Here is a 102,514-nt window from a genome sequence, read left to right on the forward strand (position 1 = left end):
ACTTTCCCTTAAGCCAGCACTTCTCAATCCTAGAGCCTTTATTCCTTGTGTGTCCAATCACACCAATAAAGGATTCTATTCTATTCTATTCTATTCTATTCTATTCTGTTCTGTTCTGTTCTGTTCTGTTCTGTTCTGTTCAAAATGTGCGAACTTCAATTCCCATTGGCTGGGGAATTCTTAAAACACAACTTCAACTCCTACCCTGGTTTGCTGTGCTACAGAGCACAGCAAACCAGAACAACTAGACACAATAACAGTTTTTTCCCAAATGCCATCACTCTGCTAAACAAATAATTCCCTCAACACTGTCAAACTAGTTATTAAGTCTGCACTATATTAATCTTCTCATCATTCCCATCACCCATCTCCTTCCACTTATGACTGTATGACTGTAACTTTGTTGCTGGCAATCCTTACGATTTATATTGATATTGTTTCCTGATTGCTTATTTGTACCCTATGACTGTCATTAAGTGTTGTACCTTAGAATTCTTGATGAACGTATCTTTTCTCTTATGTACACTGAGAGCATATGTACCAAGACAAATTCCTTGTGTGTCCAATCACACTTGGCCAATAAAAAATTCTATTCTATTCTATTTTATTCTATTCTATTCTAGTTCTGTTCTATTCTTTTTTTCCCTATTCTATTCTATTCTATTCTTATTCTTATTCTATTCTATTCTTATTCTATTTTATTTTATTCTATTCTTTTTTCTATTTTATTCTATTTTATTTTATTCCTATTCCTATTCTATACCACTGGGCTAAACAACCGCTGAAAGTCCGTTTCTCTAAATAGCCACCAGCTGAGGATCATAGGAGTTGGAGTTCTCATGGATCTCGAGAACACGGATCGGGGAAGGGTGAAACGGGGTCCAAAAGTCAGGCTCCTGGATGCCGATCTCGCCTCCGAGCGAGAATTTCTATTTAGGGACACGGGAAGGAGGCGGGATGCAGCCTTTCCCCCACCCCTCCTGAACCCGGAAAGGGAGGCTTCCACGTGCTTCCTCTGGTGCATCACGGGGGCTTTTCCACGTGCAGCCTCTGCAACCAGCATGGCTGGTGATGGCAGCCCGAAGAGCGGGCAGGCGGCAGGACGCCTCGCTTCGGTCTCGATCTCGCAGCCGGGCAGGCTCCTGGGGCAGAGTCGGCAGTTTCTGGACTATTTCTGGGACATCGCCAAGCCCGATCAGGCAATCCGTTTGAAGGCCACGGAGGGGCTGCTGAACTACTTGCAGGAAAACAAGAAAGTAAGGCATAGGGCGTCCTTTCCCTACGATGCTAAGTCTGAGATCTTTAACTTTTTTTAGGTTGCACTTTGGACGCGCTCAGAGGCACGGTTGTCGGGGGCGGCTTCCAAGGGTGTTCGAAGACAGGAGTTGCTGGGATGGGGGTTGGGGGAAATGGCAGGGAGCTTTAAGAGGAGACATTCTGTTCATTCAAAGACATTCATTCTAGCCGAGTATAAAAGGGCTGTCAAAGCAGGCGCGCTGTTCTTGTGTTGTTGCTGGTCTCTGTGAGTTAAAAATAAACGCTATGTGTGAACATCTGTGGAGCCTCAATTATTACGGAACCCACAGAATATAATACTATTTATTAGCTTAATATCGTCACTTTTGTGCAGGACTTCCCAAAGGTGATTTTTCAGGAGGCAACTGGGCTTCTTTTTTTGTTTGTTTTTTTTCTTTTGAGGATGTTTCACTTCTCATCCAAGAAGCTTCTTCAGTTCTTGACAGGATAGTGGGGAATCATTCTTGGATGAGAAACGAAACGTCTTCAAAAGAAAAAAAAACGAAGTCCATTTTTCCTCCTGAAAAAGCACCTTTGGGACAACTATGATCTGGATCAGGGGTCTCCAACCTTGGCAGCTTTAAGAACTTGTGGACTTCAACTCCCAGAATTCCTCAGCCAGCTTTGCTGGCTGAGGGATTCTGGGAGTTGAAGTCTACAAGTTTTAATGTTTTATTTTTATTTATTTATTTATTTATTTTGTCATAACAATATATGTAGGTATCATACAAAAAGATTATATAATATATAAACACATATATGAGTAAATATAAGGAGGTATAAGCATATATATATATAGGAAGAAGAAAAGAAAAACAATAGGACAGGAACGGTAGGCACGTTTGTGCGCTTATGCACGCCCCTTATGGTCCTCTTAGGAATGGGGTGAGGTCAATAGTAGAGAGTTTTTGGTTAAAGCTTTTAGGATTATGGGAAGAGACCACAGAGTCAGGTAAAGTATTCCAAGCATTGATGATTCTGTTACAGAAGTCGTATTTTCTGCAATCTAGATTAAAGCGGTTGACATTAAGTTTAAATCTATTGGTTGATCTAGTATTATTGCAATTGAAGCTGAAGTAGTCTTTAACAGGAAGGACATTACAATAGATGATTCTGTGAGTTAAACATAGGTCTTGTCGAAGGCGACAGAGTTCCAAGTTTTCTAAGCCTAGGATTTCAAGTCTGGTGGGGTGTTGCCAAGGTTGGAGACCTCTGATCTGGATGACTGAGAATCTCTACAGACTTTTGTACAGGAGCGTAATGGGTAGCGCGTAGCTGATTGATGCTATGCCATCCAATAGTTGTCGATTCCTAATGATCCCATAGGTAAGATTTTCTCAATGTGGATCTACTATCCTTGAGGCAGTGAGCTGTCAACTTTAGGATATTTGGATTTCAACTCCTAGCTGGCTGGGGATTTCTGGGAGTTGAAGTCCAAATACTTTAAAGTTGCCAAGGTTGACGTACACTATCCTAATTTATTCGTTCAATTCTTCCCCTCCGCCAGTATACTAGTCCATCCATCTTGCTCACACATACCGCTCTCTTCTGTTTGTTCCCACAACAGCAACCCTGTGAGGTAGGTGGGCTGAGAGAATGCAGTTGGCCCCAAGCTACCCTGGGAACTATAGTGGCTGAGAGTGGTCTACAACCTGGCTGTCCCTATTCCTAGTCCAGCACCTTCACCATTGTCCCATGTGAGATCTAGGGTTGAGGAGGCCTGATATAAACCAACCTAGGGAACTCCTGGTGGAGAGTAGATTAATACTTTGATTCCCCCCCCCTATTAAATTTATTCAATTCAATTCAATTTATTCAATTTCTATACCGCCCTTCTCCCAAAGGACTTATTTGCCACCCATTTTGCTTTGAAGCAACTATGTAGGATTTCTCCTTTTACATGGTTGTCATGAATCTAGTAGGAAAACTGCCCTTCCAAAAAACTTCTTTTTCAAACTCTTTTAGGATTAATGCTCACGGGTAGTTTAATAAAACATAAGGAACATTGCGGTCTTTAGGACATCCTTATATCAGGGAGGCGGTGGCTCAGGGGCTAGGACGTTGAGCTTGTCGATCGAAAGGTCGGCAGCTCAGCGGTTCGAATCCCTAGTGCTGCCGTGTAACGGGGTGAGCTCCCGTTACTTGTCCCAGCTTCTGCCAACCTAGCAGTTTTGAAAGCACGTAAAAATGCAAGTAGAAAAAATAGGGACCACCTTTGGTGGGAAGGTAACGGCGTTCTGTGCGCCTTTGGCGTTGAGTCATGCCGGCCGCATGACCACGGAGACGTCTTCGGACACTGCTGGCTCTTTGGCTTTGAAACAGAGATGAGCATCGCCCCCTAGAGTTGGCAACGACTAGCACGTATGTGCGAGGGGAACCTTTGCCTTTACCTTTATATCATAGAATCAGATAAGCTGCTCAGTATAAACAAAATCAAAAAACTTTTTTTTCTGATAGCAATATCCCCCCCCAAAAAAAAGAAAAAAAGAAAGAAGGATTTAAAAATTTGTTTCAGTTCAAACAATTCATGTGATCAGGAAGATTTAAAACGGATTGTGGTACAGGTTGTCCTCGACTTTAGTGACCACAATTGAGCCCAAAATTTCTGTTGCTAAGCAAATGCTTGTTAACTGAATTTTGCCCCAATTTTTTTTAAAACCATAGTTGTTAAGTGAATCACTGCTGTTCTTAAGTTACCGGTAGTAACATGGTTGTTAGGTGAATCTAGTTTCCTCCATTGCTTTTGCTTGTCAAAAGATTGCAAAAGGTGATCACATGACCCCAGGACATTGCAGCCGTCATAAATATGAGTCAGTTGCCAAGCACCTGAATTTTGATCACTTGATCATGGAGATGCTGTAGTGGTTGTTAGTGTTAAAAACGGTCATATGTCTCTTTTTTCAATGCCGTATTCAGTGGTGATAACTTTATAATTATATCACTAATTAGGTTATGATAAAGGAATAGAAAAAAGATCCAACTCCTTTTCAACTAAACCTAATATGCCTTTTAAAGAATCATATAGGTCATCTCAGTTCATCTCAGCTCATTAAAAATATTGGAGAATTGGTGCATCTTTAAGTAGTTTAATAATAATTTCATCCATTTTATATAATGCATTCATATCAATTACAAAAGATTGTTTAGAAAGCCTTTAAAAATATTATGAACATGATTTGGTTTTGTACAAAGAATCTCTCTGAAACACTTTATAGTATATAATTCTTTATAATCCATTTCACTGTGTATCAACAAATGACAGCAAAAATAATTCATTTGTGGATTAGAGCACTACTTTAGAAATAAAATCTATTTAAATTGGTAAGGGTATAAACAAAATGGTATATTTTTTTATCTTTGGTGGCAGTGGCCAATTACTTTTTGTTCAAAAGTTTTTGATGAAATTGAAAAAAAGCTCAGAAAAGCTGTTTAAGATGAATCTCACAGTAGGATTATTGTCTTTATGTTCTACAGCAATTAAAACATAGATTCAGGATCTCTTGTTAGCAGTCAGATTTCTTATTGCCAAACATTGCATAAGTTGTCACTAGATCAAAGGTATTTTAAAGCGTGTGAAATAGTTTTGATTCAACAATTCAACCAATTTTTGAAAACTTCCATAGTAAAGATTAATTTCAGTCAAATTCAAACATCATATATCGGTTCTAATAACATGCTTTTTCCTGGTATATTGCTTCCTTTCTACATAAATGTCATTTTGGATAAATATATTAAATGTTGGTAATTAATCTCTATAACTTTTCAATTATGTCTATGTTAACAATCCTGCATTCATAAGTTATACATTTTAATTATTTTTTCTCTTTTCTTTTTGGCTGGTTTGTTTCTTCATTTATCTTTAATTTTGTAAAGCTGTATTTTAAAAAGTTTATATATCTGGGGTTCTTTCTAAACTAGTCCATGGCATTGGGGACCCCTGTTCTTTTTTTAATTATTATTTAATAATTTATTATTATCTTTATTTAAAAACATGAACAAACAAAATTTCCATTTTGCAACAGTTCCGTATCGGTATATATCCACAATTTATATTTTCGTCCTGTACATATTCACATATTTTATATTTGTGGTTCCCTTATTCCTTACATATTGTATATTCTACTACTTACTTATTTCATACTACTTACTTACATACTATTATACTTACATACTATTATATCAATATATTATTTAACATTATTTAAAACCATTTTACCAATACATATTTATATTTGTGGTTCCCTTATTCCTTACATATTGTATATACTACTCCTTACTTATTGTGCATGCTACTATATCAGTTTGTTACTTTACATACATTGTATATTTAATACCGTTTTACTAATGCTTCCTAATTTCTAGATCATCTCTGTTCTAAACCGTTTACAGGTAGTCCTCAGATTATGACTACAGTTGAGCCCAAAAGCATGGCAGTTGTTAAATGAGTTTTGCCCCATTTTGTGATCCCCCCAGGCTGTTAAGTGACCACTACAATGAATCATGTGTTTGTTAAGCAAATCTGGTTTCCCCCATTGACTTTGCTTGTGGGATGGTTCCAAATGGTGATCACATGGCCTGGGACATTGCAACCCTCATAAATACATGTCAGTTGCCAAGAGCTCGAAATTTAGATCATGCAACCATGGGGAAGCTGCAGCGATCATAAGTGTCATGTCACTTTTTTTTTAGTTCCATTGTAACTTCAGATGGTCACTAAATGTATGATTGTAAGTCGAAGACTATCTGTACTAATAGTGACAATAAGAATTTTCTTTTTTTTCTGTGTAACAACGTAATGTGTTGCCTGTGTGTGTGTGTGTGTGCACTACCTCCTTGTCTTACACATATTTATGTTTGTATATTTATGTGTACAAGGAAGTATTGTGTAGGCTGCATAAGATCTGCTTGTGATGACCCGGGGTGTGGCACAAAGGCAACACAGCCAGAAAATAAGTACACGTCCCTTTATTAGCTCCAAACTTTGCCCCCAACATCCCTTTACTCTCCGGTATGAGAAAAACCCTGTTACACAAACCTGTAAGCAGACAAAACCTCCAACCATAAATCCAACAGGGCAAGATATCCAGGGCAAGCAAGATAAGGAATTCCAGAATTGAAATAGCACCTCCGTAAATTAAACCAATTGGGAGGATGCTAGGAACTCAGATAAAGCAGTCAACGGGAACAGGAACTCAGTGCAGTTGCCCCTCCCATTTGCCTCTCCTTTTAAACTGCAGCTCCAGTTGTATCTTGTGAAGGGGATCGGGCCCTTTCCTCCCTCGTAAACCATGCAACCCACGTTGCTCTCTTCTCTGTTCTTCCCTGTGCCCTAGGATGAGGAGGGGGTGGGCTTTAGTCTTCATCAGACCCCCCCTCTCCCCTGTTCTAACTTTCCTCTGCTCTGCCCAGCCTGACTTTGCCCTTCCCCAGTTTCCTCCACAGCCAATGGAGCCACTCAGGGGTATGACATGCTCTGGGTTACATGACCAGAAGGGAGGGGGGCTTACAATGGAAGTATTGTAACTGAGCCACTGCCTAATTACCTCTCCCATAAAGGTACACTGGGGAATTTTTTAATAGAATGCTTTTCTTGACATTCCCTAGCCAGATCCAGCCAGGGGTGTGATTCTACTGGTTTGGACCAGTTCGGGTGACCCTTTAGCACCAATGATCAGCTGGGAGCGAACTGGTTCGCTTAGATGATCAGGTTAGCCCGCCAACCTGCCCCTGCAATCTGCTTACCTTTATCTTCTCAGCTGATTGGCACGGCAGAGCGGATTGCCGTGCCTCAGCTGTGTTACTCCCAAGTGGTAACACAGAAGGTTAGTATTTGTAAAACTATGCATGTGCACAAAGTGCGCGACCACCAAACAGGCAAGCATCCCACCACTGGATCCAGCCCATTTTTAAACTCAAAAGTTTTTTAAAAAAGAGTTTACCAGAACAACTAGGCACAAGGACAGTTTTTCCCCCGCATGCCATTACTCTGCTAAACAACTAATTCCCACAACACTGTCAAACTATTACTAAGACTGTATTCTTCTTCTTCTACTTTAGTACTATTCTATTAGCTATCTCCTCCTACCTATGACTATAACCTTGTTGCTTGTATCTTTACGATTTATATTGATTTATTTAGTTTCCTAGTATGATTTGATTGCTTATTTAGTATCCTAAGTGTTGTATCTTATGATTCTTGATGAATGTATTTTTTATGTACCCTGAGAGCTTATGCACCAAAGACAAATTCCTTGTTTGTCCAATCACACTTGGTCAATAACGAATTCTATTCTATTCTACTCTACTCTACTCTACTCTACTCTACTCTACTCTACTCTAACTTTAAACTCTGTTTCTTTGCTAAGTTTCTGTCCTCAACTGTTACCACAACTGGTTTGTTCTGTTCAGTTTTTGGAGTTGTTGCACTGACAGAAGTTGGAGTTCTGACCCTGTTTACACAACTTATTTCCAACACTATTGTATTGAAAAGAATAAACAAGAATTATGATGTGATTTTAAAAAGCTTGATTTAATTCTTCCTCGGGATCTTTCTTTTCTACCCATATTTTGTAAATGTACTGGGGAGAAACGGTGGAAAATTAAGTCACTGCAATGCAGCATTGTGAAACTTGTTTTTAGTATTAAAATATAATCTTTTGATCTTGCACATAAATCTCCCTGCTGTTTGGGTTGCTTGATTTATTGAATAAAATTGAATTGGATGAGTTGTAGCATATTAAAAGCCAAGAAACTGTTATAACGTAGCATGGTTGGTAAACTCAGTTTCTATGCCAATTATTCCCTTTGGATGTCTTTGAAATTTCTTTTAGGATGATGAGTTTTTAAAGTATACATTGAAGCGTTTGATTGACGGATTGGGAGCAACTCGAGAAGTGGCCCGTCCTGGATTCAGTTTGGCATTGGCACAGGTTGGTGTTCATCAGTGAAAAAAATGCACACACATAGACAAATTATATATAATTTTATTGACATTTTTGGTAAACATAGTAAAAGCTAATATAAATTAAACTAGAAGGAAAAAGAAAAGTAAAAGAAAATCTCCAAAGGTACAAGGAAAAGAAAAAAAAATAAACAAAAAGAAGAATAAAGAAATAGCTTGCAACCTTCACGACATCAAGCATAAGCTACTGCAGTAAATTTTTACCCTCTTTTAAAATTACAATCCCTCTTATTTCCCAAATCTCACTTTTATCCATACAAAATCCATGAGTCATCCTCTTTTCAGTCCTGTTTCAGCAAAAAGTCCATTATGAGTTACCAGAAAAGAAAATGCATTGTTTATCTCTGATCAAATAGTCCAACTTTATATTCCTTCCTTTTGCTCTTCACAATTAAATAATTTCAATGGCGTTGTAAGATTTGATCTTTCATCGATCATTGACATTCAAAAAAGGCTTCAAAGTTTTCCCCAATCTATTTTGTTAAATCCCATAGAAGGGCATCATCTAGGATTTCTTGTCATAGCTATTCCATGTCCATATAATTTTCTTGATGTTTTCTTTTGTATTCCCATTTTGATAAACTCAAGTTTTTTTGCCTTCTGTACCTTAAATTCTATAATGTCTGTGTTTAAGAGTTATTTTTTAAAAAAATTCTCATCAAATGTATAATCATTGAAATTTGTATCAATTTTGAGATATTAGTTGTTAATATCTTAGTCCATTTTTCAAGGATTCTTTGAGACAAGTAAAAGTTATAAGTAGCTCAGTCATTTTAACTTTTTTTGCCTGGTCCTTTAGTTCTCTGTAGTGTTCATTTGCAAACTTCAGCCTCAGTTCCTAATATGGGTTTAGTTCCATTTCAGTCATCTCTTACAGGTATATTATTTAATTATATGTTTGCTTTTTTAATATCTTACAGCACAAATAATATTCCAAATCTTTTGAATAGATTTGAAACTTTTTTAAAATCTTTTTTCCCTTTTTTGCCAATTCTGTATTAAACTCTCGAACCTCTGTTTAAAATTCCTTAAATCCAAAGAAGATAAAACTCACCAGCTTTCAAATTAAGCTTCTTCTTTTAAAGGTGTCTAATAGCCATATGAAGTAGTTCAAGTGAACCTTTCTGAATTTGATTAGAAAGTGAGTTTAGCTGGCATACTGTCCACTGATGTCATCTCCCTTGGCTTCTGGTCAGTGGTGAAATCCGGCTGGATCTATCCGCCTCGTGCGAACCGGTAGCACCAGTGGCGGGAGGATTTTTGACCCTCTGTGCATGTGCAGAAGGCTCTGCGCATGTGCAGAAGAGGCATGCACGCTCACATTCCTGAACCGTAACAAAGGTAAGTGCATTTCACCGCTCTTCTAGTCCTCAAAACCAGGGGACACCACTGTTTTACAGTTTCTTTGTGAGGAGCTGTCATTCAGAGTGCTTGTGGAGATCTCTCATTCTCTTGTTCTCCAAAGGTTAATGCTTTATTCTTAACAACAGTTGCCATCTCTGCTGTTCGGAGACATTTTCAATCAACCATGACTCACTCATCCAGCCAACAAATTACCAAATCGGATGCTTGCCGTAATCTAGTGATATGCGAGCCCAGACAGAACTTTTAGAAGAAAAGAACTCTTTTTTTTTTAATCAAAAAAGGGGAACTGTAAATGTAGTCACAGGTTTGGCCCAGGCTCAAGAGTAGGAATCAAAAAATATCTCACCCTTTCAAGAGTGGCCCTGTAACTTATCCTGAACTTTCTGCAGCTTTCTCTCTTTATATTTTTTCTCCTTTCCAAGGTATTGCAAGTTTTTGAGCAGCTGAATCTCCTGGCAGTTCTGCAACAGATTAAGGAAAAATATGATCTCGGTAGAGTGAAGAAGGTGAGACTGTTGATTCGTTTATCATTTCAGGGTCAACATCCGAGACAGCGCACTGTTCAAAGTGGCCACAATGCGCCGTTTCGGAGTTGCCGCACACGCATAGGGGGAGGGGAATGCATGGGGCCACAGATGGGTGTTGGGTGATGAGACACGCTGGGAGAGGAGCCAGGAAGGCAAGCCAGCTGCAGTCAATTCAGAAGCCATCCAGGTTTGAAGAGTACTTGCTGGAGTCAGCTGGTCGCAACCAGGAACAGGAGGGTGGAGAGTGCGTATAGCCAGCTGGCTAGCAGAAGCCAGTAATGCTGGCTTAAAAACCCTTTTACTCTATTGTTCACCACATGCAAAACTGAGACTCCAGTAAAGAGACACGTTCTACTCTCCAGTAAAGAGACACGTTCTACTCTTCTTTTGTTGGCTTGGTTTGGAACCGTGACATTCAGTTTTTAAGAATGTCCACTCACCAAAAAGTCAGGGAGGCTTACTGAAGGTTAAAAAGACAATAATCATTTAAAAAAATGGGCTGATATAGCACTTCAGATTTTAGGTTGGGTGAGTCATCTACAAACATACAGAGACTGTGGCCATTCTTCTTAACCTACCTCTGCCATGACAGTGAGTTTGAGGGGAGGCCCAAATTTGTAGAAGCTTTGAAAAAAAGATGAGTTTTTTTTAAGGAATTCCTCCTCTCAAAACTTGGGAATCAATTATCTAATCCAGTGGTAGTCAACCTGGTCCCTACCGCCCACTACTGGATGTTCCAGGTTTCATGGTAGGCGGTAGGGTTTTTGTCCGATACTGAAGCACTTTCCTTTTTTAATTTAATTGACTTAAAAAATTTCATAGCATTATTTTTAAAACATTTTCATTAGGTTTTCATAAAATTCCTCGTGACAATTTAAATTTCTGAAAATGTACTATTTGTATCGCTCAGCGCATAAGTTTAGTTCACGTTACGTAAGTGAAACTAAATGGTGCTATAGTGCGACTGCAAACAAAAGAGCCTTATCCCAGAATAGCTCACGCATCTCCCCACACCGCCCAGGTGTAACAGACAAGCAGAGCTGGTAGCGGAGCCCACTCCCCAAACCCAATCCACGATGCATAAGAGGCATGCACGCTCACATTCCTGAACCGTAACAAAGGTAAGTGCATTTCACCGCTCTTCTAGTCCTCAAAACCAGGGGACACCACTGTTTTACAGTTTCTTTGTGAGGAGCTGTCATTCAGAGTGCTTGTGGAGATCTCTCATTCTCTTGTTCTCCAAAGGTTAATGCTTTATTCTTAACAACAGTTGCCATCTCTGCTGTTCGGAGACATTTTCAATCAACCATGACTCACTCATCCAGCCAACAAATTACCAAATCGGATGCTTGCCGTAATCTAGTGATATGCGAGCCCAGACAGAACTTTTAGAAGAAAAGAACTCTTTTTTTTTTAATCAAAAAAGGGGAACTGTAAATGTAGTCACAGGTTTGGCCCAGGCTCAAGAGTAGGAATCAAAAAATATCTCACCCTTTCAAGAGTGGCCCTGTAACTTATCCTGAACTTTCTGCAGCTTTCTCTCTTTATATTTTTTCTCCTTTCCAAGGTATTGCAAGTTTTTGAGCAGCTGAATCTCCTGGCAGTTCTGCAACAGATTAAGGAAAAATATGATCTCGGTAGAGTGAAGAAGGTGAGACTGTTGATTCGTTTATCATTTCAGGGTCAACATCCGAGACAGCGCACTGTTCAAAGTGGCCACAATGCGCCGTTTCGGAGTTGCCGCACGCATAGGGGGAGGGGAATGCATGGGGCCACAGATGGGTGTTGGGTGATGAGACACGCTGGGAGAGGAGCCAGGAAGGCAAGCCAGCTGCAGTCAATTCAGAAGCCATCCAGGTTTGAAGAGTACTTGCTGGAGTCAGCTGGTCGCAACCAGGAACAGGAGGGTGGAGAGTGCGTATAGCCAGCTGGCTAGCAGAAGCCAGTAATGCTGGCTTAAAAACCCTTTTACTCTATTGTTCACCACATGCAAAACTGAGACTCCAGTAAAGAGACACGTTCTACTCTCCAGTAAAGAGACACGTTCTACTCTTCTTTTGTTGGCTTGGTTTGGAACCGTGACATTCAGTTTTTAAGAATGTCCACTCACCAAAAAGTCAGGGAGGCTTACTGAAGGTTAAAAAGACAATAATCATTTAAAAAAATGGGCTGATATAGCACTTCAGATTTTAGGTTGGGTGAGTCATCTACAAACATACAGAGACTGTGGCCATTCTTCTTAACCTACCTCTGCCATGACAGTGAGTTTGAGGGGAGGCCCAAATTTGTAGAAGCTTTGAAAAAAAGATGAGTTTTTTTTAAGGAATTCCTCCTCTCAAAACTTGGGAATCAATTATCTAATCCAGTGGTAGTCAACCTGGTCCCTACCGCCCACTACTGGATGTTCCAGGTTTCATGGTAGGCGGTAGGGTTTTTGTCCGATACTGAAGCACTTTCCTTTTTTTTAATTTAATTGACTTAAAAAAAATTTCATAGCATTATTTTAAAACATTTTCATTAGGTTTTCATAAAATTCCTCGTGACAATTTAAATTTCTGAAAATGTACTATTTGTATCGCCCGCGCATAAGTTTAGTTCACGTTACGTAAGTGAAACTAAATGGTGCTATAGTGCGACTGCAAACAAAAGAGCCTTATCCCAGAATAGCTCACGCATCTCCCCCCACACCGCCCAGGTGTAACAGACAAGCAGAGCTGGTAGCCGGAGCCCACTCCCCCCAAACCCAATCCACGATGCATAAGAGGCATGCGCAGACAACAATACACGGCACATTACTGTGGAACCGGTGGGCGGTTAGAAAATTTTACTGCTAATAAAGATACAAAAGTGGGTGGTAGGTATAAAAAGGTTGACTACCCCTGATCTAATCGAACAAGATCTACGTTTGCTTATTGTCCACAGAATAATCACCAGTTTGAAGGGTAGTACCAATTCACGGAGGTTGTGGAGATCAGTGGCTCTTAGCTTTGAGGAAAATGGGACTTTCTCTGATGGCCATCTGCTGAGAGACAAGCCAGCTTCCTTGTGCGGTCTACTGAGATAGTAGACTGCTTGAGAACATAGGCCAAGGGTCCAATCCAGCAGAGCTTTTGTTTACCATCTTCTGTTTCTATAGTTATATAGTGCAGTGTGGCTTGCCATAATTTTGCTGCAAATTCTCTTGGCACTCTTTTCAGATGTTTTAACGTGAAACCTACCCTTTTAAAGTATTGCTTTATTCAACCCACAAAAAAGTAGTAGAAGTAACACCTTTCAGTAACATCTTAAAGCACATGCAGCATTTTTGGAGATCATCTGTGGTCGTCTGTGAAGTCCAGGAAAAAGGTTGCTTTGTTTAAGGTGTGGCTGTCAAATCTTGCTGTTCATTTTTGTTTTAGTGGTAGATACCTAAGTACATAAGTACTGTGTGTTTCAGAAGGTGTAAAATAAGGAACAAACTGGTTTCTTGAGGCCTTTAGCCACCAGGTAGAGCAGCCTTTGCTACAAGGGACTGTCGTACTACCGTATTTTTCGGAGTATAGGACGCACCTTATTTTTGGGGGAGGAAAATAAGAAAAAAAAAAATCTGCTTGAGAGGCTCTCCATTTGCAAAAGCTCCAAAAACTCTGTTTGCAAAGGAGCTTCTCTTTGCAAAGGCCGCCTCTCAAACAGATCTTTTGGAGGCTCTTTGGGAGGCTCTCTGTGTGGGAGGCTGCATTTGCCGCCCCCCCCCAAAGCTCCAGAAGGGTAGGGGCTGGTGGGTGGGCGGGGCTACATTCGATGTATAAGACGCACCCAAATTTTCACCCTCTTTTAGGGGGGAAAAAGTGCTTTTTATACTCCGAAAAATATGGTAACTTTAACCTCACATTTTGCAGTCAAAGTATTTATTGAAGTCAGAAGTAGGTTGAAAGTCTTGGAGAAACACCTGCTAAAGCATTTGAGCATTTGAAGATAGACATTTTCTTAAGGTCAGATATTTCCAAGCATTTGTGACTGAACCTGGGTTAAAATGTCCCCCAATTCATCACACTTCTGACTATTTTTGTAACCAACATTCCTGGTGTGCTGGCTTTCTGTCATTTCAGAAACTTTTCAGGAACGCCCTGTTTGGAAACTTTTTTGGAGTGCTAGCTCTCTTCCAATCCAGGCGCCTGTCAAAGGTAATGTTATAGAATTATTTCAGATTTCTCCACATCTTCTGTTCTTGCATGGCTTCTTTGAGTTTTTCTATGCTCTGGCTGGTATCAGATATAATGGTGTCCAGCCACTGTGTGTCAACCCTGAAGCTGGCCTGACGGAGGCCATTTTGAGATTTCAATGCTGACAAGCGGAAGGAGAGGAACAGGGAGGGGGGAATGGAGATAGTTTGAGTGATGTAGTCAAAACAAAATACTTTCGGGAACCAAGGTCATTCCTGCAGGTGCTCAGAAGGAGAGGACTGGAGTCACCTAGCAATTGGACAGTATCCTGATTGGACCATGTGACTGATTGTTTTGAGAAAGTGGGAAACTTTAATTTGGTGAAAATCATGGGAATAATCAGAATCAGTTTTCACCAGCCTGTGCCAATACGACATATCCAATAAACTTATTCTTTGAGGCATCTACCTGCCTCAGAGTTTTGTTTGCTGCGGGTATGTTACTTGGAACCCTGACACCGTGTTCTTTGATGCCTGGTTTCCTTTTACCGCTAACACTTCCAAACATAATTGCTTTCTCCATTGAATTCCCCCGCATAACATGGCCGAGCAAGTGAGATGCAATTTCGTGATTTTGCCAGTGACATGCCTGGTGTTATCATGATTTGCTAAACAAATTGGGGTTGGCTCAACAAGATACACTATAAAGCCTGGTTTTTTTTATCTCCCTAGGACGCCAAGGCTCTCCTTGAGTGTGTCCAGCTTCTGCAGAGCCTTTCTGACCACTATGCCCATCTTAAGGACCTCCCAAGGAAGACATTAGTTGACATTGTTTCTGAGGTAAGGAAGACTTGAGGATAATTGCAAAAAAGGGGACCTTGTTAAAAGTATTAGCTTTTGTAAAATATCTGCTTTAAGCTAAGCAGATGGAGAATGACCAATTGTATGCACATATCATTACTGCTTCTATTTACAGTGTTGAGAAGTGAGGTCAAATAATTTTGTAATGGCTGTGACGTTAGCCACCAATGAGAGAGAGGTACCAATAGACCTAAGAAGAAAAAGGTTCAGACTGTTGATCGTTATTGTAAGAATATATGATTCCCTTGTTACAGTTTTAATCTGTTCTTTCAGATCACAAAACTGTACATGATTTAAGCTGAGGGTATTTGAAAAGCTGTCTTCCCTCTTACAAGTCTGCCTGTCTTTTACAATCCTTGGCAAAAAGCTCTTTGGTCTTGCCATTGGTAACTTTGAAAACCCTGCTGGATCAGGCCACCAATCTCAGTTAAACATTTTGTTTCATATACTGTAGTGGCCAGCTTGATACTCATGGGGTGCTAAAACCGGTAGCTAAGAATAACAGACTTGGAAGGGACCTTGGAGGTCTTCCAGTCCAACCCTCTGCTCAAGCAGGAAACCCTGTACCAGTGATGGCGAACCTTTTCGGCAACGAGTGCCAAAAAGGGAGCGCGTGTGTGTTTGGGCCGCAACCAGGAATTGGAGCTGCCCAGGGCACATGCGCGCTCCTGAAAATGAACTTCCGGTTTCAGCTACTGAACTTTTGGTTTCAGCCAGCTACTCTTCTGGGTTTCTGGCGCGCATGCGCACGCGACGATCAGCTGGCCAGCGTGCATGCTGATGCAGGAAAATGGAAGACCAGCTCTTCCAGTTTCTGGCACTGCCGCATACAAAAAGGACAGCTGATCATTGCATGCATCTGCGCGCCAGAAACCCAGAAGAGGAATGGGCACCGCCGCACGTGCCAGGCAACATGGCTTCGCATGCCACTTTGGGCACGCGTGCCATAGGTCCGCCATCACAGCCCTATATCATTTCAGATAAATGGTTGTCCAATCTCTTCTTCAAACCCTCCCGTGATGGAGCACCCACAACCTCTGGAGGCAAGACGTTCCACTGATTAACTGCTCCCACTGTCAGGAAATTTCTGTGTAGTTCTAGGTTGGTTCTCTCCTTGATTAGTTTCCACCCATTGCTTCTTGTCCTGCCCTCAGGTGCTTTGGAGAGTCGCTTGACTCCCTCTTCTTTGTGGCAACCCCCCAAATGGAAGACTGTTATCATGTCGCCCCTAGTTCTTCTTTTCATTAGAGGTGAAGACCTACCTCTGTCCCATCAGTGACTGCTGACTAGTGAAGTAGCTGATTTCTACTGTGTAACATCATTGATGTAAAGGCAAAATATAACCGTACGTGGATAAATGTCTGATGATATGTATTGTTTATACAACAATTTTTCCCCCTGGGGCATTGTTGTTTCCAGATCCCAGAGGCTGTATTTGAAAAGGTGCTTTACAATATCTTGGAGGATGAACTTACTGCAGCTTTCAGCACTCCTGGTCAATTGTACCTCCTCTTGGTGGGCATCCAGAAATTCCCCAAAGTTCTTGGACCTGAAAAGCTGAAGGCTCTCTTGGGCACAACTGCTGTTGTGACAGCACAAAACATTCCAAGGTCAGTAAAACCAATGAAGCATCTAGGGAAAACATCTATCTTGCCCCGTGTATATGGCAGATTCTGGGTCTAGGATTTTTAGGCTCCTACTGTTGGCCATGCCTGCTTCTCCTCCAGGGTTCTGCCTCGTGCATTATCCACCAGCTTTTCTCCTCAGCTGGCCCATCCTTTTGCCTTGGACAATGGGCCTCGGCCCCTCTGTCTCAGGCCCTTCGCCACGGCCCATTTGCCGAAATACGGTTCACCCTGGGAAGCGGAACCCTGGAGGAGAAGCAGGCACAGCCAACAGTGGGAACCTAAAAGTCCCATTCCGCAGATTCCTATCTTCCTATTGAGAATAACTGTTTAACTAGAAATGTACGGCCGTACGGGTCTGGATGGGGAGAAACAGGCTCAAGCTCAATCCCTCCAAGACAGAGTGGCTGTGGATGCCGGCATCCCGGTACAGTCAGCTGAGTCCACGGCTGACTGTTGGGGGCGAGTCATTGGCCCCAATGGAGAGGGTGCGCAACTTGGGCATCCTCCTGGATGAACGGCTGTCTTTTGAAGATCACTTGACGGCCGTCTCCAGGAGAGCTTTCTACCAGGTTCGCCTGGTGCGCCAGTTGCGCCCCTTTCTAGACCGGGATGCCCTATGCACGGTCACTCACGCCCTCGTGACGTCTCGTCTGGATTACTGCAATGCTCTCTACATGGGGCTCCCCTTGAGGGGCATCCGGAGGCTTCAGTTAGTTCAGAATGCGGCTGCGCGGGTGATAGAGGGAGCCCCTCGTGGCTCCCGTGTGACACCTATCCTGCGCAGACTGCACTGGCTACCTGTGGCCTTCCGGGTGCGCTTCAAGGTTTTGGTAACCATCTTTAAAGCGCTCCATGGCATAGGGCCAGGCTACTTACGGGACCGCCTACTGCTACCGAATACCTCTCACCGACCCGTGCGCTCTCACAGAGAGGGACTCCTCAGGGTGCCGTCAGCTAGGCAGTGCCGTCTGGCGACACCCAGGGGAAGGGCCTTCTCTGTGGGGGGTCCCACCCTCTGGAACGAACTCCCCCCAGGGCTTCGTCAACTTCCGGACCTCCGAACCTTCCGTCGCGAGCTTAAAACACATTTATTTATCTGCGCAGGACTGGATTAGATTTTAAATTTATACTGGTTTTAATGGGTTTTATTATTTATATTGCTTTTTAATAATTCGGCCATGTAGAATAAGTTTTTTAATTGTTATTTTAGTTTGTATTTATATGTATTTTTTACTTGCCTGTGAACCGCCCTGAGTCCCTTGGGAGATAGGGCGGTATATAAATCTGATAAATAAATAAATAAATAAATAAATAAATAAATAAATAAATAAATAAATAAATAAATAAAAAAAATGGACTGCAGTGCAGGTAGTTCTCAACTAAGAACCATTAGTTTAACAATACTTTAGAGTTACAAGGGCACGGAAAAAGTGACTTATGACTTATCCTTGAAGTTATGGCATCATGATCACATATTGCAGTTTGAGTCCTTGACAGCTGGCTAACTTTTATGACCAGTTGCAGAATCCTGTAGTCATATGATTATGATTTACGATCTTCCCAGCTGATTTCTGACAAGCAAAATCAACGGGGGAAGCCAGATTGGCTTAACAAACCATGTGATTCACTTGATTGTGTGATTCATTTAACAAATATGGTTTAAAAAAAACCTTATAAATTGGGTTGTCACGTTATTCACTTACTGGCCATATCTCTTAGCAACCAAAATTCCAGTCCCAAGTGTGGTTGTAAGGCAAAGACTACTTTTATTGTACTTCTATTTCCAAGGAAAGGGTGATGAGGGAGAGGTAGAGCATATATTATATGTTTAAATTATCCCAAGAAAGGGTAAGAAACTTCCTTGTGTTGGGAAGAATTTCTGCTAGTCTCTTGGCTTGCACATTGTAGCAAGTTATGAATTCCTTTTAACTGTGGTTTATTTAAGTAATCTACATTTGACTGGGTTTACACATTTTGACTTGGCTCTGGGTGTGAACCAGTTAGCTGAACCAAGGGTTTTGTTCAGCAGATGCCTGCTTTCTAAATTCTTCCTTCTTGTTTTGTTAGGTTTTTTTCCCCCTTCTTCCCAGCAATAATGAAGACAGTGTAAGAAATGACCAGGCTGATCCCGAGGGAGGGGTCAAACGCGTCATCAGTCATGAGTCCCTTCATGCCCACAAAAGATCTAAGTCCAGCCCATCTTGAATTCCTTCTATTATTTTTAATATAAATTTTTATTAATTTTTTATTATTACATTTAATTGGTGCTTAATAAACATCGTGTTGTCTGGGTTATTTTGTTTGCTTAACAATACTAATTATATTCCTAATCTTTACCTCTTTTTTCCAGCCATTGATAAAATAAATTCCATGTTTGATAGTATTCTGTATCTTCTTTCTGTTTAATCTTCAATGTAAGTCTGTTCATTTCTACACAGTCTAGGTATCTTCTTAATTATCTCTTCATATAGTGGTATTTCTTCATTTTTCCAATGCTGCGCAAATACAATCCTCGCTGTTGTTGATACATGCAATATTAAATATACACTTTGTCAATTTTTTCTGGTACTATACGTAATAAAAAAAGGTTCAGGTTTAAAATCTACATGTTTTTCTGTCATCTTTTCTAGCCACGTTATTTTTGCCCATTTTTTTTTTTTTTTGCTTTAGTGCAAGTCCACCACAAATGATACCGTGTTTCCCCGAAAATATTATTATTATTATTATTATTATTTATTTGATTTTTATACCGCCCTTCTCCCGAAGGACTCAGGGCGGTGTACAGGCAAAATAAAACAAGCAATACAAAATACAATTAAAATGCAATTTAAAAAACTTATTAAATTAGCCTGAGAATTAAAAAAATTACCTTACACTAAAAACCCCATTTAAAATTAATAAAATTTACCATTTAAAATTCAAATAAGATGCTGTCTTATATTTTTTTGAACCCTGAAATAGGCGCTTGGCCTTATTGCCATGCGCTCAAAAGCCTGATTGGGCTTATTTTCAGGAGATGTCTTGGGGAAAACAGGGTGCCAGATTTTTGGTTACATTTCCAACATTTACTAGACATATTTTTGAATTCCTTCTATTCTTAATTCCTGCTAATTTCACTTGGCTGTTAGTAGTTCAGATTAATGTCAGGCACCAGGGAAACCAGGCGATCCAGGCAGGTCAAATGAGTGTAAAGATTTATTGCAAGTTTAAGCTCTCTACAAGAATCTGAATTGCTAATGGTCAAGGGAAATTGGTAGTAGATAAGGGTAGAAGGAATTTAAGGTGGGCTGAACTTAGATCTTTTGTGGGTATGAAGGAACTCATGACTGATGATGCATTTGACCCCTCCCTTGGGGTCAACCTGGTCATCTCCTGCAGGTAGATCTCTTTGAAATAACAACAGCAAAAAAGAATAATGAAGATTCCGTTGTTTTTCTCATTAGGATTGTGGAAGTTTTGAAAATGGCAGCCAAATCGGAGAGGAAGGACAAAGTTCTTCCAGCGGTAGGACTGGACCTGATGAAAGTAGCATTGAGAGAAGGAACTTTTGAACTGTTCTGGAAAGAAGCTGTAGAAAACGGGCTGCTTAAAGAAAATGTCGGACCCTGCAGGTAAGTTGAAAGAATTATTTTTCAGCCTGAAATTATCTCTATCCATTTGGCTATTTCTTCTGGAGATTGCTGAGAATCTGAATAATATAACGAATGGGCGTAATGCAGGTACATCCTCAACTTACATCCACAACTGAGCCCAAAATTTCTGCTGCTAAGTGAGAAAGTTGTTTTGTCCCATTTTACGACCTTTCTTGCCACAGTTTTTAAGTGAATCATTGCAGTTGTTAAGTTAGCAACGTGGTTGTTAAGTGAATCTGGCTTCCCCATAGACTTTGCTTGTCAGAAGCATGACTGTGGGATGATGCAAACAATTGTAAATGCCAGATTCATGTTGGCAACCACCTGAAGTGTGGTCATGTGACTGTGTGGGGGGGGGACGACACCTGACTGTTAGAACTTCAGATCCTGGCCATTAATTCCCTTTTTCAGACAGGTCATAACTTGGACTGGTTGCTGAGCGACAAGTCATAGGTTGAGGATTACCTGCATATATGTTATAGCGTCAGACATATTAAAATTAATGTGTTAGTAGTCCCATGCCTTCATACCAGAGGTGGGTTTCAGCAGGTTCTGACCAGTTCTAGAGAATTGGTAGCGGAAATTTTGAGTTGGTTCGGAGAACCGGTAGTAAAAATTCTGACAGGCCCCATCTATTCTCTGCCTCCCAAGTCCTAGCCGATTAGAGGAAATGGGGATTTTGCAGTATCCTTCCCCTGGAGTGGGATGGGAATGGAGATTTTACAGTATCTTTCCCCTGCCACACCCACTAAGCTGTGCCACGCCCACCAAGCCACCCCTACAGAACCGGTAGTAAAAAATTTTGAAACTCACCACTGCTTCATACACGTGCTCATATCTCCATTTTAACAGTAACATTTATTTATGAAATCAGTGAATGGATATTGATTCAATTGTAACTCAAGAGTTTTATAAAATACAAATAAAGAAGAGAAACAAGTAACAAATAATAATGTTACTATGATTCATGTCAAGAGAACAGCAGAAACGATTACAAACTATATCAAATATGTAACAGAGAATGGGACGACAATTTTTTTTTTTATTCAAAAAGTTTTACAGAAAAATTCCCCCCCCCCTTTCCCCCCAACCCCCCTCCCTTCACTAATACCCTCCCTCCTCCCCCCTGACTTCCTGGAACAAGCACAAGGTATAGTTGAAAATAAAACAAACATATGCTAAGAAAATTTTCTCCCAAAACTATTATACCAATTTTCCTTCTCTAGCTCTGACTTCCTCCTAACATAACCAAAATCCTTAAAAAAAAATAAAAATAAAAATTAAGAATTAACAATAGTAAAATATATAAATCAATAGAACAAATTAATCCTAAAGTATTTAAAACCAACTAAAGCATAAAAATCCAATCCAATTCAAAAAATATGTCCCTTATAACTTCTATAACCATATAATTCCCCCCCATGTCTTTCTTACATAAGATCTTTTGAAAATATTCTATTTAAAATTTAGTGCAACACCTTATAAAATTTCAATACAGAAAATTACAATATCTATTCAACTTTAGTCCTTCCTCATCAAAATCCAGTATAGATCCAAATATCTAGTCTTTTATGATAGATATAAAACATATAATCAACCCATTTCTTCCAGATTCCTCACAAATTGTCTTTCCAGAACACTAATATTTTTGTCTATTAATATTTTTAAAAAACCTTGTTTCAAGAATAATACTTTTGTCTCTTGCCATTTTTTTTGGTGCATTAATCTCTGTCTTTCCTTCGTTACTCCTTTTAAAAAGTCAATCACAATATTTCCTAGTAATTCCTTATGTCCAAGAATCCAAAAATTACTGCCGTATATTCCATCAGTCCAAAAAGAGAACTCTTGGGAAACATTAAGCTTGTGAGTCTTTTCCATTTGAGGGACAATCTCCTGTAGCACAAATTCAGGCAGTTCATCCAAACTATTTAAAGAAAACTTCTTTACATCACCTTGTTTCTTCACGATCAAATCTTCATATTTATCCACTTTTATTTGTATCTCCTGCATTCCATTTTCCGAATAGTTGCACTGGTTAATTTGCTCCAAGCTCTCATCCAAAACCTCCCCATTTTTTATCAATTCGTATTTTTGAATAATTAAATACATACTTTCTGTGTAGTCCTGTATAAAGTCACAAATCCATTCTTCTGAAAGAACCTCCATGACAAAGTTCCTGCTGAGAATCCCCTTGTAAAGTACTTAAACAACGTAATATAATCCAACAGTCCACAGTCAAACACAATAAGATAAAATCTCCATTCAGTTTCGATTCAACAGCAAAGCTCCCTTTGATGTATCGCTCTGCTTTCAGTTTTTCTAAAACGAAACTGAAGGGGGGGCAGAAATTTCTCTTTTTTTTTAAAAAAAAGGTAGAAGTCAGAAAATCAAAAATACTTGCAAACCAATAATTGTTCACTCACGCTTGTTCCGCCTGCTTTTAGTAACCACAAAAAGAAATCAATTGCTAGCAGAAGTGGACACCTTCCTCTTTTCCTGCTTTTTCAGGAGCGCAGTGAATACTGGAGGTTGGGGGAGGGGTTCAAGGGGATTCGACCTTTCAGGACTTTGCATTACAAAAACAAAACCCCTAGGGGAATCTACCACAGTTCCCCCCCCCTTGCTCTTTCTCTTTCAACCAGAAAGAGAAATTAAGCCGGGATCAGTTGTTATGTCCGGCTTTTACCATATTCAATGCGGAGTGCCATAAATTAGCACCCAGCGAGAAAGGTGGCGCCACCCAGAAGCCAATGGGACGACAAATTACCTTGCTATAGGGCGTGCTTAAAAAGTAAAAATGAAATCTGGATTTATGAGTATATAACAATATTGGGGGCCATGTTCCAAGGAAATGTTCCAGAGGGCAGGAACAGAATCTTAAATTAGTAGTTTTGAAATTACCATCCTTAGATATTTAGTTGGGAATAAACCTTGAATTTGCTGAATACTTTTTAAAATGTACATAAATTTTCTTGTGCAGCGTGTTCAGTCTGACTTTCGCTCCAGAATCTGTGCAGAAGGCCTTATTTACTTGTCCCACTTTTCTATCGCTGAACTTTGATTTCCTTTTGACCCAAATATCTGTTCTTCCTTCAGCTACATGTGTTTTCGATTGCTGGGCAGTGTTCTCCCACTTCTTTCTCTCAGCCAGCTAAAGATGGTTCTTCAAGGCGAAACTATGCGTCAGTATGGATTCCACGTTGTCACGAGTAAGGTAAAGTCACTGTTGTGAGATCTCAGTGTGATTTGAGTAGACACTAAACCATATGAAGAACAGCTGCAGGTTTTGGGTGTGGCTAGTCTAAAATAAAAGAAGAATTAGGGGTGACATGATAGCAGTATTCCAGTATTTGAAGGACTGCCACAAAGAAGATGGGGTTTAATTATCCTCCAAAGCACTAATCAAAGAGAGAAACAATCTGGAAACTAATCAAAGAGAGAAGCAATCTGGAATTAAGGAGAAACTTCCTAACAGGACAATTAACCAGTGGAACAACTTGCTTTCAGAAATTGTGGGCACTCCATCGCTGGAGGTTTTTTAAGAAGAGTCTAGACAGTCATATGTCTGAAATGATATAGGTTCTCCTGCTTGAGCCAGGGGCTGGACTAGAAGACCTCCATGGTCCCTTCCGGCACTATTCTATTCTAATTTAAAATTGTAGATAGAATATCCCAGGTTGACTCCTCAGATTTTGATGGACAACCAGTCCCTATAGTTTGGCCCCCAGACACTTGTGATCAATGGCAAAATTTCTGACTTTCAATAGAAAGACCTAGAAAAGTAAAGACTGAAAGGGGGGAATTCAGTCTTGGAGTGAGACAGACTTGTTTCCATTTTTACTTGCCACAAAATCCTTCCCAGAAGGGTCAAACGTTCCACCTGCTGATGATGTCATCATGTCATTGAACAGGTCCCTGTGGTCTTTGTACAACAACTAGATACAAATCTACTCCTGAGTGGCAACTACTTCCAGTCCCTGGCTGCAGAAATTCCTGGCTTGAAACTGGATTCCCTTCTATAATTGGCTGGTCTTTAAGAAACAGAAAGTATATTTTCATGAAGGAGCTAACCGAACTCCTTAACTGAAAAACAACCTGTTCCCATTGCTATTTAGAAAACCATTTTAAATAGCAGAGAGATTGATGTGGGAACTGTTACTTCATTTTGTGAAAACTGGCCTTTTGTTCAATGGGCGTCAGTTTGAATGATAAGCTTCCTTTATACAGAGCCAGGCCACTGGTCTGACTGGCTGTTGTCCACGAACAGTTGCTCTTCTAGCTTTCATTAGATGTGTCCCCCTTTGGCCTACCTGAGGATTGAACCTAGCGCTTTGCCAAGAGCAATGTATCTTACCTAAGGGAACTGCCTTAATTAGGGCATTTTAGGTTAGAGTTGTTTTACTAGCCATATTTATTGGAATCTGATTCCCATAATCATCAGCTAGCACGATCAGAGATTATAAGAATTTGGGGACCGAGGACTTCCGGTTTGGCTCTGCTTCGTGCAGAAAGCAGCTATGATTTAGCTGCTGACTCCCTAGTCTGTAAAAGCTGTTAGGACATCGTAAATCTGAGTCCAACAGCTTGTATTCTTTCCTTCGGGCGAAGGAGGAAAGCTGAGCAATTAGATTTGAGGTTGAGATGCCCTAATCTGGTGGGAAGTTCTCCTTCTATAATCTGATAAGCTCCGGGCTAGGAGAGGCACTTGCCTTCATGGCAAACAAACGAAGCATCCAACCGCCACGACAAGAATTGATTTAATGATGGATTTAAACGTGGACGGAGCAAAAACTGGAGTTCTAACATCTGCTTGTAAGAAGATTGTGAAACCCTGAGGATTTATTGGCTGCGAAGATAGGAGAGAAGAAAGCAAATGGCGGTTTTGTGGAATGTGTGCTCTGAAAACGAAAGTAGAAATGCTTACTAACAGCTAGTGTTGAAGTAGAAGAAAGAAGATACATAGAAACATACTGACTAAACGGAAGATATGAGAATTTTATGATTTATATTTTTTCTCTTTTTGGGCTTGACTTGTTATATATATTTTAAATGGCTTTTAAGCAAATAGTGCTAAAAGTGTGTTGAAAAAGAAGATATATAGGAAGATACTGACTAACTGGAAGAAATGAGAATCTTATGATTTATATTTTTTCATCTTCCTTGGGATTATAGATTTAAAAGATAGGGGTTTTTTTTGAAATTTTCTTTAAAAAATTTTTTTCTTTCTCTTTTTTGGTTTATTATTAAGCTATCCTTTTTTTTTTAAATGGCTTTTAAGCAAATAATGCCAAAAGTTATTAAAAACTTTGAAATTTCAGCTGAAATTTCTTCAGCTCAGATTCAAAAATTAAAAGAAGAAATCAAAAAGGAAGTAAGAAATTTTTTACAGGAGTTTTTGGAGAGTCATTTTTTAGAAATAGATCAAAAATTTGATGAAATAGAGAAAGAGATGTTGGATTTTAAGGAAATGGTGGAAGAGCAGAAGAGGGAAATGAAAATGGTAAAGGATGCAATTGCGCAAATATTAAGTTCTTGTATTCAGATACAGGACGATCTTGCAGAATTTAATAAAACTAATTTAGAGCTGCAAAGGAAAATAGAAGATATTCAAAAAAATCAAAACAATTGGAACTTAGATAATAAGATGGAAGATATAAAGGCAAAGGTAGATAGGGCAGATGAAGAAAGAGTAATATTACAATATAGATTAATGGAATATGCTATAAGGGTGAGGGGGTTGAAACAAAATAGGAAGGAAAATTTAAAGGAGATTTTTACGCAAGCCTTTGCACAGATAAAGGGTGTGAAGCCAGAAGATTTTGAGATTAATATTGAAAGAATTTATCGTGTTAATTTTTGGTGGGCAAGACAAAATAGAGTACCTAGGGATGTGGTTATTTATTTTACAACTAAAAAGGTTAGGCATGAAATCTTGCAAGCCTTTTATAAAAATAAATTTCAGATATTGGGACAAGATATAAAAATGATGAAGGAAATTCCTCCTAAAATGTTAAGAAACAGAAGAGAATTTGCTTTTTTGGTGGATGAGCTTAAGAAATATCAGATATATTTTAGATGGGAAGTCCCAATGGGTTTGTCACTGAATTTTAGCGGTAGAAAGTATTTTTTTAATTCAGTTATGAAAGCGAGACATTTTTATATTAATGTTTTAAAGAGTGGGAATCCTTTGTTGTTAGATGCTAAGTTAACTGGTTTGGAAATGATGCAAAATAGAATGGGAGAGGGGAGGAATGTTTAAGATGTGAATATGATGATTATGGTTAATTTTTGGAATTGATTTGTTTAGGATATAAATTATAGGATTTTTGTTATTTGCTATTTGTATTGTATAAATCTATGGGATGATATTATTCAATTGTGAAGGATGGAAAGTGAAATTTATGAATTTAGATAATGTGGATGTAATGATTTTAACTGCTTACTGTTATATTGTGGATGTAGTTTAAATGATTAATGTGATGTAGTTGTGATGTAGTTGATGTAGAAATGATGTAGTTTAAATGATAACCATTTAGATATGAGCCAGCAGTGTGCAGCAGCTGTTAAAAAAGCCAACACAGTTCTGGGCTGCATAAACAGAGGGATAGAATCAAGATCACGTGAAGTGTTAGTGCCACTTTATAATGCCTTGGTAAGGCCACACTTGGAATATTGCATCCAGTTTTGGTCGCCACGATGTAAAAAAGATGTTGAGACTCTAGAAAGAGTGCAGAGAAGAGCAACAAAGATGATTAGGGGACTGGAGGATAAAACATATGAAGAACGGTTGCAGGAACTGGGTATGTCTAGTTTAACAAAAAGAAGGACTAGGGGAGACATGATAGCTGTGTTCCAATATCTTAGGGGCTGCCACAAAGAAGAGGGAGTCAGGCTGTTCACCAAAGCACCTGAGGGTAGAACAAGAAGCAATGGGTGGAAACTGGTCAAAGAAAGAAGCAACTTAGAACTAAGGAGAAATTTCCTGACAGTTAGAACAATTAATAAGTGGAACGACTTGCCTTCAGAAGTTGTGAATGCTCCAACACTGGAAATTTTTAAGAAAATGTTGGATAACCATCTGACTGAGATGGTATAGGGTTTCCTGCCTGGGCAGGGGGTTGGACTAGAAGGCCTCCAAGGTCCCTTCCAACTCTGATGTTATGTTATGTTATGATTATTTATTTTAATTGATACGTTTATAGATAGTAAAAGTTATGAAGTTAAGCTGGAAATATTATATTTGAGAGATTTTATTCGAAATGATATTTGATTGATGGAGTAGTATTGGAAGATTGGATATTAAATCTTACGACAATTGAAGAAATATATAAGTGATGAAAATTTGAATTTGAGAAGCTGGATTGTAATTTAAGAAATGGACTTATGAAATTTGAAGGAATATATAAGTGGGTGAAAAAAAAAATTGAACTTTAGAAGATGGACTAATTTTTAAAATGGACTGTAAGAAGAACGGACATTAAATGTTATGGCAACTGAAGAAATATATAAGTGATGAAATTTGAGTTCGAGAAGATGGACTGTAATTTGAGAAATGGACTTATGAAATTTGAAGGAATATACAAGTGGAAAAAAAAATTGAATTTGAGAAGATGGATTAATTTTAAAAATGGACTGTAAGAAGAAGTAATATGTGAAGTTGGTATTGCTTCTTTTTTTCTTTTATTATTCTTTCCTATCTTTTATTCTTAATGTGAAGGATCTAAAGTTTTAAATTTTTAAAGGTGGGAGGTTATGTATATTTTGCATACTTTAGCTTGTGATTGTTGGTTATAATACCGGTATTTGCTCTGGGAAGTCTGGGGGAAGGGGAGGAGGGGAAGGAAATGATACATGGATTGATTATTAATGTACAGTAATTTTTGAAGATATGAAATTAAAAAAAAATATTAAAATGATATTGGGGATGCTTGACTGCCATTTCAGGAAGAAAAGGAGAGAGGAGTAGAAGGAGGGAAGAAAGTAGGTAGGAAAGAGTAGAGAAGGAGGAGGGGAATAAGAAGGTTAGATAGGGTGGAAGAAGGGTGGAAGAAGGGAGGAGTGGAGGAGGAGAGGAAGTAGTAAAGGAGATGAAGGATGGGAAAGTAGTAGAGGGTAGAGAGGGAAAGTAGTAGAGGGTAGAGAGGGAGGTTGTGTAGAAAGGAAGTGGCAATCGGTCAGGCCTGAATCAGTTATAAATAAAAATTAATGATTAATGATGGATAATAGTTTGTACATAAATATGATGTTGGAAAATGGAAATAAAAATTATTCAAAAAAAAAAAAAAAGAATTTGGGGACCAGATGATATAGAGCAGTGTTGGCTAGCCTTTATCTCATCGTGTGCCAAAAGTGCGCCCAACCTTCCCCCGATCCCCTGCCCCCATGCGCATGCAATCCTGCCATGCTCCCCCGCCCCCTGCACATGTGCACGTGACCCCCGCCCCCTGTTTTGGGCCTAGCAGGTCTCCCTGCAGCCTCCTGGGACCAAAAACGGGCCATGGGGGAAGGCACGCCGCACCGTCCCACACCACATTTTGGGCCTAGCAAGCCTCCCTGCAGTCTCCTGGGCCCAAAAATGGGCTGGAGGGGGCATGCCGCATCCCACGTGCTCCCCTCCCCAGAAAACCAGCTGGCTCATGCACACATGCGCAGTGGAGCTGAGCTGGGCAATGGCTCGCGTGCCCACAGAGAGGGCTCTGAGTGCCTGCTGTGGCACACGTGCCATAGGTTCGCCATCATGGATATAGAGGGCGTATTTCTACTTGTTTTGACAATGGTTCTCTGGTGGTTAACCCTTCCGTCTTCCTTTTAGAAAAGCTGTTAGGATACCTTTTCCCTTAGCATTCAGGTTCACTTGAGTGGATTCCCCTTTTAATTGTTCAATTATCCTGTTTATTTGCGTGTGTGTTTGTGTGTGTGTGTTACAGTGATGTGGGATTATTTTGTCACTGTTTATTTTTGTTAAACACCGCCCAGTGTGTAACCCTGCTTGTTGGACAGCCTTATAAATGCATAAAAGCAAATGAATTAATGAATGAATTCATATTGGAAGATGCAACGATCTTTAGTCATTAAGTCATAGCCCTCTTCACCCATCTGTGTATTTCAGCTGCCTGAGAGGTTTAAATTTGCCCCAGAGATGGATGCCTACGTTGACTCGTTCCTAGAGGGATGCAGCAGCCCTGAGAATCAGCTGGCAGTGATGGTTGCCTTCTCCACTCTCACCAACCAAGGTTATCCAGTTGTGCCCACTTTCTGGAAAGTGGTGAGGCATCTTCTTCCAACCGCTCTGCTAAAGTACATTGACTGGCTGAAGAACATGTTTCTCAATCCAGATCTGGACAGCTGTGTGGATTTTGCTACCAAGAGACAGAACGAGAAGAGAACGAGCAGGTGAGCCCCTCTTTCCATTTAGGATGGTTGGAGAATATTCATTGCAGGATAGGGAGCATTTGGAAGGCTGTACCTTTATCTATCACATTGTGCCCCAATTTCAATACAGTTGCCTGAATTTTATCCCTCTTGGCATTTGATATTCCGTGATAAGGTAATAAGACCTCAGTTTACAGATTTCCAGTTAGTAGACTGGATATAATGAGCTATATTTCTCTCCAAGTACCCTCCAAACTAATGGACAAATCACTTGCATTGGAAATAACCTAAGTGAGCAGTTAAATGTACATTAATTTAACTTTAATTTTACAAATGGGATACTTTCATCAGTTGCGTAAGGATATTATTGCGCAAATTATGTAAATTGGTGAAAATATTGTAAATCACTGTGATGAACATCTGAAAGTAGCAGATGCCCCTTTCCCCAAATGGTTCATTAAAACCAAGTCCCATCACACTGGCCCATTATTAATAGTCACTCTTTTGTATAACTAAAGGAGATAATAGATGTTAGCTTCATTGCTTTTCCTGCAGGCTTTATTGTCCTTTGTATGGTATCAAATTATTTTAATGTGTTAAAATTGCCTAGAGAGATGCTGGAGGACAGGCAGTAGATTAAGATTTTAAAGAAACACATAATAACGTGAAAGACCTGTTAATGGCATTGCGGTGCTCTCTTTCGGTCAATCAGCGTAACTGACCACAGCATCACACGGCTAAGGAAATGGATCATCGGCCGCCTCATCGGAATTGCCGAACACCCTCAGGTCAACAAGGAAGATGAGCTTGTCATGGACATTTGCAGGTAAAGGAAACGACATGAGTGGCTAGGGACGTGTAGAGGAGAGGAAGTCAAAAATTCAAAATGGTAACTCCTTAGATGCAGCATCTCTCACAATAGGCCTAGTTAAGACTCCTAGAGCACTGAGTTTGAAGAAAAAGAGAAACAGTTTTAAACACAATTTAATTTCTCTACTTGACAGCCTTTTTAGGTTTTAGGCATCTAAAATGGACAGTAATAAGTGTTTTCTAAAAATGGCCAACATTTTTCAAGTTTGTAAATCATATAAGGTGTCGTGTCCCCCTCCCCCTCCGACGACCGGGTCTAGGAAGTCCGTATCAGGCGTGGCAACGAAGCCTCTGCAGCTTTGCCAAATTCCTCCGAGGTTTCTCAGGGCAGGTAGGAGTCCAAGTTGTGACTTCAGCAAACTAGATGAGACTTTGCTTGACTCAAAGTTGGAATGCCAAAAGCAGGTCTTTTATATAGGCTGTGGGGTGTGGCTCCGTGACTCCGCATTTATCCAGGCCTGCCCCTCCCTTCCCTCTGCTGGCGTCACCTCTCAGATCTCCGGAAGCGAGGATCCTCCCACTTTGAATTGTCTTCTGCTGTTTGAGAAAGGGAGGGGTCAGAAGGAGTAGGCCCAAGTAATTCCAGTCCGTGGCTGACTTCCTCTGATGGCTGAGCCAAAGGAACACACACCCGTATGAGTGAGGTTTGTTTGTTCATTCCTGACATCCTGTCTGGGCATGGGGCCAGGGCCGGGGGCTGGAGGCATGACAGGCCGTTCATCTTCATTATCAGACTTGGAGTCTGATAGCAGGCCCGGGAGACGAGAGGGGCCCGGCTGAGGAGAGGAGGGAGGACGAGGCACAACACAAGGTTTAAATGATCTCATCCCCAGGACCTTGAAAGAGCTATTGTATCAATGCTGAAAACTGATCTTGTGAGTGTTTGATCATTTTTATCTTACATCATTTAATTTAAGGGAATGCTTGGACACCTTTTGGGAACATCACGAGTGTTTATGGAACTATGGCCATTACTTTGTTAGCCTCTGTTACAAACTGTCTAGTTTGCAGGATGGGTATTTCAGTTCCAGTTTTAAGCTTATAACAAAATGAGGATATGAAACTAGTTTTCCAAACAAAACCCAGTATTCTTGTATCTGTCAGCTTTGGAAGCCATATTAGACTGGGAGCTTCCGTGCTGCCACTTTCTCATGTGTGGGAAAGTAGGAGGGGGGGATTTAGTAGAGGAGTTGTCTTTAGACATAATAGCATTCTTCCTGTCGGTCAAGATCAGGCCGATCCTGCATCTGGAGAAGGAGTGGTTGGAGTGCTGTCTCGAGAAGGGATGGTTGGTGATTGGAGCATGTGATCGACTGAGGAGTGAGGGGATGGTTTTGTGGGTTTTGATTTACTGAGGGAAAACTCGGACCTCTCAGATTTGGGTTTTCCCAGATGTGCCAGTTTACCTATTCTAGTAAATAGAACTTTGAAAAATGCTTGCTTCAGAGTTTTTACTTGGAGTGGGATTTTTTTCTGGAACGTTGACAGTATCCCTGTCAAGTTTCTAGAGATTCCGACAAGGTTTTTGGATTGGATTACCCTCTAAGGATGTCTGTTTGGTTTAGATTTAATGTGTGTGGTTTACAAACCATGAAATATGGCTGAGGGCTGAGTAAATCCGGCTTGTTTATTTATTCACACCCAACCATGGTTAAACATTGCATGACAGATCAAATGGTAGGATGTGTTTCTGTTTAATGTAATTAAGACTAGCTTCTATCCATGTATTGAAAAAACTCATTCTTTCAGATTCTGCTTCTTTCATGCTTTTTTTGAGACCAAGAAACGATTTCTGAAGATAACAGAAACAAAAAGTTCTCCTTCAGTTCCTCTGAATGAACAGTCTCGTACAGTAGCTGCAGACTCATTTTTCAGGTATCAAAGGTGGCTTCTTTCTTGCTTGGCTCACTGGGAAGATTAGTATAAGGTAACAGTTCCCCCGCACATGCCTACTAGTCATTCCTGACTCTAGTGCTCACCTCCGTGTCTAAGCCAGCGCTTTCTGAAGACGTCTCCGTGGTCATATGGCCGGCATGACTAAACGTCAAAGGTGCACGGAACGCTGCTACCTTCCCACCAAAGATGGTCCCTATTTTTCTACATGCATTTTTTACAATGCTTTCGAACTGCTAGGTTGGCAGAAGCTGGGACATGTAACGGGAGCTCACCCCGTTACGTGGTATTAGGGATTCGAACCGCTGAACTGCCGACCTTCTGATTGACAAACTCAGCGTCTTAGCCACTGAGCCACCATGTCTCTAAGACTAGTATCGAATACTAAAAACTCATGTCTCCTAGTTTCTAGGCCAGCACCTTAACTCCTACACCAAACTGACTCTCCTAAGACTAGTATAGAATAGTAATAATAGGAAAGTCAGTTTGGTGTACCAGTTAAGGTGCTGGCCTAGAAACTAGGAGATCTGAGTTCTAATCCTGCCTTAGGCATGAAAACCAGCTGGATGACTTCAGGCCAATCACTCTATCTCAGCCCAACCCATCACATAGAATTGTTGTGGGGAAGATAGGAGAAAGGAGTGTTGTTTATATTCACCACCTTGACTTACTTATAAAGTAATAAGAATGGGATAAAAATCTAGTAATTGATAAATTAAAAAATAGCCCGTATGTTAAAGGGTTGTGTTAGAGCTGGAAAGGGGTTTAAAATCCCCACTGAGTCATGAAGTGACTTTGGGACAATCATTCCCTGTCTGATTTACTTCACAAAGATAATTATGGAGAGGAATCATGCACAATGTTTTAAACTCAGGGAGGAAAAGCGGGACATGGATGCTACAAAAATATATGAAGATGTTTGCTTTGAATTTAATTTTTTTAATAACACAGCATGGGGTTTTAGAATCACTGTGGCAAAAATTGAGGTCCCTGAAAGAGGATAAGATAAGTACCAGTGTTAGGGTATACGAAATACAGAAATGCTGTTTTAAAAGAATAAATTGCCGCTTATCCAGCAGTGACCATAGTGGCCCATGGCAATATAGAAATGGAGGATGGGAAAGATGATAGAATTCTCTGTTGGAGAAACTAGCTCTCCATTATTCCTAAACCAGGAATGTTTAAATCAGGAGAAAAAAAATCACATGGCAGGTTTTGAACATTTTGAAGCAATTGTTAACGTCGGCTTGAAATCCAATCTTGAGTCTGTTGTATGGCAAAGCGATTTCTGATTTTTTTTCTTTTCTTTTCTCTGCAGTTTGCTTCAGCATTTGAACACAATGCCTGCCCTTGGAGACTCAGCCGAAGCCAAAGAAATGAGGAAGAAGCACCTCCACGGTTTGACAGTTAGTGGAGACCCCTGGATCCACTGTGTTGTGCAGTACGCAAACCTCCTCCTTTCACACCAGGAACAGGTTAACATGGTGGTTCCATTTAATGATGAAGAGCGAGAGGCTTGGGACAAGTAAGTTTCCTTGCACGGCAGGGATCCCCAGATTGTTTGGGATGTTGCAAGGATGTTGTGGGCTGTCTCAAACAAAATGGCTGCCTTGGTGACATTACAGAGCACCAGATTGCTAGCAATGTATAGAATAGACTAGAATAACAGAGTAGGAAAGGACCTTGGAGGTTTTCTAGTCCAACCCCCTGCTTAGGCAGGAAACCCTACATCACTTCAGACAAATGGTTATCCAACATCTTCTTAAAAACTTCCAGTGTTGGAACATTCACAACTTCTGGAGGCAAGTTGTTTCACTGGTTAATTGTTCTAACTGTCAGGAAATTTTTCCTTATTTCTAAGTTGCTTCTCTCCTTGATCAGTTTCCACCCATTGCTTCTTGTCCTGCCCTCAGGTGCTTTGGAGAATAGCTTGACTCCCTCTTCTTTGTGGTAATTCCTGAGATATTGGAACATTGCTATCATGTCTCCCCTAGTCCTTCTTTTCCTTAAACTAGATATACCGAGTTCCTGCGACTGTTCTTTATATGTTTTAGCCTCCAGTCCCCTAATCATCTTTGTTGCTCTTCTCTGCACTCTTTTTAGAGTCTCCACATCTTTTTTACATTGTGGTGATCAAAACTGGAAGTAGTATTCCAAGTGTGGCCTTACCAAGGCATTATAAAGTGGTATTAACACTTCACGTGATCTTGATTCTATCCCTCTGTTTATGCAGCCTAGAACCTTTCCTGTACTCTCCTTCAATAAGAAACTCCCTTCCCTGATAGAACCATGTATTTTTCTTGCTATTCTTGGCAGGTGGTAGAACTTCAGATGGAGTTCTGAAGTCCAGCCTTCCATCATCCTTACCGTCTAATAAAAATTATAGGACCTGAATAGGACCTAGAAATATTCTGAAAATAAAGATAATACTGGAGGCTGGTGCTTTACGTGGTTTTTTTTATATCTTTTTTTACATCTCTCTTTTTATAGAAATTAAAGGACTAGGATTTTTTTTCTCAAAGGGGGCAATAAGTCAGAGAGTAGGACAAGGAAAACTGGCAGGTATCAAAAGAGATTTCTGTAGCCTATTGTCCTCCTAATTAAATATCATAGATACATGAATATAAGGTCTTGATGACAAGTCAACAGCAATAGGTGTGATCTACCCCATTGCAAGCAGCAACTGGATCATTGAATTAGTTGGATGGTATCACTTGGGGTTGGATGGTACCACTTTAGTGTGCTAAAAGTGAGAATCACAGTAGAACAATTTTTCTTATACAGGCAATCCCTTGAATAGTCCTTGTTCAGTAACTGTTCAGTTACACTGACGCTGAGCAACTGATACTCAAAGTTCTAGCCAATATAGCATCCCTGCGATCACGGGATTCATTTTGGCAGCTGGCAACCAGCTTGCAATTACGATGGTTGCAGCATCCTGATCCTGTTTGTGACTTCTGCTGCCAGTTTCCAACAATGGGAAAGCTGGCAGGAGGTCAAAAAATGGTGATCGTGTGACATCATGCTTAACAATGTTGCAAGATTCACTTAACAGTAATTGAAAGTGCTGGAACTAATATCACAACAGTTGACGAATGCAGTATACTGCAGTCTACTTCTGCTGACTGCCGGCTACCAGCAGTTCAGCAGTTCGATCCTGACCGGTTCAAGGTTGACTCAGCCTTCCATCCTTCCGAGGTGGGTAAAATGAGGACCCAGATTGCTGGGGGCAATGTGCTGACTTTGTAAACAGCTTACAGAGGGCCGTAAAGCACTCTAAAGCGGTATATAAGTCTAAGTGCTATTGCTATAATGTTGCCATTGTTAAGCAAAGACTACCTATAGGGATAAAGGAAGTCCCTGCAGGTAAATATAGGCTATTTAGTAGGAAGATGATCCTGCTCTAGCTTCTCTATGACACTGCAGCTTTCATATCGTTCCCTTTTACTCTTCTAAACTCCCAACCATTCTTGATTACCCAGAATGGTGTTGGTGGGTGGGGCAGAATGTTAACCCTTTGCTTGCTATCAGTATTCTCACTTGCAGTTGCTGAGTATTTATAACGAGTATTTCACAGCTAGCTCAGACATTTAGGACAAAGATGCAATCCCTTGCCATCCTCCTAATGAAAAGAAAAGAAAGGGTTGGGCCTTTATGCTGATTCCACTTACCGTATTTTTCAGACTATAAGATGCACCGAAGACACACCAAGATTTCGAAGTGGAAAACAAGGGAAAAAAAGTTTTTGGCTTCCGCGTGGCCAGTTTTTGCCCTCCCCGCCCCTCAGGAGCACTCTGCAGACCTCCCAAACCCTCTGTGCATCCCGTTTTTGTGAAAAATGGGCCTGGTTTTGGGATGTGCGGGATGGGGTTTTGGGAGGCCAAAAATGTCTGTATTTGGTATATAAGACATATCAACATTTCCACCTTCTTCTAGGTGGGGAAAAGGTGTGTCTTATACTCCAAAAAGTATGGTAATTCCTTATCTTTGCACATTACCTTATTGCAAAAGTTCTGAGATTCCATGACAGTTTGTGGTGCAGAATTGAAATCGAATGTGTAACTGTTGGGTCTCAAACACGATGTTTCTTTGTCATAGGATGCTGCAGACCGTGGAAGCCCTGAAAAAAAGAGAGAAAAAAAGCCACAGCATGAAGACCTCTGCCTTCCAACACCTGCTGCTGTTGGTCGGTATTCACCTCTTCAAGGTAACATCAAGTATGCCAGAAGGTTTTTGGACCTAGCTCTGAATTCATGCAAATTCCTGGCTCTTAGTTATAATGCACATGGGGTGAAGAATAATTTGTTGATTAGGAATTGTAGGATTCATTTTCTCCCTGGTTTCTATGACAGTTCTATAACCTATAAGCTCTCATTCATTTCTGGCCGACTTTGAGGTGCATCCTTTTTACAGGTAGTCCTTGACTTACAATCTCTTGTTTAGTGACTGTTTGAAGTTACAACTGTTAAGTCGTAGGTGTGAAAACTGGCCTTAAGTCACTTTTTTCAGTACCGTTGTAACTTCAAACGGTTACTAAACAAACTGTTGTTGTTCTGTCTCCTTCCTCACTTCAGACCCACGAGCTGGCCTTCAGCCAGTGGATTCACAGCTCTTATCAGTCCTGGCAGAGAAATCGCAGCTGCCTGCCAAAGTTCAAACAAATGACTCACATAACAATACTTTCAGCTCTTTTTGAAACCATTCACCTAAACTTTTGCTTCCCATGGAGTGAGAGCAGTCCCAAAGCTCCTTATATATCCTTTTGATGACGCCGCCTCTCTAATCTTCTGAAGCGCGGGTCAAGCCAAGCTTGATTATTATTATCAGCTGGGTCTGAAGGCGTAGCCTGGGGAAGGGAGGAATCAGGGAATGATGGCCTCATTAGGTCCTCCGACTGGTCTGGTTCTGTCTCCTGGAGCCGAGCCAAAGGAATTGGTGCTCCCGAGGTAAGCCTTACCGGCCCTTCCACCCTCACTTTCTGAGTCACTTTCGGGCATGGGGCCAGGTTCGGGGGCTGGAGTCACAACAGTTGTTAGCCGAGGATTACCTGTATGTATAAGGGGACACAGCGGTTCAATGGCTAAGACGCTCAGCTTGTTGATCAAAAAGGTCGGCAGTTCAGTGGTTCGAATTCCTAGCACTGTGTAACAGAGTGAGCTCCCATTACGTGCCCCAGCTTCTGCCAACCTAGCAGTTCGAAAGCCCGTAAAAATGCAAGTAGAAAAATAGGGATCATCTTGGTGGGAAGGTAACAGCGTTCCGTGCGCCTTTGGCATTTAGTCATGCCGGTCACATGACCACGGAGTCATCAGACAGTGCTGGCTCTTTGGCTTAGAAGGAATAACTAGCATCTATGTGTGAGGGGAACCTTTACCTTTACCTATATGTATTCCAGTCTTAACTTATTTTATATACAGAGGGAGTATGTAACCCTTACTTCTTTGGGAAATAAAACAAGATTAAAAATGCAGTTGTAGTAATACTGATAAGTTTGTTTTCTTCTTTCCTCTTGGGTCCTGCAATTCACACAGTCTCCAGCAGAATGTGTGAACCTTCTGAACGATCTCCAGAATTGTATCAAGAGAGCCTTTGGTGAGAAGCCCAAGAAGAAAAAGGCAGCTACAACTGGTGAGTTTCCATCCCAGGTTGGTTATCATTATCTTCCTGACTTCGTACCAGTGGTGGGTTGCCCCCGGTTCAGACCGGTTTGCAAGAACCGGTAGTAAAACCGGCGGGAGGCTCCGCCCACTGACCTAGACGTCATCAGGAAGTTTCCCATTGCGAACCGGTAGTAAAGGTAAATAGAACCCACCCCTGCTTCGTACCCTTCAGTTGCATTGGGTTGACGGCTTCTAAAATTTCCAGGCAGTGTGATGATTGCCGATTTGGAGATCTGCAAGAGTCTTTCCCAAATTATTTGGTGGACATAAGATTCGGAAAGACCAGTCTCATAGAAATCAATGCTGATGATATGGTTTTCTTTGTTTTGTTTTGCTCAGATGATGAAGAAGAGCCAGCATGGGTTGAAGTGATTGTGGAAGTTCTGCTTTCTCTCCTAGCTCAATCCAGTGGGCTGATTCGACGGGTCTGTAAAAATGTGTTTGGGCTCGTCTGCCAACACATGACAAAGGGGGCTCTGCAGCTCATCCTAGACGTGAGTCTTTTGAGAATTGGTTGATGCTCTGTCTGGATTAGTGGCAATTAACAGAGGGATACAATCAAGATCCAGTGAGATACTAATACCGCTTTTTAAAGCATTAGTGAGACCACACCTAGAATACTGCATCCAGTCTTGGTCACCACACTATAAAAAAGATGCTGAAACTCTAGAAAAAGTGCAGAGAAGAGTAACCAGGATGATTAGGGAAATGGAGACTAAAACATACAAAGAGTGAATATAGGAACTGGGCATGGCTAGTCTAGTGAAGAGACGGACTAGGGGAGACATGATAGCAGTGTTCCAATATTTGAGGGGCTGCCACAAAGAGGAAGGGGTCAAGCTATTTTCCAAGGCACCTGAAGGCCAGACAAGAATAATGGATGGAAACTGATCGAGGAGAAATTCAACCTAGAAATAAGGAGAAATTTCCTGATAGTGAGAATAATCAACCAATGGAACAGCTTGCCTTCAGAAGTTGTGGGAGCTTCACTGGAAGCCATTTGTCAGAAATGGTGTAGGGTCTTCTGCTTGGGGGTGGGGTTGGACTAGAAGACCTAAAAGGTCCCTTCCAACTCTATTAATCTGTAATCAGAACAGACCTAGGTTCAACTCCCCATTCGGCCATGCAGCTCACCGAGTGATTTGATCCATTTTTGTATATCTAAGTAGAAACATATTTTCCGCTAGTCCTTGACATGCAACAGTTCACTTAATGACCGTTTGAAGTTACAATAGCACTGAAAAAGGTGACCGTTTCTCACACTTATGACCGTTGTAGCCTTCCCATAGTTGCATGATTTACATTCGGATACTTTTTTTTAATTTGCATTTATAGCCCGCCCTTCTCCGAAGACTCAGGGCGGCTTACACTATGTTAGCAATAGTCTTCATCCTATTTGTATATTTATATACAAAGTCAACTTATTGCCCCCAACAATCTGGGTCTTCATTTTACCTACCTTATAAAGGATGGAAGGCTGAGTCAACCTTGGGCCTGGTGGGGCTTGAACCTGCAGTAATTGCAGGCAGCTGTGTTAATAACAGACTGTCTTACCAGTCTGAGCCACAGAGGCCCTGTGACAATAACTGTTCACATTTATGACGATTGCAGTGTCCTGGCTAATATGATCACCTTTTGTGACCTTCTGACAAGCAAAGTCAATGGGGGAGCCAGATTCACTTAACAACTGTGTTACTTATTTAACAACTGCAGTGATTCACTTAACAACAATGGCAAGAAAAAAGTTGTAAAAGTGGGGCAAAATCCACTCAACAAATTTCTCACTTAGCAACATAAATTTTGGGCTCAATTGTGGTCGTAGGTTGAGGGCTATTTGTATAGGTTTGTTTTGAATGTAAGATTGGAGAAGGGGACCTCTGCTGCTCTTTGAAAGAATAGCTGACAGTTAATACTTCAACGGTCAGACATCATTATAGAAACTTTAATTGATGGTTAAATATCTATGCGTGGAAATGAATGAACTGCTATTGCTGAAAATAGCTTCCATTTACACTGGGGAGTAAGCAGCCTATTGACCATGCCAGGAGCTGTTTAACATTATTTTGTTTTAGTTGTTATCCTGTTTATTATTATTATTATTGATAAATAAGATGGTGGACTACCTCCTATTGTCTGTCCCCCACAAAAGTTCTGTGATGTGAATTGTGCTGAGAGCCTGAGTGTTTGGCCAAAGTCAATTTTCATGCCTAAAGCGGAACTAGAACTCCCAGTCTCCCAGTTTCTAGCCTGATGCCTTCATCACTTGACGAGCAAGGTTGCTAATGTTCAGGAGCAACTAGAAAACTGCAGGATCCTGACAGGCAAACTGTCAAGCTTCCAAATAATGCCCCCAGAATGAATAATTCAAGGCAGTCATATATATATATATATATATTTATTTACATTTATATCCCGCCCTTCTCCGAAGACTCAGGGTGGCTTACAGTGTGTAAGGCAATTAGAATAGAATAGAATTTTTTTTTAGAATAGAATAGAATTTTTTTATTGGCCAAGTGTGATTGGACACACAAGGAATTTGTCTTGGTGCATATGCTCTCAGTGTATATAAAATAAAAGATACGTTCATCAAGATACAACATTTACAACACAATTGATGGTCAATATATCAATATAAATCATAAGGATTGCCAGCAACAAGTTATAGTCATACAGTCATAAGTGGAAAGAGATTGGTGATGGGAACTATGAAACGATTAATAGTAGTGCAGATTCAGTAAATAGTCTGACAGTGTTGAGGGAATTATTTGTTTAGCAGAGTGATGGCCTTCGGGAAAAAACTGTTCTTGTGTCTAGTTGTTCTGGTGTGCAGTGCTCTATAGCGTCGTTTTGAGGGTAGGAGTTGAAACAGTTTATGTCCAGGATGCGAGGGATCTGCAAATATTTTCACGGCCCTCTTCTTGATTCGTGCAGTATACAGGTCCTCAATGGAAGGCAGGTTGGTAGCAATTATTTTTTCTGCAGTTCTAATTATCCTCTGAAGTCTGTGTTTTTCTTGTTGGGTTGCAGAACCGAACCAGACAGTTATAGAGGTGCAAATGACAGACTCAATAATTCCTCTGTAGAATTGGATCAGCAGCTCCTTGGGCAGTTTGAGCTTACTGAGTTGGCGCAGAAAGAACATTCTTTGTTGTCCTTTTTTAATGATGTTTTTGATGTTAGCTGTCCATTTGAGATCTTGCGATATGATAGAACCCAGAAATTTGAAGGTTTCTACTGTTGATACTGTGTTGTCAAGTATTGTGAGAGGTGGAAGTATGGAAGGGTTTCTCCTAAAGTCTACCACCATTTCTACGGTTTTGAGTGTGTTCAGTTCCAGATTGTTTTGGTTGCACCACAAGGCTAGTCGTTCGACCTCTCGTCTATATGCGGATTCGTCATTGTCTCGAATGAGACCAATCACTGTTGTGTCATCTGCGAACTTCAGTAGCTTAACAGATGGATCATTGGAGATGCAGTCATTGGTATACAGAGAGAAGAGAAGTGGGGAGAGCACACAGCCTTGGGGGGCCCCTGTGCTAATTGTACAGGTATTTGATGTGATCTTGCTTAGCTTCACCTACTGCTTCCTGTTTGTTAGGAAGCTTGTGATCCACTTACAAGTCTGTTCCGGTACCTGTAGCTGGTTTACACACTGTATTCAATCAAAGTCTGTTTATTAGGAACATATCAAATTGGCAAGGTCTTGGTATCATTCCGGCTCTGACCAAATCCTGGAATTACACCCAGTAAAAAGCAAAAGTTTGAAACTCCCCTCCCCTCAGTCACATTCTCCAATCAACTCACATTCTCCAATCAACTCACAGTCCAATTGTCCGGTGACTCCAAACTCCACCTCCATCTGCAGGCACATTCTCAGTTCCCACGCGAAAGAATGCTACCTAGCCATAACATCCCCCCTTATCTCTACAACCCCCCTTCCTACTGCTAGAATGTGGCGAGCCTGAAACCTTGTTAGATACCTTTACAGAACACATAGAAAAAGCTTAATAAAGAATAGGAAATGACTACAATAAATCATGGCTACACATATGTCAGCTTCAGGGTCGACACAAACCTGTGTTGTAGCAGGCCTGCTCTGAGAAGAGGTTGCTTTGTTTCTTTTCAGAGATAATGCATTGGAATTTGATAAAAAGTAAAATTCTCTCAAAAGGTTCTGGATCCACAACGAGACCAGGATGAAGAAAATGCTGTTGTCATCATGGAAGAAACAGAGAAGAAGAGAAAGAAATTGTCTCAAAAAATTACGGTAAGTCCTGTTATTGTGAGCGATAGTTATCATACGGTCAAAAGTCGACAACCCAATATTAAAATAGGCTGCGACTGAAACAAGGAACAGATAGAAATTACATGCTGCCTGAATAGAACTGCTTCTAACCCATCCCGTGGACAAATAAACATTGCAACATTGCAAAATTGCAACCAATTTTACAACAATTGATTGTAAAATAAAAAGAGCTCTCACTGATACCCAGCAGTCTCTGGAATTCTTTCATTATTGTTTTATAGTTTGGCTACAATAGGTGAATCTTCATTTATCTTGGGAAATAGACTCTTGAGTATTTTGCTTTGTCATCCGAGAGCGTCCTGACAGGTATGATGGTGCAGTGGTTAGAATGCAGTACTGCAGGCTACTTCTGCTGACTGCCGGCTCCCTGCAATTTGGCAGTTCGACTCTCACCAGGCTCAAGGTTGACTCAGCCTTCCATCCTTCCTAGGTGGGTAAAATGAGGACCCAGATAGGTGGGGGCAATATGTTGACTCTATAAAACGCTTAGAGAGGGCTGTAAAGCACCGTGAAGTGGCACATAAGTGCTATTGCTATTAATGGGTTACGGAATCCTGTTCAATCATTGTAGTCAGATGTGGTATTCAGTTGGTTTGGAGTTGTTTGCCCAAACCGGTAGCGGAAATCGTGGGTGGGCCTGCTCACCTGTTCTGGCTCTATGCTATCCTATTTAGGCACCTTTTTGAGGCTAGGTACATGCGTGGAAGGCGTGTGTCAGCAAAGCACACGTGCAGAAGGCCAGGCGCATGCGCTCTCACATTTGCTAACCGGTAGGGAAAGTAAGTGAATACCACCACTGATAGTAGTTCTTAGGAGTGATTCATTTTCCCTACCCTTCACTTATTCATCTTGATTTGTATGACCTCCCATCCCACCGATATAATTCTTTCCCCTCTTACAGTATGGAAAATGAAACTAAAGAGGGACTAGGAATTACAGCTAAAAAAAGTGAATGGGAAACCTATTTTATTGTCTGGCAGAATCAAGATGAAGAAAGTGGGGAGAGCTCTGATGAAGACAGCTCTGAAGAAAGCGATGAGAGCGACAAGGAGGCGCTGGAGACCAATAGTGAGGCTGAGGACGAACCCGATGACAACTTCCGTGCCATGCTGAGGAACGTTTTACAAGCCGAGAATGCCTTGGTAGGTATTGGAGAAGAGGCTTTAGTTGAACAGTGAGGCTCCTGTGTCTAGAGAAACGCAATTCTGCATGAAGAATGCTGAGCTGTGCTGTCCAAAATGGGTATACAATATTAGAGAGGTGATGAGCTACTGCTTCCTGCTGGCACCGCACAAAGAGGTCAGCTGACTGTTTTACTAAAAAAAAAAAAAAGTGCTCTGGGACATTTAATAATACAACTATAGGAAAGATATTTGTGGTTTTTTTATGGCATTTTGTAGGCAACACATTTTTATTGTGCCAGATCTCAGCCTTGGCCAGCTGGCATTTAAGATCAGCCAAATGGCACTCCACTTTCTGTGTCTGCTGATCATTTTTAGTCTTCAACAAGAAGATTTTTTTTTAAAAAAATACCCATCCTATATATTTATTTTTTGAAGGGCTTGTATTTAGGTATTTTGCACAAACCTTGCAGCCTCCTTGATATTGAAGTAGGCTGATAGGTGTTCTATTGTGCAGAACTAGCTAGATGAAATCTATGAAACTAGATTGCATATTTAGAATCGAATCGAATCGAATAGAACAGAACAGAACAGAACAGAACAGAACAGAACAGAATAGAATTTTCTTATTGGCCAAGTGTGATTGGACACATAAAGAATTGTCTTGGTGCATACACTCTCGGAGGACATAAAAGAAAAGATACATTCGTCATAAGGTACAACACTTAATGATAGTCATAGGGAAACAGTCAATATAAATCTTAAGGATACCAGCAACAAGGTTACAGTCATACAGTCATAAGTGGGAGGAGATGGGTGATAGGAATGATGAGAAGATTAATAGTAATGCAGACTTAGTAAATAGTTTGACAGTGTTGAGGGAATTATTTGTTTAGCAGAGTGATGGCGTTCGGGGAAAAACTGTTCTTGTGTCTAGTTGTTCTGGTATGCAGTGCTCTATAGCGTCGTTTTGAGGGTAGGAGTTGAAACAGTGTATGTCCAGGATGTGAGGGGTCTGTAAATATTTTCACAGCCCTCTTCTTGATTCGTGCAGTATACAGGTCATCAATGGAAGGCAGGTTGGCAGTAATTGTTTGTTTGTTTATTATATTTGCTTTTAAGTGGTCCACTTTTGTAAAATCATTTCTGTTTTTGTTTCTGTTTTTCTTGCATCAATAATTCTCTGGGTAGCTGGAGCTGAAAAGTAGGGACTACCCTAAAATCTTCCTATAAATTCTGTAATTGAGTGAGAAATTGAATCTGAATCTTTCCAGTCAATCCCATTCTTTAAACCATCATATAATCTTTGCCTATATACCATAACTGAGCTTGACCGACTGGATGTCAACGCTGACGGCAACCATATATATTTGTGGATAAGGCCGTCCGCAAATAAGCCAGCCCTTGAATGTTTAACCAAAATACATAAAAACTGCCATCCACGAATAAGCCAGTGTTCACTTTTATGGCATTCAAGGGTCTGCTTATCCATGGATGGGCTTATCTACCCGTATAAATGGGAAATATATAAATTAAAAATGATTATGGGACTTCCGGTGGCTCCACCTCTTCGCTGAGCTCCTAATTAAAGGGGCTCCGCACTGAACATCGTAAAGCCAGGAAAAGCCGGCTTTAATCTTTTTCCCTGGATGAAAGGGAAAGATAAGAGCAGCAGGGAAGTGTTGGTAGACCTCCCCAGAGGCTTTGTTTTAATTAAGCAGAGCCCCGAAGGGTCGACGGGTCCCATAAATATTCCTGCCATGCTCCGACTTCAGTGCGTGCCTGCAAAAGCAGGAAAAGAAGAAAGTGTCCATCTCTGCTAATTGTCTTATCTTCATGGATTTCTTTAAGCAGACGGAATGAGTGCCAGCGGACAATTACTGGATTGCAAGTATTTTTGATCTCCTGACTTCTACCTTTTAAAAAGAAACTTTTTCCTTTGTTTTAATTGACTCTTAAAGATGGCGCCTGAGCAGGTTGCCAATTTGGCTGAGATGGCGAAGATATCAGCCTTTTGAAAGACAATACGCAAGAAAAGATACTTAAAGGAATGGAAAAATGGATTGACTATATTCAACGTAGATATCAGACTAAGAGTTATCAGACTGTTTTGAATGATTATGATGTATTATTTTGATTGTTTTGGGGAAGTTAGGAATTGATGATTGTAGGGGTATAATTAAGTTGGGACGAAATTTTTTAGTATATGTTTGTTTATTTTAACTATACCTTGTGCTCGTTCCGGGAAGTCGGGGGGGGGGGGTTGTGAAAGGAGGGGGGAGGAGGGGGGGAAAGGGGGGAAAAATTTGGTAAACCTTTTTGAATTAAAAAAAAAAATGATTATGGTATGTACTTGCGGATAAGCCCATCTATGAATAAGCCAAGCCCAATTTTTAGGTCCATTTTGGCACCTAAAATTCTCAGCTTTTCTGTGATTGAATATGGTAATACTAAGTGCTCCAAGGATTGGAGTTTGCTATTGGTGATATGCAGTGGTGGGATTCAAATAATTTAACAACTGGTTCTCTGCTCTAATGACCAGCTGGGTAGGCGTGGCTCAGTGGTCATGTGACTGTGTAGGCGTGGCCAACTCAACGTTACTCACATTGATGGGCACTTCACCTTAGCTGTTACAGTGTAATAAGGGTTAACCAGAGAGGCAGTTTCTGTAAGCAGAGCAATAAAGATTAGGCTAGAAACAACAACAGAATGTTTCTTTCCTGCCTTTCTTACAGGATTAGCCCTGTAAAGTGGAAAAAAAACCAAAATAAGATTTCTTCCAATAACCGGTTCTCCGAACTGCTTAGAAAGTTAACAGCCAGTTCTCCCGAATAGGTGCGAACTGGCTGAATCCCACCACTGGTTATATGAGTTGAGTTTGAGTATATGGGATCATTTCTGTTTTTGTTTCTGTTTTTCTTGCATCAATAATTCTCTGGGTAGCTGGAGCTGAAAAGTAGGGACTACCCTAAAATCTTCCTATAAATTCTGTAATTGAGTGAGAAATTGAATCTGAATCTTTCCAGTCAATCCCATTCTTTAAACCATCATATAATCTTTGCCTATATACCATAACTGAGCTTGACCGACTGGATGTCAACGCTGACGGCAACCATATATATTTGTGGATAAGGCCGTCCGCAAATAAGCCAGCCCTTGAATGTTTAACCAAAATACATAAAAACTGCTATCCACGAATAAGCCAGTTTCACTTTTATGGCATTCAAGGGTCTGCTTATCCATGGATGGGCTTATCTACCCGTATAAATGGGAAATATATAAATTAAAAATGATTATGGGACTTCCGGTGGCTCCACCTCTTCGCTGAGCTCCTAATTAAAGGGGCTCCGCACTGAACATCGTAAAGCCAGGAAAAGCCGGCTTTAATCTTTTTCCCTGGATGAAAGGGAAAAGATAAGAGCAGCAGGGAAGTGTTGGTAGACCTCCCCAGAGGCTTTGTTTTAATTAAGCAGAGCCCCGAAGGGTCGACGGGTCCCATAAATATTCCTGCCATGCTCCGACTTCAGTGCGTGCCTGCAAAAGCAGGAAAAGAAGAAAGTGTCCATCTCTGCTAATTGTCTTATCTTCATGGATTTCTTTAAGCAGACGGAATGAGTGCCAGCGGACAATTACTGGATTGCAAGTATTTTTGATCTCCTGACTTCTACCTTTTAAAAAAGAGAAACTTTTTTTCCTTTGTTTTAATTGACTCTTAAAGATGGCGCCTGAACGGGTTGCCAATTTGGCTGAGATGGCGAAGATATCAGCCTTTTTGAAAGACAATACGCAAGAAAGATACTTAAAGGAATGGAAAAAATGGATTGACTATATTCAACGTAGATATCAGACTAAGAGTTATCAGACTGTTTTTGAATGATTATGATGTATTATTTTTGATTGTTTTCGGGGGAAGTTAGGAATTGATGATTGTAGGGGTATAATTAAGTTGGGACGAAATTTTTTTAGTATATGTTTGTTTTATTTTTAACTATACCTTGTGCTCGTTCCGGGAAGTCGGGGGGGGGGGGTTGTGAAAGGAGGGGGGAGGAGGGGGGGAAAGGGGGGAAAAATTTTGTAAAACTTTTTGAATTAAAAAAAAAAATGATTATGGTATGTACTTGCGGATAAGCCCATCTATGAATAAGCCAAGCCCAATTTTTAGGTCCATTTTGGCACCTAAAATTCTCAGCTTTTCTGTGATTGAATATGGTAATACTAAGTGCTCCAAGGATTGGAGTTTGCTATTGGTGATATGCAGTGGTGGGATTCAAATAATTTAACAACCAGTTCTCTGCTCTAATGACCAGCTGGGTAGGCGTGGCTCAGTGGTCATGTGACTGTGTGGGCGTGGCCAACTCAACGTTACTCATATTGATGGGCGCTTCACCTTAGCTGTTACAATGTAATAAGGGTTAACCAGAGCAGCAGTTTCTGTAAGCAGGGCAATAAAGATTAGGCTAGAAACAACAACAGAATGTTTCTTTTCTGCCTTTCTTACAGGATTAGCCCTGTAAAGTGGAAAAAAAAAACAAAATAAGATTTCTTCCAATAACCGGTTCTCCGAACTGCTTAGAAAGTTAACAGCCGGTTCTCCCGAATAGGTGCGAACTGGCTGAATCCCACCACTGGTTATATGAGTTGAGTTTGAGTATATGGGATAAGTTTGCTATTAGTATTGCTATTGGTGCCTTTCTCCCACTTGATGTTCTTGTGACATGTTGGACTATTAAGTTTCATAATCTATTGCTGGGATGGACTAATTGGCCTATGAACCTTTGCTTTGTTGTCCTATTTTATTTATTTTTTTTATATCCAAGGAAGGAGATGATAGTGATGAGGATGTGGATGATGAGACTATGATGTCCCTCGATGAGAAGCTTTCATCTCTCTTTACTGAGCAGAAAAAACGCATCCAAGCCAAGAAAGATGAGAAGGAAAAGTTGCGCAAGGAGAAAATCTTGCACCGGGACTTCAAAATCAAGGTAAGAATCTAGCTTTTTTTGAGTTTATGGCCTATGACTAAGATCAGCAATAATTTCAGCTGTCGGCCACTCTTGTAAAATCTCTTGCATGGCATACCATGCCTCCAAATACAGATGTGAAAATATTCAATGGCCAAAAAGAGGTGGGTGGTTTGGTTTTTTTGCTATCTTGTACTTGAGATCTTGTACAATCTTACACGAGGATCAAAATTTTGCCCTAGCTTGAACATTGTTCATTGTGCAATTTCAGTCACTGGTTTTTCTTTTTCTTTAAAAGAATGGTTCCATAAAAGCTATCTAGAATTCTATTTATTAAAAGCTATCTATTTAGGATTCTATGTTGTCAGTTTCTGCCATGTAAGAAGCTCTGGGATTTATTTGAAAGTCTACTCATATAGAGGGAGCCAAAGGTAATGTTGACCAAAGAATGGCAGAGCTATTAACACTTAATGTAGATAATCATGTAATGTAATGTTAAAGTGTAAATAACATCTCAGCTGTGGGGAAGTAAGTTAAGCATAAGAAAGAGACTTAAAATAACAATACCTTGATTCTGCATGAGTGTTGTGACCTAGGCCCAAGTAGTTATTACCAGACACAATCAGTCCTAAACAAAACATATTTTATTAGAACAGCTGAGAATTACTTCATTCTCAGCTTAGTCCAAATTAAGTCCAAAACAAAGTCCTTCAGAAAAAGTGATTGGGCCTTATCACAAACCTTTGTCTTCTTTGCCACCCTGCCAAAGGCTTTTCTTGGGAAGAACCCCCTCCCGAAATTCAGAAACAGGAGACAAAAAACAATTGTAGCAACGTTGCTTTCCTACAAAGAGCCCAAAAGCCTTGCTGCTCTTTTAAGCCTTATGGGAGGGGCCAGTCATCTCCTGGTCTTACTCCCGAGTTGTCCTTTTTGCTTTAGCCGCTCTTGCCTTCTGGCAGCTCTTCGCATGTGAGCACTGTTCCTCTGCCTCTCTGCTGTCCACCTCTGGAGGCTTCGGAGTCCATGCATTGCTCCCAGATGGTCCTGGCCCCATCTCTGCCTCTGACACAGAGCCCTCGTTTGGGCCTTCCACTGACTCTGGGACTGGCCCATTGTCCTCCCCAGCCTCCTCACTGTCTGACTTCGCTGCCAGCTCCATAGGCTACTGGTGGACCACAACACTGAGATAAGAGAGGAAAGAAAAAAGTTTGTGTTATATCCGGTAACAATAGAGTTCCAGTAGATTTGTGACATCTATTTCTTGACCTCCCATACTTGGTAGGGCTGACAATTAAGGTCATAACAGCTGCAGCTTTTTCAATGAAAGAAAATATTTGCAGCTCAGGGTGAAACTGTGGAGTCCTTGGTGTTCTCTGAGCTTGGTTGTTTGCTTGCAGACATTTCATGACCCAACTAGGCAACATCATCAATGCCATTGAGTGTGGGATTTGCTATCTGTTTTTATATAGTAGTTTGCCCTGCCCATTTTGATGGGTTGTGTAACAATAGATAAACCACATTTGCACACCATCCAAAAGAGACAATAAAGAAACCTGGAAGGAAGCTAAATGACTAGAACATTTATCCTCCAGCAGTCAAAATTGAGGTAAGCGGAGATCAGTACTAGACAAACAATCAGGCAGAAAACAAGATTGTAATCAAGGAACCACTAAGAAGGAAATTACTGTCCCACCAAATCTGGCAGGGGAAAGTTGCTGCATATAAACAGCCAGCAGTCTGCATATTCACTGGGGATGTTACCTAATTGTTTAAAGTAACAACTACAAGCAAACAACCAAGCACAGCACCAATAATTCCACTGCAGCATTGTAGTTGCCGTTATCCTTCCTGTATCTGATGCCCTGCAGATATGTTCCTTCGTTTCCAGACAACATGGCTAACCTGGGACATTACTGGCTGGGAATCTTGAAGTTCCAAAATAATTGGAGCAGAACTGGAACTAAAATAAGTGCTGCTAAACATTCCCAAACTGCTTTTTCAACCTGCCCCATCTAGTGATTGGTTTACATCTGGTACAAGTTTGAGGTTTTGATGTGATGAAAGCTAGTCAAGCAGTTATTCAGGGCTCCGAAACATTGGCGAAGAATTAATTGAATAAAATCACAAACAAATCCATTTTAGAAACAGTTTTGAATTTGTGAGAATAGTAAGGCATTCCTCCCACCGGTCCTCTCCCAAAAGCAATAATGTGCAAGCCTTTTTGGTTGGGTACAATTATTTTAAGGACTTGGTTTATACAGGCATTCCTCAACTTACGACCACAATTGAGCCCCCAAATTTTTGTTGCTGAGTGAAACATTTGTTAAGTGAATTTGGCTCCGTTTTACGACCTTTCTTGCCACTGCTGTTAAGTGAATCATTGCATTTGTTAAGTTAGTAACACGGTTGTTAAGTGAATCCAGATTCCCCATTGACTTTGTTGGTCAGAAGAGGGGATCACCTGACCCCTGGACACTGCAACGGTCATAAATGTGAGTCAGTTCCCAAGCGCCTGAATTTTGATCATGCTGCAACGGTTGTAAGTGTGAAATACGGTCATGAGTCCCTTTTTCCAGTGACATTGTAACTTTGAATGGTCACAAAGTGAACTGTTGTACGTCGAAGACTAACTGTAACAATGTTTCTCAACCATCGCAACTTGGAAGATTTGTGGACTTCAACTCCCAGAATTCCCATGCTGGCTGGGGTATTCTGGGAGTTAAAGTCCACACATCTTCAAGTTGCCAAGCTTGAGAAACACTGGTTTATAATTTCTAAACTATTAAAAAGCTACTGTTGTATTTTAATTAGGTTAAATTAGGGATCCCAGTGACAGTATGGACAATTGCTCATAGATCTGACCAATCTCCAATACAGGTAGTCCTCAACTTATGACCATAATTGATCCCAGCATTTCCATTGCTACAGGAAAACATTTGTTCAGTTTTAATTTTGCCCCATTTTACCTTTCTTCCTATAGCTGTTAAGTGAATCTGACTTTCCCCATTGATTTGCTTGTAAGAAGATTTGCAAAAGTTGATCACAGGACACTGCAACCGTCATAAGTATGAATCAGTTGCCAAGCATCCAAATTTTGATCACATGACCATGGTGATGTGGCCATGGTTATAAGTGTGAAAAAAGCGTCATAAAACTTTTTCAATGCCATTGTAACTTTGAATGGACACTAAATGAACTGTTGTAAGTCGAGAACTACCTATAACAGGAATCTCCAACCCTGGCAACTTTAAGACTTGTGGACTTCAACTCCCAGAGTTCCTCAGCCAGTTTTGCTGGCTGAGGAATTCTGGGAGTTGAAGTCCACAAGTTGCCAGAGTTGGAGACCCTTGACCTATAATGTCTTCTATTCTTCTGGAAGCATACAGATAATACCTTGGAATCTATCAATTAATTTTTTTTCCCGTTGTCTTCCCTTTTACTTCTTTAAACCTTGCCGAATATAATAATTTGTTCTACTGCACATTCCTCTCATGTACCCAAATAGAAATCATTGGCCAAGTGTGATATGACACACAAGGAATTTGTCTTTGGTGCATATGCTCTCTGTGTACATAAAGAAAAAATAAAATATATTCGTCAAGAATCATAAGATACAACACTTAGTGATAATCATAGGATACTAATAAGCAATCAAATCATAATAGGAAACAATAAAAATAGTATAAGTTGTAAAGATACAAGCAACATGGATATAGCCATAAATGGGAAGAGATAGGTACTAGTAAGGATGAGAAGAACAATAATACAGTCTCAGTAGTTAATTTGACAGTGTTGTGGGAATTAGTTGTTTAGCAGAGTGATGGCATTCGAGAAGAAACTGTTCTTGTGTCTAGTTGTTCTGGTGTCCAGAGTCCTATAGCATCATTTTGAGGGTAGAAGTTGAAACAATTTATGTCCAGGATGCCAGGGGTCTGTAGATATTTTCATAGCCCTCTTTTTAACTCTTGCAGTATGCAGGTCCTCAGTGGAAGGCAGGTTGGTAGCCAATGTTTTTTCTACAGTTCTAACTATCCATTGAAGTCTATGTTTGTCTTGTTTGGTTGCAGAGCCAAAACAGACAGTTATAGAGGTGCAGATGACAGAGATTGTGTGAGTTGCTGCTTGCAGGAATTGCCGCTTTATTTGGTCCATGTCTGATTGATTGGTTCTTCTTGGTAGACCGGTTACTGTTTTCCAAATCTCTATTTCAAAGAGATCCTATCTTTTTTCTCTCAGTTTTAGTCTCTAGGTTTTTGTGGCTGTATGTTGCCATTATAAAGATAATTGCTTTAACACTTCAGTTTTGGTGAGGCTGTCATTGAAATGTCCTTATCCGTTATGCTCCTGTTTGATCATTTCCTTTCTGTCTAACCTTTCAATCGTAGTTTGGTTTTTGTTTTTTTTTACTTCTCCAGCGCATTATCCATCTTTATTTGTTTTTGAGCCGAAGAAAACAAAACTCTTTATTTTCTCTTCTTAGCTGTCAGTTGGGCTATTTTAATTACGATTTCCAAGTATTACTATAAAACTGGAGAGGGATAGTTAATTAGCAATTCTTTTTTGGGCTAACAACCAAAAGAGTAGTGTGGCGGGTTTTTTTAATTTAATTTTATTTTGTTAAACTATTTGAAAATTACTAAATTGTATGCTTGGTTTTGGGGTGTTTTTTTTTTGAATTTCATAAATTTCTCCCGTGGATTAGATGTTAATCAGACAAGGAGTTCAACCATGGATTCCTTTCCAGGTTTTGGTTTTTCCTATAGTGGTGGGGGTTGCTGTTAATGTGATACCCGTCTCTGTTTATTTTTCATTCAGGTCCTGGATTTGGTTGAATTATTTCTGACGAAGCAGGCAGGGAATCCTCTTGTTTTCAGTGTCATTGACCCTCTTCTTTCTGTGATTGAGCACAGTATGAGCTCAGACTCCAACAAGCAAGAACAAGATTATCTCCGGAAGACTGCTGATATTTTCACGTCAGTTTCAGAGAAGCATTCGTGTGTGTGTGTCTCTGTGTGTCTGTGTGTGTGTGTCTGAGGGGGTTGGGGAAAGAAGAGAGAGAGAGAGAAAACTGTACATATGCCAAGTTACCTGTGCTGACTTGGGGTGTTTTTAATTACCTTGACCTGCACTTAATACAGTCCACAACTCGCGGGCCGTGGCCTGATCTACCTTTAGCAGCACTCTGCTGGCCATAAACGGGCTGCGTGGAGGCTCTGCAAGGCCCCAGCGCCTTCCATTTTCAGCCTCTCCGCCCTTCAGCAGCACTCTGCCAGCCAAAAACACCTGCCATGGCCACGTCTACCATGACCACGCCCCCCCCCAACCACTCCGGCTCTACGAGGTCAAACGCAACCCTGATGCGTCCCTCAATGAAATCAAGTTTGACACCCCTGCTTTAGTGGATGACTCGTAGCTTTAGGGCCTCCCAATTGTGGACATCTGGCTTAGAACCGTGACCCTATTGTGCCATTCCTCCCTGGCATTTTATCTGTATGTTATTGTACCAGTTGCATGGATTTAAATTATGACTTGCTTAGAGCCAGTGTGATAGAAAGGCTAAGCACCACTGTGGGATTTCTCTGTGATAGTTAATGTTGTTTGTGGAATGTTCTCTTTTGGTGTTTAGGAACAGCTTGTGTAGATCCAAGCAATACTGCAAAAATGTGTCCTCTATCCGGGAGGAACTGCACACCTTGCTAGAAAGTTTGGTGAAGAGAAGCTGCAAGCAGAGTGACTCTTCAGTAGCCCTCTATTACTTCAGGTAAGTTCTCTGCCCGGAACACGCACGCATCAAATGCCTTTTTAAGTCCTGCTTGAGTACAATGAGTCCTTGTCTTACAACAGTTCATTTAATGACCGGTCAAAGTTGCAAGGGCACTGAAAAAAAGATGACTTATGATCGTTTTTCACACATACGACCATTGTAATATCTCCTTGGCTGCGTGATCAAAATTCGGATACTTTGCAACTGGTTCATATTTATGATGGTTGCAGAGTCCCGGGGTCATGGGATCCATTTTTATGACCTTCTGACAAGCAAAGTCAGTAGGGAAGCCAGAATCGCTTAACAACCGGGTTACTAACTTAACAACTATGCTCCAACATTGGAAAAATTTAAGAAAATGTTGGATAGCCATTTGTCTGAAATGGCGTAGGGTTTCCTGCCTGGGCAGGGGGTTGGACTAGAAGGCCTCCAAGGTCCCTTCCAACTCTGTTATTCTATTCTATTCTATTCTATTCTATTCTATTCTATTCTATTCTATTCTATTCTATTCTATTCTATTCTATTCTGGTGGTTCAGCAGACTAAGTCTGTCTGTTATTAACACAGCTGCTTACAATTACTGCAAGTTCAAGTCCCACCAGGCCCAAGGTTGACTCAACCTTCCATCCTTTATAAGGTAGGTAAAATGAGGACCCAGATTGTTGGGGGCAATAAAAGTTGACTTTGTATATAATATACAAATGGATGAAGACTATTGCTTAACACAGTATAAGCCGCCCTGAGTCTTCGGAGAAGGGCGGGATATAAATTCAAATAAAAAAAATTCTATTCTATTCTATTCTATTCTATTCTATTCTATTCTATTCTATTCTATTCTATTCTATTCTATTCTATTCTATTCTATTCCACTCCACTCCACTCCACTCCACTCCACTCCACTCCACTCCATTCCATTCCATTCCATTAAATTTACATGCCTGCCCCAATCTCATTATCCAAAGCCATTGACTCTTAAAGGACTAAATGAACAACATTTAGTCCTTGCATTGAACATTCATCAGAGACCTTTCTTTGGATCGTTATCTAAATCTGGAGGTGATTAAAAGGAGGCTCCTTTTCCTATTAATTCCCCTGAAGGCTCACATTGCACTTTCCTCACTGCTGACTAAAAATAAATGTTTGCCTGTGCTTTACATTATAAATAATAAACTTGCATTCTCAGTGTAGAATTCTCTTGATTAGCCCTTTGCTTGCTTTATTAATTGGGCTTCCTTTTAATTTTACGAAAGATCTCTGTGAGCCACTTCAGGGACCTAATGTTATAGCACTTAGTAATAGCACTTAGACTTATATACCGCTTCACAGAGCTTTACAGCCCTCTCTAAGCAGTTCACAGAGTCAGCCTATGGCCCCCAACAACAATCTGGGTCCTCATTTTACCCACCTCGGAAGGATGGAAGGCTGAGTCAACCTTGAGCCTGGTGAGATTTGAACGGCCAAATTGCAGGCAGCCACCAGTCAGCAGAAGTAGCCTGCAGTACTGCACTCTAACCACTGCGCCACCACGGCTCTTGTTATGCTGCAAATGCAGAGGTTAGGCTCCTGCTTTTATGTAAATCCATAGGGTTATTATTTTGCTGCAAAGTATGGTATATTTAACAGCACTTTTCTTTGGCTGTTTCTTCATTCTGTTTTTAGTGGATCGTTGTACCTTTTCCGAGTATTGAGGGGAAACGCACCAGCTGATGAAATGGCTTTAGAAGATGCACAGACAAAAAAGAAAAAGAAAAATTCACAGGAAGGTGAAGGGTCACCTGGAGAGGTAAGAGGTTGCCCCCTTTACCACTCTTGGGATGATAAACACAGCTCTGTTCTGCCAATATAGGTATTTTGGAGCTGTCACCGAAAAATGCCTCCTGTATCCTGATGCTCTTCAAAAATTGGAACCAAATAAGGAAATGCACCAGCAGATATTTCCAATCACAGCTGTATCTTGGCTGGATTTGTGAGGAATCTGACGCTGAACTATCAGAGGGATGGCATTTTCTCCCTTGCTTGCTGAATAATATCATTATTATTTTTTAAGCTCTTAATGCGTTTCAAGTCTGTTGCTAATTCTAGTTTGCTGCTTCTGTAGCAATCTTTTCAGATGACACTATAAGCAAAACGATAGAGCATAAAGTATTTTAAATAAACAAGAAGATACAGGTAATTTTATAGGTATTCCCCAGGTTTTGTCAAATCTGTCCCAACATCCCTGTAGTCACATGATTGTGATCTGGGTGGCTGGCAGCTTACTATATAAATTCACCCAGCAATTATACAGTCGCCATTTGTGACCTTTCCTTCTGGCTTCCCCAGAAAGTCAGTGGGGAAGCCAGCAGGGAAGGTTGCAGGTCTCCTCCACTCCACACCCTTCCCCAGCTCCTCTGTACTTGCACTGCGTTGGCCACTTGTGCATTCCAGCACATCTTCCCTGAGTCTTGATGCACCACCCTTGTGCACTCCTGTGCACCCTCTCCACGTGTTGCTGCACCTCCTCCCCTCCATTTGTGTTCCTCTGAGCACCCTTCCTGAGTTTCCTCACACCTCTCCTCCACCCCTGTGCACCTACTCACTCCTTAACCCCACCAAGCTCCAACTGCCCCATGCCTCACTTCCCTTGCCTGCACCGGTTCATTGCATTTACTTCCACCCAGTATCAGTCACCTCAAGCCTTGCTGCACTTGTGCCGCTCTGGTCACTAGCATTCTGCCGCACAGCCCATCCTCATCTGGCAGAAGCTACTTACTTGATAGACAGACCGTTTTGTGTTTTTTTGGGGTTTTTTCCCCCGAACTGATTTTGGTTGTCAGAGGGAGCTCAGACGGGAAGGAAGTTACCAGGACTGCTTGCAACTGCTGCAGTTCAGTTAATGACGGCGGTTGGTCCTGTTGCTAAGCCATGCAGTCATGTTTCATGTCTGCACAGCTTTCCAGCAGAAATTCTGGTACCAATTGCTGCTGTTAACTTGCAAACCTCCAAAAGGTGCCATCGATTTAAAAGTCTTATTAATTCAATGAGATGATTCATTAAAGTCATGGCATAACCACCCCATATGTGTCCGTGCGTGTTGTATATACATGCCTGCAGTAGAGCTGTGCAGGCGTTAAAAATTATTTGGAAGTGTTTTGGGTTTTGCACTTTTGGTGCTTGGCACTTTGGTGTTATTTATCAAATCATTGATTTCAGGCGTCTGTGCAAACCTCCAAAAGGTGCCATCGATTTAAAAGCCTTATTAATTCAATGAGATGATTCATTAAAGCCATGGCATTTTTTTTTCCAGACCCACGTGAGATCCATTCTGCTTCTTTCTAACAATTTTTTGAAACCTGTGACTTCGATATGCATTCCCTATTTTCGCACATTTATAGGCAGGCTTACCTGTAAATCATAATTTTATTTCCTGCCTTTGTGTCACATCTTGCGCAAGAGCTATTCTTAGGAACTGTTGAATTGCGGTAAAGATAGTTGCTTTGCAAAATATTTCATCCTTCGCCTTTTTACCGTTCTAGCGCATTGATCTTGGCAGTGTGGATCTGGAGCGGGTGACTGCCGTGTACAAGGAAGCTTTGAACTTGTTTCTGACCAAACGCAAGAGCCCGCTGACTGGAGCCATGTTTCTTGACTTGTTTGAGCGCCACCCGGTAGGTGAAATGCCTCGCTTTCCCATTTTTCCACATCACTATTACAGGGTGTCTTCACTTAATGTCCACAATCAAGTTTGGCAACTTCATCACTAAGTGACGTGTTCATTAAGAGAGACATCACGTGTGGCTGCGATGGGATAAGAACCTCATCTCCATTTCTGTTGTTAAGCAAATCACCCGCAGTCATTAAGCAAGATGTTGTATCACCATGATTTGCAGTTTTATTGCTGCCTTCTCCATTGTCAGAAGCCAACTGTGAAGCACGTAGCTGGCCATCATGTAACTGTGGGATGCCACTATGTTTAGAAAGACCTTCTGGTTGTGAAGCATCCAAATCTTGATCACCTGACCGTGATCAGTGTTGCAACAGTTGTGAGGACTGGCCATAAAAGTTACTTTTTCATTGCTGTTTTAATTTCAAACAGTCGTTAAATGAGGACTACCTGTATTGACCTTGGTAAATGCATGTTTATGTGTTGCCCGTCAGATGCGTGTGAGGAAAGCATCCTCCCTCAAAGGAAAGGCATTTTTTGTTTTTTTGACCAAAGCGTAGTTTTCCATATCTCAATTAATCTTCTCTAGGATGATAACTTTGAAGTGTATTGGGGCTTCAAAACCCCCCCCCCCCTTCCCCCAAATTCCCATATTGGCTGAAAATTTTGAGAGCTGTAGCTCAAAGGTCTCCAACCTTAGCCCCTTTAAAACTTGTGGACTTCAACTCTCAGAGATCCTCAGCCAGCTTTGCTGGCTGAGGAACACTGGGAGTTGAAGTCCACAAGTCTTAAAGGGGCTAAGGTTGGAGACTCCTGCTGTAGCTAACACATTTCAAGGGAGCCCATACAGGACATTTATCAGTTATTCAGGGGTGGGTAACTATGGTAGCTTTATGACTTGAGGACTTCAACTCCCAGAATTCCTGAGCCTGCATGGCCAGCTCAGAAATTTTGGGAATTGGAGTCCATAAGAGTTACCATCGTTGCGTACCTATGGACTAATCTATAATGGAGCTGATTTTTCTTATAGGGTTCCTTCTTCTGGCATTGTGGCACGTAGTGGCACATGGACATTGTGGCACAAGTAATCAGAAGCAGGTACTGGACAACGCCTGCGATGTCAATAAAACCAGAGAAGAATAACCCTTCAATGCAGCATCCTGTTTCTGATAGGATATAAATAGGGCATGAAGGAAACAGCCTTCTCCAATGGTTGTTTGCTCAGAAGTGGTATTCAGAATTAGTATTCAGGGACAGTATCTCTGAACGTAGGGGATGTATGTGCCATCCCACTTAATAATATTGATCGTTTCTGCTACAAATTTGCCTAATCCGCTTTTAAAATCCCCTTCCACCTCATGTTGTGACAGCGAGTTCCACTAATTACCTTCTTCCTTTTGTCTGATCGACATCTCTTTATCAATTGAACTGCATGTGGGTATTTTTAAGGGGAGTTTTTGTTGTCTGTTTGCAGAATGTATTTCCAAATATGGTTCGAGCTTATTAATTGCCAGTCTTTTGCTTCCTGACAGATGATGTGCAAACAATTAATTGAGGTAGTTGTCAAGTCGATCACAGATGGAGCCCGGCAGCATCAGCAGGTAAGTGCAGATGCAAACCAATTGAGAAGGGAAAATGTGTTTTAGGCAGTGGGTGATCCAGTGCAGATTATATGCTAGGCTTACACCTTTCACTAAATGATAATTTTGTTTCTTAGCTTTTAGCTTAATAAAATGTTTGAACCCAGCCACTCCCGCTTGTAATACTTGCACCCTAGTGTTAGGTAAACCAGGTTATTAAGGCTTTTGCATCTAAAAATAATTATGCTTTAGCATAATTTTTGAGCCCAGGTTCCGAGTGAGTTCCTGTCTCATTCCTTTCCCCCTGAATTTGCAAATTTTCTTTATGGATCATATTATACCTGTGTCGCTGCTAATTATGATTAGCATCTATCAAAGTCCCTAACCTAATCAAGATAATGAGAGCTGCATTACAGTCACACATGGAGTCTTAAGATTGGGACAGGTTATGCTAAATGCTGTTTGAAGAAGGTACGAGAAGAGGATAATTCACAATTATTTTTCTTCCTACCCACATTCTTCTGTTGGGCTTCTGTCATTTGTGTCCTGTCTTTTTTGATCCTGACCAATCTCTTTCTTAATTAGGATTTGTAAATGAGCAAATCCAATTTTTGTTCCTGTCTAGTTGCTAGTTTCAGCAATAATGAAGCCATAATGCTAAATCATGATTAATACTCGGAGGGGAAGAGGGAGACATCCTGTAGCTCACTCCTACCTATCGGCTGTCCAGGTTGGGAAAATCTTTAAAGGGGATGGGTGGTCTAGAACTACGAAATATAAAGAAAGAAATAATAAAGAAATCAACCCTCCGCCAACATGGCTATTGCAGGGGATCCTGGGAATTAGTTCAGCATTGGCCACTGTCTTAAAACTTCCTCAGATGAGCATGACAAAATACTGAACAACAAGGATGTTTCTCTCATAGTTTTATTATTATTATTTGTTGAATGTATATTGCCGCCTATTCGCAGATGGCGACTCAAGGAGGCTTACAGAATATAAAACCTCATTTAAAACAATAAAACTAATATAATATAATAAAATCACCCTCCACCTTGGGAACAGCAGATCACACGAGCCATTTAATGGGCTCCATCCTGCTCTGGGTTCCCTAGACCTGCTGGCAGAACCAGGTCTTCAGCACATTCCGGAAGAGAGAGTGGGGCCCATTTTAATCTCTGAGGGAATGCTTTTCCAGAGAGAGGGAGCCACCACGGAGAAGACCCTTCTTCTGGGTCCCACCAGGTATATCTCCCTAGGGTAGTGATGGTGAACCTTTTTGGCACCCAGTGCCCAAACTGGAACGTGCGTGCATGCACAGACCAACTGGCCAGTGTGCATGCACGCACCGGCCATTTGGTCTTTGAGCGCGCCAGAGCACCAGAAAGCCTAAGAACAGCTGGCTGATGCGCACATGCCTGTTTCTTGGCCATTTTTTGGTGCTCCGGCGCCCGCAAAGACCAGCTGGCCACACACATGTGCACACCGGAAACCAGAAGAGCAGCTGGCGACAGTGCATGTGCCCACATAGAGAGCTCTGCGTGCCACCGGTTCGCTATCACGGCCCTAGAGGATGGGTACCCGCAACATTCCTCTGATGGGTCGGGTAGATGGGACCAGCAAGAGACAGTTCCTTTGATAACCTGGGCCCAAGCCATGAAGGGCTTTAAAGCACCTTGAATTGCACCAATCGGCAGCCAATACAGCTCTTGCCGGAGAGGTGATACATGTGCACACCAGGGTCTGTACAAAACCATGCTGCATTTTGCACCAACTGGAGCTTCCGGATGCTCTTTAAGGGCAGCCCCATGTAGAGCGCATTGCAATAGTCAAGATGGGAACTGACTAGGGCATGCGTGGCTGTGAGTAGGGATTGTTGGTTCAGGAAAGGGTGTAACTGGTGCACAACCTGCACAAAGGCCCACCTGGCCACGACTGCCACCTGCTCGTTGAGCAAGAATTGTGAGTCCAGGAGAACCTCCAGATTACACACAGGATCTGTTTGGGGTAGTGCCACCCCATCCAAGACCAAAGGTGGCAATTCTCCCTGAGTCAACGAACCCCAAACCCAGAGCCACTTGGTCTTGTGGGTTTTGCTATGTTTCTATGATTCATAATGGCTGCTGACCCTTTCTGCAGTCTGCCTCCCTTAGCAGTAGCAATAGCACTTAGACTTATATACTGCTTCACAGTGCTTTACAGCCTTCTCTAAGCAATTTACAAGGTCAGCCTATGGCCCCCAATATTCTGGGTCCTCATTTTACCGACCTCGAAAGGATGGAAGGCTGAGTCAACCTTGAGCCGGTCAGAATCGAACTGCTGTCAGTTGGGAGAGTCAGCCTGCAATGCCGCATTCTAACCATTGCACCCTTCCACGTGATGACCCGATTGCCACATCTTTGAACAGGCTCTTCCCTTTTTCTCTCCCCCACCCCATTTGCAAATCGTAATAACTTTGAATAAATATTAGATGGAAAAGGACAAGCTGGTAGAGCTGCTAAAGGTTGCTGTGAATGTCTAGCTCATAGTGCGCTGTCGGCAATTCCAGTAGTTATAATCTCAGGACGTGTCTAGAATGTGGAATGATGCAAGAAGATTGTTTTCCTGGGGGTATCTGTGCTCCGTATCATTGTCTCTCTGATACTGTTCATAAGTCCTGATGCTCTGCTTCCCAAATTCCACACCAAACAAACACGGTTGGGATTTTCAGCCCTTCACCCTACTCCCCACTAACGTAATTTGATTTCATTTCTTTGGCTAAGAGTCAAAATGGTTTTCTCAAATCATTCTCCCTGTGTGAATAAATGTTTTTCCTCCAGGCATGTGTAATGCATGTTTGTGTAGGGGGATTCTTTTATTTTTCTTTCTTTCTTGTTCCCCTGATTCCAGTCTTAATTTATCTCTGCGTTGTGGGCAATTTACATATTCATGCTCAAAAGTATTGTTAATTACATGGTGTTTCCTCCCAAATGAGTGAACACAGGAGTGGAGCTGTCATTCTTCCAGAGTTTTAGAAGGTGTTTACTGCTGAATCATGCCTGTAATTAAGATCAGAATGGCTTTCCCTTAAATATTCCATTGCCTTTTTAATCACGACAGTGCTTGAAATCCTGAAATCAGCTTGATTGAGGCAGCTAACAAATATAATAAATAAATAAATAGATCAGCAGTAGTAATTTTTAAATGTCTTGGTTTGCTGGGATAATGTAGTTAAAAGCTAATCCAAATATTTAAAAATATACTAGTATTTAAATAAAGGGTGCCTCCACAATTAATAGCTGCATTCTGCTTACAGTAGTTGTAAACCTAATTCTTTTACGGTTTTGAAAGCTTTTGGCATAGATGTTTCCACCAGTTGGTAAAAACGTTCTGCGTACAGTATGGCCTGTAACAGAGTGAATTATCACTATTAACTTATAAAACTGCTTTGCCTGCTGCCAGGCATAGTTATCTGGGGTTTTTTTTCCCTTGTCACTCGAACAAAATGCAACTAGCATATTTAGTAGCAGTTAAAATATGTTGATTTATTACATTTCTAAAAATTTTTACCATCGTTTAAAAAAAAATAGTAAGAGTAAGATAATTATCTTTGCCTCTCACCAATCCTAAAAGATAGACAAAGCTAAAAGATGGCACAGAAGGCTGATAGATGCCCAGGAAAGACTAGGCATAATTAATCAATCAACCAATCAATCAATAGGCCTAACATTGGTTTTGAACCTAGGCCTTCTTTCTCTCTTTCAATTCTCATATAAGTTGTGTTCATGAGAATGACATGCTTGCTCAAGGATAACAGGAGCCGTTGTGTTACTCAACCCAATTTGAACTATAAATTAATCACAACATGCTAGGCTAACATGGGATTAGCTAGCTTGTCATCTGGGGTATTGTGTGCATACAACCAATATAGAGATTCACACTGAAATAGTTTGTGAAGGGGGCTCTAAGTATTTGCTGTTCCTGTGCATGATTGATTGTAAGCCTGTATCTCCCCATCATCCCTACATACAGGAGTTCTGAATACATAAAGAGATGGGGGAAAGATTGTTGGGGGCTCTGCAAAGGGGAGTTAATATGTGACCCCCAGCAAGGTAATCCTGCATACATGATCTTTTGTTAATGGCTGGAGGGTACGTCTGATGCAGATGGTCCCGTTAGCATCACTTCCAAGTGAATTTGTTTAAGAAAATGCACATTTCAAAACACATCTTGGTTCATGTAAGGGGTATCATACTGGATTTCTTCGGGGGCTGGATCAGCATTGTAGTTCTCTGTGGGCTAGCCGGAGTGTGTGTGGGGCGACAGAACAAATCTGGCAAAAAGCATTGTAAAATGGGGCAAAACTCAGTTAACAAATTTCTCATTTAACAACATAAATTTTGGGCTCGGTTGTGGTCTTCAGTTGAGGACTACCTGTAATGACCTACAAATAAGGTGTTTCTCTAGCTTGTTATACATCATGCTAAGCTATAGTTATGTCATTTTGAAGGCCACGCTTATCCTTCAGGGATCATGCATGCTCAAAAAAGTGGCATGGGCAAGACGAAAACTAATTTTAACAATTGAAATGCAATTAAAATTATGTTAAAATAAGTAAGATAATTCAGCCCGTATAGATTCAGTCATCTTCTCTTTAGTCACATCATTCAAAGTTAAAACTTGCTGGCAGATTCTGGAAAGGCACTAGAGGCATGGCCTCTGGTGGCTCAACAGACTAAGACAGTCTGTTATTAACACAGCTGCTTGCAATTACTGCAAGTTCAAGTCCCACCAGGCCCAAGGTTGACTCAGCCTTCCATCCTTTATAAGGTAGGTAAAATGAGTACCCAGATTGTTGGGGGCAATAAGTTGACTTTGTATATAATATACAAATGGATGAAGACTATTGCTTAACACCTTTTGGGAATTATAACGGATTGTACAGGGATTGAGACTAAATTGATTTTGAATTTAATAACAGCAGCAAGGCTGTTGATTGGACAATATTGGAAGAAAAAAGAGTTACCTACAATAGACGAATGGATATTGAAAGTTACTAACTTGGCTGAGATGGCTAAAATCTCAGTTTTTTTGAAAGACAACACGCAGGAAAGATATTTAATTGAATGGAAAAAATGGATTGATTATTTACAAAACAGATATCAGATTAAGAAATATCAGATTGCCTTTGAATAATTAGGAAGTATTATTTTATGTAATGGGGGGTTGGGAAATGAAAAGATTTGGATGAGGTTAATTGGATTAGAAGGGAAAATTTTACTCTATTGGTTTATGTATAACAATACCTTGTGATTGACCCAGGAAGCCGGGGGGGGGGGGATGAAGGGGGGGGGAAGGGGGTTTTGTGGGGGGAGGGGGGAAAAAAGGGGAAAAAATGTTTTTGCTTGTTAAAACTTTTTCAATAATAATAAAAAAAAGACTATTGCTTAACACAGTGTAAGCTGCCCTGAGTCTTCGGAGAAGGGCGGGATATAAATGCAAAAAAATAAAATAAAAAATTTGAGTATGGGAGGCCTGCCGTACAAGTGGGCTACAGAACTCAGTTGAGCACCCCTGTGCTAAACTGGTTTATTTAAACATGGTTTATTGAATGATCCAATATTGATTAACTTTACTAATACTGGGTACTAGGTTTCCTGCCTGAGCAGGGGGTTGGTTCCCCAAGATCCCTTCTAGCTTTGTTATTCTGTTATCTGAACCAGTTCTTTTAAAAACCACAGTGGCTGGATTTACCTCATGTGATTAAAAATCACCTCATGTGTTAAGCTATATGGCACCAATAGTGATGTATTCTCATAGCAAGCCTTTAGTGACTACAGAGGGTCAGTTGACCAAAGGAACTGGCAGAAAGAGTGATGGGGTAAACAGAGAATGTCTTGAAATAGAAAACGGATCAATAACTGATTAGAAGATGACTTCATACTCTGCGCTATAGCCAGAGAAATCCTGATTCATTAAGATTAAAAGGTTCAGGGCGTGTTTTAAAGAAATATTAAATTACTGGTATAAAAATTCAGGTTCCAGAGAATGTACAATTTATGCTGCTTCTTTTATTTCTTAGTGAGTACATTAGGTTCAAATCCTAGAGAGCAACAATATCTAGTCTTTAAAAAGCCGAAGAGAGCTTAGCTCTAGTTTCCTGTTTTCCATATTTAATTAGCTCTCTCTCTTCCTATTATTAAGGAAGCCGCCTACGCTAGACAAGATGGAAAAGAGTTAAGTCCTGCTAAATGGGAAAGACTCTGGCTTCAGACCAGACGAGCGCTTAAGCTATTTTAATTTCCAGCAAGCCAATAGATCATTTTGTCTCTCTTCTTAAAATTCAGGAGAACCAATGTTGTTTCTCTTAGTTGCTTTTTTGATTCAGTTAACCTTCTGTTTCAGTCTTAGAATGTCAGCATTTGTTGTACATAAAATGGCAAAAAAGTCATCTGGTACATCTGAAGCCTGCCAATTATTTAATTTTTTAGACACAAATCCCTTTTCACCCCTATGGCTGGTCTTGTATCATCCTCGATCTTAGGTCTTCTACTAGAGACCTGGGAAATTAAGGGTTCTGCACAGTACATGTACTCCTCCACTTACGACCATTTGTACATAGGTAGTCCTCAACTTATGACCATAATTGAGCCCAAAGTTTCTGTTGTTTTAAGTAAGATATTTGTTAAGTGAATTTTGCCCCATTTAATGACTTTTCTTGCATCAGTTGTTAAGTGAATCACTGCAGTTGATAAGTTGGTAGCCCGGTTGTTAAGTGGATCTGGCTTTGCCATTGATTTGGCTTGTCAGAAGGTCGTAAAAGATGATCACACGACCTTGGGACACAACAGCTGTCATAAATACGAACCAGTTGCCAAACATCTGGATTTTGATCACATAATCATGGGGATGCTGGAAAAGTGGTAACTGTGAAAAAAGGTCCTAAAAAAGTCACTATTTCCCCTGCCATTGTAATTTTGAATGGTCACTAAAGCAAATGGTTGTAAGTTGAGGACTACCTGTAGTGACCGTTCGAAGTTACAACAGCACTGATAAAAAGTGACATAACCGTTTTTCATGCTTGTATTGCAACATTCCCGTGGTGACATGATCCAAATTCGGATGATTGGCCTCTGGCCTGTATTTATGATTATTGCAGTGTTCCAGGGTTATGTGATCCACCATTTGCAATCTGACAAGCGAAGAGAGTGAGGAAGCCAGGTGTCAGCATTCCAGAAAACCTCCTCCTGCAGAAAAGACTCAGAAGCAAACATCTTTCAAATTTCTTTTACTAGCATAGGTAAACTGGCACAACTGAATAAATTCCGAATCTGGGGATCCAGGTTTTCCCTCAGTAAGGCAAACTCCAAAATCACCACCCCCTTGACCCCTCTGCCAGTCACATGCTCCAATCGTCCCATCTCAAGACTTCACTTTGACCACTCCTTCTCCAGATGCAGTCTTGGCCTGACCTTGACCGGCAGGAAGAATGTTATTATGTCTAATGGCCCCTTCTACTAAATCCCCCCTCCTATTTTCCCACACATGGGAAAGTGGCAGCGTGGAAGCCTCCGGCCTAGTATGGCTTCCAAAGCTGACACCAGGTTCATTTAACCGCCATGTGACTAACTTAATAACTGCAGTGATTAATTTAGCAGCTGTAGCAAGAAATATCATGAAATGGATCGCAAAGCTCACTTAACCACTGTCCATGGTATCCTGCTGCGCCGGTTGGAGGGGTTGGGAGTGGGAGGCACCGTTTATCGGTGGTTCTCCTCCTACCTCTCTGACCGGACGCAGACGGTGTTGACAGGGGGGCAAAGATCGACTCCAAGGTGCCTCATGTGTGGGGTGCCGCAGGGGTCGATTCTCTCACCCCTCCTGTTCAACATCTATATGAAGCCACTGGGTGAGATCATCAGTGGCTTTGGGGTGAGATACCAACTGTACGCTGATGATACTCAGCTGTACTTTTCCACCCCGGGCCACCCCAGTGAAGCTGTCGAAGTGCTGTCCCGGTGTTTGGAAGCCGTACGGGTCTGGATGGGGAGGAACAGGCTCAAACTTAATCCCTCCAAGACGGAGTGGCTGTGGATGCCGGCATCTCGGTACAGTCAGCTGCAGATGCAGCTGTCTGTCGGGGGTGAGTCATTGGCCCCGATGGAGAAGGTACGCAACTTGGGCGTGCTCCTGGATGGTCGGTTGTCCTTTGAAGATCATTTGGCGACCGTCTCCAGGAGAGCTTTTTATCAGGTTCGCCTGATCCGCCAGTTGCGTCCCTTCCTGGACCGGGATGCCTTATGCACAGTCACTCATGCTCTCGTTACCTCTTGCCTGGACTACTGCAATGCTCTCTACATGGGGCTCCCCTTGAAGAACACCCGGAGACTTCAGCTAGTTCAGAATGCGGCTGCGCGGGTTATTGAGGGAGCGGTTCGGAGCTCCCACATAACACCTATCCTGCGCAGACTGCACTGGCTACCTGTTGTTTTCCGGGTGCGCTTCAAGGTATTGGTTACCACCTTTAAAGCGCTCCATGGCCTAGGACCGGGCTATCTACGGGACCGTCTACTGCCGGCCTCTATCTCCCATCGTCCGGTACACTCCCACAGAGAGGGACTCCTCAGGGTGCCGTCAGCCAAACAGTGTCGACTGGCGGCCCCCAGGGGGAGGGCCTTCTCTGTGGGGGCTCCGACCCTGTGGAACGAACTTCCCCTCGGACTTCGACAACTACCTGACCTTAGGACCTTTCGCCGCGAACTTAAAACTTATTTATTTCGTATGGCTGGACTAGCTTGATTTTTATCTTTAAATTTTAAGTGAATTTGATGGGTTTTTAAAGTTTTGTAATTTTATGGGGGAGTGTGTTATTTTAACATTTGGGCAAATTTAATTTAGTTTTTTAAGGGATGTTTTTAACTATTGTGTGTATCTGTATTTTATCTGCCTGTTCACCACCCTGAGTCCTTCGGGAGAAGGGCGGTATACAAATTAAAATATTCATTCATTCATTCATATTCATTCCTGTTAAGCAACAGAAATTTTGGGCCCTGTTGTAGTTATACGTCAAGGTCTACATGCATCTTAGCTGTTCCTTAGCATTGCAGCTTACTAGAGATGTGATGTGGTTCCTGGGATCTGTTGAAAGACCCTCTCCCAGCTTAGGATCACAGCTCCGAGTGCTCCTTCCACCACTGGGACCCCTTTGGCCTTTACTTTTCACATCCTCAGATAACAGATTAACAGAGTTGGAGAGGACCTTGCAGGTCATCTAATCCAATCCCTTGCCCAAGCAGGAGATTTTACACCATTTCTGACAGATGGCAGTCCGGTTTCTTCTTGAAAGCTTCCAGTGATGAAGCTCTCACAACTTCTGAAGGCAACTTCTGTTCCTTGATTGAGTGTTCTCACTGTTAGGAAATTTCTCCTTATTTCCAGGTTGAATCTCTCCTTGTTCATTTTCCATCCATTATTCCTTGTCTGGCCTTCAGGTGCTTTGGAAAACACCTTTTGACCCTCTTCTCTCTGTGGCAGCCTCTCAAGTATTGGAACACTGCTATCATGTCTCCCCTGGTCTTTCTCTTCACTAGACTAGCCATGCCCAGTTCCTGTAACCGTTCTTTGTATGCTTTAGCCTCCAGTCCCCTAATCATCTTTGTTGCTCTTCTCTGCACTCTTTCTAGAGTCTCCACATCTTTTTTATAGTCTGGTGACCAAAACTGGATGAAGTATTCTAGGTGTGGTCTTACTAAGGCTTTATAGAATGGTATTAGTACCTCATTTGATCTTGATTGAATCCCTCTATTAATGCAATTTAGGATTGTACTGGCTTTTTTGACTGCTGCCGCACACTGTTGGCTCATATTTAATTGGTTGTCCACTAAGACTCCAAGATCCCTCTCACAGTTACTGCTATTAAACCTGGTTCCATCCAGCCTATATGTGTATTTTTGGTTTTTGTATCTGAAGACCTTCTTAAAATAAATTATGCAAAAGTTGTACCTGGAACTGATTCCTAGTTTCCCATTGGAATGGACCCTTTGCAGGTAGTCCTTGACTTAAGACTGTACAGGTAGTCCTCAATTTATGACTAGAATTAAGCCCAAATTTTCTGTTGTTATATGTGTCTATAACAGTCTATATGTATAGTTTTGGTTTTTCGTGCCTAAGTGTAAGACTTTACTTTTCTCTACATTGAATTTTATTTTGTTAGATAGGGCCCAGGATTCAAGTCTGTCAAGATCCATTCTCTCTAGTTCCTCTTCAGGTCCTGGCATTTCTCCAGCTACTTCTACTCCTATTTCCTGATGTTGCTGTCACTTGGCACCACTACATCTATTACCACCGTCTTCTGGTGCTTGTCTACTATACTACTAGTCTACTACTATAGTGGCTGGATAGCGTAGTGGTTAGAGCGCTGCATTTTATGTGGGAGTTGGAAGTTCAAATCTTGGCTGGCACCTACCTTACCAGTAGTGGTCCATGAGTAAAGACCCCTTAACACTTCACCCGCCAACCTCAAAATATGAGAGTGATGCAAACTAGGAGAATCAAGCCAGCTCAAACATTCCCTGGATTAACAAGGTTTGCATCACATGTTGGGTAACCAGGACAATCTGATGATAAGTGGGTTACCGGAACAAACCATACATGAATGAGATGTGTGCATATGTTTGTTTGTGTGTGTGCGCGCACAATAAAAATAAGGTTCATTCACAAAAAAGTATCACAAATCCTGTCATTATCACATTAATTTTATTAGAACCGAAAATATTTTAATTTCATTTAGGCATAGAAGATTAATCTAGCCTTCTTGATAAACTGTAAATTGATCGTGATTGAATCTCTTTTTCTTAAAGGAAGTTCTTTTTTTTTTTGAGAAAATCAGTTTAGGTTGACAAAAAGTAAGATTTGGGGAGAAATTTGTTCCAGGCATGTCCTAATGTAACCTTAATCAACCCTATTTAAGGATCAGTGAAAATTGGACTGCAGCGTATAATTTAATGTGTATGCTTCAGATTCAGTGTTCACAATTTAAAGATTGTACACATGCGTTTGCATTTTAGGATGAAATACAAGCATAAAGATGTTATTAGGGATGAGAAAGAATCTTTTGGCTTCTTAAAACTGAAATTTATTATTAGCAGATCAACTGTAATCCAAGATACTTTATTCTATAATAAAATTGTTATTTTTTAAGTTCCATAAAATTCTCACTTCTTGTTACTAATTTGATGTTGGATGAAGGACAACTGGGCTCTCATAAAAATGGATAATCAAATCACCCTTCATTCTTTTCATATGGATGTTTCTACAGTGTCTTTCGTTCTTCCAATGTAATTTGCAATTTATGTCTGCTTGTTCTTCAGCATAAAGATTTCTCGCTTCATCCTGAACGGTGAGAAAGCATAGTTGGCAGGTGATTATGTTTGTGTCACATTAGTTTATCTACTCTTTAGCAAGACAAATGTTGTTGCTTTACAGTTAGTCCTTGACTTTTGGCCCGCCATTTAGTGACCATTTGAAGTTATGACTGACTTATCTTGGGGGCTGCTTACGTTCCACATTTGAAGTTCTAATTATCACCCCAACTAGGTTATGTGACCAAACATGGTTTCGGAAACAGAGCCACATTTATAGCTGTTTGCAGTGTTCTGTGCTCATGTGACCACATTTTATGATGGCTTTGTTGAAAACGGCACTTCCAATTTTTGGCAAAATCGCACCCATAGCAAACCATTGGTTTGCTTAATGACTGCAGTGCTTCCTTAATGACCATGGAAAAAAAAAAAAGGAAAATACAACTGTCATGACTTACAACCATGATGGGCGGGCTCCATTATGGGACTACTTGTGGTTCCCCTCCCCATAAACCTGTTCTTTGTAATGTTTCTAGCAAACCTTCCCCCATTTGAGTGGCTTCTAGAAGTTTCTTGGAATGCCCCCAGTACAGTACAGGTAGTCCTCGACTTATGAGCACAACTGAGCCCCAAATTTCTATTGCTAAGTGAGACATTTGTTAAAACTCACATTTGTGAGTTTTGCCCCATTTTAAACCCTTTCTTGCACAGTTGTTAAGTTGTTGCTGTTTGAATTAGTAACACCGTTATCAAGCGAAGTTGGTTTCCCTATTGACTTTGCTTGTCAGAAATTTGCAAAACGGTGATGAATAGAACAGAACAAAACAGAACAGAACAGAATAGAACAGAATATTGTCACTATAAATGTACACTAATCAGCATACATTAAAATGAAATTTCGTTGCATTCAGCTCTCAAAAGATAACCATTACGCATATACCCACATACACAAACATATATGACTCAGAGAGTCATCAAAGTCTAGATCGGATGTATACATGGAAAAAAAAAACGTGAGTTTACAAAACGGATGGCATAATCCAGGACACTGCAATGTTCCTAAATAAATGCCAGTTGCCAAGCGTCCGAATTTTGATCACATGACTGTGAGAATGCTGAAATGGTTGTAAGTGTGCAAAAATTATCATAGGTCACTTTTTTCAATGTCGTCATAACTTCAAACAGTCACTAAATGGAATGGTTTTAAGTTGAGGACTACCTGTAGTTTATCTCTCAGGATATTGCTGTGACTTGTGTTGTTTTTATTGTTATCGATGTATAGCCTATCTTTTATGCCCATTTGTACCATTTCATTTCATTGTCTTTGTTTAGATAAGGTTTTCCAAAGCAGTCTTATCTTCATGGCCACAGATTGCCAAGCGTAATGAGAATTTGGAGCAAAAAAGAAGAAGAATGGAATAATTGCTCACTGAAGCATAGCTAACCTGTCTCTTAACAGATAAAATCCACTTTATGAACGTGTCCAGGTAGCCTACAGGTACCTATACAGCAGAGTTGGGTTTCAGCAGGTTCTGACCAGTTCTGGAGAACTGGTAGCGGAAATTTTGAGTAGTTTGGAGAACCGGTAGTAAAAATTCTGACTGGCCCCGCCCCATCTATTCTTTGCCTCCCAAGTCCCAGCTGATTCGGAGGAAATGGGGATTTTGCAGTAACCTTCCCTTGGAGTGGGGTGGGAATGGAGATTTTACAGTATCCTTCCCCTGCCATGCCCACCAAGCCACACCCACCGAACAATATTACGCCCACCAAGCCACACCCACAGAACCAGTAGTAAAAAATTTTGAAACCCACCACTGCTATACAGCTGAATAATCTCTGTAACCTGTCAGAATTATATTCAAGCCTGGAGAGCTGGTTTTTAAAATGATATGAGGTTGACAAGAATCTATACCAACATTGGAGGTGGGAGGAGCACTGAATCCGTCAATCAGGGACTTTAGGAAAACGTATTTACTTGGTTACAAGGTCATTTACAGGTTGAAAGGACCTCTAAGGAAAATTGCTCAAGAGGCCGTATGTCCACCCCCTCATTTTACATCAAGATGTCACTGGCAATCGAGAATATATTGCATTTTGAGTAGACTTCTGCTGGTTTGTCCTCTCAGTGTCAGAGCCTTCACTGAAACTACATGGAGAATATTTGTAAACTGATCAGTCCTAGAGGAGATCAACCCTGACTGCTCTTTAGAAGGTCAGATCCTGAAGATGAAACTCAAGATACTTTGGCCACTTAACGAGAAGGTAGGACTCACTGGAGAAGAGCCTAACGCTGGGAACGATGGAGGGCAAAAGTCCTGAGTCCTTCGGGAGAAGGGCGGTATACAAATTTAAATAATAAATAAATAAATACATAAATAAAAGAAGAAGGGGACGGCAGAGAACGAGTGGGCTGGATGGAGTCACTGAAGCAGTAGTTGTGAGCTTAAATGGACTCCAGAGGATGGTAGAGGACAGGAAGGCCTGGAGGAACGTTGTCCATGGGGTTGCGATGGGTCAAACACGACTTCGCAACTAACAACAACAACAATCAGATATTTAAAACAGACCTGCAAAGATATTCTCCAAGCATCTACCAAGAAGAGACAAATTGATGAAAAAGTTCTGAATTGGCTTGTAACTAAATCGGTGTTCCTGTGTTATTGGGCACAAGGTAGATCAGGGGTGTCAAACTCCTGTCATAACGGTGTCATCACGTGACATATTGCAACTTTCCCCCCAATCACTAAACCGGGAGTGGGTGTGGCTAGCACGTGGTGCATCTGACCCATGGACCGTGAGTTTGACAGCCCTGTAGTGGATCAAGCTCATATGACCCCGGGTCACTGCAACCATTATAAATATAAGTCAGCTACCAAACAATCTGAATTTTTTAATCACGTGACCATGCAGATGCTGCAACGGTTGTGTGAAAAATGATCACGGTTCCCTTTTTTCACTGCTGTTGCAGCTTTGAATGGTCACGAGACAAACTGTTGTCAGTGGAGGACTACCTGTATGTGAACAAGGACAACTGATGAGAGTTTGCAAGTGAGATTTGATAGAAGAGAAATGGAAGAGGAGAATGACAAGAAAGATTGCTCAGCTGTGAGGGGTTGAAGAGCTTATCTCATCAATAGATGCTGTTAGCATGGGGAGGGTGGGCTTGCTCATTGTGGGCAGCTAAGTGAATAGTCCCTGCTGAATAGGTGGAATACTGCATCCAGTTTTGTTCACCACATTGCAAAAAAAGATGTTATTTTGGAAAAAGTTCAGAGAAGAGCAACTAAGATGATTAAAGGCATGGAGACTAAAACGTATGAAGAACGGTTGCAGGATTTGGAGTAGGCTAGCCTAGAGAAAAGGAGTAGCAGGGACAAATACTGTATTCCAGTATTTGAAGGTCTGCCACATAGAGGAGGGGTTCAACTTATTTACCAAAGCACCGAAGGGCAAGGCAAGAAACAATGGATGGAAACTAATCAAGGAGAGGAAGTCAAGGAAACTGCCTAACAGTGAGGGCAATGAAGACGTTCTCTCCCAGGGCAGACATGATAGCAGTGTTCCAATATTTGAGGGGCTGCCACAGAGAGGAGGGGGTTAAGCTATTTTCCAAAGCACCTGAAGCAGAGGTGGGTTTAAGCAGGTTCTGACCAGTTCTGGAGAACCAGTAGCGGAAATTTTGAGAAGTTCGGAGAACTGGTAAATACCACCTCTGGCTGGCCCCACCCCCATCTATTCTCTGCCTCCAGAGTCCCAGCAGATCGAGAGGAAATGGGGATTTTGCAGTAACCTTCCCCTGGAGTGGAGAAGGAATGGAGATCTTGTGGTATCCTTCCCCTGCCACGCCCACCAAGCCATGCGATGCCCACCAAGCCACACCCACAGAACCGGTAGTAAAAAAAATTGTAACCCACCACTGATCTGAAGGCCAGACAAAGAATAATGGATGGAAACTAAACAAGGGGAGATTCAACCTGGAAATAAGGGAAAATTTTCTGACAGTGAGAATAATCAACCAATGGAACAGAAGTTGCCTTCGGAAGTTGGAGGGTGCTTCATCACTGGAGGTTTTTAAGAAAAGACTGGACAGCCACCTATCTGAAATGGTATAGGATCTCCTATTTGAGCAAGGGGTTGGACTAGAAGACCTCCAAGGTCTCTTCCAGCCCTATTCTGATTCATTACTGCAGAAACTGTAAGATGAAGACAGCCAATTATCTGGGAATGAGTGAATTGAGGAGATAAATAGGGTGAGCTAACATGAGTTTGGCAATAGAATTTGGCGGAGAGCAAGGGAAAGGGAGGCTTGTAACAGATTTTTCGCTTTAAAAGGACAGTATGTTCTTGGATAATCTGAGAAGGATATTAGAAGAAATAATGGTGCATTAAAGACAACGAGATGAACATGGTTCTACAGTCATAAACTGTAATGGTTGTGGAATGTTGTGTTCCATTCTTGCCTGAAAAACAACTTGGCATGGATTTGCAACAAATGCAATCTTACGTTCAAGCAAATACTCGGGCAACCTTACGACAGTGGCATAACAACCAGAGCTGACAGAGAATCAGGCAAAGGGCCACAAGGGACAGCAGAGACAAGACAACGTGTCCGATAATCTCTGTTGCTGGAACTCAGAAACCACGTTGAGTCCATTACAGACAAACAGGATATATAGGGACCGCCTACTGTTACCTCATGCCTCCCACCGACCCGTACGCTCACACAGAGAGGGACTTCTCAGGGTGCTGTCCGCCAAACAATGTCGGCTTGCGGCCCCCAGGGGAAGATCCTTCTCTGTGGGGGCTCCTACCCTCTGGAACGAACTTCCCCCTGGTTTACGCCAAATACCTGACCTTCAGACCTTCCGCCGCGAATTGAAAACACATTTATTTATTCGCGCAGGGCTGGCTTAAATTTTGTTGGTTTTTAACTTTATATTATGAATTTTAATGGGTTTTTAGAATTTTAAATGTTTTAAAGTCTTAGGCTAATTGTGTAATAAGTTTTTTAATTCTTGTTTTAATTGTATATTGTATTGTTTGTTTTTATTTTGGCTGTACTTCGGGAGAAGGGCGGTATAGAAATCTAATAAATAATAATAATAATAATAATAATAATAATAATAATAATAATAATAATAATAATAATAATAATAGTATCATCATCATCATCATCCTTCCTCCTCCTCTTCCTTCTCCTTCTCCTCCTCCTTCTCCTCCTCCTCCTCCTCCTCCTTCTCCTTCTCCTCCTCCCTGGCATATTCCCGCAAGTGAAGGGTCTACTTTTCAGATCATTGAACGCCAGTTTGCACGGTCAGCTGCGTCTTCAGGTTGCAGGCCCATGGTTTGCATATCTTTGTTGATGGTGTCTTGCCATCTCTGTTTTGGACGCCCACGAGGTTGCCAGCCATTGACTTCTAGTTGGTAGGCAGTCTTGGCAACAGTGGAAGGTGCTGCTCTTGGGACATGTCCATACCAGCGGAGTTGGCCTTCTCTCATCTTCTCAAACAGGATATAAAGTATATATAGATATATTGGGAACACATAAGAGGGGACCTGTTTGTATTAAAGCTCAGACTTACTGAACAATATTTTGAGCACTTTGTGATTTTAGACATGGGTCTGTTGTTCGTTTTGTCCAACTCTTTGTGCCCCATGGACCATAGCACCCCAGGCTCCCCTGATCGCCACTGTGTCCTGGCGTTTGCTCAAATTCATGTTCCTCGTGTTGATGACACCATCCAACCATCTCATCCTCTATCATCCCCTTCTCCTTTTGCCTTCAATTTTTCCCCAACATCAGGGTCTTTTCCGATGAGTCCTCTGTTCTCATTAGTGGATCTAGTGAAGCTCTTTGAAATGTCTGTCAGGAGATCTTTTCAAACAAACGTTGGAAAAATATGCAAAACAAATTGTTTCAGGACTGGAAAGTTTTAATCTCTGGTATATCACAATCTGGTACTCCCCAAGGTAATGGGACTGCAGCTCCTAGACGTTGAGCCAACATGGACATTGGCTCTGGATTCAGTTGAGTTGGGAGTCTACCACATCCAGGGGACCCGAGGCTTGGAAAGCCTGTCCTAGCATATGGATTAAACTCATATACAAGTAGTCCTCAACTTGCAACTTCTTTAGTGACCGAAGTTACAATGGAAAAAAGGGACTTAGGACAGTTAATCACACTTATGACTGTTACAGCATCCCTAGGGTCATGTGATCAAAATTCAGAGACTGGGCAAGTGATTCATATTTATGAAGGTTGCAATCCATCTGGTTCAGTTCCAAGAAGGGAGAAAGACGCTGGAAACAACATGGAGGTTGATTAGAAAGAAAGTTCATGATGAAGCAGAACCATCAAACACATGCAACTCTGGGGCAGCTGACCAAATGACTAGATGAGTTCCAGGATTCTTATACAGGTCCTGAAATGCTGCTGGGGTGATGGTGGTTATGCAATGAAGGGGCTTGTGTTCTGAAAGAGTGTTGGGCAATTCCTATTCTGGCTAATAGCTTTCAACCTGTGCTGGATCTTGGGTTGAGGGGCTGCTATACGAATCCTACCATTCTGCTTTTGTTAACTGTCAAACTTTGCTGCAAGGAGTTTTAGAAATATCTTGTCGTGAATGGATTCCTGCCTGCAGTGTTCGCTTTGCTTATGAATGGAGCCATCCAAATAGTTAGCTTCCTCTTTCAATAAACTTTTTATCTCCTTAACTGCTGGCATCTGCTGTAGGCTATTAAAAAAAGACTGGGGGCTGCTTTCTGCCTCTAAAAACATGTTTCTCCGTTTCTCCTTTGGGGAAATATAATATTCTGCCTTTTTTAATATTTCCCAAAATATTTCATTCTTGGAGGGTGGGGGCTTCCCACAACTTAATAACTGTGTTACTAACTTAATAGCTGCAGTGATTCACTTAACGACTATGGCGAGAAAGGTTGTAAAATGGGTCAAAACTCACTTAACAAAATGTCTTTTGGCAACAGAAATGTTGGACTCAATTGTGATCGTAAATCAAGGATTACCTGCATAATCATTTATAGATATTTCTTTTATGCCCACCAAGTTTCTGTCCCACCTTTTTCTAAAAGATTCTTTCAGGTGAAATAGATGAATACATGGGAAACTAGTTTGCTGCAATGCAGAACATCAGCCTTTAGCAACTTCTATATTTACAGAATTTCCCAGGGCCTCGCAGACATTCTTAGAATATTAAAATCCTAGGTGACAGTAGCCCAGGGCTTTGTTTGGGAATGTCCCCAGATGTCCAGAAAAAGGGAAAAAGTAAGGTGAACATTGTAGAAGGTGTCTTGCAAGGAAAAGAAGGAATGGCATGGAACATGAGATTCATTGTGCAGGTCACCTGTCACTCAAGGTTTTGAAAATTTCAGGGCTGGGAGGGACCTTAGAGATTTTCTGATCCAACCCCCTGCTCAAGATAGGAGACCTATCTTGCTTCATGATCAGTGTGGGTTTGGGTCTGCTTTCTGGGTGGATGTGTGGTGGTGACATGAAGCACGACCAAGGACCAGAAGCCAGACCGCAGCTGCAGCATTAGCCATTTCAAATCCTTCCAATCCATACATGCAGCAGACTGACACCCACGATGAAGATGTAGCACGACCACGACCACGAAGCCAAACAACAGCAATGCAGCTCACCAGCTCAAATCCCCCCGCAACTCAGACTAATCTGAGCACAACCAAGCCCCCACCCAAACAGGACACACCCCCAGCCAATCAGAGCACAAAAAACCCCCATCCAATCAGAGCACGGCCAAGCTCCCACCCAATCAGTTCAAACCCCCACTAGCAGTTAAAAAGGAAGAAACAGCTGCAATCACACATTGCTCCCAGAAGCACGAAGCTGAAGCCTGAAGATGACGAATGAGACTTCGTCGAAACGTCGCCAAGACACTTCCAATTTTACGCGGGAGAAAACCCGAATAACCAAAGACCTACATACAAACACCCGTGAAAACCTCAGAAAACATATGTGTGTGTGTGTGTGTGTGTGTGTGTGTGTGTGTGTGTGTGTTTGTGTTTTCGTAGGTTTTCACGGGTATATGTATGCAGATTTTGGTAGGTAGGCAATGTTTCGATGAGATCTCACTCATCATCTTCAGGGTTTGGCTTTGTTCTTTTGTGAACAAAGTGTGGATTTTAACTGCTGTTTCTCTATAAATACTGGTGGGGGGGTGTTTTTTTGAATTGCAGGCCTAGCTGTTGCAAGTTGATTGGTTGGCTGTGTTGCTACATATTGATTGATTAATGGAGTTTTTTGAATTGCTGGCCTAGCTGTTGCAAGCTGATTGGTTGGCTGTGTTGCTAATTGGTTAATAGGGTTGATGTTTGTGTGGGAAGTAGCATTTTGGGCCCTGGTCTGGTTCCGAGTTCGAGGTCTTGTCATGTGTGGATGTTTGTGTGGGAAGTAGCATTTTGGACCCTGGTCTGGTTCCGAGTTCGAGGTCTTGTCATGTGTGGATGTTTGTGTGGGAAGTAGCATTTTGGACCCTGGTCTGGTTCCGAGTTCGAGGTCTTGTCATGTGTGGATGTTTGTGTGGGAAGTAGCATTTTGGGTTCTGGTCTGGTTCCGAGTTCGAGGTCCTCTCATGTGTTGGTGTCAATTTTTGTAGCTGGGATTCGTTTCTTGACTAGTGCTAGTTTCCAAATGTTTGGTAAGCGGGAGGTATCGTCACATTTATTCATGTTATGGGGGTGTTTCTCTATTTCTATGGCTTCCATAATTATTCTCTTGTGGTAGTGTTCACTTTTGGAGATTAATTTAAAAAAAAACATATATATTTTGAAGGAACCAAATTAATCTGATGTTGATTCCACAGTTGTTGCCAAGCAATTCCTGGGGTTTCTCTCCCCCTTCTTTTGCATATTTCTGTCCTCATTAATTACATTTGTTTGGTGGGGGGATGAACCGCTTTCTTTTGGCAAATGAGTTGTAGGGAACACCCTTTCCCACCCTGGTATATTCTGATGCCAAGCTAGCTGGGTGGTTTTGAGAATTGACACTCATATAAACATGTTAGATTAGAAAGATTGTTAGTAAAAGTCTATTACTTCTGGTTTCCAAAAAAAAATAAAAATTATCATTTGGATATATTCATAGATGAAAAATCGATCATTGGCTCCTATGTATAATAAGAGCCATCAGGTTCATTGGCAGTGTATTTTTGCTCATAGCTGGAAACAAACCAGTGCTGTTTTACATTTTTAAAAATAATAATCTAGAATAGAATTGAATTTTTTATTGGCCAAGTTGTGATTGGACACACAAGGAATTTGTCTTGGTGCGTATGCTCTCAGTGTACATAAAAGAAAAGATACGTTCGTCAAGAATCATAAGGTACAACATAAGGTACATAAGGGCCTCTGGTGGCTCAGACTGCTAAGACAGTCTGTTATTAACACAGCTGCTTGCAGTTACTGCAGGTTCAAGTCCCACCAGGCCCAAGATTGACTCAGCCTTCCATCCTTTATAAGGTAGGTAAAATGAGGACCCAGATTGTTGGGGGCAATAAGTTGACTTTGTATATAATATACAAATGGATGAAGACTATTGCTTAACATAGTGTAAGCCACCCTGAGTCTTCGGAGAAGGGCGGGATATAAATGCAAATAAAAAAAAAACACTTAATGATAGCCATAGGGTACAAATAAGCAATCAGGAAACAATATCAGTATAAATTGTAAGGATACCAGCAACAAGGTTACAGTCATACAGTCATAAGTGGAAGGAGATGGGAGGTGGGAACGATGAGAAGATTAATAGTAGTGCAGATTTAGTAAATAGTTTGACAGTGTTGAGGGAATTATTTGTTTAGCAGAGCGATGGCGTTCAGGGAAAAACTGTTCTTGTGTCTAATTGTTCTGGTATGCAGTGCTCTATAGTGTTGTTTTGAGGGTAGTAGTTGACACAGTTAATGTCCAGGATATGAGGGGTCGGTAAATATTTTCACAGCTCTCTTCTTGATTCGTGCAGTATACAGGTCCGCAATGGAAGGCAGGTTGATAGTAATTGTTTTTTCTGCAGTTCTAATTATCCTCTGAAGTCTGCAGAAGGTTCTGCAGAACCAAACCAGACAATTATAGAGGTGCAGATGACAGACACAATAATTCCTCTGTAGAATTATTAACTGCTCCTTGGGCAGTTTGAGCTTTCTGAGTTCTAAAAGACAGTGCTAGATTAGATAATGAAGTGTAGCTGAGAAATTGGGTTGAAACTGTCTATAAAGTTCGATGGAACATTCATTGTTTATGTAGAGATTCCTATTTCCTCCTCCTCCTGATTTTATGGAGATTCCAGCATGAACATCCAGAAAGGCAGATTCACACACGACCCTAAACCACAGTTAAGTCCTTTGTATCACTCACATTATTTTGGACTCTTCATCTCTTTATCAGCTTCAGAGAGCTTGACTGGTGGCTGTAGGTCATGGAAAGCGTGATGCAAAACATCTGGAACAGAGATTCTCAACCTTGGCAACTTGATGATGTGTGGACTTCAACTCCCAGAATTCCCATGCTGGCTGGGGAATTCTGGGAGTTGAAGTCCACACATCTTCGAGTTACCAAGATTGAGAAACACTGATCTTGAGAGTTGACAAAGCTTGTTTTTTGTAGGATTGATGGGAGGGGGAACGAGTCCAAGCATGCTAACCCTCTCCTCCCAATTGTGGAAGAGGAAATATTGGAACCATGTGAAGCTTGGACTCCTTTTGGATGGGTGTTTGGCCCCAAGCTACTTCTCCTCAGCTGCCAGAGATCGTCTTCTAAATATGCTTGAGACTTTCTGCCACGTTGAAACAGAAAATGCATGACAAATGTTATGTAAGCCTGAAGAGAACTTTAGTGTAGCTTAATAAGAGAATGAAGAAAAATGTCAAAACTACTCCATCGCCACTTGGAACATTGAGCCTTCAAGCCTCTTCAGAATATTAAATAAACATCTCCAGATCTCCCCCCACCCTCCCAAATTGCCCACCCATGATTTACTTAGCACATCATGAAAATGAGAACTAGTTCACTAAGGGCCATTACAGGTTACAACCACAACTGAGCCCAAAATTTCTGTTGCTAATTGAGACAGTTAAGTGAGTTTTGCCTCATGACCTTCAGCGCCGTTGTTAAGTTAGTAACACGGTTGAAAGTGACTTTGACTTAATTTGTTGGAAGGTCACAAAAGTGATCACATGACCCCGGGACACTGCAACAGTCATAAATAGGAGTCAGTTGTCAAGCATCTGAGTTTTGATCACATGACCATGGGGATGCTGCAATGATCAAAGGACTAGGGGTGACATGATCGCAGTCTTCCAATATCCAAGGGATTGCCACAAAGGGGTTCTCCAAAGCCCCTAAAGGCAGGACAAGAAGCAATGGATGGAAACTAATCAAGGAGAAAATCAACCTAGAACTGACGAGAAATTTTCTGACAGAACAATTAACCAGTGGAACAACTTGCCTCTAGAAGTTTGAATGCTCCAACACTGGAGGTTTTTAAGAAGAGTCAACCATTTGCATGAAAGGGCACATTGGGTTTCTTGCCTGAGCAGGGGGCTGGACTAGAAGACCTTCAAGGTCCCTTCCACCTCCGTTATTCTGATCGTAAGTGTGAAAAGCGGTTATAAGTCACTTTTTTTCAGTGCCTTTGTAACTTTTGAACGATCACTAAATGAGCTGTTGCAAACCGAGGACTACTTGTTTAAAGGCTAAGATTTTGCTTTTGAAATATTCTCAGAGAACAGCATAGAATTCTGCATTGGTGTAACGTGTGCTTCTGCTTCGGGTGGATATGTCAGTGCCATTCAGGAAAATGGATAAATAGAAGTTAATCAGCCTAGTCATTTGCTGAAAGCTGTGCTAAATCAAGTTACTTACATTCATGCCCGTAGGGATTTTTGGAGTAAGCAACCTGATGCAGAATGCTGAAATGAGCCGGAAATAGTAAGGCGAAAGAATTAAAGGCTTGAGACGCAAAAAAGAAAAGGAAACATTGCTAAATCTGGTTTATACCAACCCCATTCATTCCTAATACTTTTCCATGTTTTTTAGTTCTTTCAAAAAACCAACTTTGCTTCTAACATACCAATACATCACTACTTTGCCCTTTGTTCTTCAAAATGGTTGGCCTTTTCAAAGGATCCCATCAACTTCAACTTCATCCAGCCACATTTTCTCAGTCTTTTCCTTCCTCCTAACCCAGTCAGTCTTCTCTTATGATTCTCAATCTGCATTCCCTCGGTCTATATCAGTGATGGCGAACCTCTTCAGCACCGAGTGCTGAATACGTCGCACGGAAGTGTCGCGCGCATACTCATCAAGGTCACGCTCTTGGAAAAACCAAATTTCTGGGTTCTGGTGTGCACCCAACAATCAGTTGGCCAGTGCGCACGAGCAGGCCGGTTTTTGGTACTGCCGTACGCACAAAGGACAACTGATCGTCACACGCGCGTGCGCGCCAGAATCCCAGAAGACAAACATGCAAGGCTGCGCATGGCGGGCGACATGGCTTCGCGTGCCACTTTGGGCACACGTACCATAGGTTCGCCATCATGGGTCTATATGACCAGACTGCTGCAGAGTACCTCATTTTTAATAGTCTACACCCAACGTAGAACAAAGTGAGCAGCGATATGTTCTTCTACGCAGGGTTTGCACTTCTGATTATACTATTTATTGCTTTTCTTACCCACACCGGCGTGTTTTAAAATTTTCCCCACCCATTGTACTGGTTTTGCTGTTGTACCAATGTGCACACTTTTTTGATTTGTCCTGCCTTTTTTTTTTACCGTTGGTACATACTTTGCAATTCTTCACCTCATTTGTCTTGTCAAATGCAATGATTTTGCTCTTGGATGTATTGGCTTTCATAACAGGAAGTCTCATTCCATCTTACAGCTTATCTAACTTTCACTGCAAACCGGGGGTGAAATGTTCCCAGTTCAGACCGGATCACCCAATCCGGTAGCGATGGCAGCGGGTGGTTCGGAGAACCGGTAGCGAAAATCCCTGCCGCCCACCCCAGCTGAGCCACACGATCATCAGAGGTTGGGGTTTTTTTTACTTTTAAAGTAATTTTTTCTTCAGCTGAAAAAATGCTTTTAAAAGTAAAAAAAAAAGCCTCTGATGATCACGTGGCTCAGCTGGGATCATCAGAACCCTTTAAAAGCATTTTTTCTGCTGTAAAAAAAGCTTTTGATGTAAAAAAAAAGCTTTTAAAGGGTTCTGACGATCCCAGCTGAGTTGCAAGATCGCCAGAACCTTTTAAAAGCCGAAGAGGTTTTTCGGCCAAACAGGTTGTAGAAAAAATGCTTTAACAAAAAAACCCCCAAAAACCCCCAAAAAGCCACGCCCACCAAGTCACATTACTCCCCCACCAAGCCACGCCCACAGAACCAGTAGTAATAAATTTTACATTTCACCCCTGCAGCAAACTATTTGGGTTCCCCACCAGCAGCTCGTGATTGCCTGTATACAAAAATGCATGTCCGTTCATACTTCTACCGTTACTGCTTAACATTATTTACAAAATAAAATACAAGGGTGTTTCTTTAGTTCAGCATTGAACTTGAAAATAACCAAACTCGGAGACCTTCAAGAATTGCATAATTCCTTACTTCATTTATCCAGAAGTATAATAAAAAGTCAAGGGGACACTTCATATCCTTGTCTTCTTCACTACTTGGCGCTGAACCGTTTGCTAAGCATCGTATTTATTCTCGTTCATGCTTTACTTCTGTTAATGTTTCTTTAAGTAAGTGGCATGTTAATAGATGTTAGATCAGGGGTGTCAAAATTAGATTTCATTGAGGGCTGCATCGGGGTTGTGTTTGACCTTGGGGAGCCGGGGTTGGTGTGGCCAGAATTGGCGTGGCCAGCTTGACCAGCATAGCCAGGCTGGGCGTGGCTTGACCGCTCTGTCAGTGAAAACGGACTCCCGAGCTCCGTTTTCAGCCACGATGGCCTCCTGTAACTCTTTGCCAGAGAAAATGGAGCCCCTGCCCGAGCTCTGTTTTGCTGGCAGAGGCACTGTGGGCCAGAGCTTTGCTGTTTCCAAGGCGGCCCCACAGGCCAGATCTAAGCACCCTGCGGGCTGGATTTGGTCCACGGGCCTTGAGTTTGACACCTTTGTGTGAAAGAGATTGGTTTTCCTTTGTTTGCTCATACTTCCTTTCCATTTCCACATGCGGCCACATTGATTTTAGCTATATTTTTCTTCACTGATACTCATCTTTCTGCAAATTTTGGGGTCAATAACTATCTCACAAAATGTTAAGCGCTTATTTTTGTTTAATTTGTGTGCCACCTTTATTATTTTTTTTACAAATAACTCAAGAAGGCAAAGGTATCTAACACACCTTCCTCCTCCTATTTATCCCACAACAAGCAACCCTTGTTAGATGGGTTGGGCTGAGAGAGAGCACTCAAATTTGGAGAACTACGCAATGCAAAATATTACTGAGCTTTGATCTGAATACTGTTAGCATAAATGAGGCAGTTTTGCTCAAAAATGCAGAGCAAAGCAATATCGCAATTAGTGTCCCACGGCAGTCCTGTGACCAATTAGGCTGCCTCTTTAAGCCTTTTTGATAAATATCAGAAATAATGGCAAAGGTATTTAGGGTTTCACTTCGGTATGAAAACCTAGTTGCAGAGAGGTTTAAATAACCGTGGACACATTTGAACTGCGTCTTTTGGTATTTTGAGAAATTTGGCCCGTTTCTAGAACTGTGCAATGCATCAGATTCAAAGGAACAAAAGGCTTTTGTCTGCAATCCTTCAAAACTACACCTTTTCCTGGATTGTGCGGTTGGGACAATCCATCTGCTGTTTTGTTTTAAGGTGTCTCAAACGAAAGGTTTCGTGAGCATTCCTACAAGCTCCGAAGAATCTTTTTTAACCGCTACCCTGTGAATTCTCTGCTTGTTATTTGAGAAAAAAGTATTATATCTCACCATCTTCCTTCTTTTCCTCCCCTCTCCCCCCCCTCCAAATTTCTGTTTCAGGCCCAGGCATGTCTGCTTCTCCAGAAAGCCCTGCAGAATAAGTGTTTTAAGCTTTCATTGTCTGGAAAAGAGTGGGAAGATTTCATCAGAGAAAGTACCCATCAAATTACTGAGGTAGGACGAGTCAATCTGACTTTTTACATTTCCTGATACGCATCATATTCCTCTTTCTTTTCTAACCCCTATTCATGTGTGTGCTGAAACTGAAAATGGACTGTTTTAGAGCAACAGAGATAAGTGTTGTAACCCAGGCCCAAGTAGGTAGTAGGAAACTCAGTCCGTGAAAAAGCAAACAAACTTTATTCGAACAGCTGAGAATTACTTCATTCTCAGTGTAGTTCAACTAAATTAAAACAAATTCCTCCCAACACAAATTCCTCAGTTTTATTGCAAACCTTGGTCCAATCAGGCAAACTGCCGAAGGCCTTTCTTGGCAAACATTCGGAAGTCACAAAAATAAATGCAAGACGTAGATGAAGCAGAAGACGAAGCTACCAACGTTGTTTTCCGGCAAAGCCCAAACGCCATTGCTGGTCTGTTGTAAGCCTTATGGGAGGGGCCAATCATCTCTTGACCCTACTCCTGAGTCATCCTCTTTGCTTGAGCTGCTCTTGCCTTCTGGCAGCTCTTCTCATGCATGCATTAGGAACAGGCTCCTCCTGTTCCTCTGCCTCACTACTATCAGTCTCTGGAGTCCACACCTCACTCTCCGATGGCCCTGGCCTCACCTCAGCCTCATCGCTGTCCGACTTCGTTGCCAGCTCTGCAGGCTGATGGCAGACCACAACAATGAGTTTGGAAAAAGGTATGTTGTGTGTCTGTTAATTTAGAATTCTTTATTGGCCAAGTGTGATTGGACGCACAAGGAATTTGTTTCTGGTACATAAGCTGTCAGTGTACATACAAGCAGTAAGTGATAAATCATGATCATAGTCATCGTAAAAATGCATTCAACATAAATCATAAGATACAATACTTAGTGATAGTCATGAGATACTAAATAAGCAATCAACATAAAGCATACTAGGATACTAAATAAAACAATATAAATCGTAAGATACAAGCAACAAAGTTATAGCTATTATAGAAGATAAGGAGCTAGGTAATAGGAAAGATGAGAAGAATAATAGTAATATAGCCTTACTAGATAGTTTGACAGTGTTGTGGGAATTAGTGGTTTAGCAGAGTGATGACATGGGGGCGGGGAAGAAACTGTCCTTGTATCTAGTTGTTCTGGCGTGCAATGCCCTATGGCAGTGATGGCGAACCTATGGCATGCGTGCCGGAAGTGGCACATAGAGCCATCTCTCCAGGCACGCCAGCTGTTGTCCGTTGCTCTTCCTGTCTTCTGGTCTTCGTGCTTGCAGGAGCACCGAAAACTGGAAGAGCAGGGGACCAGCGCGCATGTGCAAGCTGGAAACCGGAAGCTCGGCTTCCTAGCATGCACGTGCTCCCATTTCGGTACTCGGTGCCGAAAAGGTTCGCCAACACTACCTTATAGCATCATTTCAAGGATAGCAGTTGAAACAGTTTATGTCCAGGATGTGAGGGGTCTGTAGATATTCAAGATTGCCCCACCTTGATTCTCCTTGATATAAGAGGAAGGGGGAGATAGGTGAAACATTGTCAATCTAGAACAGTGATAGCTTACCTTTTTGCCGTCGTGTGCCAAAAGCGGGGGGAGCAGGAGGGGTCGCGCATGCCCCCATTGCATTATGGGCGTGCATGCACCCATAATGCAATGCCCCTGTGTGCCCCTGCCCAGCACATGTGCGCGCAATCCCCCATGCTCCCTCGCACATGCACGCACAACCTCCCATGCTCCCCCCACCCATGCACGTGTGATCCCCCCCTGCGCATGCGTGTGCGCCTCCCACATGCGCCCCACTCCAGAGACCTGAAAATCAGCTGGCCAGTGGGAGGCAGGCACACATGCGCGGTGGAGCTGAGCTTGGCAACAAGAGAGGGCTCCGCATGCCACCTGTGGCACACGTGCCATAGGTTTGCCATCATGGATCTAGTATCATAGCTTGTATTAATAAAGTAGAATTTTAGTGGTGTCTTATTTCCTGACCTGGCCTACATAGAAGGGCTGACATCACTCAAGTGTTTCCCTTTTGCTCCTTTTTATAATAAAGAGAGTCAAGATGGGACAGTCTTTATCTCTTAGTCACACTTTGCTATTTACCCAGACTTAATTCCTCTTTTGTTAATAGTCTTTGCGTTCCTTCTCCAAGGAACCATCCAGTGGAAGTCCATTGTAATTTTAGTGATCACTAAATGGTTAGTTGTAAGTCGAGGATTACCTTACAGGCGTTAGATAGCAAAGAGGCAAACGGAAGAAGAAGAAGCTAGGCCCAGGAAAGGGGAAATAAGTAATGAGAGAAGGTGCAATGCTTGTCTAAAATAGTATTCACTTAGTTCAATATCTCCGTGCAGTTACATCAGAGTTACTTATACTTAATTTGAATCCACTACAGGGTAAACTCTTATTGCAAGCATTTGCTTAGACCAGTGGTTCTCATCCTTGGCAACTTTAAGATATGTGGACTTCATCTCTCAGAATTCTCCAGCCAATACTCCAGCCAATATATCCAGCCAATATACACAGATACTTCTGTGTCTCCAGATGAATTTGATTTTGAAATTGGAATTCCTTAGGGGAGTTCTTTGTATTTTTTTTAAAGCACTGTCTTAGACTAAATGAATGATGAATAAGGGATGGAAACTGACCAAGGAGAGATTCAATCTGGAAATAAGGGGAAATTTTCTGGTAGTAAAAGCAATCAACCAATGGAACAGAAGTTACCTTCAGAAGTTGTGGGAGCTTCATCACTGGAAGCTTTCAAGAAGAGATTGGACTGCCTTCTGTCAAAAATGGTGTAGGGCAGGGGTCTGCAAACTTGGCTCCTTTAAGACTTTGTCTCCCTTTGAGACAAAGCTGGCTGAGGAACTCTGGGACTTCAAGTCCACAAGTCTTAAAGGAGCCAAGTTTGCAAACCCCTGGTGTAGGGTTTCCTGCTTAGGCAGGGGGTTGGACTAGATGACCTACAAGGTCCCTTCCAACTCTGTTAATCTGTTAATGATACTTCTGTGTCTCCAGATGAATTTGATTTTGAAATTGGAATTCCTTAGGGGAGTTCTTTGTATTTTTTTCCCCTAAAGATAAATGTGTAGCCATTGTTTTAGGTTGGAAATATTTGGCATATCACAGCTTTACTCCTCCTGCAATATCTAACCTCGGCTGTGATAAAAACCTTGGCCAAATTTAAGGACAGGATTTGGAATCAAGGCATTCAAAGTGAATTTCCCATCTTTTGCTACAATGCAGTTTCTTATCACCCTTCCCTGGTTTATGTGGATAATTTTTAACATTTTACATCAGGGGTCACCAACCTTTTGGACCTCGGGGACCATTAAATTCATAATATTAAATCCCGCGGACCACTAATATGACCTGCCTAATGACTGGCTGGTTGGGTGTGGTTAGGTGGTCATGTGACCGGGTGGGCGTGGCCAACTCGATGTCACTCACGTTGAGGGATGCCTCGCCAGCCTCTACTCACCCTTCCCCTCCCAGCCACTCCTCGCCTTCCCGCCTGGGCTCCTCAAGGCCCCAACAGGAAGCAGTTGTGGGAGCTAAGCAGCCACCACAAGAAAGAGTTGGCAAAACAGCTCAGTTCAAATTGGATTTGATCAAGAAGGAGGCTCAGCAGAAGCTCCTTGCTGAGGACTACAAGCATAGGCTTTCCAAGCAGAGGGAAGACTTGCAGGAGTGCAAGGCCAGGTACCGGCACCTAGAGATTCAACGGGCTGAGATGGTCAGCCAGTTCCAGGCCATGAGGCATTCCCACTGGGAACAAGGTCCTCCGGCTCTTCACCACCAGCAATGCTTCCCTCCAGCCTTCGCCCAAAGCCCCACACCAGGAGGCTGAAGCAGACCCCAAGTCAGAATTTCTGTCCCTTCCGACCTGCACAAAAAGATCCCGAAGGGGGAGACTCTCTGCAGCAGCACAAATGTTCATTGCATGTATCTGTCCCAGGGGCCATAGTTTGAGGACCCCTGATTTAGGGCAATATAAAAAATGCGAATAATTTTTCTGTGGACCACCAAAATTTTCTCACGGACCACCAGTGGTCCATGGACCACCAGTTGGTGACCGCTGTTTTACATGTTCTGTGCAAGAGACGTTTCTCCCTGATCCAAATTGATGCACTTTATCCATTAGGCCGATAATAGGTAGATACACCAGTCCCTTGACTCTCACATTACTAATTGTCAGAATATGTAACTTGTAAAGAAAATTTGGAAAGCCAGCTTGGTGTAGTGGTTTAAAAGCATCAGGTTGAAAACTGGGAGACTCTGGGCTCTAAATTTGCCTTAGGCAAGAAGCAAGCTGGGTAATCTTGGGCCAGTCATTTTCCCCCAGCCCTAAGAAGTTGACAGGAACAAGTCACTTCAGAAATGTTGAGGAGAAAACTGCAGGGACTTGTCTGGATAGTTGCCAAGAGTGAACACTGCCTCAAAGGGAAGGAGGGAAGGAAGGAAGGAAGGAAGGAAGGAAGGAAGGAAGGAAGGAAGGAAGGAAGGAAGGAAGGAAGGAAGGAAGGAAGGACAGACAACAGCCCTCTTTTTATATCACCAGTTTTCAGATACCTCCAAAGTGGGTGCAAAATGGTTATCAATAGCTAAGGTTTGCTAACTGAGAGACAGATAGACAGACAGACAGTGCATTTCTCCTGTAAAGCCAAGTCACCACAGTCATTAAAAGAATCATGTGGTTAAGCCAGTGCTTCTCAAATAGTGGGGCGCCCCCCCCAGGGGGGGCGCGAGGCTCCATAAAGGGGGGCGCGTTTGACCTTGGCAAACACTGTCATAACAAGCTAAGCCCCGTGTTTATGTCTCTGTATCCAATCAGAGAACAACGGGAGCATCTGATTGGCTGTCCAAAACCCTTGTGACACGAGCCTGTCGGAGCCATCTTTAGTGTGGGACGTCCGTCCACACTTACTTTGTTGCCCGACGGATGTGCGCATTATTTTTTTAATAATGATACTATTTACAGTCACGCGGGGGGCGCGAAAAATGTTTTCTTCTTCCTAGGGGGGCATGACAGAAAATAATTGAGAAGCACTGGGTTAAGCGAATCATTTTTTTTTTGCCAGAAATCAGCAAAAGTTACAAATCACATGACAGGAAGACACTGCAACTAGTTATAAATATGGCATAGCTTGCCAAGCAACCAGACTGCAATCACATGACTGCAGTGGTGATTGTGCACATGTGCACATACACCCCCACCCCCGGAGGGGGGGGGTTTAGTCCTTGAGTTACAACCATGTGTTCAACAGCGGTACAAAGTTATCACAGTCTTGGTGCAAGTCTGCCATAACTTTGGATTGCTGTTGAACACATGGTTGTAAGTTAAGGACTTCCTCCCCCATCCCACCCCGGTGTGTTTGTGTATATACCGTGTGTGTGTGTAGATACATAAATATGATTTGTAGAGATTATTTATAAAATATATAGTATTTGATATGTATATTAGTATTGGTCTTGGCTCATAAACAACCAATAACCATTTGAAAAATATGCCTGAAGGAAATTAACTTCAGATTTCTGTGATTGATTATTTAAAACCCTGAAGACTTGATGTTACGCAGTATGTACTGAATTTAAAAAAAGCTTTAGAAAAATGCTGCAGGGTGTGCCCTATTTTTAAAGCAGTCGCTCTTGTGAGAAGCAGGAATAAAGCGAATAGTGGATTTGTTGGTGCGCGTGCTGCCTATATCCCTATCCAGTGGGAAAAAGGAACGAGGTGAGGTGAGAACGGAATCAGTGCTTATTCTCATATGATGGAGGAGGCAGGAGCAGGATAACAGTGTAGAAACCAGTGATGGCTAACCTTTTTGGCCTTGCGTGCCACGCTCCCCCAGCTTTTGGCACGGTGGGCTTGATAGGCCTGTTTTTCGCCCTCCCCAGGCTCCAGAGCCTTTCTTGGAGCCTGGGGATGGTGGAAACGCCCCCTGCCCTGGAGGCTGGAAACGGTCTTTTTCCTGACTTCCAGAGGGCCTGGAAGGCCCATTTTTCCCCCTCTCCAGGCTCCAGAGGCTTTCTAGGAGCCTGGGGAGGGTGAAAATGGCCTTCCCCACCCTTGGAGGCTGGAAACAGCTCGTTTCCTGACTTCCAGAGAGCCTGGAAGGCCCAAAAATCAGCTGGCTGTGCATGTATGTGCGCTGGAGCTGAGCGTGGCCACAGATATGGCTTCACGTGCCACCTGTGGCATGCGTGCCATAGGTTCGCCATCACAGGTATAAACTGTACATCCAGGAATGTGTAACCAGCCTTCAACGTTTTGGGCACCAGGGACCGGTTCCCTGGAGAGTGGTTTTTCCATGGACTGGAGGGGGGTGGTTTCACTTGTTGCCAGTATCCCATGGATAGGGCTTCGCTTCTTTATGCAACCTGGTTTCTGGCATGCCGCGGACAGGTGCTGGTCCACAGACCGGGGGTTGAGAACCCCCCCGATCTATAGCCAACCGAGCCTTTACAGGTAGTCCTCAATGTACGACCACAGCTGAGCCCAGAATTTACATTGCTAAGTAAGAAATTTAAGGGAGTTGTGTCCCCTTTTATGACTTTTCTTGCCACATTCGTTAAGTTAGTCACTGCAGTTGTTAAATTAGTAACCTGGTTGTTAAGTGAATCTGGCTTCCCCCTTGACTCTGCGTGTCAGAAGGCCACAAAAGCTGATCACATGACCCCGGGACACTGCAACCGTCATAAATATGAACCAGTTGTCAAGCATCTAAATGTAAATCACATTTCCGTGGGAATGCTGACTTGGTTATAAGTGAGAAAAATAGCAATAGCACTTAGGTTTACATATCGCTTCCCATTGCTTGACAGCCCTCTCTAAGCGGTTTACAGAGTCAGCCTTCTGCCCCCAACAGTTTGGCTCCTCATTTTTACCCACTTCGGAAGGAGGGAAGGCTGAGTCAACCTTGAGCCAGTCAGGATCGAACTCCTGGCAGTGAGTAGTGAGTTAGTCCTGCAGTCCTGCATTCTAACCACTGCCCCTCTGTGGCTCTTAAATTTATTTATTTATTTATTTAATTTATTTATTATATTTGTATACCGCCCTTCTCCCGAAGGACTCAGGGCGGTTCACAGCCAATAAAAAACACAATACATAGAATACAAATTAAAAACTATATAAAAAACTGATTCAATAACGGCCTAAAAATTTAGATACAATTTAAAACCCCATTTAAAACCCCAAATTAAAACCCATAAATTTAAAAAACTAACCCAGTCCTGCGCAGATGAATAAATGCGTTTTAAGCTCGCGACGAAAGGTTCGGAGGTCCGGAAGTTGACGGAGTCCCGGGGGGAGTTCGTTCCAGAGGGTGGGAGCCCCCACAGAGAAGGCCCTTCCCCTGGGCGTCGCCAGACGACACTGTCATAATGGTCATAAGTCACTTTTTTTCGGTGCTGCTGTAACTTTGAACGGTCACTAAGCGAACTGTTGTAAGTTGAAGGCTACCTGTGTTTGTGGATAAAGGGCCTCCCTTATCCTCACCCCAATGGCTGTAGCTGTGATTGTTGACAAATGCAGCGCGACCTGGTGGGGAGACAGCAGATGCAATTCAATTTTGTTCTGTTTAGATCAGGGCTCTCCAATCTTGGCCACTTTAAGACGTGTGGACTTCAACTCCCAGAGTTGAAGTCCACAAGTCTTAAAGTGACCAAGGTTGGAGACCCCTGATTTAGATTTTTGCTGTCAGAATCTCTTGGCCCAAACGGGAAGACTTGCCTTCTAATACAGGTAGTCCTCAACTTAAAACAGTTCCACTTAGCGACCATTTGAAGTTACAGAGGCACTGAAACGAAAGGGACTCGGGATCCTTTTTCACACTTTTATCACCGTTACGGCATCCCCACGGTCACACAATTTACATTTCGGATGCTTGACAACTGACTCACATTTATGATGGCTGCCGTGTCCCGAGGTCCTGTGAATCCACCTTTTGCGACCTTCCGACATGCAATGTCAAGGGGGAAACCCTATTCACTTAACAATCGGGTTACTAATTGTAACAGCAGCAGTGCTTCACTTAACGAACGTGGGGAGAAAAATCGCAAAATGGGAGCAAAAGTCACTGAACAATTTTTTCACCTATCAACAGAGAATTCTGGGCTCAATTGCGGTCGTAAGTGGAGGACTACCTGTATGACTCGGCCCAGGAATAAACTGCTTGATGACTTAATTGGGCTGCATGCCAGCAAAACTGACAGGCCCCCCATAAGCGATTGGCTCACAGATGGTACCAGTATCCTCCTTTGCTCGGGAAAGGCATTTCCACAGCATCACAGGGGCGTACCAGGAGGCACAAGGCGGCCCAGGGCAGCCAGATGTTAGCCTCAGTAAAGCGTCTTCATGATGAATCTGCACGGTTGTTCTTTTTAAGATTCCGGAATGGCGGGTGGGGGCTCCAGAAGATACGTGGCTTGGCCAGAGTTCCTTCTCGCTTGTGAATCCCTTCCAAAACTGCCAGGCAAAATTCAGTGAAATTAGGTCTCGTGGAGAGAAAGGCAAGGGAGGATTTGGAGTGAAGAGCTTGTTCAGTAGGTAAAAATAGCAGTAAAAAATCAGCTTTTCCCCGTCCGTCAGATGTTTTGCATTGTAATTTTCTTCCTCCTGGTTTATTAGCCAGCGTGACTGTCTCTGATTGGAGTGCTGTTCTAGACAAGCTTTTAGTGTTTTATGCACATTTCCCCCCACCCCTTTTAAAGCAGGGGTCTCCAACCTTGGCAACTTTAAGCCTGGCAAACTTCAACTTCCAGGATCCCCCAGCCAGCAAAGCTGGCTGGGGAATTCTGGGAATTGAAGTCTGCCAGGCTTAAAGTTGCCAAGGTTGGAGACCCCTGCTTTAAAGCATCTTCTTATTTTATTTTATTTTTTTCCTCTGAACACATGTCTCCTTCCTGTGACTCCCTACGTTGAATTTTGGCTTCTAAGACTCTCAGGAGAAAGACCCCCCTGGTATAGAAGTGCTCCTCAACTTACAAACCATTCGTTTAGGGACCGTTCGATGATACAATGGCTGTCAGGCCTGGAAGCCGTCTTTTTCACTGGGCCTTCAGGCCTGTCACATTTACTGCTGTGGGAAACTGGGAGGGGGGATTGTATGGTGCTGGGGTGATATATAGTCATAACAACATTCCTTTCTCAGAGAGTCAAGGACAGCTTGCCCTGTACCTGGAAGGCTGGAACCGGAAGGCATCTCCAGTTGGGGCGGTGCTTGGATTGGACTATTTGATGGACATGTGGGTGCAGGGGGGAGGGGCCTGGACTTTCTTTTGGGTGGGGAAAACCTGGAAGCTTTCAGATTTGGGTTTTCCCAGATGTGCCCATATGACATCTCTTAAGAAAATGGAACTTTGAGGGAACTCAAACCTTGGAATTTTCTTTTGTTGGGGGCGTTACCTGGAACCCTGACACTGGCACTGAAAAAAAGTGACCTATGGCTCTTTTTCATACTTAATGACCGTTGCAGCATCCCTATGGTCAGGTGATCAAAATTCGAATGCTTGGCAACCGAATAATATTTACAAAGGTTGCAGTATCTCCGGGTCATGTGATCGATTGCCTTTGTGTTCTTCTGACAAGCAAAATGAATGGGGAAGCCAGAGTCACTGTACAGATGTGCTGCTGACATAACAACAGCGGTGATTCACTTAACAAATATATGAATAAAGGTTGTAAAAGGGAGCAAAACTCAACACCTGTTTGGGGTTCAAGTGTGGTCGTAAGTCGAGGACTACTTGTACTATGTAAATTATTCCTTATGTTGCTGCTGGTATATGAATTAAAATCCTCAATAGAATAGAATGAGTTGGAAGGGACCTTGTAGGTCGTCTAGTCCAATCCCTGCCCAAGCAGGAGACCCTACACCAGGGATGTCAAACTCGATTTCATTGAGGGCCGCAGCAGGATTTTGTTTGACCTTGGGGGTGGGAGCGGGCATGGCCAGGGTGAGCATGGCCAGCTCAATGTCACTTGTTTCAGGGGTGCCTGTGGTGACCCGATCGCTCTGCCAGAGAAAACGGGCTCCTGAGCTCCATTTTCGGCTGTGATGGCCTCTTGCAACCTCCGCCAGCGAAACCTTTGCTTTTTCCAGGGAAGCCCTACAGGCCAGATCTAAGCACCCCACAGGCCAGATCTGGACCCCGGGCCTTGAGTTTGACAACCCTGTTCTACACCATTTCTGACAGATGGCAGTCCAGTCTCTTCTCAAAAGCCTCCAGTGATGAAGCTCCCACAATGTCCGAAGGCAACTTCTGTTCCACTGGTTGATTGTTCTCACTGTCAGAAAATTTCTCCTTATTTCTAGGTTGAATCTCTCCTTGTTTAGTTTCCATCCATTATTCCTTGTCTGGCCTTTGTGTGCTTTGGAAAAAAGCTTGACCCCTTCCTCTCTGTGGCAGCCCCTCGAATATTGGAACACTGCTATCCTATCTCCCCTGGTCCGTCTCTTCACTAGACTAGTCAGGCCCAGTTCCTTGCCGTTTAAAAATCCAAATCATTCATATTAGCAAACCTGCCAAAAAGTGCAGGTGTGGGAGAGAGGAATCCAGCTCTAGCCTCAATTTAGTTTCTCATTACCTGTGCCAATGTTTCTCATATTAGGCCAGCAATCTAATCTGGCACAAAGAATTTTCATATTTTCATAAAGTTGTCAGAGCCTTATTTTATTTTACAGGAATGATGCGAAGATGCAAGGGTCTGTAGGACGAAGAAGGAAGCATTCTTGGGATTTTCTGGGTTATAACTTCTCTTTCCCCCACCTTTTTTTTTTAAAATAGACATTGAAGAAAGTGGGCAAGTTCAAAGTTAAGGTGGACCGGGAGAAGGTCATCAAGTGTCTGGAGCTGTTGAGCTGCCTCATCAAAATAGTGACCCAACAGGTATGTCTGTCACTCTTACTATTTGATTCTTCTTTGAAATGCCAACATTTCCCTGTTTATACTCGCTGCTCACAAAGTTTTCCTTGGACTTAAAAGTCATTGTTCTACTTTTTGTTTGTTTAGGAATTCTTTGGACTAAAGTAAGAATCCAAGAGAAGAGAAGTAGCTCAGGGTTGAACTATAGAATTTTTTTGGGGATGCTCTCTGAGCTTGGTTTATTGTCAGACATTTCATTAACTTACAGACTCTTGTACTGATGATGTTACCTAGTTGGGCAATGAAACATCTCCAACTAAACAAGCAAACATAGAGAGCATTCAAAACTCTAAAGTTAGCATACATGCGCTGAATTAATTCTGGATCCATATTCATGCAGTAGCAATAGCATTTAGACTTCTCAGTGCTTTATAGCCCTGTAGAGCAGGGCTGTAAACTGCTTTAAGCAGTTTACAGAGTCAGCCTATTGCCCCCAACAGTCTGAGTCCTCATTTTACTGACCTCAGAAGGATGGAAGGCTGAGTCAACCCTGAGCCTGGTGTGATTTGAACTGCCAAATTGCAGGCAGCCGGCAGTCAGCAGAAGTAGCCTGCAGTACTGCACACTAACCACTGCGGCACCGTGGCTACTCACTGTTTGTGAGTATGTAAGTACAAGTGGCACAGTTGGTACATCTAAGCATCCAGTTCAAGTATCCTCAATTTTTTTTTGAGACATTTGGAATTTGAGAATCTGTAGTGAGCAAGGTGACAATATACGGCTTCTGTGGGGAATGTATCAAGGCACTCATTTACACAAACATTACCTGCTAACCACTTCTAGCTTTGCTCCTTTCTGCAGGATGTTCTCTCCCACCCCCTGCTTTTGTATTTCTTTTTCAGAGCAGGTGTGCCCACTTCTAAATGAAGCACTGGGCTGCAATTTCCCACTACTTTTATTTTTTTAAGAAGCTTAAAAGACCTCAGAGACATTCTCGGAAGTGAAAAATGCTAGAGAGCCAACAGGCATTAGGATATGTATTTATAGATACATTAGCAACCTGGCACCAGATTTTGGGATGTTGGCCTAGATCCTGACTAGAGGGTCCATAGCAGAATGCTGCTTTGTCACCTGGTTGAGCATTCTTTTTTTTTGTTTGTTTGTTTGAATTTATACCCCGCCCTTCTCCGAAGACTCAGGGCGGCTTACAATGTGTTAAGGAATAGTCTTCATCCTTTTGTATATTATATACAAAGTCAACTTATTGTCCCCAACAATCTGGGTCCTCATTTTACCTACCTTATAAAGGATGGAAGGCTGAGTCAACCTCGGGCCTGGTGGGACTTGAACTTGCAGTAATTACAAGCAGCTGTGTTAATAACAGACAGACTTAGTCTGCTGAGCCACCAGAGGTCCTGGTGATTCAGTCAGCTGATCCCAAGAACTAATCCAATTCCACTAATTCTGATAGTCCAGGGGGGTTGGACTAAAAGACCTCCAAGGTCCCTTCCAACTCAGTTGTTCTGTTCTGTTCTATTCTATTCTATTCTATTCTATTCTATTCTACTCTACTCTACTCTACTCTACTCTACTCTACTCTACTCTACTCTACTCTACTCTATTCTTCTATTCTATTCCAGATCCTATACTATGAACTTGCTTGATTTTGATGGCAAGTATTGCATTGTGAATCCAGGAATCAGACTGGTCATCCCTACTGGGGCCACACATACAATAAGCCATTCATTGATTGAATGAGTGACTGAATGAAATAAAATTTGTATCCTTTTCTCAATGAATTTGGTGGGAAAAGAGAGCAATTCTGCTTTCTATATTTACCACTTTAAGCAACTTTCTTTATTGAATGCAATTCTAGTATTCTTTTATTTACTTTTCAGGCAATCAGCATAGATCTGACTGAGCTTCGTAGCGTGCTCCAGACTCTGGGTCAGCAGGAACATTTTGAGAAGTCCATACAACTTGACAACATGTACTGGAATGTTATGAAACTTCTGGGATTTAAGTAAGTTATAGAGCCAGTTTGGTGTCATGGTTGAAGTACCATGCTAGAAAAGCCAGGAGACTGGGAGTTCTAGTTCCACCTTCAGCACAAAGTCACTGGGTGATCTTGGATCAGTCACTCTCTCTCAACCCTAGGAAGAAAGCAAGTGGAACCATTTCTGAAATTGTGCCAAGAATTGTGCCTGGCAACTGCTCTTAATTCAGGAATTAAGAGCAGTTGCCAGGAGTCAATACAAACATGAAGGCACACACATAGAAGGGGAAGCTGCATGCTCCATGCAACCCCTTGGCCTTCCTGATCAGGCTTTATAATTTTGGAAATTGAACCTAAAAATTAACACAGTTCACAAAAGCTTGACCTCCTGAAGAAAAAGAATGAAGAATCATAACCCCCATGCATTGTAGTCCTGCTGCTGATGGCCCTTAACATTTCTTCCCCTCCCCAGTTCCCCTGACACACAAGTGTCAAACTCGTTGCGTCATGTTGCCATCACGTGACGTATCATGATGTTTTTTTCTCTTCACTGAGCTGGAGGTGGGCGTGGCCTACACGTGACGCATCCGCCTTGTGGGCTGCCAATTTGACACCCCTGCTCTAACGTAATGAATTGGCTCATTTTATCAGAATAAAACACTTTATCAGAATAATAAGGGACATGGTGTCTCAGTGACTAAGATTCTGAGCTTGTTGAGTGAAAAGTCGGCAGTTCAGCAGCTTGAATCCCTAGTGCCACGTAACGTGGTGAACTCCCGTTACTTGTCCCAGCTTCTGCCAACCTAGCAGTTCGAAAGCAGGTAAAAAATGCAAGAAGAAAAATAGGGGCCACCTTTGATGGGAAGGTAACAGCGTTCCATGCACCTTTGGCATTGAGTCATGCCAGCCACATGACCACAGAGATGTCTTCGGGCAGCGCTGGCTCTTTGGCTTTGAAACGGAGATGAGCACCGCCCCCTAGAGTCAGGGGATGACTAGCACATATGTGCGAGGGGAACCTTATCAGAATAAATTCTGAATGCTCAGTTTGTAACTTCTGTTTCTTAAAACTTCATGGGTGATCTTAAAAAGAAAAGGCTAGTTGATGATAGAAGGCCCTGTTGGTGTGGTTGTTGGGAGTTGTAGCTTAATATATGGAGAGGCATTAAGATTAGGGCAGTGTTTCGCTACCGTAGCAATTTTAAGTCATGTAGACTAACTCCCAGAGTTCCCCGACTGTCCATGTAGGGGAATTCTGGGAGTTGAAGTCCACACATCTTAAAAGTGGCTGAGATTGAGAAACACGGCATTAAGACTAAGTGGTGGATGTCACAGGTCCTTTCCTATTCTTGATTTGCAGGCGGCCTGTGAAGGTGAAAGTCTCTGTTCAGCCTGCAAACGGAACTGTAGTTGAGTCCCTAAAGCGGAAGAAAAAGGGCTTTCTGCCAGCCACCAAAAAACGTCAGAACCGCAAGAAAGCCCAGCCCGGAGAAGGTCCTGAGAGCAGCAGCAGAATCCCTGCTGTTGGTGAAGCTGAGGGTCCCTCGGAAGGGAAGAAGAAAAAAAGGAAGAAGAGGAAGAAGAAGCGAGTAGCGGAAGAAAGCGAGAGGGAAACATTTGAGCAGGGTCCTCCAGCAAAGAAGAAGGCTCAGTCCCCAGGGGCCACGAAAGGAGCTGCTGGGCCACATGGCCAAGTGAAGAAGAAAAAGCAGCAACGCAAGGGAAAGAAAAAGGGGACAGACTGAATTTTGGGGACAGATGGGACTGCTTTTATCAACCTCTGGGAAATGTGTTTTGAAAGTTGCGGGGGAAATCTGCTTCTGGATTCCAGCTGGCAGATTTAAAACTGGTCTGCTGTATTATTTTGATAATGGTCTCTAGTGCCATAAACAGTCTTGGGACTTCCTACCTATGATGCCAGGAATAATTTCCTTTCTCCCAATTCATGTCATCTGGCATGGCTTCCAGAAGAGCCAAGCTGCAAACAACATAACGCATTCTGGATGTATATGTGTGAATGAGTTTAATTACAAGCAGTGTAATTTATAAGGTGCTCCTGGAAAACGAGGTGCTTTGGAGCAAACTCCTTTTAACGTCTGGATCAGTTCCATCTCCTTGGTTTTAATAGAAGGCATCAAGCTATGATATTGAATGTATGTGGCTTTGGTTGCTTGGAGTTAAATGACAAGTTATATTTCTGAATAAAAAATATATTTTTTAAAATCTTTATAAAATTAAGACTAAAATGACATGCCTCAGCTCAGATCTGCTTGAAAAATTTGTACTTTTCGCACGTATGTCTTAGAATGGGTGAAACTTCTTACAATAAACAAGACAGTGCGTAAATTCAGAAAAAGCATTGAATGTTTATGCCATCTGGCTCCAAAGGACTCTGAGCTGTTAGTAGCATTTCAGATGCTAATCTGGGCAGTATACTTGAGAAAGGTATTTATTTTGCAACAGTTTATACCAGGGGTAAAATGTAAAATTTGTTACTACTGGTTCTGTGGGCGTGGCTTAGTGGTGGTGGGTAATGTGACTGGGTGGTTGTGGCCAACTTTTTTTTTTTTTTTACTTTTAAAAGTATTTTTTCTACAACCTCTTCGGCCAAGGTTGTAGAAAATCCCAGCTGAGTTTCCTGATCACCAGAACTCTTTAAAAGCATTTTTTACAGCCTCTTCGGCTGAAGAAGTTTAGAAAAAATGCTTTTAAAGGGTTCTGACGATCCCAGCTGAGTTGCCTGATCGCCAGAACTCTTTAAAAGCCTTTTTTTTAACAGCCGAAGAGGTTGTAGAAAAAATGCTTTTAAAAGTAAAAAAACAAAACAAAAAACCCTCTGATGATCGCGCAGCTCAGCTGGGCATGGGCGGGGGAGGGGCAGGGATTTTTGCTACTGGTTCTCCGAACCACCCGTCACCATCGCTACCGGATTGGGCGATCCAGTCCGAACCGGGAGCATTTCACCCCTGGTTTATACCTTACTATCCCATTAGCTTTTCCAATGCCTGCAGTGACTTAGAGCAGTTATTACATGTCACCTTCCGTCTGAAGGTCTTTTGCATCATGTTTCTCTGTTTTGTGATTTAACTGGGATGCTAAGGCGAGGGGAGTCATAGGAGAACTATGGCCATTAGATTCTCCCCCTTTTTCAATTTTTTCTGGTGAACAGTGGGAACAAGTGTATTCTTGTTTCTACCTTAAAGGAAACAATTCATTGCAAATAGCTAGCAAGATTGATCTAGTCAGAGGTTCGTCAGAAAGCAGATTAGAGGTTGGAAATATGTTCTCTACATCTGAGAAGACTAAATGCCTGTTTGCATTACCCAAAACAGAGTTTTCCAGTCTCATGTTCTCCAAATATGCCGGGGGTGAGAACTCCCAGGTTGCAGAGAATATTTTTTTCCCCAAATTCTTTTTTTATTGCAAGTCATTAGAGTAAAACTTGGTAATTATCTCACCCAATTTCAATGTTCTTTCGATACACCGCTCCTGCACAATCTTGGGTCCTGATTGTCCCGGATTCATGACTGCCAGCAATGGCGGTCATGCCTGCTGCCATTCGGGAGAGCTTGCTTTGGACCTAACAAGGAATTTGCGAATTCCTTGTGGCCAGCGAAGCACCTCTTCTTCC

The 102,514-nt window shown here is 41.9% G+C and overlaps 1 protein-coding gene across 1 annotated transcript; it reads left to right on the top strand.

Moving 5' to 3' along the window:
• Positions 1 to 1,028: 1,028 nt before the first annotated feature.
• MYBBP1A (MYB binding protein 1a) lies at positions 1,029 to 101,108 on the top strand. The gene is made up of 27 exons (XM_058164340.1): positions 1,029 to 1,256; positions 8,127 to 8,225; positions 10,045 to 10,128; positions 14,238 to 14,312; positions 15,023 to 15,130; positions 16,571 to 16,761; positions 20,223 to 20,390; positions 23,508 to 23,625; positions 29,521 to 29,804; positions 30,496 to 30,609; positions 32,403 to 32,528; positions 33,865 to 34,071; positions 36,645 to 36,753; positions 38,078 to 38,174; positions 38,546 to 38,700; positions 42,378 to 42,473; positions 43,493 to 43,654; positions 48,451 to 48,615; positions 53,410 to 53,567; positions 54,221 to 54,355; positions 56,017 to 56,140; positions 57,873 to 58,004; positions 59,533 to 59,601; positions 85,940 to 86,053; positions 96,810 to 96,911; positions 98,786 to 98,910; positions 100,244 to 101,108. Exons 1-27 carry the CDS (start codon positions 1,062 to 1,064, stop codon positions 100,626 to 100,628), a joined length of 3,897 nt encoding a protein of 1,298 aa, XP_058020323.1. The 5' UTR covers positions 1,029 to 1,061; the 3' UTR covers positions 100,629 to 101,108.
• Positions 101,109 to 102,514: the final 1,406 nt, after the last annotated feature.

This window comes from Ahaetulla prasina, chromosome 1 (assembly GCF_028640845.1).
Source record: "Ahaetulla prasina isolate Xishuangbanna chromosome 1, ASM2864084v1, whole genome shotgun sequence".
Lineage (NCBI taxonomy): Eukaryota > Metazoa > Chordata > Lepidosauria > Squamata > Colubridae > Ahaetulla > Ahaetulla prasina.

Coding starts and splice junctions, on each gene's coding strand:
- MYBBP1A (XM_058164340.1), top strand. CDS start 1,062: ATGGCTGGTGATGGCAGCCCGAAGAGCGGGCAGGCGGCAGGACGCCTC. Junction 32,529..33,864: donor GCTGCAGACTCATTTTTCAG/GTATCAAAGGTG, acceptor TTTTCTCTGCAG/TTTGCTTCAGCATTTGAACA. Junction 38,701..42,377: donor CTCTGCAGCTCATCCTAGAC/GTGAGTCTTTTG, acceptor TTCTCTCAAAAG/GTTCTGGATCCACAACGAGA.